The sequence below is a fragment of the Lycium barbarum genome, chromosome 1 (genome assembly GCF_019175385.1).
Source record: "Lycium barbarum isolate Lr01 chromosome 1, ASM1917538v2, whole genome shotgun sequence".
NCBI classification, from domain to species: Eukaryota; Viridiplantae; Streptophyta; class Magnoliopsida; order Solanales; family Solanaceae; genus Lycium; species Lycium barbarum.
The window spans coordinates 14,359,898-14,504,076 of record NC_083337.1 but is presented as its reverse complement, the minus strand read 5'-3'; the positions used below and the strand labels follow the sequence as shown (position 1 = coordinate 14,504,076).

Below are 144,179 nucleotides of genomic sequence, written 5' to 3'. Positions count from 1 at the left end.
TTCAATACAAAACAAGGAGTTGAAGAAAGGTTTAAGAATTATCTCATTAAAGTGCTCCAATCTTCTCCTCCAATGGTGTAGGTGAAAACCCTAGCCTCCAAAACTTGCAAAATGACCAAAGATGAAAATGATATGCCCCAAATCTCTCTTTTGTAGCTGCCCTCTATTTTTCCAAGTCCAAAAAATGTCAAAATCTGCCCCCATATTTCTGTTTTTGCAATTCTGCTCGTTTTTGCAAAACTGTCCACTTTTGACAGTTTTGCAAATCTGTCCCGTTTTTGCAAAACTGTCCAGTTTTGACAGTTTTGCAAAATGGTCCAGTTTGGTCTCTTTTTTACTTTCTTTTCACTTGGTTTCTTCCGATCACTCATTTCGGCTACTTGGCTTGTTTTGCTCTATTTTGTTCCATTTTGATCCATTTTGCTCTTTTATGCTCTCCGGGCCCATCTTTTCCTACAAAACAACATAAAAACACAAAAAGTAACAACAAACGTGCTTAAGGAGTCACAAAAGCTTAAGGAATTAGCGTCGAATATCGCGTAATTTCACGACTCATCAACACCCCCAACTTAAAGTCTTTGCTTGTCCTCAAGCAAACTAAAACAAAAAATCCCAATGAGGATCTATTTTAAGCACAAAAGCATGACTTTGGTTGGTACCAACAATTAGGCTACAAGCATGTGAAGCTTCAACCAAATAACTCCCTCATTCAAAATACAATTTCAAGAATGCAATAGAGATTTAAAATAATCAAGCAACAACACTCAAGTCTCAATAAGTGACTCAAAACTACTAGCTTACTAGATATGCTCAGTTGACTCAACTTTGGATTTTTCAACATCACCAATCTATCGTAATCCATATGCCCTCACAAGAAAGAAAGTCCCAAAATCACTGTATTCACAACAACAACACAAGGGACAAATACACAAAGTCACTCACACTCACAAAGAAATTCTAGTGCTAACAAATATCACACCATAAGCTTGCCCTTATTTTCAATCATCACTAACTCAAGAACATTTAGTTGGAGATCACATAGGGACTTTTTAAGCTTGTAATGTAGGCTTAGGGAAGGGTAGGATAAGTATTTGGGATACAAGTGACTACGCCCTCCTTGAACACTACACAAAACCTTTCGTCCACTTTCCTCTTCATTTCAAAACAACACTCCTTCCTTTGCATACTAGTTTCCCCAATTATTCCAACTTTCTTTATAAAGTTCCAAAATATAATGTGCTAGCACATGCCACCCCCAACTATAAATGTTGCAGTGTCCTCGCTGCACATAATCAAAACAAAACATAAAAATAGAAAAGGAAGATTTTTTTTTTTTTTTTTTTTTTTTTGCTGGCACCACCTGCGACGACACATGCGAATCGCAGGTCTGACCTGCGAGTCGCAGGTGGTGTCACCTGTATTTTTTTTTTTTTTTTTTTTTTTTTTTTTTTTGCACAAAAAGTTTGCAACCTTTTTGTATTTTTCAAATTTTCTTCCTTTCTTTTGACTTTTTCACAACACCAACCTTCACCGCTCTCAAGCAACACTAACACCCCCAACTTAGGCTTTTGGCCTCAAATTCACAATTTCATGTTCAAGGAGGGAAAGGTTCAAAAAAGAGACTTTTCATCAAACATGGTAAAGGCTTGTAATGTGGCAATCAAAGAAAAGGTCATAAGCTCAAATGGGGTTACTAGTGATATTATTTATGCAATGGTAGGCTAGAAAGGCTAAAGAGGCTTTTTCACAAAGATAGCCCAAGGTCATCTCTCCAACCAACATAATCAAAATTAGCATTGAACGACTAACCGGGCAAGTTCTAGATGATAAAAGTAAACACAAGATTTATTCAACAAACACTCACACACATGGCATATGAACTAGTCAAGATGGATCAATTTCACTTTCCAAGCAAGAACAACCAGTGCAATATCTCATAATCCAAAGTCAACACACTAGTAGGTAAAGAGTCACAAAATGAGCCAAAAAGTTGTCACAAAGATCATTCTTTCCTATGCACCTTGCTTTTTAACTTTCACAACAATTTGGAGAGGTATTCACATTTCAATTTCACATGCAAGAGACTAAATCTATTAGTACCAAACAAGCCAAGAGTTTTCACATTTTTCCTCAAACGAGAACCTACACCTAAACTTACATGACTAATGAAAGAAGTTAAGAAAGAAAATAAAATAATAAGAGTGACTAATCCACAACATGTCAAAAGAACAAAATTTTCAGAAATTTTGAACAAATTTCAAAATATAATGCGCTACCACGTGCCACCCCCAACTATAAACATTGCAGTGTCCTCGCTGCACATAATCGAAACAAAACATAAAAATAGAAAAGGAAGAAAAAAAAAAAAAAAAAAAAAAAAATTTTTTTTTTTTTTACTGGCATGACATGCGATTCGCATGTATGACATGCGAGTCGCATGTGATGTCACCAGAAAAAAAAAGTTTTTTTTTTTTTTTTTTTTTTTTTTTTTAGTGTCTGTCACCACATGCGACGCAACATGCGATTCGCATGTATGACATGCGAATCGCATGTTGTGACACCAGAAAATATTTTTTTGCAGCTTTTACTGGTTTTGGGGGCTGTCCGGGTATCCGATATGCTCAAAATAACTCCAAAAGTTCTGAAACTTTGCAGATTAGTCAAAAACCATAAACTAAACTATTCTAAAAAATAAAATTTCAAAAACGATTAAAAACTTTTAAAACGATGGGTTACCTCCCACCAAGCGCTTGATTTAACGTCGCGGCACGACGGTTACCTTTACCACTTTTCCTTCCATTTGGAAGATATGAATTTGCGCCCCAACTTTGAATCAAGGTTCCGATGATGCTCGTGAGGCGGTGGTAGGAAGTCAAAGAGGCCAACCCTCAGGTGTCGCATTTTGCACTTCTTGGCCCGTAAGTGAGGCATGCCATTTTGTCTTCTTGGCATAGCAAACTTCAATATGAAAACGCTTTGATCTTCATCTCCAAAATTCTCCATAGGCTCGGTTAGTTCAACTTCCATTTCACTAACCAAGCATAATGTTGAAAAATGGTTGGAATGAGGTCCAACGCGCTCAAATTCCAAATTTGCATGAATTTTGACATCCTCACCCAAAAATGAACTAGAGTCTTCAAAAACCATTTTATGAACTCTTTTATGCAACTCTAGTATCATTTCTTCAACTTCGGCATCATTCACTATTTTTGGGTTGGTAGGTTGGCAATTCGCCATTAGCTCATCAAAATCAATCTTGACCTCTTCTACATTGGAAACCAACTCAAAATTATAATCCATGGCCCTTTGATATTGAGCATTACATGCTTCAATCTTTGCATTCAATTCGGCCTCCAATTTCCGGATATCAATTTCAAGTAGCTCCAATTCTTGACTTTGCTCAACATGTACTTTTAGAAATTCTTCCATCATCCATGAAATGCCTTCACGGTGATTTCCATAGGCTTCAAGTTGTTGAGCTTGATTCATTAGCCAATCTTGGCTCAAAATTTCCATTTTGTCAAGATTTTCTTCATTGTGAGAGTCATTCAAAGCTTGTAAAAATCCACCCTTGGAGACATTCATGTTTTGGCCACTTTCTTGCCTACTTTCAACACCCTCAAGTTGTTGAGCATTATGAGTATGAACCAATGATTTCATTTGATTCTCCAAGATGTGAATAGCTTTGTCATTGCAATTAATTGCTTGCCTCAAGTCATCAAGTGGTTGCCTCAAGTCCTTAACCGCTAAGTCCTGTTTTTCAACTTTTTCAAGGATGGTCTCCAACATGAGCATTATCTTCTCATTTTGAGCATTTGAGGCTTCTTCCATTTCCATATCCCTACTATCATCAAAATCAAAACTAGAATAGTCATAGTGGGGGTTCGGGGAAGGGAAGGACAAATAATCACAATTATCCCAATGACCATTTTGACCACCACACCTATCACATATACTCCACTCATAGGTTTGGGATTGTGCGCACAATCCGCCCCCGGGAGAATTCAAACAATTTTGCCATGAGTGTGGTCCTCCACAATAAAGACAAGGGTCATCAAAGTATGCATAACTACCATCCGACCAATTTTCATTATATGATGCCATTGTTTTTTTTTTTTTTTTTTTTTTTAGAACTGGACAGTTTCTGCAAAAATCAAAAACTGGACAGTTTTTTAGAACTGGACAGTTTTGCAATTCTGCGAAACTGGTCAGTTTTTCAGAACTGGACAGTTTCTGCAGAAGCAAAAACTGGACAGTTTTTCAGAACTGGACAGTTTTGCAATTCTGCAAAACTGGTCAGTTTTTTTTTTTTTTTTTTTTTTATATATAAAAATAAAATCAAGCAAAGAAAACAACTACACTAATATTTACGAATTTTGACCAAAGCAAGCAAGCTTAAATCCCAAACTAACCTAAATACGCCAAATTGTTCCCCGGCAACGGCGCCATTTTTGATAACGTCCAAATACACTCCTCAAAGAGAAAGTGTACACGGTCGTATGCAATATATTTACCCAACTATGAGTCGGGGTCGATCCCACAGGGAACAATATGCTAGGCGATTAAGAAAGTAAGGAACTTTCACCAACTAAGCTAAAGCCAAACGATAGATAATATTTTGGGTTTTTGAGAAAATTATGACTAATGCGGAAATGTAAACTAACCTAGAAAGCAAGTAAAATGATCAATGGCCACAAGTTTGGATAATAGGAAATTACACTCAAGTAACGATCCAACGTATTTTATGATTTTACAACTAAGAGCGGGTTTGTGTCAATAGATAATGATTTCTCAAATCTCATTGAAAGTCTTCCAACCAAATCAATGAATTTCACTCTAAGCTTTTCCAAGCCTTAGAGTGTGATATTAGGCACAATCAATTTAACCTCAAGTAACTATCCTCTTCCGAGCTCAAGTTATTAGATGAGTTTAATGACCCAAATTCTTGTTAATTAATCTTTCCCAACCTAGATTTTCTCTTCCAAGCTCAATCTAAGTAAATGGGTGAGTCCTAGGGTTAGCTAATCCCTTTGGAAACATTCAAGAACGAGATTAATTAAATCAACAAAGACCCACTTCTATAGCAATAAGAATCATTCAATACATAAGCATAACAAGAGTTTCAAACCAAACTTTAATCAAGAATACTTTCATAAACGAGATTCAAGTCTAGAAATGAAATACTACACACTAAAATATTCAATACAAAACAAGGAGTTGAAGAAAGGTTTAAGAATTATCTCATTAAAGTGCTCCAATCTTCTCCTCCAATGGTGTAGGTGAAAACCCTAGCCTCCAAAACTTGCAAAATGACCAAAGATGAAAATGATATGCCCCAAATCTCTCTTTTGTAGCTGCCCTCTATTTTTCCAAGTCCAAAAAATGTCAAAATCTGCCCCCATATTTCTGTTTTTGCAATTCTGCTCGTTTTTGCAAAACTGTCCACTTTTGACAGTTTTGCAAATCTGTCCCGTTTTTGCAAAACTGTCCAGTTTTGACAGTTTTGCAAAATGGTCCAGTTTGGTCTCTTTTTTACTTTCTTTTCACTTGGTTTCTTCCGATCACTCATTTCAGCTACTTGGCTTGTTTTGCTCTATTTTGTTCCATTTTGATCCATTTTGCTCTTTTATGCTCTCCGGGCATCTTTTCCTACAAAACAACATAAAAACACAAAAAGTAACAACAAACGTGCTTAAGGAGTCACAAAAGCTTAAGGAATTAGCGTCGAATATCGCGTAATTTCACGACTCATCAGCACCCATTGCCTGATTATGTAATTGCCTAAGAATTGCCACTTAATCTTGTCACTTAACCTAATAGCTAAGTGGTGGCTAGCTAGGATTGCCACCTAAGTAGTAGATGCTAGAAACTATTGGGATTTTGTTTAAATATAATTATTATTTTAAATTAAAAAGTTAAATGAAAGGATGTACCTTTTTTTAAAAGGATGTGTTGGTTATTAAATATTTTATCTATGAAAATCAATTCAACGTTACTTTGCAGAGTAATTTTTTCCCCCTGAAAAAAGTGACTTTTTCTTCTTCTCGACCTTCTGCAAAATACTCTTCTTCCCCAATTCCAAAAAGATCAAGTTCAAGTTCTTGCTTTTCAATCGAATTTTTTCGCTATTTGCTTAGTGCAGAAATTCATAGGTTTGTCATATCCCCTAAAACTATTTGCATACAATCCCATAGCAATCTCGCAGAAGAGAGGGAGCAAATATCATTTTCAGAAAAGTGTTTCCCAAGTGTTTTAATTCTTCAATTATGTGTTCTATGCTCATATTATCGAACCTTCATCTTTGTCTTCTTCTTGATATATTTTGGTGTTCTGGGTATATATTTACCAACAGAAACTTGTAATCTAGCAACTTGTTAAAGTATAAGGCTACGTGGACTCATTCAAGAATGCTAGCTATAAAGAGAGTGATACTAAGATCGATCATGTAATCTCTTTCTTTCTAATTAGAACATTATGTATAGATATATTATTAGTATAATAAACGATGAACTTCTTTTTGTAACATCGATTCGTGCAACCCTTAATATTTAAAAATATGTTATATCAAATTAGTATTGGCAATTTAATCCAAAAAAGGTGTCACGACTCAATTGAATAAATCGTGAAAGCACTAACTCCCCCCAAGTTACTAAGCCATGCATAACCCCAAATTTAACGAAAATATAGTTTAAACATACGGAATACCATACAAGTAAATTACAAGTCTTAAATATCTTTAATAGCATAAAATACGGAAATAAAGGTACAACCATCCCCGAATTTGGATCACTAGTACAAGAACTTCTATGATACGAATACAAGTCTGAAATGGCACTTAATACACTGTCTGAAATAAAAGGACAAGAAATAAGAGATAGAGGGAAAATCCGATGCTATGGATCATCATGTAGCTCACCCCGAACTCTCCATATGACCTCCTCAATGAGGAACCGCGTAGAGTCGAGGTTCGCTAGTGCTAGGCACAGAATCTGCACATAAAAAGGTGCAGGAATATGGGAAGTGTACTCAGCAGCATCGTCGACCGACCCTAACGAAAATGGAGATGAGGGCTGGTCATCGAATACTACTTCCATACTTAACCTCTATTAGTCCATAACAATAACAACAACAACAACAACAACAACAACAACTAATAATAATGACGATGATGATGATGATGATAATGATAATGATAATGATGATGATGATGATGATGATAATAATAATAATAATAATAATAATAATAATAATAATAATAATAATAATAATGATGATGATGATAATGCTAATGATAATGATAATGATAATGATAATGATAATAATAATGATAATGAACAATGATAATAATGATAATGATAATGATAATGATAATGATGATGATGATGATGATGATGATGATCATAATAATAATAATCATGATAATAATAATAATAATAATAATAATAAAAATAATAATAATAATAATAATAATAATAATAATAATGATAATAATAATAATAATAATAATCATAATAATAATAATGATCATAATAATGATAATAATAATGATCATAATAATAATAATAATAATAATAATAATAATAATAATAATAATAATAATAATAATAATCATCTCAGGTTATAAGCCTAGGTAAAGCTTCTAACTCCTCAAGTCCGTCAAATAACCAAGTAAGCATTTAAGTTAAACCAGACAACTATTCAAGTTTGTCAACAAATAATAAATCAATGAGGCAATGTGATATGCAATGTAATGCAAGGCCTTTTCAATCTTCCAGTACACACACATTCAAACATTAATGAATCGTGACCCATGGGGGACTTGCGAGGTCCATGTACCAACCCAAAATTCTCAGATCTCCTAGATCACATCGAGTCTCAATCATTTTAGGCTTCCAAATCACAATACTCAGCCCTTAGGCTCGCATTACCTGTCATCTAGCCAATCTGGCTCATGTCATCAGCATCACTCCGTCCGAAATTATTTCCCGTCGTACCTTACACTAGTATCCTCATATGCACATGAGATACGATAATAAGCATCAATATGAAATGTATCATAATTAAGGAACCAAGCAAAGCAACAAAGACTCAATCTTTAGCTCTTTTCCATTTTTAAATGAATATTTAGGAGTGATGAGAACACATGATCACAAATAAGACAGGTAATAATCATAGAAACAATAAATAAGGGACCTCATATCCCAATCACAAACACCAATCAATAGATGATAGCAGCTAATTCCCAAAGCATGACATTCAGGTCAGACTATACAATTAGAATTACACAAATACCTTTATCATGGCATCGGTACCCGATACAAATACTCGTCACCTCACAAGTATCGGGACCCTCTTTAGTTACCCCATTATCTCCTTTTATTAGTCTAATTAAACCAACCATGACTCTTAAGTTAAGGTTCAAAATCTAAACATGCCTGGAATAGTAGTCCGACAATTACAGCAAAGCCTTTCCCTTTCGTATAGCCTCCGCACGATCCCAGTCTGTTCAAACATGGATTACGCGTAGGAATAAAAGTCAATCGATACTCATATTGTCGTATGAAGATTCGAGTCTAGAAAGTCAACCCAAAAATCTCGTTCTAAACCCCAAATGTCAAAACCGTAATTTGATTACAAAATCGGGTTCAATAGGGTCAAATTATTATTTTATGAAGTCATACGAATCCAACGATACCCATAAAGTTATACTTTAAATCTGAAACCAAAAGTCACCCAAAAATAGGATTCCGAGCCACAAGGGAGAAATAGGAATTTTAACTCAAAATTAGTTTACCCAACATCTATGGAGTCTATATCCTAAAAATCAATCAAATCCAACATCAATTTCATGCTCAATTGAAGAAATTCTTATCTTAAGCCTAGGGTTTCATAATCCCCTAAATCCCCAACCTTAAATCATGATCTCTAGCATGGAAACTCTTAATAATCCATGATATAATCAAAATGCGAAGATTAGAAACTTACCCAATAGATGAATCTTGCAAAATCTCCCAAAATCACCTTAAGCCGAGCTCCCAAGTTCCAAATATGTGAATGAGTGAACCAAATCTGTATTGGAGAAATAAATATTTAATTAGCTCAGCGATCCTCGCAGAAGTGGGCCTGCTTCTGCAATCATTCCCTCGCACCAGCGAGGTCCGCTTATCCAGTCCAAGTTCGCAGGTGCGAACATCATCACGTAGGGGCAGCCTTGCTTCTGCGGCCCAACATATCCAATCTCGCATATGCAACCCACCACGCGTAGGTGCCACTCAAGTCTAGCAGAAGCGAGATACCAGAAACTAGAAAACCATGCAACTTCCACTACCAGAAAAACTCAAATTACATGGGGATTTTTTCCGCAGATAATTACCGCGGATTTTCATGCGGAAATCAAAAATTCCTAAAATCTATTATATTTACCTGCGGATATGATTTTCCCAATTATTTAGTTTTATTGTGGATTGTAGAAGTCTTAATTAGAAAGAAAATAAGATTTATTAAGTAGATAAAAAGAAGAGGTCAAATAGGAAGAGAAATGAGGATAGTAGATAAACACATAGTACCACATCGTTTAGAAACCAAAACATTCTACAATTTATAAGCCACGAGCTAGAGTACGCACGCCAGCTCAACAACACAGTGGGGCGCGTGCACGTGGTTTGTCAAATTTATTACTCCTAGCAAAATTGGTAAGAGAATTAATTAATGGAGTTGAGGGATTGACTAAGTAAAATTTGAAAACAAGGATGGCGGGACACGTGGGGTGGGTTTGAGGGGATCATTATGTGGTGATAAAAAGTAAGTTCTTGTGTAATAAAAAAAATTGTAATGGTTTCTGAACAATAACAATTTTAATGTTGTCTAGAAGTCTTGCCGATTTACTTGGGAAAATTTTCATCCGGAATTACATAGGGATATTTTTCTAAGAAAATCCGCAAGAAAATTTATATTTTTACGAATTTCTACCAAAACAATCTTGGGAATTATTAATATTTTGGCAAAAAATTCCGCAAGTAAATTTACCTGGGGATGCAAATATCCCCATGTAATAATTACCCACGAAGGTTTTTCTTTCGGATTTTTTTTGGTAAGAAAATCCGCAGGAAACTGAATTACCTGCGAATTTTCTTGTATAATCCGTAGGAAAATCCCCATGTAATACGCGTTTTTCTTGTAGTGTTCCAAATTTTGATCCGATACCCGAACCTCATCTGAGACCTCCCGGACACAAACTAAATATGCAAATCAGTTCCAAAACACACTATAAACTCACTCACGCCCTCGGAATTTCCAAAATAGGCCATCTTGACTCCAATTCTCTTAACACTAGATTTCCAACCAAAAGACCAAAACACCACTGAGTCTCTCGAAAACCGAATCAACTAATCAACCAAGTCATAATCGACATTTCGGACCTAATGGAATCAACTAAATCTTCAAAAGGACTTATTTACCCCCTTTCCCCCCTATGTTGACTTTGGTCAACCAAACTCTTATGAATTTCCAAAAATCCTATTTTTCTCACACAAATCTCATACAAATACCTCGGGAATCGCGCCACCATCCCCACAAGTCAAAATACTCTAATGTAGCTAGGGGAAGGGTAAATAGGGGTAAAATAGTTAAATTAGCCAAAACGACCTAACGGGTCGTTACATCATCCACCACTTAAACACATGTTCGTTCTCGAACATGAAAGAAAAGGAAAATACCTGAATCTTCTGGAAAGCTGGTGATATCTAATCTGCATATCTGACTCGGTCTCCCAAGCAGCCTCCTCGACCAGACGATGTCTCCACTGAACTTTTACTGAAGCAATCTCCTTAGACCTCAACTTTCGTATCTGTCTATCCAAAATGACAACTGACTCTTCCTCGAAAGTAAAATTCTTATCAAGCAACAACGAATCCCACTAAATCACATGAGAATCTTCAGAATGATACTTCTTGAGCATGGAAATATGAAACACGAGGTGAACACCCGAGAGACCAGGAAGCAAAGCCAACTCATAGGCTACCTCACCAATGCGCTAAACGATCTCAAAAGGACCCATATATCTAGGGCTCAACTTTTCCTTCTTTTCAAACCTCATCACACCCTTCATGGGTGAAACCTCCAATAGAATTCGCTCACCTACCATGAACTCCAGGTCACGAACCTTCTGATCTGTATAACCCTTATGTCTACTCTAAGCCGTGAGAAGTCTCTCCTGAATCAACTTGACCTTGTCCAAAAAATCCCGTAACAAGTCTGTACCCTAAGTCTTCACCTCGAATGCATCAAACCAACCAACTGGAGAATGATACCTCCTACCATATAATGCCTCGAATGGTGCCATCTAATGCTCGAGTGATAACTGTTGTTATAAGAAAACTCAGCCAAAGGCAATAATGGATCCTAATGAGCACCAAAATCAACCACACAGGTCCGCAACATATCCTTGAGGACCTGAATAATACATTTGCACTGACCATCGGTCTGAGGGTGAAATGTTGTAATAAGCTCCACCCTCTTCTGCATGGATCGCCAGAAATAAGATGTAAACTAAGTATCTCGATCCAAAATGATAGAAATAGACACACCATGCAAACGAACTATCTCTCGGATGTAGATTCTGGCCAACTTTTATGAATTGTAGGTAGTTTAAATTGGTACGAAATGAGCTGACTTAGTAAAACGGTCCACAATGACCCAAATGGCATCAAATTTCCCCAAAATTTCGTGGTAATCCTACCATAAATTCCATATCAATCCGCTCCCATTTACACTCAGGTATAGGCATCCTCTACGTAATTCCACCCGGCTTTTGGTGTTCATACTTCACTTGTTGACAATTCAAACACCCAACCATAAATCTTGCAATATTTCTCTTCATGCTACACCACCAATAGTGTTGCTTTAAATCTCGATACATCTTAGTAGCTCCTGGATGAGTGGAATACCTCGAACTATGAGCCTCTTCCATGATCAATTTAGTCAAGTCACCTACCTGGGGAACACATGTAGCGTGTCGTATTTTCTTTCGATTCGCATTTGCACTTGCCTCATTTAAAGAAGGGAAGTGTCCCGGGGAAGTACGGTTGTCAATCGTACCGGAAAAAGGAAAAAATATACTTCTACATAATGGTGCTCTAAATGAACTTATTTTTTAGAGTCGCCACCTAATTTTTAGGAAATTAGGAAAAACCGAGTCGAAAAGGGTTCATTTAAAACAATTATTTTATGATTATTTTAAAAGAAACCTAATCTACACAGAGTCTAGGTAAGGGTTCTGGTGATCCCCCGGGGAAGGTGTTAGGCACCCCGGTGTTAAGGATCCACTCAATTGCGGTTTATCTACGGGTTCTAATAATATGTTTATATAGATATAAATTGGTTTGTGATAAAAATAGTTTCTGTTTAGTATTTCCACAAATAAATATTAGTCATTTATGCAAAAATAGCGCATTTCAATAATCAAAAGTGGTAAAATTTTATCCAAAATTGGGTGTTTGGGGTATTGGACTAGAACACTTAGGCTAATACCCGAAGGCTCTTAGCCTAAGTAGGACCCTACGTAAGTCCACCCAAAATAGTTTTGAAAATATACATGTATACATATTTTAGAAAATAGTTTTTAACAAAATATATTTTTTTAGGCAAGCTATTATAATTCATATATTAATAGTATACTATATAGTCCATTTTTATTCTATGTTTTGGTCAAGTTTTATTTTTTAATTTAAGTCGAAATAGCCACAATTGGTCCCACAAGTTTAGTCCAAATCAGTCCATACGTTCAAGTCCCTATGTTTAGTCCAAATCAGTCCATACGTTCAAGTCCCTATGTTTCGTCCAAATCAGTCCCATAATTTTATGAAACCAGTCGTCTTAGTCCAAATGATAGTAGGTCAATCCATTTGAAGCTATAAGTCTTATTAAAGTTTGAAAAACAGATTTTTATATAGTTTCAGAAATCAGGTTTAGGCAACTATAAATATAGGGTAACCTTAGGGGTTCCAATTGATAGATAAATACACATGTATAGAATTTAAATGCATAAATAAATCAGGAGATAGAGATATTGGCCGGCCAAGCCCAACAAGAATATGTTATGCATTTGGGGAAAACCTCGGGTCCAAAACGTATGCTCCTTTTTTTGCTCCAAGTTGGGTTGACTGGATCTAGATACGTAGTGGGCCTCGTAGAAGCCCACCAACGGTTTTTGGGGTCAAATTCAAAAAGGGATACAAGTACATTAGTACGCATTCAATAATTTAAACTAAGCACGGAATTTAGACTATAATCAATTATTACAAGGCATAAATAAATTACAACTCTTGGGATAAGCCCAATAATTAAAGGACCAAATCTGAACGATTCAATAGCCCAAGAATAGGTACAAATCAACTGAAAAGAGTTTCACAAGGCCAAGCCCATTTATTGGCCCAATAGCAGTTTAAGCTTTCAAATTTTTCTAAGTGTAGAAGCATGGTATACACAGATATACCACTGGTATACCACTGATATACTCCCTTATTTCCCCAAAAAATTCTAAGTATCGAGAGTGTGATATACATCAATATACCATTTAAATACAACGCTTTTTTCTGAAATTTACTAAGTATAGGCAACTTAATATACGTAATATACCTCTCATATACCTAGGATATAGAGGGAAAAACCACCAAGAGGAGCATACCCTCTTATATCCACCTAAAAACTCACATTATATTATGCATTTATACTCAGATTTGAACCCTCCAACTTAACAAAACATAGCCAAATAAACACAACTTGGAATCAGATTAATGAGAAAATACTCAGCAAGACCAAAGGTCACTGGACACAATTGGTAAAATAAATGATCTAATGCATAATACATGTCAATTAGCCTATATGAGGGCAAGTTATAGCAATGTCACAATACAGTAGAGGGGTTATAGTGCAAGTTCTAAGTGCTCATGACACACACGATGAGCCAAATAAGGAAACACAACAGTGGGAACATACACAAAAACTTCAAGATTCACCAGAGAAGACCTCAAGATGGACACAAACACTTAAGGGGCTATTCTAGTTTCTAAATGACACTATTCTAAGCTCATTTTATGTCCAGATTTGACATAAGCAGTTTCAGACAAGGAATCTAGTCACAAATTAGCATTTAACAAGTCCAGAACATTAATCATGGCAAGTTATGGCACAGAAAAGCAGAGTTCAAAATAGAATAAAAGAAAAGAGACTGAACTTCATACTACTCAAATAGGTGAGTATTAATGCAGTCATAGTGAGAAATGATAAGTTTTGGCCTTTGGTTAAGCTTAGAATGGACTGATCTTCAATATAGATGATAAACATAATGGACAAGAGCCAAGATGATGGCATACTAAACACAGACAAAGGTCTTATCAAACTGAAAATGAAAACAATCATGGATCAAACATTTTGTCCAGCAGGATAGGAGCAATGAGAATGAATGTAGTCAAGTTTCAGGTACAAAAACAAGATAGGAATGCAAGTCATCTTAAAACAAGTTAAACACCAAGTTATAAGGTCAGCCAAGCTTCCCTTAGCAAAGTTCCCAGTGTTTAGAGAATTTCCATGTATGTTTGATAGTTTAAAATTCACAAACAGGTAAAGTTGTTCCATTTATTCTTTTTTAAACACTTTAACAGGATTCAGAGAAACATTCAAATGAGACTAGATAGTCATAAAGGCACAAAAAAGGGATTTCATTACCATATCATTTATTAAACTTAGTGTAAATAAGAAGGAATAAAGGGAAACTAGCCTAAAGGATAAATAAAAAGTTCAAAAGACTCAAAACTGAGAGTCAAAGTCCAAGAACACCCTAAATTCAAGACAATAGAAAGTGCAGAGATGTTTAACACATTTTATATTTTAAAACCATTTTCCAGACTTAAACCAAACCTCTGCAGCCATATAGGACCAATATATAAAAGTAAACTTAACAATCCTCAGTAAGATATACCATCAGGTTGTTTATAGAGAAAAGACAAGTTCAACTTCACCTTTTGTACTAGCCTCTTTTTTGTATAAAGAAACTTAACTATTTTATAAGCCTCAATCAAATTAGACTAAACTTATTTAGGATTAAACACTTGGAATAAGCCCAGACAAATCACTATAAAAATTAGAAAGCACATAGTTCACAAAATGGTGATGGAGTACTCAAAATAGTAGCAGAAATCTGCAGGTTAACACAGAATCCCATCATGCCAAGTTTTCCACTATCTACAACAAATACATGGACACATATTTTTCCTAGGAAGATTACAAATGTAGCAGACAATAGCAAACAAATCCAAAGAGGGAAACAAGTAGGCTAAATTTCACCAAGAGCCATCCAATATACCAAGTGCAAGTTAAACACATGTGACAGGACTAAAAGCACTCAAAAATAGCAACTCTTCAAACAAATAATAGCTAAATAAAGGAGTGTCATTTCAATCTTCATTTTTGACCAAACAGGAGATTGCAAGCAAAAATACAAACTCAACTCTTCATCCATTTATTTGTTTTAGCCTTGTTATCCTATAATGAATCTTCCAAAGAATCTTTAATCCTTTTCTACACTAATGTATTCACCAAAGCAACCTTGTAGATACTGAACACAACTACATTGAACTATACTACTTATTTTCCTTATTTGAAAGCCTTTTATTATGAAAGCAGTGTTAGACATGGCCCTTTAAACAACTTCCAAATACAGAACCAATTTCAAATAAGTTCCAGAAAACTAAGAATATAAATGGAACAGTGAACACCAATTGTAACTCCATTTCTTCTTTTTTTAGTTAAAAAAATCTTATCATCAACTAACAGCAACAATACAGCAACATCCACATATATATAAGTTCATTCCACATTCAATAAGTAACTTTCATTAAGATAAAAAAAAAACAACTTAGATAGAGTGAATAAGGTAAAAACAGGAATGTTACCTTTTGTTGGGCAACCTAAGGATCAAAGGGTAGAGATTGGATCAACACCTCAAGCCAAACAACCAAAAGCAATCCAAACAGCCTAGTTTCTTGTAGTATTTAGTAATGTAGGTATTTTAGAGTAGTGTAACCTTTGTAGTATATTGTAATACTAGTATAGTGGTAGTATATATGTAGTATAATAGCAGTATTTAGATGATGTATTATTTTTGTAGGAAGGTAAAGACTTAGTAGGATTTCTTTTGTGGCCTTAGTTTTTTTTTTTCTAAAAAAAATCCCCCTCTTTTGGTCATGAGACTTCCTATATATAATATCAAGAGTAGGGTTTAGGGGCAAAGGGGGGTAAAAAATCACTCCAACAAATTCCCCCTCAAATCTTAAACCTTAAATTCAAACAAATTCGAAATTTAGCAAAGGACAAAAGAATTTTCAACAAAATTACCACAATTAGTACCATGACCAATCAGAAATGGTACACCTCCCACAATACAACAAAAATATACCCTATTGTACCAAAATTTCAAGCAAAAATCCCGTAAAACTCATAATCAACAGAATAGTACGCCTAGTCATCAAATAAGACAAACATCAACAAATTTTAACGGTAAAATCGCACAAGGTTAGGATAGAAACCCTTACACCGTACCCAAATCGAGAAATTCACCCATGGGTGTTTGCTTCCATGTGATAGAGTGCACAAGATGGCTAAGGACTCGAGGTCCCGCCCATGGAAACTCTATCACAGCAAAACCCAGGTAACATCCACGAAAAATGAGTCAATCAAACATATAAAAGTAAAATTCGAAGGAAAATAAACCTGTAAATCACGAGTACTCATGATTTAGGACAAAACCCCTCAAAAATTCGGCGAGAATGGCCATGAAATCAGCCATGGAGGCGGAACCCTAGAGGTCCCCTTAAGATTGCCTGAAGAAAAAAGGGTAAGGTCAACCCTGTGAAAAAATGAAAGTGGGGTGAAAGTTTGTATTTTACAAACTTTCATCCCCCTTTTTTTGTAACAAATCCCCCCTTAAGCTTTTTAAAAAGTTAATTTAACCCCCCCCCCCCCCCCCCCCCCCCCTCTCTTAATTTAAATCAACTAATAACTAAATAATATAAACAACGTATAACTAACCAAAATAGTTATTTTAGGCTAATTTAAAATTTAAAACTCGCAAATTTAGAAAATTAGCTTCAAAACGAGTCTAATATTGATATAGTTCCGGAGAATATTTAAAAATGTGAAAAATGCGGTCAAAACGAGCCGTAATTCATACGTCATCTTAATTAATAATTTTTCGAGTTAGACGGAGTGGGATGTGTATTTTCTTTTTGAATTATATTTATGAAAGTAAATAACTCGTAATTTCTTGTAATTGTCAGTTTTTACAGAATAATAGTTAAACGTCAATTTTTGCAAAATTCTCGGGGTTTTTAAATTTTTAAATAATTTTTTTAGGGGAATCCTTACTCCGTCTTGGACTTGAAAAAATTGAAAATTAAAATACGCATTTTATGAGGTGAAAATTAGGTGTGAACAACACATATATGACCCTTGATCCTCAAAACTCCCTCATCATCAAGAATTGCCTCCGTTGCCTTTTCTTTTAACACCTTGTCTCGAATTTTGCACAACTTTGCATCATCAAGCTGTTGGGCTCTAATTTGCTCCAATAAAGAAGACCGTGCCGCTACACAAGCTAAAACCTTGCCAGGTTCAGAATATCAAGTCTCACCAAACTATTTGTCAATGACTGCACATCCAAAGCCAAAGGTCGCTCCTTGGTCTGTAAACATGCTAGGCTACCCATGCTCAACGCCTTGCGACTCAAGGCATCTGCCACTACATTGGCCTTGCCCCGATGATAAAAAGTTGACATATCATAGTCCTTTAGCATCTCTAACCACCTTCGCTGCCTCAAATTAAGATCCCTCTAATTGAAAATGTGTTGAAACCTCTTGTGATCCGTAAACACCGCACAATGCACACCATAGAGGTAATGCCTCCAAATCTTCAATGCAAATACTATCGCCGCCAACTCCAAATCATAAGTTGGGTAGTTCTTCTCATGCACCTTCAACTGCTTTGAAGCATACGCTACAACTTTCCCTTTCTGCATCAAAACACAATCAAGGACAATCTGTGAAGCATCAAAATACACAGTATAAGCCCTTTCCCTCCACGGAAAGAGTCAAAATCGGAGCTGTCGTCAATAAAGTCTCTAGCTTTTGAAAGCTTGCCTCACATTCATCCGACCACTGAAAGGGTACATTCTTCTGGGTCAATCTAGTCAATGGAGATGCAATAGATGAAAACCTCTCCAAGAAACGCCGATAGTAACTACCGAGGCCTATGAAACTCCGAATCTCGATCACTGAAGTAAGTTTGAGCCAATCGCGAACTGCCTCAATCTTTTTAGGATCCACCATAATCCCATCCTTGGTCACTACATGACCCAAGAATGCCACAGAATCTAGCAAAAACTCACACTTCGAGAACTTAGCATATAATTGCTTCTCCTTCAGAATCCCTAGCACGATCCGCAAATGTTGCTCGTGATCCACTCTACTACAAGAGTATATCAAGATATCATCGATGAAAATGATTACGAAGTAATCCAAGTACAGTTGAAAACACCGTTCATCAAATTCACAAAGGTTGTTGGGGCATTGATCAGCCGCAAAGACATAACTAGAAACTCATAATGACCATAAAGGGTCCTGAAGCTATCTTAGGGCCTCTGTCCTAATCTTCAAGTGGTGATAATCGGACCTCAAATTTATCTTGGAGAAGACCGATGCACCCTAAGCTGATCAAATAAATCATCAATCGGAGGAATGGGATTCTTGTTCTCACTAGCAACCTTGTTCAACTGCCGATAGTCGATACACATATGCATAGTCTCATCCTTCTTCTTCACAAACAATACCAAAGCACCCCAACGGGAAACAGTAGGTCTAATGAACCCCTTACTCAACATGTCTTGCAACTGCTCATTTAATTCCTTCAACTCTACTAGTGTCATCCGATATGGCGGAATAGAAATGGGCTTGGTGCCCGGCTCTAAATCAACACAGAAATCAATGTCACAATTCAGTAAAATACCTGGTAAATCTGTCAAAAATACTTCGGGGAACTCCCTCATTGCAGGTACTGACTCGAGTTGAGGAGTATCAGCACCCGTGTCCCAAACATAAGAGAAATAGGCTAATCACCCCTTCTCAACCATCCGACGAGCCTTAAGAAATGATATCACTCTCTTCGGCACATGACTAGTAACACTATTCCTCTCCAACCTAGGGACTCCGCATAGCTAAGGTAATTGTCTTGACATGAAAGTCCAAGAGCGCATGATAAAGGGACACCCAATCCATACCTATAATAATATCGAAATCTACCATGTCTAGAATCATCAAGTCAGTCCAAGTGTCATACCCCATCAAAGTAACCACACAAGATCGATATGCTCGATCTACCACTATAGAATACCCAACAGTATTAGACACAATAACAAGGAAATCAGGTGCCTCACACAGCATACCCAAGCGCGAAGCAAAGTAGTAAACTCATAAGAGTATGTAAATCCTGGTTCAAATAATGTTTAGCTGACTAACTACAAACCGAAACAGTACCTGTGATGACTACATCAGAAGCTTCTGCCTCTGGTCTACCTGGAAATGCATAGTATTGAGCACGACCACCCTCGGCCTAAGAGCCTCCATGACCACCACCACGCCTGTCTGAGCACCAGCTCTACCAAAATAAGGACCGGTTTTGCCACTTTGTGCACCACCTCTAGTTGGCTATGCCACTGAACTACGTGTAGCAATCTGAGAACCTGAGTGTGGGCCACCATGTCTAATTTTGGGGCACTTCCTAGAGAAATGCCCTAAGTCACCATACTAAAAACATCCACGGTGTGCCATAGGCTGCTGAGAAGAACCAGAATATCAAAAATGACTACCTTGACCTCCATATTAGGAATAAGAACTCTGAGAACCGTGCCCCGAACCATGAGCACCATGACTCGAAGAACCACCTGTCAAACTCTGCAGCAATGCCTGAACTAATCTACTGAACTAAGGACGATAATCTCTACCATAATGACCCTTCCTCCAGATAAGGTACCTCCATAATTGTCGAAACTACGGGGCTTCTTGCCCGGACTATCCCTAAAAACCCCACGCCGAATAGACTCAACGCTCCTAGCTGCATCCACCATTGCCTGAAAAGTACCTCCCGAAGCTTCCACATGTGTCACTGCAACTCGAAAGTGATATGGCAATCTCCTAATTAACTTCCTAATCCTCTCAGTCTCATCAGGTATAACAGTCAAAGCATGGTGTGACAAGGAGTGAAACATCATCTCATACTCGGTCACAACCATCCCACATTGCTCCAACATATCAAACTGCTCATGGCTCTTACCAACATATCAAACTGCTCATGGCTCTTACCCCTTAAGCTATGGGAAACCCACTTCTCCAGAAATACACGAGAAAACTTAGCCCAATTAAGTAAAGGTAACCCAACTGGTCTACTCTCATTAAAAAAACCCCACCTCTGCTTGGCGGGGCCAACCATCTGAAATTCTACGAAATTAACTCTGTGGGGCTCAACCAACCCCAAATTGTGCAAACGCTCATGGAGACTAACAAAAAAGTCCTACGCGTCATCATCAAGTCGTCCATCACACTGCGGTGGCTTCATCTTTTCAAACTTGTCCCACTTATTCTGCTTCTCAACTGTCATATTGGGCTGGGCAACTAGGCTAATAGTAACATTCGGAACTGAAAATCCCTGAAAATAAGGAGCCACATCAGTAGTTGGTTGTGCCCCTGGGGTCCTATACCCTGTAGTAACTATTGGATCAAGAGTCTGAGCTCCAACTCTAGTCTGGGAACCCTCTGGAGTAGCCGAGAATATTTCCACTTTGGTCATGCCCTCAAAGAAGCTCAAGATACACACTAAAGTATCCTGAAGAACAGGAGTCGCGATGAATCCAATTGATGCCTAAGCTGTTCCAACTTCATCTGACTGAGCTGGCTCCTCCTTCGAAATCTCCTCAGGGTCCATAGTCACATCTCTAGCGTGGGCCTGAGCAGCAGTTGGTGCTCGACCTCTAGATGGTGTAGCAATGTGGGCTCTAGCCCTGCCTCACCTTCTACCACGTCCCCTGCCTCCCCTGTGAGAAACTGTGGCAGTGAGTACGGGTGCGGGTGCAAGCTCCTGGTCTTCAACTGCGGTTGATCATGTGATCACCATCTGTGAGAGAATTAAACAAAGAAACTCTTAGAATCCATTTAGAAACAAGTACGCACGATAAGGAATGAAAATTAGGAGTTCTCCTCGATGTCCTATAGCCTCTCAAAGATAGATATATAGCTTATAGTACTGATCCTCAAGACACTACAAGACATTGTTCTTGTCCTTGTGAGATCGATTAACCTAAAGCACTGATACCAATTTGTCACCACCCAATTTCATACCAATTTAGTGAGCCATCCACAACCTAAAATTAGCGAAAAGATAATTCAAACATGTGAAAATACCATACATGTAAATTACAAGTCTTAAATATCCTTAATAGCATAAAATACGGAAATAAAGGTACAACCATCCCTGAATCTGGCGTCACTAGTACAAGAACTTCTAAGATACAAATACAAGAATGGTACTTAATGAACTGTCTGAAATAAAAGAACAGGAAATAAGAGATAGAGGGAAAATTCGGTGCTATGGATTATCATGTAGCTCACTCGAACTGTCTGAATGGCCTCCTCAATGAGCAACCGCGTAGTCTCGATGTCCGCTAGTGCTGAGCACAGAATCTGCACACAAAAAGGTGTAGCGTCAATATGGGAAACAACGTGCAGCAGCATCGACCGACCCTAATGAAAACGGAGACAAGGGTTGGTCTTCGAATACTACTCCCCCATTAACCACTATTATTCCACAATAACAATCGTAATAATCTCAGGTTATAAGCCTAGGTAAAGCTTCTAACTCCTCAAGTCCGTCAATAACCAAGTTAGCATTTAAGTTAAATCAAGCAACAATTCAAGTATGTCAACAAACAATAAATCAATCCAACGTAAGGACTTTTCCATCTCCCGGTACAAACACGTTCAAACATTAATGAATTGTGACCCATGGGGGACCCGCAGGTCCATATACCAACCCGAATTTCTCAGATCTCCTAGTTCACATAGGGTCTCAGTCGTTTTAGGCTTTCAAATCACAATTCTCAGTCCTTAGGCTCACATTACCTGTCATCTAGCCAATCTGGATCATATCATCAGTATCACTCTGTCAAGAATCATTTGCCCTCGAACCTTACTCTAGTGTCTACATGAGATACTATAATAAGCATAAATATGACATGCATCACAATAAGGAATCAAGCAAAGCAACAAAGACTCAATCTTTAGCTCTTTTCCACTTTTAAGCGAGTATTTATGAGGTATGAGAACACATATAAGCATACAAACAATAAATAAAAGACCTCATATTCCAATCACAGACAACAATAAATCTATGCTAGCTGCTAATGCCCAAAGCATGGTATTCAGACCAGCAGACTATACAATTGAAATTACACAGATACCTTTATCGTGGCACCGGTACTCGATACAAATGCTCCTCACCTCAAAAGTATCGGAACCCCCTTTAATTAAGCCATTATCCCCCCTTATTAGTCCAACTAAACCAACCATGGCGCATAAGTTAAGGCTTAAAGTCTCAATATGCCTAGAATGGTGGTTCGACAATCACAGCAAAGCCCTGCACTTTCGTAAAGCCTCTGCACTATCCTAATCTATTCAGACACGGAGTACACGTAAGAATACGAGTCAACCAATACCCATATTGGCATATGAACATTCGGGTCTAGAAAGTAAACCTAAAAGCCCCGTTCAAAACCTCGAAGGTGAAAATCGTAATTTCGTTGCAAAATCGAGTTCAATAAGGTAAAATTATTATTCTATGAAGTCATACGAATCCAACGATACCCATAAAGTTATACTTTAATTATGAAACCCAAAAGTTGGGATTCCGAGACACAAGGGCAAAATAAAATATCGGAAAAGGCTCATAAATACCCATAACGTATGGGGAAAGGCTCATAAATACTCTCCTTCCACCTTTGGGTCTAAAAATACCCTTAAGGTTTGTTTTGGCTCAAAAATACCCTTCAAACTAACAGAAAAAATTTGGCTGTTTAAAAAGACACGTGTCATTTTCTAATTGGTGCCACATTTTAATTCAAAATAATTAAAATCCACCCAAGTTTTTAAACCAAAACCTATATTGGCCGACCTGTTTTCACCTCAACCTCAGGACAGCACCACAACATAAACCAAATTAAAATCCAAATAAAAACCAGAATAGTAATCAAAATCAACACCAGAACAGAAATTAAAACAGCACCAGTATAGTCTTTCACCTCAAAAGCAGTAATTGCATAACTGATGCAACACAAAAACATCAATTTACTTGTCTATTGACGTTACACAACACCATAATAAACCCAAAAACAAAAGTTCGAATTGCCCTAAAATCTACCCATTTTAGCCTTCATTTTGCCAAGTCTTGTTTTCCTTTTCTTCTACCAGCTGCTTTGAGGTCATTGCAGCCTTTCCGTTCCAAGTGATCTTTCTCGATGAATATGGCAGATAATAGGAAAACTTAGACCACTTTCATCTCCAATAAAAATGATCTTCCTTGTACTAGTAGGATCTTACAACAACTGTCTTTGTTTAAGCCTAGTGTTAGCTTCAGAAATCACCTTGGGAATTAGAGTTGGATCAGACTCATGCTCAATCTCTTCATCATCGGATTGGAAGGCTGGATCAAATTTAGGATGAAAGTATGGATCAGATTCAAGAAAGGTTGGATTAGATTCGGGCCGACTTGAATCTATCGTTTAATGTTGAGGTGAAAACGGGCTGGCCAATACGGGTTTGGGTTTAAAAACTTGGGTGGGTTTTAATTATTTTGAATTAAAACGTGGCACCAATTAGAAAATGACACGTGTCTTTTTAAACAGCCAAATTTTTTCTGTTAGTTTGAATGGTATTTTTGAGCCAAAAACAAACCTTAAGGGTATTTTTAGACCCAAAGGTGGAAAGAGGGTATTTATGAGCCTTTTCCTATACGTTAGGGGTATTTATGAGTCATTTCCATGATATATTCAATATACATAGATTAGAAACTTACCCAAGAGATAAATCTTGCAAAATCTCGTAAAATCACCTTAAGCCGAGCTTCCAAGTTCCAAATATGTGAATGAGTGAACCAAACTTGAATTGGAGAAATAAATATCTAATTAGCTCAGCGATCCTCGCAGAAGCGGCCAAAATTCTGCAGAAGTGGGCCCGCTTCTGCGCTTATCTCTCGCACCAGCGAGGTCCACTTATCCAGACCAAGTCCGCAGGTGCGAACATCTTCACGCTGGGGCGGCCTCGCTTTTGCAGCTCAATACACACAGAAGCGTGCTCGGCCCGACATATCCAATCTCGAACCTGCAGCCCGCCACGAGCTGGTGCGGCCCAAGTCTCGCAAAAGTGAGACACCAAAAACCATGCAACTTCCAAATTTCGATACGACACTCGAAACTCATCTAAGACCTCTCGGACACAAAACAAATATCCAAACCAGTTCACCTACGAACTCACTCGAGCCATCGAAATTTTTAAAAGAGGTGAACTTGACCCGATGTTGATCGAGGACAACTACAATTCTCTTAAAACTAGATTTCCAACTAAATGACCAAAACACCACCGTGTCCTTTGGGAACCGAACCGACTACTCAACCAAGTCATAATCGACATTCCAGACCTAATGGAATCGACGAAATCTCCAAAAAGACCCATTTACCCGATGTTGACTTTGGTCATCCAAACGCATGTGAATTTCCAAAAATCCCATTTTCTCACCCCGAATCCCATCCAAATGCCTTGGGAATCATGTCACCCGTCCCCACAAATCAAAAATACTCTAATGAAGCTAGGGGAAGGGTCAAAGGGATAAAATAATCAAAATAGTCAAAACGACCTAACGAGTCTTTACAAAAGGACACTTATTATGTCACTGTGAACACCTAATTTGCATCATTTTAGTTTTCCTAAAAGAAGTCAATTTTAGCTTGTTTTACTTATTTTCTACGCATCTTTAATTACATAGTAATTACTTAGTTTTACGCACTTCCAGAATTAATTCATTATCTAATAGGTTGATCAAATCAATTAATTAATTGGATATTTAGTTTGTTATAATATTACTATTTAAATTTAGGATGAACTATCTTCTTTTTTTTTTTTTTTGCAGGGTTTGTCCTTCATTTGGGGTGGTCTTTAATTTTTGTCCTTCAAATCGGCGGTCTTTAAGTTTTGTCCTTCGCGTAATACCCTGAGGTTGTGGGTTCGAAGCCCAGCTTAATATTTTTAATAAAATCGCAAGGCAAATGTTTGGATTCGTAAGGCAGAATTTGTCATGCTGCTCATACAAATTCTGCCTTAATCAAAACTCTGTCTTGCAAATTCAAACTCTACCTTGCGAATTTTTTTAAACTTATTGACTGAGCGGAGTTCGAACCCGAAACCAAGAGATTTTTAGCGAAGGGTAAAAGTTAAAGACCACCAATTTGAGGGACAAAAATTAAAGACCAACGAAGGATAATCCTGCAAATTGCCCAGAAATTAGTATCCAAATTAAATAAGGTAAGGTGTTTGGGCTAAGCCATCCAATTCGACAATTGGGCCACCAAAACAAAATTTCAACCCAATTCAAATGGCCCAAATGTGCAAAATATCCAGTCCAGTTCGGGCGGGGTCTCAACGAGACAAAGACAATATCGTTTATACACCTAACTGGGTCGTTACTTGAGTGAAATACTTGCCATTCAAGAATTAGGATTGACGATCAAGATTTTTCAACCCCGAACCCATCTATCTTCATTGGGTTACCCGGATTCATCCTGTCCATCCAATTCGACAGTCCACGCAAAATATTCTCTTAATACAACTCTTCCCTCATATATATGGAGCTCAATTTCTATTATTTCTTTCTACCATTTGGTTACCCCTAAAACCAAAATGGAAACCGAGCTTTGTTGGTTCAAAAATGCCGAATCTCGTCTTGAATCATCATGTGTTATGCTTCCCTTTAGTTTTTCAACCACGTGTTCGCCTCTTGATCCATTTAGTACTACCAGAAACGCAGTAACATGCATGACCAGAGAGATGTTTACTGGGATAATAAATCAAATACAAAAACAAAAGCTTATTACTACTTGATAAATAAACACAAACTTCCATAGATTTACGGAAGAATTTTCCACATCTAATGCTAATGACACTGTCCAAAAATTCAGGACGAAAAATGGAATCTGAGATTTGCGAAGTACAACAAATTAACTACATAGGTTTGGTATGCATGCCCCCCCATCCGGATTCTGATATTGTTCCTTCCATATTTTTCCAGTAACACGTAACTTAAGCTCTTTTCTGTCGCCTCCTGAGAAGAAAAGTGCCATGTTACGTTGTATAATAAGCCCGTCATGGCTATCTCTAACTTTCCGGTGACTATCTCTTATGCTCCGGGGGGTACCCTCCCAGATAAGTTTCCTGCCATTGCCACCAACTTCGAGACTGTAGTTGTAGTTTCGAGCATCAGTCTCATCTCCCATAAACCGAAGAAATGCCATCTAAACAGGACCCACGCCGAGTTGAAAGGCTTCAAAATGGAGACAGAAATGCGGACTGAAACAATTAAAAACCTGGAAAAGAGGTAAAGACATGAAAAACCATTTAAAACCTGAAAAAATGTAAAGATTGACTGATGCCCTCAAATTGTTTTTCCTCCATCAAGAGGAAAAGTATTTATTCCAGCATTTTTGTCAGTTTAAAACAACCAAACATCAAAAAATGATTTCACCGTGGAAAACATTTTCTGTCAAATCAAAGAGAGCCATTTATTACACAGCAAAATGGTAGATGCCTATTATAAGTATCGGAAACCTTCCCAATTTTGAGCCTTAATCAAATATCAGATGCACTGTTCTCGAAGAACATGTTAAAAGCATACACAAGGCAAAGGTTCTTTTTCGGCAGATTACATCGATAGCCTCTTAAACTTGCTAGTAAATTTCATTTAGAGAACTATGGCATGTTCCAATTGAGCACCTGAACATATGATAGCATTCCTATTAGACAATTTCGACTCAAAATTTTGAAAAAACTTTTGTGTTGGTTCACAAGCGTACATTATATAGATAGGTAACCACTTAAAATATGTCATCTCTACTAATAATACGTAGTAACCTCAATAAGCCATAAAACCCTCATACATGTTCCAATTGACACTGATGTCTATTATTAAAGAAATAGACATATTTTATGTGATTAACTCATTTACGTAATGGACGCTTGTGAACATGCACAAAAACTTTTACAAAATATGAGTCTGAAGTGTCTAATAGGATCACTTTATCATGTGTTCAGGTGCTCAATTAGAACATACCATAGTTCGAGTGTCTAAAAAAAAATTATTGGCTAGTTTAAGAAGTTGTCGATGTATTCAGCCTTATTTTTAATTGAAAACATAACAACTGATGCAACTTACCGTTAACATCCACGTCGCATTTTCCACTTCTCGAGGATTTGACTTGACATACCGATGGTTAAAAGTGCAAACTGAATGCATGTCTACCTTGTGATCATCCCTCAAATGAGCAACCAAGTAAGGAATATCACCCACAATTGAGCACTCTGAACCAGCATACGGGCAGTTGTAGGGTCTAAAATTACACATTGCCTCATGTTTCAGCTTACTGTAATAAGGAAATATCTCGGGACACCCAAGAGAGCTATATTTGCAAGGGAGCTCGAGTGATTCAGCCACTTTTTCCAGTGCTAAACATCTAATATCACCAAGCTCCTGTCTACACGTCGGACATCGATTGTGTACCCTTTCTTTACATGTCGAGCTGATGGTGTGCCCATGGTGACACTGTAAAAATAACATAGGAAAACGGCATATTAAGTATCCATTTTCGCAATGAATAAAGATTCAGTAAATTTGGAAAAATATTTGGAGATTATTTCAAACAAGTGCTCGTTTACGCTGGAAAAAAACAACATACAGAAAAAGTTTAACATTAAAGAATCTATGAAATCTCTCCAGCTTTGTGGGGGCAACCGTTTCACTATTTGAATCTTTATTCTCATATAATGAGGAAGATTAAGGAGTTGATCGAAATTTCAGCCTTCCATCTCATAATTAAAGGTTCATGATTCAAGGACAACATATGAAAAAAGAAATGCCGATCTCATTAGAGATGCTATTAGAATGAATCTCCTCAGTGCTTCAGCCTATACTTTCCTCCAAAATGACATTTATACACAGGACGGAATTGGTATTTCACAGTAAAACTTCCTCATGAATGAAAATATGAAATAGGGCAGCCCGGTGCACTAAGCTCCCGTCATGAGCGGGATCCGCCACAAGGGTCCATTGTACGCAGCCTCAAGAGGCTGTTTCAACGGCATAAATGAAAATAATGTATGATTTCAAAACCCGAACATCAACAACTTAAAACTCAAAGACGACTATTTCTGATATTTGAGAATACAAGAGTTACCATTTGCCACTAAAGTCAGATCTTGACATAGTGAGAACTAGGAATAAACAGAACACCTGCACAAGTGTTTTAAGAGTATTCAAAAAAGAGAGCAACATGGGAAACGTAAATAAAGAAAAATAAGTTTTAGAAACTACTAGAGGCCCCAAAAACAGGATTTACACATTTAATTATCCCAGCTAAGGAAGTCCCAAGGTGATGGCTTTCTTTTTCCTTCTCATAAGGTGATGGCTAAGTGGCCGAGAATAGGGGAAAAATCTAGGAATCTTATAGCCAGTTTGGCCAAGCTTCTCCATGGCCAAAAATGCTTCTTTCCAAAAAAAATTACTCCATCTATTTCAATTTATGTGAACCTATTCTCTTATTAGTCTATGCAAAAAAATAATGACTTCTTTCTATATTTGGAAAAGATTTATCTTTATGTAATGATTTATAGCTACACAAAATATGTGACTCATTTAACACCACAAGTTTAAAAGTTTTCTCTTCTTTCTTAAACTCCGTGTCCAGTCAAATGGGTTCACATAAATTGAAACAGAGGAAGTATTTTTTTTCTTTTTTAAAGTTGAGGTGTTTAGCCAAGTTTTTAGAAGTAAAAAGTTTTGTTGACTAGAAACTAGAAACATAAGCTACAAACTACGGCTCAAAAGTACTTTTCAAATCGATTAGCCAAGCGCACACTGTTTCTCAGCAAAAATACTTTTAAAAAGAACACTTTTGAAAAAGTCACTTTTCGAGATGAGTTGAATTTAAAAGTTTGACCAAACAGACTATTAGTTGAGGTACAAGCCAACTAGACAGGCCACCACAATTATTAAATAATTAAAACAAAAAATAAAGCATAGAAATAGTTTAGAGGCCTGACCACCAATGATATTATTACAGCAGAGGCTGAAAACCGAGAAAACAAAATCAGCAGTATGACTCCAAATCAAAAAATTAACGATTGTCCATCATACCCCTCTAATCAAACCAAGAAAGCGTAAGGCTAACAAATTAGTGGAACATCTTGTACACATTAAAAGAAAAAAAAAAGTACCCGATTTAAGTTGGGCCTTATTAGACCGACTCAATTAGTCCAGTGGTGTTACACCTCGGAAAAATCTTCCGTTGGTACAAAAGTGAATGAACTAGTGATGAGTACGAGTGTATGACGTTCCATGAGTAAGAAATGACGTTCGACGACCTTAGGCGAGATTTCAAATGCATCCGATGCAAGACGAGAAAGTTGGCTAAGATAAGGCAAGGTATGAGATGAGCAAGGTAGGCAAATGGATGTGGATGATTAGAATGAAGAGTCAAGAAATGTGAAAAGTTGCAGGTTTGCAATCTGGCCAGTCGGTCGTAAAGTGAAATACGGACCGTAAAATGGTTTACGGTCCGTAAACTGGCCTGTCGTATTTTGGCATTTGAGACTTCAACTTTCTGCCAGATGATCAATGGTTAAATACGACCAGGAATACAGACCGGAAAGTGATTTACGGCCCGTAAACCATGGTCGTAAATCACCATGTTGCAACCTGAGTTTCTGATTCTGTTATGGTTAAACACAACCACGAAGGAAGGTCCGTAAACTGGAATACGGGCCGTAAACCAAGTTTACGACCACTGTGCACTTCAATTCAGATTTTTAAGTCATTAAATAAGGGGACCAAGACTTATTTCATTTCACTTCTACATCACACCCCTTCTCTCTAAAACATCTCTCTACATTTATTATACAAGGTTTCAAGGATTATTAGTCATCAACAACATTAATCAAGTGAATCAAGTGTAAGAAAAACCCATTAAAGATCATCCAAGTCAAGAAATCCAAATGGAGGGAAACTAGGGTTTTTTCTCAAGTGGAGTATTATCAACTAAGGCTCGTTCCTACAACATCTAAGGTAAGATTCATGATATTTATACGTTGTTTAAGATATTGGAGAGTTGAAATACATGGATCGTAGAAAAATATGGTAAAATGGGTCATGAATGTTGAATAGTACCATTTAGAGAATTAGTTGGAATCGAATCATGATTGTTGTTATATTGTGACATGAATGGGTTATAAATGACGTTGAAAGACCATGAAATAGATATTGTATGTGAATGGACGAAATCATGTGTTATAGCCCTAGATATGGGCAAATGAAAGTAAATTGAGAAATGTGGATAATGTGAATGACTAATGGCCATTGTTATGATATTGTGAATGTATTTTTGACGTTTGGGAGTTGAATTACGATATGGAGAAATGTTGTATAAATAAAGGAGATGATGTCCGATTTTCCCTAGCTTTAGCCATTTATGCTAGTTGTCAATTCTAACGATAGTATGACCTTAATGAAAGTAGAAACGTGAGCATCAGAGGAGTACGTGCAAGTGTAGAATAGTTCAACGAAAAGGTATGTAAGGCTAACCCTTCTTTCATAAGGTATGGTTCTTTGGCCAATCATTTATCCTTCTATGAGCTCATGATGTGCTCCATATGATTCTATTCTCAAAAGCTACTGAGCCTGCGATCCTTGATGTGTACTACGTTCCTCACACAACGAGTAAACCTATAATCCAGACGTAACGATAATAATGATGATGATAGTAATGATGACGATAATGATGATGATAGAAATGATGATGATAATAATAATGATGCTAAAGGTGCCTATGGGCTATTATACTTATGTGTGCCTATGAAGGGCTATAATGAAACCCCGAGCTTATAACGCCGGGTAGAATATATGTATATGTATGTATATGATTACGTAACGCGCGCGCACATTTGCAGATGGTACGGATAACCCTGATGCCTTGGTAGGGCCAGGTAGATATAACCTTGAGCCTTGGTTGGCCAATTATGTATGAAACACCGAACCTTCATGGTCGGGCATGCTATGTATATCTGTATATATGTGTATATGAGATGTAAATGATTATGAGGGTAATTAAGTACGGATATGGATGTATGTATGCGGATACGCAATAGAAACGGAATGTCTCTATGGAAAGCAAGTAAGTGCCATGATAATGATATTATTGTCTCCCCTCATATGCTACTTCACATGTTGTTCATTATGCTTCTATATCGATGTTGATCATGCTTTACATACTCAGTACATTCTTCGTACTGACGTCCTTTTGTTTGTGGACGCTGCGTCATGCCCGCAGGTGCACAGGGAGACAGACTCGATCCATAGCTGCTTATTCAGAGATTACATAGCAGAGCTCCATTTCCTTCGGAGCCATAGCTTTTGGGTACTTATTCTTTTGTGTATATAATTATGGGCATAGCGGGGTCTTGTCCCGCTCATGTGATATGTTATACTCTTCTTAGAGGCTCGTAGTCACGTGTATATGGTTAGATATGTCTGGCCTTGTTGGCCCGTGTTTTGTATATTATTTTATCGGCCACGTCGGCCCATGTACATTTGATGTGGCATAGATGCCTATGATGATATATAAGAAATGTTGTCACCCAAATGGGACTAGTATGATTGATGACTAGAATGCATGATTTGATTTATGGCTCACCTAGACGTTATGTGAAAGTATGTTAAAGGGGTGCCCAGGTGGGGTAGCGTCGGGTGCTCATCGCGGCCCTAGTCGGGTCGTGACAAGTAGTTAGAAGCTGTTTAGGACTCCTATATCTATTAGTTGGTAGTTGAGTTTATGTTGAACTCTACTCATTATTTGTACTCTACATATTGATGTACCAGTGCATGTAAATCAATGAATAATACCAAGCTATTATATTCTCCAAAGCGCAGCTTAATATGGTATCAGATGTCGCTTCTGATTCTTCCGCTACTTTATCCCTCCCGTCTAATGTTGCCTCTCAAACAACCCCTGTCATGTCTTCTTCCTCATCCTTTTCCTCTAATCCTTTAAACTATGCTCACCACTTTATCTCCATTAAGCTCACTTCTCGAAATTATTTATTTTGGAAGACACACTTGTTGCCATTCCTACGAGGTCAAAATCTTCATGGCTTTATTGATGGATCCAAGCCATGTCCGCCGGCTACTATATCTGTTGAAGGTTCAACTAAAACGCAACCTAATCCTGAATTTGCTACTTGCATTCAACAAGATCAAATTGTCATGAGTCTGCTCATATTCTCTCTCTCAGAAGAAACCATACCCATAGTTATCGGCTTAAATAGCTCTAAGGAAATTTGGGATGCCTTAGAGGCTGCTCTCTCTTCTCCTTCCAACACCAGGGTTCTTAACCTTCATATGCAGTTGCAAAATCTCAAACAAGATGACCTCGCCGTCTCTCAATTTCTCCAAAAAGCAAAACTATTATCGGACGAGTTAGCAGTCGCGGCAAGAACATTGAATGCCTCCGATTTTAATGTCTATGTGTTTAAAGGATAGCGCCCTGATTTCAAGGATATTGTTACTGCTTTATCAGCAAGACCCGAGCGGGTTTCATACTCAGAGCTCCACAGCTTGTTGCTGAATCATGAGTTCATCCATGGCTCTTCCATATCTTATCTTTCCATTGTTCCAGGTGACAACTCTAATGCACCATCGGCAAATGTTGCTCAGCGTGTCTTCTCCACTGATAAATAGAGTTCTGGACAAAGCAATAATACCTTTCACCGTGGTCGCGGCAGATCGTATAGGGGACGAGGGGGACGAGGTAGTCGTAATCAATACCCACACAACAATTATGGACCTAACTATCCTTCTCAGCCTTAGAATGCAAATAACGATGGACGTGCGAGATGCCAAATTTGTAATGGTACTAATCATCTCGCCGCTACTTTCTTTCAGCGCTATAATCACACCATCAACCCATCTGCAGATCTCACTCATCAGGCACCAAGTCCATTGACTCAGAATTGGTTCCCCGACACAGGTGCCACCTATCATGTTGTACCAGATCTCTCAAGCTTCACTCATGCTGAGGAATACAAAGGCTCGGATAAATTACACGTTGGTAATGGACAAGGTTTGCCAATTCAACACACTAGTAGTGCCTCTTTCTCGACTCCCTATCATCGTAAATTTTTTCTCAATAACATTCTTCATGTCCCCTCTATAACTAAATCGCTTCATTCTGTTCAAATTTTGTTACTGATAACAATGCTTTCTTTGAATTTCACCCTCGTCATTTTCTTGTCAAGGATCGGGATTCCAAGATTCCACTTCTTTCAGGTCGAAGTTGACATAGCCTCTACTCCATGTCTATCAAACAGCAATCTTCAAGCTCTCTTTCGGCCTTCTCTGCTGTCAAAGTTTCTGCATCTTGTTGGCATCTTTGGTTGGGTCACTCGCATCAGAAAGTTCTCAGTCAAGTGATGTCTACACACAAGCTTTCTAATTCTAGCTTTAGATTAAATAATTTATGTACTGCTTGCCAACTTGGAAAGTCCCATAAGTTGTCTCTTCCACTTCACATTAATAAGAGTACTTCTTTCTTACAACTTATTTTTGCAGATGTTTGGGGCCCTTCTCCTTTTTTATCTTCTCAAGGCTATCGTTTTCGTCTAGTTTTTATTGATGATTTTTCTGGTTATACATGTTGTTATCCACTTTTCCAAAAATCTGATGTCTTATAAACTTTTTCTCAATTCCAAGTTTTTGTTGAACGACAATTCAACACAAAAGTTAAGTCACTTCAAATCGATTAGGGTGGTGAATTTCGCCCTTTGTTGACTCTTTGTGCGAAACTAGGCATAGCTCATCGACTTTCTTGTCCTCACACTCATGAGCAACAAGGAAAGATGGAACGCAAAAATCGGCATATCGTTGAAACTGGTTTAAGTCTTATGGCACATAGTTCTACTCCCTCGAAATATTGGCACTTTGCCTTTGATACTGCTGTCTACTAAATTAATCGTCTTCCCATTCCAACTAACAATGGAAAATCACTGTTTGAGGTTATCTTTAACATTGTGCTAGATTACAACTTTCTCAAAGTTTTTGGGTGTCTTTGTTTTTCGTATTTACGTCCCTACAACCGCCATAAGATTAATTTTCGAAGCCAACTGTGTGTTTTCTTAGGTTATAGTCCGATGCACCATGGTTACAGATGTCTTGATACATGTTCTAGCAGGCTCTACATTGCCAGGCATGTTCGATTCGATGAATCCCGATTTCCGTTTGCAACCACGTCCATTCTTGGACCTCCACCTGCAATCCATATGTCAACTTGGGCATCCTCCCCTATTACTCTACCACACTTATCTTCCTACCAGTCCCACGCCATTTTACCTACTTCGTATCCCGGCAGTTTCCAAGCAACTATAGACTCCGAACCGTCGCCTCCTCACTATCCTCCTTTGTCGAGTCCAACCTCTCGCCCAGTTAATCCTCCCCATACTTCTCCCATAACCTGCTCCATTCCCCCTACTCCAGTCCATATGGACCCTCCCCCACAGCCTTCCATTTGGTTCAACACCGCGAGTCCAGTAGTTCCATTAATTCTAATAATCCAGCCGAACGAAACGCATCCAATGCAGCTACGTCCAGCTTCAAAACGAAATCCTACGTCTCACCTTGTGTCCAAATCTGCCCCAGTTCTCGATATCCCTCCATCAATTGAGCCTACAAGCTTCACCGAGGCCTCCAAATTTCAAGAATGGCGCACCGCTATGTCAGATGAGATGACAGCCTTGCTCAAAAATCAAACATGGTCGTTGGTTCCCTTTAATTCCTCAATGAACATTTTAGGATGCAAATGGGTCTTTCGCATAAAACGGAAATCTATTGGAGCCATTGAGTGCTACAAAGCTCAGTTAGTTCCCAAGGGATTTCATCAGGTTGAGGGCCAGGATTATCATGAAACATTCAATCCGATTGTAAAACCGACCACCATCCGAATAATCTTATCTCTTGCGGTAACATATAGCTGGCCACTGCGTCAATTGGACGTTCAAAATGCCTTTCTACATGGTGAGATACACGAAGATGTCTATATGGCTCAACCCCCAGGATTTTCTCATTCTCAGTTCCCTACTCATGTATGCAAGCTTCACAAATCTCTTTATGGCCTTAAGCAAGCTCCACGAGCATGGTACAACAAGCTTCATCAATTTCTCATTATTGCTGGCTTCACCACCTCAAAAATGGATGCTTCTTTATTCATCTATTCTCATGCCAATATTGTTGCCTATCTCTTGGTGTATGTTGACGACATTGTTCTTACAGGGAATAATACTTCCTTTCTTAATTCATTTGTTCAAGTACTTGGCAGCACCTTCTCAATCCGAGACCTCGGACCGTTGCATTACTTCCTTGGTATTCGGGTGTACCATAGCAGTGCCAGTCTCTCACTGTCTCAATCTCAATATATTCAATGCTTACTCTCCAAAGCTGGTATGAGTCACTGTAAACCTCTAAGCACCCCCATGGCAACCACTGTGAAGCTTCATAAGGTTGACAGCTCTCCGTTTGATGATCCAACCCTCTACAGGCAGATAGTTGAAGCATTTCAGTACCTCACCCTCACGCAACCGGATATATCATTTGTGATGAACAAAGTGTGCCAATATATGCACAATCCATCAGTGAATCAATGGGCTGCCGTAAAGCGAATCCTTCGCTACCTTCAGCACACTAAATCCATGGTATTTTCCATTTCAAAAGCTTCTAACATTGGTTTACAGGCGTTCACAGCTTCTGACTGGGCTGGCAGCATAGATGATTGAAAATCCACCGGTGGATATGCGATATACTTTGGCCCAAATTTAATTTCCTGGTCTTCGCGCAAACAACGAACAGTGGCGCACTCATTTACTGAGTCTGAATACAAAGCCTTAGCAGATGCTGCTGCTGAGCTCACATGGACTCAATCATTAATGATCGAGCTTGGACTTCAGCTACCTCGTGCTCCCACTCTCTGGTGTGATAACATTGGTGCTGCCTACCTTTCCATTAATCCTATTTTTCACTCTCGTACCAAACATGTCGAGATCGATCTTCACTTTGTGCGAGACAAGGTAGCCAGACGTGACCTCATCATCTAATTTCTCTCGTCTAAGGACTAGGTCGTTGATATACTTACGAAGCCACTATCCGCTGCACGATTTTAGTTCTTACGAGACAAACTCAAGGTGATCGACCCACCTTCAGTTTGCAAGAAGGGTATTAGACCGACTCAATTAATCCAGTAGTTAAAAGTTGTTTAGGACTCCTATAGCTATTAGTTGGTAGTTGAGTTTATGCTAAACACTACTCATTATTTGTACTCTATATATTGATGTACCAGTACATGTAAATCACTGAATAAAACCAAGCTATTATATTCTCCAAAGCGCAGCTTAATACTGCAAAATAAGCCCAATGTCTATTAAGGGTCGTTTGGTTTGTGGACTAAGTTATCGCAAGATTATTGTTGTGGATTATAATCCTTGGACTAATTTATCCCAGGTCAAGATTGCCATTGCTGACAAATTCGTGGATCATGCTGTAGACATAAAAAAAGATTACCCGATTTAAGTATGTCCTCTACAAGACAAAACCCATGTCTATTAGGGTTTCTTGAAGGTTAATCTACCTTAAACCCTAACTCACGCTTATATCACGGGGCACATATTTCCTTGCAAAGGCATCTCGAATATCTCATAAATTCTTGATATTCACAAAGAGATCAAGACATTAAATATTGTTTTCCCTAAAGCCGAAGTGATCAAGAGGCCGACGTTCTTGGAAATTAAATACATCACAAGGAGGCCTAAATCATCCTACGTTTGAGAAATACGCTACAATTGTCCTTTGAATTACAAAGAAAAATTAGAAGAGAAGAACACAAAAATTTAAGATTATAGAATCTATGAAATATTCTCATGCTTTGTGCATTTGTATTTTGTTGTCTCTTTTCCTTTCCTAAATTCCTGCTTCAGTTACATTTCTTTTGAGCCGAGGATCTATCGGAAATAGCCTATCTATCCCCAAAAAGGTTGAGGTAAGATCTGCAAAACCCACTTGTGAGTTGTGGGACCACACTGGGTTTGTTGTTGTATTCTCATATAATGAGGAAGATAAAGGAGTTGATCGAAAATTTCAGCCTTCCATCTCATAATTAAAGGTTCATGATTCAAGGACAACATGTGAAAAAAGAAATGCAGATCTTATTAGAGATGCTATTAGAATGAATCTCCTCAGTGCTTCAGCCTATGCGTTCCTCCAAAATGACATTTATACACAGGACGGAAATGGTATTCCACAGCATAAATTCTTTATGAACGAAAATAAGAAAAAGGATAGCCAAGTGCACTAAGCTCCCGTTATGCGCGGGTCCCGGAAAGGGCCGGACCACAAGGGTCTGTTGTACGCAGTGTCATGAGGCTGTTTCAACGGCATGAATGAAAATAATGTATGATTTCAGAACCCGAACATCAACAACTTAAAACTCAAAGCCAACTATTCCTGATATTTGAGAATACAAGAGTTGCCATTTGCCACTAAAATCGATCTTGACATAGTAAGAACTAGGAATAAACAGAACACTCAAGTGTTTAGAGTATTCAAAAAAAAGAGCAAGATGGGAAATGTAAAGAAAGAAAAATAAGTTTCTAAAACTACTATAGGCTCCAAAAACAGGATTTACACATTTAATTATCCCAGCTAAGAAAGTCCCAAGGAGATGGCTTTCTTTTTCCTTCTCATAAGGTGATGGCTAAGTGGCCGAGAATAGGAGAAAAATCTAGGGATCTTATAGCCAGTTTGGCCAAGCTTCTCCATGGCCAAAAATGCTTCTTTTTAAAAAATATTATTCCCTCCATCTCAAAAAAACTATCTTCCTTTTCTTTTTAGTTTGTCTCAAAAAATTGACATTTTTCTATATTTAGAAACAATTTAACTTTATAAGATGATTTACATCCACACAAATATCTAAGGCCTTTTGAATCACACATTTCAAAAGTCTTTCTTTATTTCTTAAACCCTGTGCCAAGTCAAACTAAGACAATCTTTTTGAGATGGAGGGGGTACTATTTTTTCAAAGTTGAGGTGTTTGGCCAAACTTTTAGAAGTAAAAAGTGTTTTTGAGTACAAACTAGAAACATAAGCTATTTTTGAAAAGCTGAAAAAAGTAGCTTCTCCCCAAAAGTACTTTTTTGAATAGCAGTTATGAGAATATACATTTAGAAGCACTTTATAAAAATTTGACCAAACACTAAGTGCGGCTTAAAAGTACTTTTCAAATCGATAAGCCAAGCACACCCTGTTTCTCATCAAAAATACTTTTAAAAAGAACACTTCTGAAAAAAAATCACTTTTCAAAATAAATTAATTTTAAAAGTCTGACCAAACAGGCTATTAGTTGAGATACAAGCCAACTAGACAGGACACCACCATTATTAAATAATTAAAACAAAAAGTAAAGCATAGAAATAGTTTAGAGGCCTGACCACCAATGATATTATTATAGCAGAGGCTGAAAATCGAGAAAACAAAATGAGCAGTATGACTCCATCGACACACAAATCAAAAAATTGGCGATTGTCCATCGTACCCCTCTAATCAAACCAAGAAAGCGTAAGGCTAACAAATTCGTGGAACATCTTGTACAAATAAAAAAAAAAAAATTACTCGATTTAAGTTGGGCCTCTACAAGACAAGCCCAATGTCTATTAAGGGTCGTTTGGTTTGTGGACTAAGTTATTGCAGGATTATTGTTGTGGACTATAATCCTTGGACTAATTTATCCCAGGTCAAGATTCCCACGGCTAATAAATTCATGGACCATGCTGTAGACATAAAAAAGATTACCCGATTTAAGTTTGTCCTCTACAAGAAAAAACCTATGTCTATTAGGGTTTCTTGAAGGCTAATCTACCTTAAACCCTAACTCACACTTATATCACAGGGCACATATTTCCTTGCAAAGGCATCTCGAATATCTCATAAATTCTTGATATTCACAAAGAGATCAAGACATTAAATATTATTTTCCCTAAAGCCGAAGCGATCAAGAGGCCGATGTTCTTCGAAATTAAATACATCACAAGGAGGCCTAAATCATCCTACGTTCGAGAAATACTCTACAAATGGCCTTTGAATTACAGACAAAATTTAGAAGAGAAGCACACAAAATCTTGACAAATAAAATCATTTCTTTTTATTTATTTTGTGATTGCAGTTTATTTTCCATACTTAAGAAAATTTATTGCAAACACACGTAAGGCATAAAAAGCTCCAAAAAATGAAACTAAGTGGGAGTTTGGAGGAAAAAGTATACAAAAACATACCTAGTGAAATCTCACACAGTGGGGTTTGGGGAGGGTAGAGTATACGCGGACCTTACTCTTACCCTAGGAGGTAGAGAGGCTATTTTCGGTAGACCCTTGGCACAAGAACAAGCAATGCAAAGCAGTATAAAAAGCTATGACAAAATACTATAGAAAGCATAATAAAGCTGACTAGAAAAAAAAAAAAAAAAAAAAAGCGGTAACTACTACAAAATAAGACGATAATCGAAGTACAAGAAACAATAAATAATTAACAGAAATCGAAAGACAAGGAACTACAAGAATAATACTACGACTAACTAGTGTGAAGGATAAGTAAGACAACACTCAACTACTTACTAACCTTGCACCCTAATTTGTGTCCTCCATAACCTGTTATCTAAGGTCATGCCATCGGTAAGCTGGACGTGTGTCATGTACTGTCTAATCACCTCTCCCCAATACTTCTTCGGACAACCTCTGCCTCTCCTGAAATCGTCCATGACCAACTTCTCATACCTCCGCACTAGGGCATTCATGCATCTCTTGCACATGCCCGAACCATCTCAGTCTCGCTTGCCCTATCTTAACCGAAGTCACTCCCACCTTGACCCGGATATCTTCATTTCTAATCTTATCTCTCCTAGTATACCCACACATCCATCGTAGCATCCTCATTTCCGCAACAGTTTGGAGAAAAAGTATACGTAGTGTTTATTTTCAAGTTGAAAATGATATTTGAAAATTAGAGTTGTGTTTGCCTGTTTGGACATGAATACAAATTGAAGTTGTGTTTTGAATTTTTTGTGAGTTATTTTGCAGCAAAAATTGTGAAACCAACTTTTTGGAGTTTTTCGAATTCCGAAAAGTTCGGCAATTCAACTTGAATTCCGGAAAATTATAACAATTCTATGCCCAAACATTTTTTCCGAAATAATATTCCAGAAAAAAAGTGAAAATTATCCATGGCCAAACGGACACTAAACAACCATATTCAGTAATAAACTTTCCCCTAAATTCATACCACACCACCCCCACCCGCCCAAACATTCCCCTCTCCCCCAAAAAGAGGGAAAACAAAACTTTTACGAGTCATTAATCAGAAATCTGAATTTGGGGAGACAATAGCGCAAAACGGGTTTATACGCCAATCATATCACAAACCAAACAAAATATCAAATACTGCATTGTTTAACCAACTAACGGGTAAATAAATAAAGAAAATCAAAAGTGCAAAATGGAAGACATAATTAACCAAAATCAGGGGCGGATTTACTAAGGGCCGAGGGAGTGTCACGCCACCCGCAAGCTTCGGCGGGAACTATATGTATATATGTATTTATATGTATGAAATAGTACTAATAAGGAACTTGCCACCCGCAATAACAAATGATCCTGTAGTGCCGGTGGCAAAGAGCCAAAAGAACCACAGTGGCAATGCGGGTTTGAACCTGGCTGTCACCTGTTTTTTAATTTTTTATTTGCTGGATCAAATAAATAGCACACAGTCACTGTAACCTTCACAAATTTATGAGCCCATACACGGTAACCTCTACATACTTAGGAATCCATTATTATCTAGTATGACTATGATTGCATCTAAGTATGAAATATAAAATATATTCTAATTAAATGAGATTGGTGTAACTAACGAGTAATGGGTATGATTGATGTTGTTGTTAGTAACCTGCTTTTGTTACTTTTGTTTTTTTGGCTTAAGCTGTAAATTTGAATTAAAGATATTTATTTGAGTATCACTTACTAATTTCGTATGTTTGATTTGTAAAAAGCTCCTACGGTTTAGGACTTAGATTATGAGCAAGAGAAAAATTGATGATTTCAAACGTAAATAGAAACCAATTCATTTCAAAGACGCTTATGGTGGTAAAATAGTTGCCTCATTTGAACCACAATATGATATATTATCTATTTTATCATGTATTGTTCGTTATATTGCAAAGTAAAAGGAATAGAGTAATCAAAAGGATTATATGAGAGAAAAGAAAATGATTATTTAAAATTTTATATAGTTTGATTTCGCTAATTTTTCAAAATAACTAAATGTAAAAGATAAAATGAAAGTAATGATATTAAGGATTGCCAAAATGGGTAGAACTTGAGCTTTTTCTTATCAATATTAGTGAGTATTTTCTGGTTAAAATATTTGTTAAGTTAATTTAATCTAAGCCTAAAATAATATATGAGTCAATCATCTAATGATACACTTGATCAGAAAATGAAAAAAATGTGTAAGGAAGAGTAGCTGAATACTTGAGCTTTATTCTCTTTCTTTATCTTTTCTTTTCCTTAATGCTTCGTAACTTGTTTTAATTATTAATTATATTATTATTGTTGCTTATTTTTATTTATTAATTCTTGACTTATTGTCTCTTGTTAATTATTTAATATAAAAATTTAAATTAATACTATAATTTTCCTATTCCAAAAATTTCTCTTTCCAATCGTAACAAAAATCCTTGTTATGCCAAGTTGGAGTATATTTTTTCGTTTTCCCAATTTATTTCTAGTATAAATCGAAAAGATGAATAACCCGATCCTAAGCCCAAGATCAATAAACCGACCGAATGCTTATTCTATTTGGATTCAAAAAACTGTGGCACCTGGAACCTCAAAATTCTGGATCCGCCTCTGACCAAAATGGAACTTAAAAGAACAAACCTGATGAATTGGAGGGTACATGGAATTAGTACAAACAGGACATTCAAGAAGCTCATGTACACTCGTTGCTGGATTAATCGCAATGCCACTGTTATTATTTTTGTTAATATTATTATTGTTGTTGTGGGGTGGTTTTGAAGAAGATAACTGAGATTTTACTATATGTTGGGTGATCTCACGTATACCATCTAAAGATGATATACATTCAATGCTATTTGACTCCATTCATACAAACAAACAAAAAAATCAAGAACCAAAGAATGAAGAAAAAAATTGTGATGTATTTATGGGTGTATAAGGGAAATTATTTATGGGGGTTTATGTAGGAAATAGGATATAGAGATGGGAAGTATTCGTTTGATTTGAAAAAAAATGAAGAGAGAAGAAAGAAGAGATATGGTTTCGGGATGAAGGAACTCAATGTTTTTTTTTTTTTTTTCTTCTCTCTCTCTCTTTATATTTTCTTTTTGAAAAAAAAGTTATAGCCCCAAGGGGGCAGATTTTATTATAATTAAAAAGCCAAAGGGTCCAATGTAACAAAAAGCAAAACAAAAGTGCAGAAGTGCAAAAAGTAAACAATTTACAAAATCACTCGCATAGTCTTTTTATATTTTGGCTTTTGAAATGTGTCATTTTTATAATCCCTTCGTTCACTTTTACTTCTCTATTATCCTAAATAGGCGTTTGGCCATGAATACTAAATATTCTTCACTTTATTTAGAATTTTAAAGTTAGAGGTAAGGTCAACGTACATTTTATCCTCCCCAAGACCTCACTTGTGGGATTACACTGGATATGTTATTGTTGTATTTAAAATTTTAAAGTTGGAGTTGTGTTTGGTTGTAGTTTTTGCAAAGAATATTTGATTGGTTGAATATATTGAAAATGAAAAAAAAAAAAAGTGAAAACAAGGTTTTAGGTGTTTTTCAAATTCCAAATACAACTTGAAGTTGTATTTGAAATTTTTATGGCCAAAAGTTGATTTCCAAAAAATGTGAAATAATTTTCCGGAAAAAGGTGAAAAATTCTCATGGCCAAACATGTCTTAAAAATAAATTTTCACTTTTACTTATTCACTTTAGCATATCAAGGAAAGACAAACTTTAAAAAAAAAATTACTCATTTTCAAATCATTTTTCAAGTTCAATGAAACTATACATCAATTAATATAGATATTATAGTAAAATACATACTTCATTTTTTAATTCTTATGGGACGTGCAAAGTCAAAGGTGGAGAAGTAAAAGTGAACGGAGGGAGTATTTATATATTCTTGACCCTTTGACCCACTTTTTCTTTTAATGTGTCCCAAATACACTCCTTTCCATCTGAAATTCTATGATATTTAAAAAACAATTAAGAAGAATTATATTTTTTTTATATTTAGTACTAATTTAATTTTAAAATACTCGTTTTATCCTTAATGAGATGATTTACATCCACATGAATATCTATGGTCTACTTTAGATCACAAGTTTCAAAAGTCTTTCCGTATCTTTAAATTCTATAGCCAGTCAAATACCATCACTTTCTCAAATTCCGTGTGAGTCAGACACCATCACATAAATTCGGACGGGAGTAACATCTTTTTGATTTTAGAAACTATTAAATTTTTTCCGGGGATAAATATTTGATTTAATTAATTTTACTATGCTTATGTTATCCTCAATGATATGATCTTATTCAGATCAACTTAATTTAAAAATTAGTTTGTTACAAGGAGAAAGAAAATGAAAAAACACTTGAAACTCTCGCCACTCCTCCCATACTTTTAACACTTTGCATATATAATTTGAATTTTTTTTTGTTTTGCACCGGGTGTTCGATATTCGCATTGGAGCCTTAATTAATTCGAATTTGCGTCGCATAAGGCCCCATCCAAGAGGGAAGCGCTCTAACAGGAATTTTCTCCATACCTAGGGCTCCAATTCGAGACCTCTAGCTAAGGTTTAGAGATCCTATCCATCCCACCAAAATTGTTGTTTATTATTTGGCTATATGTAAAATATCTCTAATTAATTTTAAAATTTTGTATCCGGTCAAAGAAATTTATATAAAATGGGACTAACGGGGTACTTTTTATTTTTTGTTGGTAAAATTGGCAAGACCTTAGGATTTGATTATGTTTTCTAGGAGCCAATTTGATTGCTATTTGGTGGGGAAGTTACAATTGTTAACCTTTTTTTCATGAAGTTTTCTTGTTAAATAGAAACAGAATATAGATAGAAGCAATTTACAGCATTTACGGTGTTATTTATTTGTTGTCCTGCTGTTTAATGCAACTTTTTCTTCAGTTCGATTCATAAAGACACAATTGATGTTTGAGTTTGACTTTAAATTTGAACCTGGGCTTTATATTCGTTACATGCTTATTAGGCGTTAGATCATATGATATGAAATTATGATTTCATATTTGGATTTCAAATCAACATTTGTTTATGTAATTTGCATAAAATTTCAACTTCAACTTCATATCATGATTTCAAATTTTTTTAAATGTAAAATTTGACCCATAAGTTTATATTTTGTAAAAAAAATCATAAGTTGGTAGATATATTTACCAACCATTTATATCAAATATTAAAAAAAAAGATCTGCAAGTTGGTAGTATACTTATAACAAATTACTCTTACCAATTTGATTATATTAAAGAATAGTTATACTGCAACTCATGTTCAATTATTCTTTTAATTGAACTAAAGTTCGATCAATAGATATTGTTGTATACGGTAAAAATCGGACAAGTGATAGACCGGTAAGATCGGAGATCGAGGGAAGAAAGAAACAAGCACGAGCAGGAAGACTTTCTTTCGGACCGGAGGAGTGCTTGATCCGAAGAAAGCAAACGAAATTGTTTGGTCCGTTTTCTCCATAGCCGAGTTGATCGTGACCGTTGGCCCGGTTGATCGTGGCCGTTGGTCCGGGTGATCCGTTACACAATTGACATTGTACTGCCAATCGTACGGGTGTCAGACCGTACGACCAACCTTATCCTTTTAGGGTTTTTCTTTATTCAAAAGGGCTTTATGTTGTATGAGGTCCACAAGGGCAAAACTATAAATAGGGGTCATTACTCTACTTTTAAGGGTTAGCTTCTTGAGATCTAGAACATTGTAGTAGCAAAATATATAAAATCTCTCCCTCTCATTCTCTGATTATGGTCCGGATTTAGTGTGTGCTCTTTAACGTTATTCAATCAAACGATACTCAATACATTATTTAATACATACATTTAGTGTAAACCATCGATTATTATTCATTCGCTTATAGCAGATCTAAATCCATTTTCTCCCAATCAAATAGATTAAAGCTCAACCACATATCCTATACCTCATATACAAATTCAATTGATTACCTAAATCCGGGGTAAACAGTTTGACGCCCACCGTGGGGCTAGGATAATAGTGGTCTTTGATCTTGGTTTTTTACCCATCAGAATAGAAAACATCTTTTGTTCGTCTCTGTGAAAACGGACCAAATGGCTAACAGTAGACAATCTGGTCACTTCAACAACAACGAGATTGTGGCCGAAAATGAAGACAGTGGGCCACGAGAATTACCAGCAAATTTCGCTGACCCGAACCCCGTTAATTCGAGGGAGGGCCCCAACCGTCAAAACACCGTGAATCAGGAGAATGCCGCCCCACCGGCCACCGATCCTTTAAATATTCACAATTCAATTACTTTGTCCCGGACACAAGGCCGGAAAGTACCGGATACCCCGGATGATAATATTGACTTACGTTTAATTTTTAAAATGTTGCAGGAACAGAGCGCAGCGATTGCCGAACAAGGAATCGCAATAGCCCAGTTGCAAAGCAAAAATGATAAAACGACCCCGGAGAGGACAAAAGGTGTTGCTGAACCTAGAAGGGACGAGACGCGGATGGCCGAGAGTAATGGGTCCGGAGCTGGTTTGTCCACCGAAGTCCTGAGAATGCTCGAAACATTGGCGAAGCAGGTAGATTCAACTGAGAAGAGGGTGGAAACGTACAACTCTCGGGTGGACCAGATCCCGGGGGCTCCGCCTATTCTGAAAGGACCAGATTCAAAGAGGTACATCCAGAGGCTTTTTCCTCCGAGTGCGTCTCTGAAGTTGATCCCGAAGAGGTTCAAAATGCCGGATATCCAGAAATACGACGGCACAACGGACCCTCAGGAACACGTGACTTCGTACACTTGTGCCATAAAAGGCAATGATGTTGAAGAGGACGAAATTGAATCCGTTTTGCTGAAATAGTTTGGGGAAACTCTGTCAAAAGGAGCGTTGACTTGGTACTACCATCTGCCCGAGCATTCAATCACTTCTTTCGAAATGCTCGCCGATGCGTTCATAAAAGCTCATGCCGGTGCCAAAAAGGTGCAGGCTCGTAAGGCGGATATTTTCCGCATAGCCCAAAGGGATGATGAGTTATTGCGGGAATTTGTCAATCGGTTCCAAAGGGAACAAATGGAGCTCCCTCCGGTTCCGGAGGAATGGGCTGCACAAGCTTTCACCAAAGGGCTCAATCCTCGGAGCTCGACGTCCTCATTCAAACTAAAGAAAAACTTGCTGGAATACGAGGCTGTGACCTGAGCAGATGTCCATTACAGATACGAGTCGATGATTCCGGTAGAGGACGACCAACTCGAGCTTCCCCCGGGGCCCGTGAATATGAACAAAAGCTTGGAGAGATCCCGAAAAAATTACGAGCCGGAGTCCCGACCATCGAGGGAAATGTATCAACCATACTCTCATTCGGAAAAGCCAAGCTTCAGGTCGGAAAAATCAAGGATTGGCCCGAGTCATTTCTCCGGGCGGGGTGATAAACGGGCCGAGCGCCCGCTGAACAGTCGAGGTCTCTCATTCAGGAGCGATGCCGGAAGCTCGGCCGGCAACAAAGACTTGCTGAGGATATCAGAGTACAACTTCAACGTCAACACTTCGGACCTCGTCTCGGCTATTGGCCGTATCGCAGATGTAAGATGACAGAGACCACTAAGGTCAGACCCGGGCCAACGGGACCCGAGCGTGATGTGTGAATATCATGGAACCTATGGACACAAAACTGAGGATTGTCGCCAGCTAAGAGAGGAGGTGGCTCGGTTACTGAAGAATGGCCATCTCCGAGAATTGCTAAGTGAACGAGCCAAAGGTCACTACAAGGAAAGGGAGTCTCATAAATGGGCCGAACCAGTAGAACCTCAGCATATAATTAACATGATAATCGGGGGTACCGATACCCCACGAGGGCCGGTGATGAAATAAACGAAAGTTTCTATTGTGCGTGAGAAGCGCAGCTAGGATTACTTACCCGAGGGTTCCATCTCTTTCAGCAACGAGGATGCAAAAGGCATCATTCAACCGCACAATGATGCATTGGTAATCTCTATACTTATTTTTAAAACACAAGTTAAACGTATTTTGATTGACCCAGGTAGCTCGGTCAATATCATCCGGTAGAGAGTGGTCGAACAACTAAGGCTACTCGATCAGATCGTACCGATAACCCGGGTGCTCAACGGGTTCAACATGGCAAGCGAAACCACGAAAGGGGCGATCTCTTTACCGGTTAACATTGATGGCACTATCGAGCAAACGGTGTTCTATGTAATCGAAGGAGATATGAAGTATAATGCATTGCTGGGTAGACCTTGGATACATAGCATGAGGGTCGTGCCGTCGACATTACATCAGCTGCTGAAATTCCCGACCCCGGAGGGGATAAAAAACATCTGAGGTGAACAGCCCGCTACAAGGGAGATGTTCGTGGTCGAGGAAGCGACACTTCAGCCCAAAAAATCGGATCAAAAGAAAGAAGATTCAACCGGGGTAAAGGACACCAAATAGCAACTAAAGCACACGGGGTTAGATCGGGGATATGAAGAAGATGATTTCGGTGTACCCAGATCATTCGTCATGCCGGATGACTCGGATGCAACCAAGTCAACAGTAGAGGAGTTGGATCAAATCACCTTGTTCGAATGTCTACCGGACAGAAAGGTATACCTGGGCACGGGGTTAACCTCGGAGCTCAGGAACAAGTTAATTAAATTTCTTCGAGCTAGCGCCGATTGCTTCGCATGGTCCCATATAGATATTACAGGTGTGCCACCAGAAGTAACAACTTACAAACTCAGCTTAGACTGGAGGTTTCCCCCAGTGAACAGAAGAGAAGGCCCATGGCAGAGGCAAAACACGCCTTCGTAAAGGATGAGGTAACGAAGCTTTTAAAAATAGGCTCTATCCGGGAGGTAAAATACCCGGACTGGCTAGCTAACGTAGTAGTGGTGCCGAAAAAAGGTAATAAATTTTAAATGTGCGTTGATTATAAGGATCTAAACAAAGCATGCCCGAAGGATCCATTTCCGTTGCCTCACATCGATAGAATGATCGATGCGACAGCCGGGCATGAGATGTTAAGTTTTCTCGGTGCTTACTGCGGGTATAACCAAATCCGGATGCACCCGGAGGATCAAGAGAAAACATCCTTTATTACCCGATATGGGACTTACTGTTACAATGTCATGCCTTTTGGATTAAAAAATGCCGGTGCAACTTACCAACGCCAAGTTAATGGAATGTTTGAAGAATAAATAGGGAAAACAATAGAAGTTTATATTGACGACATGGTGGTCAAGTCCCTGGAAACAGAGGACCATTTAAAGCATTTGCAGGAAAACTTCGATGTACTCCGCAAGTATAACATGAAGCTTAACCCAAAAAAATGTGCCTTCGGTGTCCGGTCTGGTAAATTTTTGGGTTTCATGGTGTTAAACCGGGGGATTAAAATCAATCCGGATAAGATCAAAGCCATCGAGGATATTGAGGTGGTGAATCATGTCAAAGGAGTGCAGAGGCTCACCGGAAGGATAGCGGCGCTGAGTCATTTCATATCGAGGTCCTCAGACAAGAGTCACCGTTTTTTGTCCTTACTGAGGAAGAAGAACGACTTTGTTTGGACACCGAAATGTCAAAGAGCTTTACAAGAATTAAAAAGGTACTTGTCCAGCCCACCGCTATTGCACACACCAAAAGCGAACGAGCAGCTTTTTCTCTACCTTGCCGTCTCCAAGGTAGCGGTAAGTGGCGTTTTGGTCCGAGAAGAATCAGGTACGCAATTCCCTATATATTATGTGAGTAGAACTTTAGGGGATACGGAGACCCATTATCCCCACTTGGAAAAGTTGGCATTGACATTGGTAAGTGTTTCTAGAAAGCTCAAGCCTTACTTTCAATGTCATCCGATATGTGTAGTGACTACTTACCTCCTAAAAAACATCATGCACAAACCGGATTATCAGGTAGACTAACTAAATGGGCCGTAGAGATTAGCGGATATGATATCGAATACAAGCCTCGGACAGCCATCAAGTCCCAGATCTTGGCCGATTTTGTGGCGGACTTCACCCCGGTTATGGTCCCCGAGGTTGAGAAAAAACTTCTGCTAACCTCGAGGAAAGCTTCGGGTATTTGGTCGCTACACACGGACGGAGCCTCGAACCTCAAAGGTTCCGGGCTAGGAATCGTCCTTAGAACCCCGACCGGAGATGCCTTTCGACAATCCATTAGAAATGTTAAATTGACTAACAATGAAGCCGAGTATGAGATTATGATTGCAGGTTTGGAATTAGCCCGGAGTATGGGGGCCGAAATAATCGAGGCAAAGTGCGATTCTTTTTTGGTCGTTAACCAGGTGAATGGCGTCTTCGAGGTCAAGGACGAACGGATGCAAAGGTATCTGGAAACAATCCAAGTGATACTACACCGGTTTAAAGAATAGACCATGCAGCATGTACCGAGGGAGCAGAACAGCGAAGCCGATGCATTGGCCAATTTGGGATCTTTAGTCGAAAGGAAAGAAATCAACCCCGGGACTACGGTGCACTTGATGAATTCAGCAATAGAAAGCGGACATGCCGAAATAAACACAATGTTTAACTGGGGATTGGCGCAACAAATACGTCGACTACTTGCGAAATGGAAAGCTCCCGAGTGACCCAAAAGAATCACGATCACTAAGGACAAAAGCTGCGCGTTTCTGCTTGGTGGACGGCCAATTGTATCGACGGTCTTTCTTCAGACCACTGGCCAAGTGTTTGGCTCCAGGAGAAACGGAGTATGTGATGAGAGAAGTGCACGAAGGGACCTATGGCAACCACTCCGGTGCTGAAGCCCTGGTCCGAAAAATTGTCAGAGCCGGTTACTATTGGAACCGGATGGAGGAAGATTCGAAGAATTTTATCCGGAAATGCGACGGATGTCAAAGACATGCCCCGATGATTCATCAGCTCGGGGAGTTGCTGCATTCGGTGGTGTCACCTTGGCCTTTCATGAAGTGGGGAATGGACATTGTTGGTCCATTGCCATGGGCACCAGGTAAAGCCCGTTTTATTTTGTTTATGACTGACTATTTTTCCAAATGGGTTGAAGCGCAGGCCTTAGAAAAAATTAGAGAGAAGGAAGTCAATGACTTCATATGGGACCACATTATTTGTCGTTTCGGCATCCCTGCCGAGATAACTTGTGATAATAGTCCTCAGTTCGTGGGCGGCAAAGTCAATGATTTCCTCGAAGGGTTGAAGATCAAGAAAATCGTATCAACTCCATATCATCCGTGTGCGAACGGACAGGCGGAATCCACGAATAAAACAATAATTCAAAATCTGAGGAAAAGACTTGAAACGTCAAAGCATCACTGGTGGGAAGTACTACCGGAGGTATTGCGGGCTTACAGAACCACATCGAAATCAAGCACAGGAGAAACACATTTCTCGTTGGTCTACGGGGCCGAAGCCCTCATTCCCGTAGAAGTTGATGAACCGAGTCTCCGGTTCAGGTATACCACCGATGAGTCAAACGAAGAGGCCATGGCCGTAAAAATCGATCTCACAGACGAACTTCGCGAAAACGCGTTGATCCGTATTGCAGCCCAGAAGTAGAGAATGGAAAGGTACTACAATCGGAGAGCAAATTTTCGGCATTTATAAGTTGGGGACTTGGTGCTTCGGAAAGTTACCCTGAACACCAAGAATCCCAACGTGGGTCCGAACTGCGAAGGACCGTACAAGATAACCGAGGTAACGGGCAAAGGATCGTATCAGCTGGAATACATGGACGGGCAACGGTTGCGCAATAACTGGAATGTGGCTCATTTGAAGAGATACTAATACTAAGGTATGGACACCTCGTGTTTATCTATTAACCTTTTTCTTTTTTGCAGGAAGTCAAGTACCGGATAAAGTTAGGATCTAGGTCTGAAAACGCATATTGCACTCTTTTCCTTAGTACGGTTTTGTCCTAAAATGGGTTTTTCGACAAGGTTTTTAATGAGGCAACAAGTACAACGTGTTACTTGACAGAGACAAGGACAAACGCCCGGAAACTCGGGGTCACACCCTATGAGTGGGACTTAATAGCGCTTACCCGATCTTGCAGCTCGGATAAGCACTAGGGGACTATTGTACCCACATCGAGGTTTACCCCGGTTAGTGGAAAACGGAGGAGCTCAACAAATCAAAACTGGACCTTCTATATTAGGTTTCGATGTAAGGACCAAACGATCAGAATGAATCGTGTCCACTCAGTATTTGCTACGGCAAAACCAAGACCGGACCTTCTGCATTAGGTTTCGATATAAGGACCAAACGATCAGAATGAATCGTGTCCATTTAGTATTTGCTGCGGCAAAAGCAGAAGGAAGTGAAAAAAATTCTCATATCATGTATGTACAAATACTTGCAATACAAAGATTATCGAAAGTTCGGATTACTGTATTTCGGATGTCTTCTTGTTAAAACACCCAACCCCGGTGATTATCGCCGTATTTCGTCATTGATTCATTCATATGCCCTATTTCGGGCACTACGGTAGAAATTCGACAAAGGCAACAAGGTCATAATGAACCGAGCCAAAATCTTTAAAATCCCTCGAATGGGGACTGCTACATCAAATTTTGCTAAGGATGGGATTCAAGTGTCCTAACCTAATCTATGACAAGTGAATAGCCGAAAAATACCAGCCCCAAAAAATGTCTATCGTGATTCGGAGACGTCTGAATTCACAAAGCATTAGATAAGTCCCACTGGCAAAACACTCGATCAAATTCCCGGATAAAACATACCGGACGAAGAGAAAAGCCAATATTCAGGCACAGTCCGAAATAATGACTCCGAGTCTGCTTGTCCTTAAAACGGACCAACCATTCGGGCAAAAGTCATAACAAACACTCAAACAAAAGAATAAAGAAAATCAAGAAAAATGCATGTTCCATTTATACAAAGGTTTTGACACCGGAAACCCCTACAAAGGCAAAAAACAAAAGGCTAAGTACAGGCCCTGGTCTATCCAGTATGGCTGGATCCAGAGTGTTCGGACACTGTCCGCACGGAGTCATCGGAGTCAGTATCGAGGGCTCTCTTAGCTTTTTCCTTGACCCTTTTAGCTTCGAGTATCAGGGCCAGAAGATCCGCAAAGCCATGCCCGGCTTGCTCAAGGGTGACCCTCTGAGACTTCCACCGTTCCTACTCCAGCGCAATCGTAGTATGAGCCTCGGTAGCCTCCACACTCCTAAGGGCTTCTGCCAAATCGGCCTCAGCCTGGGATAATTTTTCCACCAGTTCATCTCGCTCTTCCTCGAAGACCCTTTGGACTTAAGTGGCCGACTCGAGCTCGGCCTTGAGAACGTCATTAGCATCGGTCGTCTCCACGAGTTCGGTTTTCAGCCCATCACATGTCCGGGCCCTGTCCTCTGCTTTCTGCTCAAACACCCTCATCCGCTCTTTGTACTTGGCACTCTCAGATTCGAGCAGTCGATGCCTTTCGGCTATGCTCACGGCATCGGACTTGACCGAGTCTAGCTCCCCCCGGAGTTGAGAGATAGTGGTTTCGATCTCACCAAGCCTTGAGGAAAAACGAGCGTTGTCCTGGCTAAGGCCGACCTTGTTCGCTTCTAGAAGCCGGTTCTTTTCGACCATCTCACCAACTCATTCTTTAATCGAAGGTTTTCGGCCTTTGTCGCGTCGAGCTCGGGTTGAAGGTTGGAAAGAGTAACTGCTCGGTTCATTTCATCCTCCTTCACCCGCAAAAGGTGCTGGAACTTCTCCGTTTCTCGACCTTGGGCATCCAGCTGGCCCTTGAGATCGTCAACCTCTTGCTGAGCGCGGACGAAGGCTTCGTTAACAAGCACCACACTCTGTAAAAGAAGCAAGTTAAAACTCGAATAAACGAGAAACTAAAATTCTCAATGAATTATGCAAGGATGGCTGATAAACTTACTCGATTGCCCGCGTGCATGCCCTCGTTAATGAGACACTGCCAGGGGACTCCGTTCATCTTCCGTTTGTCCGAGTCCGAGACAAGGGGCCTCAGGTAGCTTGCCACACCCACCGGACGAGACAAAAAGCTACAGTTCTCGGGAACAGTGATCACAGCCGATCTTTTCCTCCTAGGTTCCACACTCGGGGCCGGAAAGATGCGCACCAAGCTATCCCTAGCACCGGTCTCGGTGGACTGGCTAGCCGCCCTCGTGACTCGAGGAATAGGGAGATGTCCAAAACTGGCAGCTTTCCCGGTAGCAAGAGGAGTATCAGAGAACATGTCATCAAAATCATCCGACTTTGAAGCTGGAGTTTGAGAACTCAGAGCGGTTTCAGCAGCTTCGGCAAAGGTAGGGATCTCGAAAGTTGCAGCAGTCTCAAAGTCGGGCAGTGGACCAACATCCGTTGCAACTTCGGTCTCGGGGACCGGCTCAGCCCTTTGACCGGCTTCGGTAGCTGGTGCCTTCTCGGATCTTTTTGTCCTTTGCATGGGGGTTTCTTCGGATGAAGCATCACCTGAAACATCAATGAATTCAATCGACCTTAGAGGAGTAGGGTAATGAACTTCTTCCCCACTTGTATGCAATGCCGGAGCTAAAGGTCCTTCCCCGGCTGAAGAAAGTGATGAAATGGTGGTACCCTCCTCCGGAATAGAAGAAACGGAAGGGGTCACACCGATCCTCTGAACGAGGAGCTCGGGCTCTGTTTCGTCTCTTAGAGTCCAAACGACGCTCCTCACCTTCTTCTTCGGTTTCTGCCTTTTGTCCGAGGGCTTTTTTCTCTTATTGGCGGCAGCAATGATACGGGATGTACCCGCTGAATCGAAATCGGGTACCAACGCAGCAGGTTTGGCCGCTGTCTCCGGTCTTGGGTTCACCGAGCCCTTGGGTAAACCTGAATGCCGAAGATGTTACAAAAGGGAAAGAAAATGCAATGAATATCGATAGAAGCAAAGTATTACCACGGTTTTGAGCGACCCATTGGCCGCGCGACAGGAGTCCCCGTGTCCGTGCTTCGTGGGTGTGTTGGCTGAGGAGAGCACTAACCCATTCGTTGATGTTCCGGACAGCCGGAGGTATCCACACCACGGCTGGTGGTAAGAAAAGGACAAACAGTGAATGAGAAAGGACTAGTGTTTGACAAAGCATTCAAAAGCAATTATTGAAAGAACTGAGACTTACGATTATTGTTCCACCTCTCCGGTAAGGGCATGTAGTTGGCCGGAATAATTTCTGTAGTCCTCACCCGAACATAACGCTCCAGCCAACCCCGGTCTCTATCTTCGTCCATCTTCGAGAAGATTGGGTTCCGGCTTCGCTTAGCGATCTTTATCACACCACCCGGGAACAACCTCGGGGAATATAGCCGGATGAAGTGAGCCAGCGTGAACTCCTTTTTCGTATTATTGGCTAACAGCCGGAGGCAGGCCACAGTCCTCCAGACAGTCGGACCAATCTGGGCCAGGGTTACATTGTAAGTCCGGCACATATCTAAAATGACCGAGTCGATCGGGGGGTCGAGCTTGAGGGTGAAAGGATAGGTATAAACATATAAGAAGCCCTCCCGATGGTCGGTGACTGATTCATCAGGTCCGGGGGCAAAAACTTGAACCGATGGTTATCCCATCCGCAATCAGCCCGGACTAGATCGAGTTTGTCCTCGGTAATGGACGAGGGGCATAGTCTCACATCAAACTCTCTATCGGAAACTAGAGAAGGTTTCTCAACCTCGAAATCCTTGTTATAGTTGGGTTTGGACGGTACAATGTCCAAAGCAGTGGGCTCGAAGGTGATTTTTCCCTTGGGATGAGAAGTTGGCTCGGTTCCTTGAGAAGAAACCGATGGAACATCATGGGAGGTGGTTTCGGTGTTAGCAGACATTTGGAAGTATGGAAAAGGAGATTGGGCGAATTTGAAAAAGAAGCTAAAAACAGGAGTAAGGGAGCAGTTGAGAAAAAATTCAAAATGAAGAGCAAGAAGAAAAAGAAGCAGCACTTTCTAAACAAAAGACAACTAACGAAGACGTTGGCGGAGCTGTTTTCCTTTCACGCAGTATAAGCAATGAATCAAAGGGGATAAAATGGTTGAATCAACAAGAAATATGGGATGAAAGATGATTAGAAGTGATGAAATGAAGAGAAATAAAATGGAGAGATGAAGTGATGAAACGAAAATGGAGAAGTGAAATGAAGCGTAAAATGGAAAAATGAGGTGGTGGAAGACGTTATATAGATATGGGATCGAGGCGGTTACAGATCCCAACCAACCGAGGAATGCCACGTGTCCCATAATTAATGAGAAGTGACTTGAAACGACGTGCATTACGGCGGTTGTCAGAGCTAATCATCCGGGACGAGACACGTGGCTGATGACAGAGGGACGTGATGCAACTGTTCCCGCCAAAATGAAAAGATAATAACGAGCATATGAAACCATCGGTTCCTTGATTTGTCCACTTCCCGTTACTCCGGTAAAACTACGGTCTGAAAAGTGTGGGGACTATTTGTATACGGTAAAAATCGGACATGTGATAGACCGGTAAGATCAGAGATCGAGGGAAGAAAGAAACAAGCACGAGCAGGAAGACTTTCTTTCGGACCGGAGGAGTGCTTGATCCGAAGAAAGGAAAGTTAATCGTTTGGTCTGTTTTCTCTATAGCCGAGTTGATCGTGGCCGTTGGCCCGGTTGATCGTGGTCGTTAGTCCAGGTGATCCGTTACACAATTGCCACGCGTCAAGACCGTTCTGCCACATTGTACTGCCAATCGTACGGGTGTCAGACCGTACGACCAACCTTATCCTTTTAGGGTTTTTCTTTATTCAAAAGGGTTTTATGTTGTATGAGGCCCATAAGGGCAAAACTATAAATAGGGGCCATTACCCTACTTTTAAGGGTTAGCTTCTTCAGATCTAGAACATTGTAATAGCAAAATATATAAAATCTCTCCCTCTCATTCTCTGATTTTGGTCCGGATTTAGTGTGTGTTCTTTAACGTTATTCAATCAAACGATATTCAATACATTATTTAATACATACATTTAGTGTAAACTATCGATTATTAATCATTCACTCATAGCAGATCCAAATCCATTTTCTCCCAATCAAATAGATTAAAGCTCAACCACATATCCTATACTTCATATACAAATTCAATTGATTACCTAAATTCGGGGTAAACAATTGTATGTTTTAGAAAGGTCTTTTAGTAGCGTATTAACTTTGTTATGAACTATGATTTGCTCAATGGGAAGACTGTATAAGAATTGGGGAGGTTTTGATGGTTTTCACAACTTGTAGGGCTTTTATGTTTATGAGAAAAAATACAACTTAAGAAATCCAAATTGCATGTCCAAATAAAAGTTCAACTTCAAATCATCCTAATTTTAAATTAGGGATTTCATATCATGATTTTAAGTCATGTCCAAACAGGGCTTTAGATTGAAAAAAATTTCTGGAAAAAGTTGGAAAAGAGATAGGGAAGAAAGCATGCTTCATTTTTTTGCCATTTGGCCGTAGGCTATTTCGTATTTTCAGTATTTTACACATTGGTTCTTGAAACCACAGATGCAGATTTTAAATTTAAACTTAATGAGTTCAATCTTCAAATTCATAATATTGAATTTTGGTATACATTTGAACTTATAAGCTCTAATTAATATTGATTAAAGGTGTATGCAGGTATGAACACTCGAGGGTATTTAGGAACGGTGAGTCCAGAGACTTCGGGTCTCGAAATATAAAGAGAAAGAATGCTCGGGGGACTCAATGCGTAGGCAAGAAGTTTTCGCAGTCACAAGAGTCTCAAAGAATCTATACAACTGCCTCCCACTCCCAATAACTCCCATCACATTAGCTGTCATCGAGCAGAGTGCCACTGTGTGCAGAGTCCAAGCCGCGTCACTCAACTGACGTCACCTAGGCAGTAACATACCAAGGGTTTGTTTATATAAACAAAGATTAGGAGAGAAGAAAGCATCATCACACTTGTGTACCCAAGTTCTCACTTCTTGTATTATTATTTGGCTAAGAAATATACTTACTCTCGTAGATCTGATCATTATTGTGATTTTCTTACTTTCCATTTACGCTGTTAACTTAGATAAATATTATTACTTGTATCCCTTATAAGAAAAATATCCAAACCCCGAGCTCGTTCGAGAGAGTCTCCGGATTGAATATGACTTACTTGTCTTTAAAACCGTAAAAACAAATCTCTAACTTTATTTTTTGATAGCTAACGATGTTACTGGAAAACAAAAGGTCTAATAATTTTCTAATATAGATTTATACTTCGTATCGAAGATGCAAAAAAAATTGCGAAATCTGCTGCACAAGAATGCTCCGCCCATTGCTTAAAAGACGAGTGATTACTTTTTAAAAAAGGGAAGAGGTTCAAATTTGCCTTTGAACTTGTGAAATTGTCCAGAATTTGTTCTTCGCTAATTGTTTGAACCAAATATGCCTCTGACATTACAAAATTGGTGCAAATATATTTTATTCACTAATGATCCTTTATCATAAGAAATAAATAATTACGTATATTTTTCCTTAAATTATGCAAAATGATTAAAATTTACTCCAAGTAGAGGGCCTAAATTACATAAACCAATTGAAGTCTTGGAGAGGAAACTGGAGAGTCCTATCATTTTCAAATTGTAGTAGTGGATGATACTTCAAATTAAATTCTAAGCCTTTTCCCTGTCCCCCTCAAAATAAAAAGACAAAGAAGACTTGTTCTAAGTTTCTAACTTAATGGAGTAGAATTCAATTTCCAAATTAAAAGAAAAGGACTTGTGAAGAGGAAAAACAATCACCAAAAAAGAAAAATCAAAGGAAAAAGCACTTAGAACTGACTGAGTCAAATTTCATTTAAGGGGAACTAATCTCCTTAATACTAGTTCGATAGTAATTTGACAAAAGTTTATTTCGGTTGTTTGACAACTGAATTTTGCTAGAGAAGAACTAGATGAACATTTTGGCACATTTATAGAAGAGGAAAAAATAACTCAAACTTGATATCACTTAGGCTCATTGAAGCTCATTTGTAATTAAACAGTAAAGTTAACAACAAGAATTGGTTTTGAAGTTCGTCGCTAATCTTCGTTAAATAGCTCGTAGGTAACATGATTTTGTGGTAATCCATTTTTAAATAGAATTAACGATGATTTTTTGGTATTTAGTGGAGAAGTTATCCGTTGTTAATTCTTATGTATTTTTTTTTGTAAAGAATCAATATGAAAATCAGGTCTAAGATAATTTTCCAACTGAACTGTTAGATTTGATATGATTTATTTACTCCGTTGGTTGTTTCACTTTTGTGGCGGATGCCATGAAAAATTATACACAATAATGAGGAGTTTAACTTCAATAAATAGATAGTATGAAAATAAATTAACGCTATTATATCATTTGAAAGATAGTTATATGTGACTATTCATAAAAGAAAATAGTGATCTAAAAAGAAAGACAAGTTATCAATTATATGGATTGAACGAAACTAATAGTGCAAAAGTTATTTACATTATCACTATATATATAAATTAAATCAAAATTTGAAAATCCAGTGAAAGTAATGAAACACTGAATAAGAACAAGACTTAACCAAAGTGTAAGATTCACTATCAAATAGCAATGGATAGTTCTGAACATTTGCATTTATTATTGCATTGATTGGCTTTGCAAAAGTGAAATCATGATATTTGAATTTTATGTTTCACAAGTTAATTTGCCACGTGAATTAGAAGAAAGAGAAATTAATATAGGAACGTACTTCTTCTATTTCAGTTTATGTGAACTTTTTAAATTTGATATGAAATTTAAGAAGAAATGAAGGAGTAGCAAATATCAGTTAAGTCATGTGAGAATGTCACTGCCTCACTGGCTATTTATTTTATTTTTCTATAAGTATTTTGCTGAAATATAAATATTATACAGATTTGAAATATAATTAAAATAAAAAACTACAAAAATATTTAATAACATAAAAGAGAAAGAAGGAGAAGAAAGGTGACTGGCAAAAGTCAATAACACTAACGTTCGGTTTAAATTTTTTTTTTTTTTTTTACCAGTATTTGGATAAAAATTTAATTATAATTAAATATTTCAAAATTTAGTACTGTATGAGCTAATATTAAGAATTTGATTTCTTAAAAAATAAAAATAACGTTGAGAAAAAACAATGAAGTATTTAAATAAAATTATTTTTTTAAGGTACAAAATTTCTGTTACACCTTCTTAAATGCTCCATTGGGATCGAGAAAATGTTCGTCTTGTTGAACGGTTTTTCAATTTAAGTCAGAAAAGATTGAAGTTAGGCTTTAGCAAGCCATTATATATAGGGAAAATGACATGGGCTACCTACTTAAAAATCTTTATTATAAAATATAACGATATTTTTCCTTATTTATAAAATATAAAGGATCTTCATTTTTCATAATTTAAAAAAAATGAAAAAAAATATTTTTAAAAAAATCGCTCAATGCTTAAAAGATTCAATCAATTTTCTGTGTATAAAAACTATATGAAACATGTATGAAATGTGTATATGTGTGCAAATTTTTTAATACAATTTTCATAGACAAATTTTGAGTGAATTTTTTAAGCCTTGAGCGAGATAGACATATTTCATATACAAAATTTTGATCAATTTTTTTAAGCCTTAAATATTGTATGAATGTTGTATACAATGTTGTTGTAGTTTTATTAATTTTCCAGAAACCTAACATGAACGTTATATACAAAAAAGTGAGTGAAATTCTAAGTTTTGAGCGAGATATACATAATCCATACTATTTTTATACACAAAATGAGCGAAAAGCTTAAGCCTTCAACCAAATATACATTTTTCATACACAAAATTCTGAGCGAATTTTTAAAGCTTTGAACGAGATATACATATTTCATACACAAAATTTTGAGTAATTTTAAGCCTTGAGCAGAAAAAAAAAACTAATTATGTTTTAAAAAAAATTAAAAAATTGTTTTAAAAAAATGAAAAAACAAATTGAGCGAAAAGTTCGTATATATTTTGTGAGAAATCTATTGCTATGTTTTGTAAACTGAAAAGTCTCGTAATATTTCGTAAATACGTTTCTTATTATATATATATATATATAAAGCCTATTAGTGAAGCAAATTCAATGAAGAAAACAACTGGTACCATAGAGAAGCAGCTATAAACTAGAGAATCTTGACCAATTTGAAAGATCATTTAATTTAGTTGAAATAACTGAATTTTGGGTTGTTCGATCAAGTAAAGGAAACTGAATGGAATTCATAACTGTCTCAATCTTATTTTTTTTTGTTTTTCTTTTTATTGTCTGAATATTCAAGAGCTAAGACTATCCCAATGCCCCCTTTCGCCATGCATAAACTAAACCGATAATTAAGATCAGCATGAAAATGAAAGCTTATATAAATACAGATACACCCAATACGTCGAAACTCATTGCCCATGGATAAAGAAAAACCGTTTGAACATCAAAAACAACAAAAACTAGAGCAAACATATAAAAACGGATTCGAAATTGTAACCAAGCATCGCCCATTTGTTCTATGCCCGACTCATACGTAGAAAGTTTCTCCAGCCCTTTGCTAATCAGGACTAACACTCCGGAAATAAAAAATGCCAAAATAGGAACAGGGATGGATATTATTAGAAATGCCCAAAAGTGTATGTGTGTGTGTGTGTCTATATATATATATATATATGAAGCCTTGCCAAAGTTACAACTTCAGTCAAAAATGTTTATTTGGCTTGTCCAGTCCACAACTTCAGTAAAAAAATATCCGAAGTTAGCTTTGGCAAACCATACCAAACTTCAAGAAAAAATGTTCGATGTTTGACCTTCACAGGGCCACGTTTCAGACAAAAATGTTCGAAGCCATACACGAATTTTTAATTTCAGTTGTGTACATTTAAAGTTCTTCCCAAAGTCGGTAGACATGGAATTTTTTTTCTTATTTCGGGCATAAATTAAATGACGGCTCAAAAGAGGGTATTTGTGCACTTCCCCTGAGTAGCAATTTTTTGTGCGCAATGCCCTTCAAAGACACTGGTCTTTAATTTTTGCCCCTCAAATTTGAATTTTTTAATTTTTACCCTTCGCTTAAAACTCATGGATTCTAGATTCGAACCCCGGCTCAGTCAAATATTAAAAAAAATCGCAAAGGCAAACTTCTGCCTTAATAGGCCTAACTTTTGCCCAAAATTAGGCCTATTCGGGTAAAAGTTAGGTCTTAAGGCAAAGGTTTGTAAAATTTCAATTAAATTAAAAAAAATGCCTGAAGGCAAACCTCTGCTTGCCTTATGCCTGAAGGCAAAACTCTACCTTAAGGTAGAGTTTGAAACTCTGCCTGAGGTAGAGTTTTGCAGTGCAAAATTCTGTCTGAGAATGCAAAACTCTGTCTTGCGAATCCAAACTCTACCATCCAATTTTTATTTTAATTTTTAATGTTTGACTGAGCAGGGGTTCGAATCTAAAACCAAAAACTAGGCAAAAATTAAAGACCACTAATTTGAGGGACAAAATTAAAGACTAGTGCCTCAAATTGGTGATCTTTAATTTTCGCTGGGTGTGGTCTTTAAGGCAAAATTTTGCAAGGCAGAATTCTGCCGCATTAAGGCAGAAGTTGCAAAACTTCCCATGCAAATTCTTCCTTAAGGCCCAAATTTTGTCTGCATGGTCAGATTTGCAACGTTCTTCCTTAAGGCAGAATTTGCAAAGGGAGAGAGCAAAAATTAAAGACCACCGATTTGAGGGACAAAACTTAAAGACCACCAATTTGAAGGGAAAAAATTAATGGAAAAGGGCCAAAATTACCCCTGAACTTTGAAAAATAGTTTATGTATGCCCTTCGTTATATTATTGGGTCAATTATGCCCCTACCGTTATACTTTAGTGCTGATTTGCCCTTACTTTTAACGGAGTGCCACATGGCCGCTCAAAAATTATATAACCCATCTCTCTTTTAACCCGATCCAACCCGCTAAACTAATTAAACCAATACCAAATTAAACACAAAACCAATTTCTCCGACCTTCATCTCATTCTTCCATTGAAACACTCCATTATTTTATCACAAACTAGGATCCCAAAGTTTCATGAATAAAAAATTTCTAATCCAAATTTTCTTATTTCCCTTCTTTCTCTAGACATGAAGAAAAAGTGCATTAACATTGAATAAAAGTAAAAGGTCAGGCCATATACAGTGGAAACATCTGCTTGTTAATCCATGCCCCCTTCATCCCTCTTCCACACTAAAGCATGAAAGACAGATTGCCTGGGAGAGGAAGAATAGAGAGACTAGAAATCAATGTTTTATTCTACAAGACGTTTTACAAAGATATTCCATCTCCTTTCCTTTTTTTTTTTTTTCATTTGGATGTTTCCAAATATGATTTTTATTCAATTTCTCTTTCTAAAAATTGTATCTTTGCATAGCTATTTTAGTTTCCAAGTTTGGCATTGTTGTACATGCATTACAGATCATCAACACTCAAAAGTGAAATTTAAAGGTAAACTTTGTAGTCCACCATTGTTGAGCAACAATGAAGCTTTAGAGGTGGGTTTGCTGGGTACTAGAAAATTTTGTGCTTGGAAGCAATTGGACTGCTGCTGCTTCCTCTTCCGCTTCCGCTTCCGCTTCTGCTACTCCGACTGGTTTCTATCATCGATCGGCGACGACGTCCAGAGTCCTCTTCTCGCCTCAATTTATCCGATACCGGCCTATTTATGGTCTTGAGAATGTATTTGTTACTAATAAATTGGAATCTATTATTGAATTCGTTTTCGAAATTGAATTGATGCTCCGAGGTTGTTACCCAAAGTTGGGTTGGAAATTTTGAGCAAATATTGATAAAGATGGAAGAATAATGTTGATTTTGGGTCGGGCAACGGGTCGGGTCATAGAAAAGTGAGTTTAAATCGGTAGATTAAAGATTGGGGCTGGGTCTCTTAATAAGGAGCTGCCACGTGGCACTCCGTTAAAAGTAAGGGCATATCAGCACAAAAGCATAATGGTAGGGGCATAATTGGCTCAATAGTATAATAAAGGGTATACATAAACTATTTTTCAAAATTCAGGAGTGTTTTTGACCCTTTTCCGAAAAATTAAAGACCACCCCAAATAAAGGCCAATCGGCGCAAAAAAAAAAAAAAAAAAAAAAAAAAAGAAGAAAATGATTTATACACATTAATGGGCCAATTAGATTAGTGAAAAGGGGACAATTCGCAAGAATGTCCTTATTTTGGGGCTGTCTTTAATATTTGGCCATTAAATTGGTGATCTTTAATTTTTGGCCTTTGCTAGAATCTCTTGGTTTCGGGTTCGAACCTCCGCTCAGTTAAAAATTTAAAAAAAAAAAACACAAAGTAGAGTTTGGATTCGCAAGACAGAGATTTGCCTGCAGGCAAACTTTACCTGTAGATAGAATTTTGCTACCTTTAGGTAGAGTTTGCGTCAGAACTCTACCTCAGAGTTTTTCCTTATACCTGAAGGCAAAACTCTATCTTAAAGCCTAACTTTGGCCCGAACAGGCCTAACTTTACTACAAAATTCTGCCTTGTGAATTTTTTTTTTTACTGAACCGTAATTCGAGCTTCCAACCTCATGATATTAGGCGAAATGGACAAAATTAAAGACCACCAGTTTGAGGGACAAAAATTAAAGACCACTGCATTTGAAGGACACTCCGCACAAAAAATTGGTTAAAAGGTTTTGAGAACTCAAATGTCGTTTGGGCCAGATCTGCAAGAATAACCATGAAACTAGACTTGTAGACCTAGCCTTTGTTTATAATCTGTATTTAATTTGAGTCCATTACCAATTCTTTTACTAACTAGCTAAACCACATTCGCACAAGTAATCAAAAGAGGCTATCTCTACAAATGTAGTACTCGAAACATCAGCTAAACTATATTTGCAGAAATAACCATTATAATTCCATAAGTAGTGTCTGAGAAGGGTAAGATGTACGTAAACCTCCCCCTACCTATGTAAGGTAGTGAGGTTATTTCCGATAGTCCCTCGGCTCAAAAGAAAAGTATCTGACGCAGGATTGTAAGAGAACCGAGGCTAGGTCTACAAATATAACTATTTGAATCTGAACCAAAATTGCAAATCTAACCAAAGGTGGTCAGCTTTAAAAAATGGTCTTTCAATAGGGTAAAACGAACACTAGGAGATCCACTTTCATATTTGATTTTTGACATAACTTTAAAAGATTTCATGATAAATAATTCAAATAATTTCTCTCCTTAAATAATCATAAGAGTAAAACGTTCTTGATATTCATCCTTTTTCGTAATTTAACAAGTCAATATTCTTAAACTGGTGAAAATTGTTCAGTCTCATTTCAAATTTCCATATAATCTAATGTATGCATTCTATAATCAGCTACCAAACGCTGTTTTTTTTTTTCAAGTCACGTAACTCTTTAACTTATAACCGGCTCCAAATTCCTAAACAAGCAGAAAGTCGTAGATCACGAGCTACCACACACCAACTTTTACCAATTATAGCCAATTGTTCTAAAATCATGGCATCTTGTCTGGACATTAAAGGCGTACTAGAGAAGTCACATGTATATGCACTTGGGTCACCAAATACCAGACATGTATTAACAATCCATGAGAAAAACACACACGATTCTGGCATCTCCTCCCCTCTACAAATCACACTCTACACTAATTAATCATAAATATAGTAGCTTTCTTCCATACATTTTAACCATACAATACTACACCATCATTAGCAGATAATGCAAAACAAAAGACATGTGAAGATGTTCCCCTTTTTCTGCAAAGTGCAAATCCCCATCTCTGCATTTTCAGAGATTCATCAAACCAAACTTACGAAAAAGGAAGAACGTAATGTAATCTTAAATTGATTAATTAAGTGCCCGTTTGGTCATGGATAATTTTCACTTCTTTTCAGAATAAAATTTCGGAAAACTACTTGGACATAGAATTGTTTACAAGAATTCATCTTTTGAAATATTTCAAAATTCCGAGCTGTTTTCACAACTTTCACTCCAAATCACTCACAAAAATTCAAAAACAACTTCAATTTGTATTCATATCCAAACACAAAGTCAATTTCCGAATATTATTTTTAGCTTAACACAAATACTACATTTTTCCAAATTTCGTAATTTTTACGTCCAAACGCCCACTAAGAACAGCCGCGAGGAGCAAACCCTAACCGAGAACCCGCAACATCAAACACGACCCGAAAACCCTGTTGTTGAATATTCCCAATAATAGACAACCCGCTATTCGTACCCGCAAACCCGAAACAAAACCTCCCATCACTGCTCACAGGTATCAAATAATTACTCGCTGGCAACGCCACGTCACCTCCTTTAAAATGTAACACCAATGTTGGTACCTTCACTTCCGTTTTGCCACTCATATCATAACACGTGTCGAACAACGAGAACTCCGGTGCTCTTTTTAAATCCTTAGCACCCAATCTAAAAGCATCCCTCACTGCTATATAACCGGGTCGGGTCAACCGGGTCACTGATGTACCCGAATCAACAATGACACCACCATTACCGTAAGCGTTGAGTTTGAACAGCTCTGGGGTGATCGCAGGTACTTTAGTACCTCCGACACTGATCCCCGTGAGCTCGACGTAATAAAATGTGTCGAGCTTTGGGTTTGTGAGGAGAGGGGTAAAAATGGTATTTTTCGTAACAGCTGATTCCCCGAAAACAATGTAGGATGGTTTGGATGAAGCCGAACCTGTCCGGTCCGCGAGGCAGTAAGAGAATTTTTCACCGAACCGGGTACCGGCTTGACCCGGAAATGATAACTTCCCTTTACCTAAACCTAATAAACCAGCTGCTCCAACAAACAAACCCTCATTATCATGACCGCAACCAAAGGCAATGTCGTTAATGCTCGTCTTTCTGAACATGAAACTTTCCGTTGAGAATTCGCCTACGGTGAAAGAACCGTCGCCGTAAGCGACTTGGTAGAGACATTTGTTGTGGTTGTTGCAGCCGGGCGAGTCGAGCCGGCGACACAACGGAGAATCGCAGGACAGAGAAGTGAAGGAGGAGGATTTTGTCGGGTCAAAAACCGGGTCGGATTGTGAGTAGCATTTTTTGCAAGGCGAACATTGGATCCAAACGATGTCGCTTCCGGTGTCGAGAACTAAGTAAGCATACTTGGGAGGAGTACCTGTTAGGATCGAAATAACTAGGAGTTAATAATTGTTGGTACACTTTGAGCCCGTTTGGATTGACTTATAAGTTGTTTATAAGCTATTTTTAGCTTTTTTGAGTGATTGACTTATCAGCTTAAAGTCATTTTGTATTTAAAATAAACTCAATAAAATAATTGAATTCATTTGATTTAGCTTATCTAAAGCAGCTCATGAACGTGCCAAAAAAAAAAAGTTAAGTTACCTCAACTTTTTTTTTTTTTTTAACTTATAGGCATAGCCACTCTTTAATTGAAGATAAATTAGATAACAAAGAAAAACAAACTAAGCCCTCTTCTGCCCATAAGAATTATTCATTTTATTTTAAAATTCTTTTTCACTTTTTTTTAGAATTAATGTTTAGTCATGAGAATTCTGAATACAATTTGAAGTTGTATTTCATAACTCCGGAATATCAAAAAAATTATTCTTTTACAATTATATTTCACCAAAAATTATGGTCAAACACAATTCCAACTCCAAAATTTCAAAAAAAATAATTTTTTTTATATCTATGAACAAACGGGACCTAAATGTAATATTATAATTTAGTATAGTTTGATCAATTGATCTGCATATAGTAAGCTTTTGGCTATAGAAATCAAATATTTTTTACTTTATTTGAATTTTTGAAAATTAAACTGTGTTTGGTTGTAATTTTTTTAAACAATATTTGATTGTTTAGATATATAGAAAATGAAAAAAGGCGGAAAGAAAAAAAAGTAAAACAAAGTTTTATGTATTTTTCAAATTTCAAATATATGTCTAAGACTTGATGATTTTCAAGTAAAGTGAAAAAAAATTTGAAAAAAAGTAAATAATTTTCATGGTCAAATGGGTCCATAAGAAACTATTCTCTCCGTCCCAATTTATATTAATTTATGTAATATAGTTTGTCCTGAATCATGCGTTAAGGAAAACTCTAATTACTTTTATCAAGAAAATCTTTTTTAAAGTAAAAAGCAACTATGATAATGTCAAAATTGGGACAAACCCATCAGTACCTATGCCGATACGTGTGAAGTACTCGCCGCTACCCTGAGAAAGACCAGAGATAACAGAGCTACTAAAGCCCTTAACGGTGCCGTTAGCATTAGCAACCGCAGCAGCAAGGGTGGAGATAGATTTTGCTCTAACGGCGTCACGTTTAAGACGGAGTTTGAACAATGCATGTGATGTGGTGTTAAAGGATGAAAGTGAGAGTAAGTCTACATGGTGTAATTGTACAGAAAGGGTATTTTCGTCAAAATTTTGTTGTTCTAGTTCTTGAGTAGACCATGAGAGGGATTGAGGTTGAGGTTGAGGGAGAGAATGTAAGGTAAGTGATTGATATTCAAGAGAATTAGTAAGGTGAAGGGTGAAGAAAATAGTGAAGAGAAATGGTATTGAAGGAGTGTTTCTTTCCATTTTTGAGAGAGGATAGTGAGTGGAGAGTGGTGAACATTTGGAGTATAAATTGGTGATATAGTGGAACTTTTTTTTTTGTGTGCGCGCGTGTGAACATTTGACGTTAAAAAAGACAAGTGTGTTTGCGTTTCTACTTGGAAGTCGGTAAAAATATTGGACTGGTGTGTTATGTGGTACTGTGTTCCCATGTATAGAAAGGAGGACCTCTTCGATACCCTACAGTAGCCACCTACTCGCCCTTCACTTTTTTGAAAATAGTGTTAGATTTTTCAAACCCGTGTTTCAACTTTATTTTTATAAATTTCAAATAAAATATTCTGTTCTTTCCTTTGCAAAAAGTGTGATCAAATACTCCCTCTGTTTTAATTTATGTGTTATAGTTTAACGAGATATAAATTTTATTTTTTAAAAAAATTAAAATTTATGAACTAAAACAAGTTATAAATATTTGTGTTATTTTAAATCATTTCTAAATATAGAAATGTATTTTTTAGACAAATTAAAAAGAAAAATGTACCACATAAATTGAGACAGAGCAAGTATAATTTTATCTCTACTTTCAACTTCATAAATTTCAAACAAAGTGAAAAAAAAATGAAATCTATGGTCAAACTCTTACTATAAGACCCCGTTTGTTCATAGATACCAAAAAAAAAATTACTTTTTTTTGGAATTTTGGAATTAGAGTTGGAGTTATGTTTGGCCATAGTTTTTAAAATTGTAGTTTTTGGTGAAATGTAGTTATAAAAAAGTGAAAAAAGTGAAATTTTTTTGAAAAACAAATTTTTTGAGTTTTTGCTATTCCGGAATACAACTTGTATTCGGAATTTTTATGGCCAAACACTGATTCTGAAAAAAAGTGGAAAAAAAAATCGGAATAAAGTGAAGGCCAAACGGGGGCTAAATCTTTTCTCAGCAGAGAGCATTGGCAACACCTAACATTCCCTTCTTTTCGTTAATGCTTTTTTAGTTTCTATACTAGGTGTTGACAAACCGGTACGATGTAAATTCGTGTTACTTTGAAATGCTCATGTGCAAGGGCAGAGTTTGTGATCAGGTAATATGTTGATAGGGGTAGATTTTCTATCTGCTCCCTCCATTTCATATTAAGTGACTTTTTAGATTTTTTATTTTGTTTTAAAATAAGTGACGTTTTAGAATTTTAAGAATATTTTGAACAGATTCTTTCAAAATTGTCTTTGTTTAAATAATCAAGATTCATTAATTACATTTTCTTTTTCTAAGCATTTAATTATATAAGCACAATATTTTATGTCAAATGAAATGTGTATGTATCCACATTAAGATCAAGTTGTTCTCCACAAAGATACTCACTCTCAGATTCAAAATGAATATTCAGATCAATTTGAAGTGAAGATCTTTGGTTATTTTCTGTCGTAGCCATATTTACTCAGCAATTAGTTTTAGTTTCACGTGAAGAAATTTAAACCTTATTTTATAGGATAATTTTGGTGGGAAATGTTAAAAAGTTGGCTCCAATGTTAAATTTTCATTCATAATCTCGATTTACAATTAAAAAATTTACATCTTGTGATTTTTGTTCTAAAGTTTTATCTATTAATTATACGTTCTCCAAAAGATTCGTTGAAGTTTGTTAGTTGAAGGTTTAATGATACCCCTCCGTTAATTGTTCATCCAACTAAAGTTTTCATTACCTACTACTCAATACCCAATGTTAACTTAAAATATAATTAGGGGTAAGTTGGTAAAAATACTCCTAATTTTTTAAGAGTAAGCAATTTCTTAAGGGGTGTGCATGAACTAAAAGAGTCACTTATTATGGAATGGAGGGAGTAATTTGTAGTGCACGTGAATCTAGGGTCTCTTGTGAAATTAGATATTTTGTGGACATATTTTTTAAAATTGATTTAATATTATTGTATAGGGTAAAATCCGTCGACGCCAAATGGACGTATCAAAGGATGACACATGGCGATGGTGACATGTCAAATTTGAGTCAGCAAGCGAGGAGTTCCGAAAATGTATAATGACGCTCCGGAGAAGTAACCTGACAGTCGCTAGCGAAGACAGAAACTACAAAGGGTCCTGAGACACATGTCAACTCACCGGTCAAACGTCATTCAATGTGCAACCGTTACAAGAAACCCCAAGTCTTCCTCTGATCTTAAATGTGCATTATTGTCCTTCATTGTCATAGCATTAAATCCCTTTATTAAATGTTATTACCTTTGGCATTAATATTGATAATGAAGAGGGCATGATTTGTGGATCATGCAAACATGCACCCCATAGCTCTAGTATAAATAGATGTGCTTATCTCGTTGTAAGGATCATCTGAAAATATATACAAGAATTATCTTGCCCTTATTTTACTCTTAGTTCCTAATTGCTCTTGTTCAACTAAGCTAAGATTTGATTGTTCGCTTGCCCGGAGACTCTAACTCAAAAGCTTCTCCAAGGCTCAGGGTATTGCTTTAAATTCCTTTAGCTTTCTTTATAATTATCTTGCTTAATTTTACATATTATCTCATTATTCGATCATATTGATCCACGTGTCCTTGACCACGTACACAAATTCAACTGTAACGATTTTTCATGTAAACAATTATTGATTCAAAAAGATTAAATGATGTATTTGATTGAATGTTGAATTATTTATCCAGAGTGTCACGTATTGATTTTCACTTTACACTTTTCTCTTTTGTTTAGTAGTTCATTGTTGAATTATTCTCTCTTTTGTTTAGCAGTACACCTGTGTTTCAGAAACTTTAGATCCGTGCCTATGATATGTGATGCCTAAACTAGCACTACTAGTAATTAGAGTGAATTTTGGAGAGTGGAGGATAAACCCGTCAACTGGTCCGGTTTTACCAGTTCAAACCGGTAATCGGACCGGTAAAACCGGAACCGGACCGGTTAAACCGGTGGAATTTAAAAAAAAATAGTTTGTAGCCGTTGGGCAACGGTCCATTTGCAAAAATGGCCGTTGCCAAACGGTCCCCAACTCATTTTTTGCCCCCCAAAACCCCCCAAACTTTTTTTTAACACTTTAACCCATCCCCCACCCCTATAAAACTCCTCTCCATTTCCATTTTAATCCACATCAATTCACTCTTCTCTTTCTCTCAAATCTCAATCTCTCAATTATAGTTACTTTGCAACAATTAGCCACTTTAAATTTCTCTCATGATTCTTCTGTCTATCAATAACCGCATGCATTGCACGGTGGATGTGAAGAAGTAGACCATTATCTCGGCAATAATGAGCCAAGCTAGTATTTGCGGTGAATCCCCCCGTTAAGTAGTCATGCATTACGATCGGAACACCCAATTCTCTAGCAAATACAGCTCTTTTCATCATTTCTTCGCATGTACCTGCAGTAGCATTCAAGTAATGCCCTTTGATTTCACCTGTTTCAGCCTGTGCTTTATAAAGTGCTTCGGCACAAAATAAGAAACGATCTCTCCAACGCATAAATGGTTGTGAGTTCACGTTCTCATCATCTTTGGTAAAATCAAGTCCACCGCGAAGACATTCATAGACAGCTTTACCGTAGTTTTTAGCGGATAACCCCAATTTAGGTTTAATAGTACATCCCAACAGGGGACGACCATACTTGGTTATAAAGTCTTATTATAGTTTCAATTATTAATTTTGCAATTATAATATTGTTGGTGGAGTTGGTGATTTTGCAACAATCCGAAGTAGATTTGGTGGATTTGCAATTCTAGCCGCCTTCACTTTGTTGGAAATTAGTCCGGCAATTTGGTACCTTCGTTCCAACTCTATCTTTATTTTTCGCAATTTAATTTACGCAATTTAATTCTAGCAATTTAATTTGTTGCAATTCATTTTCTTGTGATTTATTTGAGTGTGATTTAAATTAATTCTATTTAATAATGGCGAAGAGATTTAGACGTGGTGCCGGTAGTAGTGGTATTGTTAGGCGTGGGCTTAATGAAGAAACATTTGTGGAAGAAACACCTAATTTAGGTATTGATATTGGTGGAAATAATCGGTCATGAGGCAATGCAACAACATTATACCGACACTTTTAATGAAATTGATGATGATGATGATGATGAAACACAACCTCCCGAAAATCTCATAGGAGATACATGTCCTGCACAATCACATACACAAAACAAACCGCCTAGAACTCGTAAACCAACCGCTAAAATTTGGAAATTTATGACTAAGGATAGTGAAAGCCAAACAGCTAAATGTACCCTATGTGGACAAGTATTTACTTTTAAGCAAGAAACTAGTAAGGATGGTGGAACGGGTACACTAAATGCTCATATGAGAAAGAAACATATGGATGTTTGGGGAGAGCAAACGGGTTCAAATGTGGGGGGTATTCAAATGACGATAGACCCACGAACCGGTAAAATTTTTAAGTATGACAAGAAAAAAGAACGTGTAGAAATAGCTAAAATATTAGCTTATGATTGTTTACCATTTTCCTTTCCTTCGGGTTTGGAGTTTGTTACTTACATTCAACGTTGTTTAAAAGTTTTACATTCACATCCAACTCCTTCTTGTAATGCAAACTTTGATGAATATCACATTTATTTGATGCAGCCAAATGTGGATATCAAAGAACTAGATGAGTTGGACGTCTTAGCATGGTGGAAGAAATACAAAGCAAGTCATCCGATACTCTCAAGAATGGCTCGAGATATCCTTACGGTTCAAGTATCAACCGTGGCTTCGGAGAGTGCATTTAGCCAAGGAAGACAAAAAATTGGAGACCATAGACACTCGTTATCCGGCTTTAGCTTGCAAGTACTAGTGTGCATTCGCGATTGGATTAGATCGGAGCGACGCAACCAAAACTTAGAAGCGGAGGAAGGCGAAGAGGAAGAGATTGAAGATTTGATAGCAAGTGGACCGGACCAAATGGAAGACTTTGAAGATATCTCCATGGCCGAATATGATATGGGGGGAATTAACCAAATGATTGAGAATTGGTGATTTTATTATTCTACTATTTCTTTGCAACTCATGTATTATTTGCAAGTTAAAAAAAACTACAACTTGCAAATAAATGTTATCCAAGAATGAATAAAATACATGGCTCATTGAGCTTTCTTCTATTTACTTGTGTTCATATTTTTACTTATATTAAGTTAGGAATATACCTAAAATATACTTATAATATACATCTACTTAAATTAAAAACTAGAAAGTTATATACTTGAAAAATAACTAAAATATACTAAGAATATACTTATAATATATAGTATACATATAACTTAAACAGACACACACACACACACATATATATATATATATATATATATATATATTTATATGTATGTACTAGTTATGTGAGGCCCGTGCTAAGCCCGGGCCCAAACTCAAGATATAAAAGTAGATATTTTAACTAAAAAAATATAATCTGTGTTAGTACAAGTGTACAACAACAACAACAACAACAACAACAACAACAACCATATACCCATTGTAGTCCCACAAGTGGGTAATTATATAAAAGCAAAATTTTCATTCCACTGCTTTAATATTTTAACTTCCATTTTGATAAAATTATTTACTTCAAATCAAATGCGGAGCCAGAATTTGACATTTATAACTTATGTATCCTAATTTTCTGAAGTTATTTAGTTCTAAATAAATAATCTATACATAGTTAATGAACTTTTAAGACAAATACATAATTTAACTTGTGCAGCGGATGGAGCTGCTCCTCTCTTAATTAGGGATTAGGGGTTCGAACATGGATATGGAAAAAATCTTTGGAGGAAGCGTTCCCTCCGAATAGGCGCGATATAGTGCTAATTATCTAGATTAATTGGGCTTAAATGCGGATATCGAGCACGAACCAGAAAATCAAAGAACATGAAAAATGAGGTAGAAGGTTCGATAGCTTTTGAAAAGTAGACCTTAAAAATAAAAAATAAAAAAATTGACTTAAATAAATAAGATTAGGACCTAAAAGTAATTAATTATTTTTTTTTAAAAAGAATTAGAAATTATTGTGAGGACTACAAAAGTCTCCAGGTTCGATAGCTTTTGAAAAGTAGACCTTAAAAATAAAAAATCAAAAAATTTACTTAAATAAATAAAATTAGGACATAAAAGTAATTAATTAAAAAGTTTTTAAAAATTTGGGAAACTCTTGTGAGGACTACAAAAGTCCTCACATTCCCTCTTATATTATATAGTAATGTATATGTATATGTTTAAGTTATATGTATACCATATATAGTATATAGTATATAAGTTATATAACCTAAGTATATTGATATATATATATATATAAGTATATTCTTACTATATTTTAGGTATATGTAGTATAACTTAAGCATATAACTTAATATATATATATATATATATATATATATATATATATATCTGTTAGCCTGTTAGTCAGTAAATATATAAACTTTACTTATAAACTTATATAACATGTGTAAATATACCTACAATACACTAATAAATACTATAATATATATATACTATAAAAAAAAAAGTTTTGGACGTGTTTGAACCGGACCGGTTCCGGTTTCGGATTTTTAACCGGTGACCGGTGACCGTTTTTAGACCGGAAACCGGCCAATTTTATAACCGGTTTCCTGTCCGGTTCCGGTCAAACCGGTTGACACCTTTAGTGGAGGAGATGCCAAAATTGTGTGTGTTTATTGCTATGGAATATGGATTGTCAATGCATGTCTGGTATTTGGTGAGCCAAGTGCATCATATATGTGACTCTGTCTTGTCACACAGTAGCGATATGTTACCTTTGCTACCCCTTTAATGTCCAAACATGATGCCACGATAACAATTGACTATAATTGGTAAAAGTTGGTGTTTGGTAGCTCGTGATCTACGACATTCTGCTTGTTTAGGAATTATGAGCTGGTTATAAGTTAGGAGTATGTGTGACTTGAAACCATAAATGTTACATTTCATATTAAAGTCATTTCTGTTTGTCATTGAGCTAATGATTTTCAGTAATATATATTGAAATGTAGTTTTGTCTTAAATTATTAGTCTGAATTAATGTATTATTGAAATGTTGTTGTGTCTTAAATTATTGGTGTGATTTAATATATTATTGAAAAGTGGTTTACACATTAATGAATTTACCAATGTGTAATTTAAAATAATGTCTAAATTATTAGTGTAATTTGTGATTCAAATTCATTAATGTGTATTAATTGTAATATCACGTTCAATTTATACATATTAGTTATGCGGCCAACCAAACATTGTATTTTTAGTTGACCGCATAACTAAAATATGTATAAATTTTGATTCGATTTATGTATTATTTTATGTAAGGTAGAAGATGGAATTAATAACACATGAATAACTAATTAATCTCACATAACTAATCACCACTCTCTCCGTTCAAATTAAGTGTTCACTTAACCTTTGGCGCATCCCTTAAAAAAATATTAACTCCTAAAAATCATTAATTTGACACATTGGGATCTAGAGCCTGTTTGGATGGGCTTATGCTTATAAGCTGCAAATAGCTTATAAGCTAAAAAAAATAAGTTGGGGTAGTCTAACTTATTTTTTTTGGCTTATAAGTTGTTTTCAGCTTATAAGCTGCTTTAGATAAGCTAAGTCAAATGGGCCCAATTATTTTTTTGAGCTTATTTTAAGCACAAAATGACTTTAAGCTGGCCAGCCAAACACTCAAAAAAACTGAAAACAGCTTATAAGCAACTTATAAGCCAATCCAAACGGGCTCCTAGTCACTTAGCACTTAATAAGAGCAAATTAAAAAAGTAAAATTAATTCCTTCTTGATTGTGTAAGTAGACACATATTTTGAATCAAAATAAAAAGACTAAGTGGACATTTATTAAAGAACCAAAGATAGTACACCATTAATACCTGCAAAATTCTAACCAACAACCCAATAACCCCTAAGTTCTACCACTTGATAGTAATATTCATTGCAGAAATTATTTTTATCTTCTCTGGGTACGTGAGTTAATGGCAAGTGATGTTGGACAGTCTCAATTCAAAAAAAATAAAAATTGAATTTAGGACAGAGTCTATCCCTTTTGAGATTCTTTCCAAACAACTTCTTCTCCCCACTAAGCTCCAAGAAAAAGAGGAAAACAAAGTCAACAATTTGCCAGAAACAAGTGGAATTTCCCGTGACTTGGTGAGATTTGGTTTTTGTTCTTGTTCCCACCACGTCACGTGAATTTGCATTGTACAGGTACCGCGATTGTCGCGGTGTAAAAAAATACTAACACATCCGATAAGTGATTAAGTAATTATACATAAATTTCGTGATAAATGTTAATTTATGATCTGGTAATAATGATAATTAATACACCATCACATACTTCGTCGGTTTTATTTTATGTGACTTAATTTGTCTGGCAACAAAATTTTAAAAAATAGGAGAGACTTTTGAATTTTGTGGTTGAAACTAAAGATGTCCATATAGTGTATTAAAATACCTTTGAAACTAAAGACTTTTAAATTGTCAATTTAAAAGTTAATAAGTACTAAAAATGTTTTTTTAAAACAAACTAAACAGAAAAAAAGGGCATTTAAATTAAAACAGATGAAGTATTAAAATTTAATGATTCATTTTGTATAACCTAAACCTTTTTGCAATTCCTATTGGAGAAACAAGGGAAAGTAAAACATGTTCCAGGAGCTTGGATGCCCATCCGTGCCAGGGTCTTCATAAAAAGGTGTCAAATGGGCGAGTGAGCTTGGGCAATCTAAAATTGATTGAGTTAAAAAATGTGTTATAGCTAAGATTAGCTTAAAATTTTTTTGGGCCAGAATGAATTGTGCTGAAATGGGCTAAAAATGGGCTGGGTCATGATCCGCCCAACTTGACCCAATTTTTTGAAAGGTCTATTTTCTAAGAATATATTTCTTGGGAAAAAAATATTTTTCGTGGAAAATATTTTCGAGAAAAAACATTTTTCATGGAAAATAACAATTCTCATGAATGCTTTTATTTCAGGATGGTCTTTAACTTTTGCCCCTCAAATTGCTGGTCTTTAATCTTTGCCCTTCGGCTAAAAAAGTGGTCGAAAATAGACATTCTTGGTTAGAACCCCAGCAGAGTAAGAAAATATTAATAACTCGCAAGGCAAGATTACATAGAATATTATATCTATTCGGGATAAAGTTATGCATTTAAGGCATAACTTGTGTAGTATCCCAGCGGGGCTTTTAAAAAAAAAACGCAAGGTTTCATAGCAAACTATGCCTAATCGGGATAAAGTTATGCTTTAAGGCATAGTTCTGTAGAAATTAAGTTAGAACTATGCCTTAAAACATAGTTTTTATATATAGAAGTTATGCCTTCTACCCCTTGTCTGGCATAGTTCTGTAGGATACTACATAAGTTATGCCCAAAGACATAACTTTTCCCCGAATAGGCATAGTTTTATGAAATCCTGTCTTGCCAAGTTTTTTTTTTTTTTGTACTATGTTGGGGTTCGAACCCGAATCTCTGGTTTCGAAGACGCGCGAATAAGGGTACTTTGGCCCACAATTTTTCATTAAATGAGAAGTAGGGACAAAAATTAAAGATCACCAATTTGAGGGCCAAAAGTTAAAGACCAGCCCATATGAAGGGTAATCCGCGCAACTTTTTGAAATATTTTCCTTTATGTCAAAACACCCCAAATTTATAAGATACATGGTAACAAGAAAAGGGAATGCATAGAAAAAATTAAAGTAACTCTCAAGCAATAAACCCAAATTAAAGTAAATCTTAGAAATGCGCTATAATTGGGCGGGCAGTTTGCACGATTGTCCTTATTCGGGGGTGGTCTTTAATTTTTTCCCCTCAAATTGTTGGTCTTTAATTTTTGCCATTCACCTAAAATACCCTGAGGTTTGGGTTTGAACCCCTACTCAGTAAAAAAAAATCGCAAGGGAGAATTTCGTAGCAACAATTCCAGTAGAGTAAAAAAAAAAAACTGTCTTGCAAAATTTCGCAAGGCATAACTAAATTCTGCCTTATAAGCCTTGCTTTACGAACTTGTTTTTTATTTTTACTGAGCGGGGATTCAAACCTAGAACCTAGGAATATTTTCGGCCACATTTTTAAGCGAAGAGCAAAAATTAAAGACCAGCGCCTTTGAAGGACAATCCGTGCAAAAAAATGCGATGAAGCTAGTATTGGACTAAGTTAGAAATCACAATAAAATGGGCTATGTTTGGTTGGGCTAAAATCAGCCCAATACGAAATTATATTGAGTCAACCCATCAAATTTTGAGCGGAATGGATGGGCCATCATTTTTTAGGCCATATTTGACACCCCTAAAAACGTGGATTAACTCGGAGATCTAAGAGCTTGGCCGAAGGTCTTTTTGATTACTTTCTATAGAATTGGAAGAAAAAACAGCTCTGTTTTCGAGCCTTCTTTCTGAAGATACACAATGAGAGCCAATACATAGATCAAAACACAGCAAGTTTACTCATCATCAAAGTTAAGTTTGGCTTGTAGTTACGATAGCTTATAGCAGTTTTCGTTTTAATTTTCCACATCAATTACTGTAGCTCCATTTGGTGAAGGCCTCTTTAAAGCTAATGTTGCATTACCCATTGTAGACCAAGTAGCTCGCTATTACACTCTGTATACATAGCAAAATCTAGCTCAACACGTGGCACAATGGGAATGGAACATGTGGCAGTTGAAAGTAAAACGTCACTTAGATGTTTCGTTTGATCGGAATAAGAATTCCCGGATAAGTCCGAGGCGAGCCGTCAAAGGAAGTTGTCTCGGGTCATTAATGAGAGATTGACGTTGTTCGACCGGTCCAAATTCGAAGCAAACGTTATGATTTAGAATCAAAGCAGCATTTATTGTCTATTATTACTCATTATTAGAATTTAACCACAGCTTAAATGTTGATGTATGTGTACTCTAAAAGGAGCCTAAAGACCTCTAAAAAAGATCATCGAATAACAATTACTTACACATATTCATAATATTCAATCTTTTGCAATTAAGCTTACATTATCATTCTTTTATACCGGTTTAACATTAATTCTGGAAGGCCAAAGCATATAATTGTTCCACCGGAGGAAAACCTATCAAAGGATTCTCTCCAAGGATCAACAAAGCTCAGGCTTATTTAATTCATTGTTGCTTATAATTCTTTACTGATTTATTCATTTGGTTTCTCTAGTCATTATTAGCCTTTTTATTCACTGTTTATAACAAATCAAATCACGTATCCTTTAGATCACAAACAAATTTAACAGTACTCTTTTTTTTAGGGTAAACAGTTTGGCGCCCACCGTAGGGTTAAGGATAATAGTGATATTGTTTTGTTGCTCTAATTACTTTACTTATCATCTTTTAATCTCTGTTACCAGGTAGTTTTCGACAATGACAAACACTGAAAATCAAGCTAATGGAGTATTGAACAACGTTAATGCACAAGAAAGAGATCCGGCAATAGGAGAAGTCAGGGCGAGGAATCATCAAGCCCAGATTTCCCCTCGTGGATCCAAGCGTACGGGAAATGATTTAACTCCTAATGATGAACACGAAGAAGAAGTGGCGGCTGCAAATCTAGGGTTAGCAAAAATCGTGGACCTGCTGGAAAAGCAGCAAAAGGCTATTGCTGATTTGCAAGAAGGAATAAATAATGTTGGAACAAACTTACCCAATATGAATGCTGAGCACGGAGAAAGTAGCAGTGAAACCCAAGGTGACAAAACGACGCCGGACATTATGCAATACCTAGAGGACCTTTCTAATCGACTAGAAAAGAATGTCCCCAATCCTTTTCTTTACTCTGGAGTCAGTTCGAGCTATCTCCGGTATCTTTTACGGATATGATGCCTTTGGGCACAATGCCTTTTTTTACTGTCCTTTAGCCATTTTCAAATCCTTTCGATACTTATTACAATAATCCTTAGTGTTCGTAGACATTACTGTTCTTCATCTAAGTCTTTCTCGGGCGACTCGCTCCATAAATGCTCCTGCCTCCTGTCAGTCCGTGGTCCTAAAGGGTATGGTTCAAATCGGTGTCTAGAATTCCTCCAGTCAAAGTTCAATTGACCTTGATTCCAGGCCGTAGAAGATGTCCGTTACGGTTCGCTTTTACGCGGGTTAAGAAATAAAAGTTGCTACGAGGTTGTTGGTGCTCTAATTGGATTTTAGCATTTTTAGAGTCTCCACCTAATTTATTAAAAGAAAACTAGGAAAACCGGGTAAAAGATTTTTCAAGCAAGAGAGAAATCTTTTTGGTACCAAAGTTCGAGGTAAGGGTTCTGGTGATCCCCCAGGGAAGGTTTTATACACCCTAGTATTAAAGATCCGTAGAATACGGTTGACCTACGAGCTTCAATATGTGATTAATGTACTCATTTGCTTAAAAAGTGTTTAGTGTTCCACACAAAATGTCATTTTTTGTTCATATCACAATTGAAAGAAACAATTCGGCAAAAAGTCCCCTTATAAAAAGGGACTTTGGTTTAGAAAATCCACGTAAGTGTTTAACTCACTTTGTTGCCGGACTAGGACACACTCGGGATTTCTCCCGAGTAGAGTCGCTACTACTCTAGTCCTAACAAAATGAGTTTAGTACCTACGAGTTTTATTATACGTATATTTAAAAATATGGAGTATATCTCCATTTTATACATATATATATATATATATATATATATATAAAACAAAGCAAGCTCATTAATTTAAGTCCATTTAACCATTTGAAGCCCATAAGTCAAATATTCACAGATCCAAGTTCATGTCACCGTCATAACCCAATCCAAAATGATTTAGGTCCAAATGTAGTTCAACGTAATTCTATTTATATTCAAGTTTTAGTGTGGGTTTCTGGGCCCAAAGAAATCTTTAACCCCTTTTTTAGAATCCGTCCGAATCCAAAAATTTAATTTTCATCTCATGAATTTGTCCAAATCTCATAAATTATTCAGCTGGGTATACAAAATGTCAATTTTTTGAAGTCAAATTCGTTCTTTCAGCTTTGTCTCCCTCCGAACCACTTTGCCACTTTTATCTCGGGTTAAAAAAGCCAAACTCGTTATTTATTTATTTTAAATCCTTTTGCATTGATCCAATTTTTAGACTTAAGCAAAACTCCATTTTTTAATACATGCTTAGCCATAATATTATGCAAATCAGACCAAGTTTTGATTTTCGCCAAAAAAAAGTGAGTCATTATCTGAATTTTAAAATAATTTGACGATTTCCTAAAATACTATCTGTTTTTCCTAAGTTCTAGCATGCATAAGGGTTTCAATATTTCACATGAGTATTTACATATACATATAAATACATGATATATAAATTGAAAAAAAAAAATTAAGCTGGTGGGCCTACCAAACCCACCATCCTCCAGTTTTACCCATGGATATATGGGCCTTCATCATATTTGCTTCCCTTATTTATGCGGACTCGATCAAGAAAGGTAATTGGGCTCTTGGCCCAATAGGTTTATGCAATAGAAGCCGACCCAAAAATGGTGTTCCATGCAAGCAAAAAAGAAGAAAGGGAAAATATGGATTAGAAGGCATCTAAAACTGAGAGCAATGAAGACATAACTTTGTATAATAAATACATATAAGTCCTATTACATCTGTGCAAAAATATACTATATTGGATGAAATGAAAAAACTCAACTAAAATGTACAATCCTATATAGACTTAGACAGCAAAGAAATAAGCCCAAATGCAAATGACTGCAGACTTCAAACTCAAGCCCACATAGACTAAAACAACACAGAAAAAAGACTCAAATGTAAATGACTGCAGATTTTGAACTCAAGGCCCACATGGCTATACTTAGAGAAGGGTAGAAATGGTCCCATCTTTAACCAAATGAAAGCAAGTATCATATTTGTCCGAGAGTATACAAAATATACTTCCTTGTATACACTTCCAATGTATACAAGTTAGGTATACTTCATATATATTCAACTCATGACACTAACATCAATCAACACATAGAAGGCAAATATGAAGTTTTCATAAAATTAACACTCAGCTTTATACAGATGTCCAGGCAAGAACAAATTAAAGAATTTCAGAAGAGAGAAAAAAAAAAAAAAAGGGAATACAATTAGTTACCCCTTTTAGTCCTAACCAATTAACCAAAAACCCTTTTAGAACATGACAAAATTCTTAATCCCTCTCAAAGTAGGAGACTGTATACACTAGGTGATTTATTCCTTATAATAAACAATTATGCATCATCACCAAGCTATATTCATCTTCATACCTTTTTTAGACATAATCAACAGATCCCTCAAGTGTGAGGGTACTAATTGAGATCAAATTTTTAAGAAGGTGCACTAGGTTGGTCCCTTTAAAGGCTTACTAATGATTAGTTTTATATTGTCAAGTATAGGATTTACCTAGTAGACCAACTCCAGACAATAAGCTAGTGATTAAACAGTATCAAGTAAAATTTAAAAGCATATAAGACTATTTAGACATGTACATAAAAAAAAACAGAATCAACTTTTCCCTTTCCTTTAAAATTTAGGGAAACAAATACAAGTGCCAAACAGTTCATGAAGGCAGATAATAATTCCCAAATGAGATTGAGAATCTGAGCTTTCTCTTTCTCTTTTGTTCCCTCTTTTTTTTAAAAAAAAGTGTAGACCAAGCCTAAGATTCAAGCAAGGGAACCAACCATCTTAGTTAAACCTGAATACTTATTTTTCAGGCAATGTCCAAATAAAAGGGAAGAATGAAATGGACCTGGGATTAAAACCTAGTTCTCTATTAGTTTAAATCCTTTTTAAACAAAATTCACCCAAAACAGGAGGCAACACATGTTCGCCATCCTTCAATGTTGGTTTAAAATATGGGCCATCACATTACAACAAACCTTTTCTAAAGTAGTGAAACTCATTTTGCAGATTGGGGTATTCCAACAAAAGACACAGACCAAGACTCAATCCAAACAAGACCTTCTCAGTTTTTTTTTTTAAATGATTAGAGACAATCCAAGCTAGCTTTAAATCTTCCTGACCCTAGATAGAGATTAGGCAAATGTCTCTATTAGCATAGGACATATAGAAAACAACTGTTTCAGGCTTTAACAGGTTTAACATGGTGTTACTTATTTAAGCAAGTTATGACTTAGATAATAATGAGGTCTGGGCCACTCAATCACATTTTCAAGCACACATATGTGTAACACAGTCTCTTAATCTTAAAGACAAATCACACAATTCTCAAAGTAGAATCACTCCTTATCACATGAAACCACTTTAATCAACTTATTAATAAAGACATTTCTAGCACACTGTTGTATACTACCCTAGCCATCAGTGCATCTCTTGACCCTACTTATAATGAACATGATTCTAAACAAAATTCTAAACAAATCAAACTACAACACTCAATCCCAGGCAGAGTAAACGAAGCATAGTTCCATACTTAATCTACTACATTAAATCAAACAAACAAGCTAAACCACCTTGAGTGCAATTTTATACCAATTATGATACTAAGCAGAGCAGGTTAAAAAATAGTTTCATTCCAACTACAATACTGAGCAAATAAACCTGATGATCAACACAGTTCCATATAACTACAACATTAAGCAAATAAGCCAGATGACTAAACACAGCTTCATATAACCACAATCCCAAGCAAATAAGCTAGATACCTAAACACAGTTTCATATAACCATAATACTAAGCAAATAAGCTAGCCACCTAAACACAGTTTCATATCAGCTACAATACTAAGCAAAATAAACTAAATAACTAAAACGGTTTCATGTAACTATAATACTAAGCAAAATAACTAAAATAATTTCATATAACTACAATACTAAGCAAATAAGCTAAATGGCTAAACACATAACAACCAACTTATGTTTACATAGAAACTAAGATTAGAAAAATAAATAAAGAGGATGGAATGTTACCTCTTTCGAGCACAGCCTTAGTTGAGTGTTGGAATTGGAGATCTTTCTTGCTCCTTAACCTCAAAACTCAAGCCACACAAGCAAAGAACAATATGTTTTAAAAAAAATTTACTTAAACCGAAATTCAAAAGTTTCAAAGCAATTTTGTCAAAACTTAAGAAAAAAGTTGAGTTTCTTTTTTAGGCGAATCTCCCTCTCCCTCAATCTATCAACTTATGGCCATTTATATAGAACCCTCAAAAAAATCCCAAACCCTAATTTTTGATGTGGGATAAATCCCAAAGATGGTATTTCCTCCTCACATATCCATGTTGTAGGGTCGAGACTAAATCAAAAATAAACATCAAAGGTCATATTTCAACCAACAAAACCCGATCCAAAAAGTTCTTCAAGAACCAATCATAATACGGTATTCAAAATCGAAAACAAACAAGAGTAATTAAAGAAAATACAGTCTTTGACTGTTTGAACACAGAAAAGCAAGAAAGAATATCAAAATAAGCAAGGATAATACCGTGTTTGGTTGCAATGGGGGAGAGAGGAGGCCAAGCAATTAATGCTTGCCTCCAATCGTCCCTGCCAGGCCTACTGAATGCCTTACACCTCTGAATCTTTGCCAAAAATGGCGAGATGACGAGAGGAGAGAGAGAGGGTGGCCCCGCGGCTGCTAGGGTTTGGGAAAGGGAAGAGGGGAAAGAGGGGTAAAGGGTCGTTTGGCATCGAAAATAAAAGGGAAAAGGGGGTTACCCCCCTTTAGAAACTGAAGTGGGCCGACTCTGGCCCTGTATTGGGCTGGACTCGGCCAAATTGACAATGAAAATAGAGGGCAGCCCATCTGATATATGTGTATACCTGATATACACATGTGTATATGTATACACATGTGTATATCTGCGTATATATGTATATGGAGGGTCATATATGCAATAAGCAGCCAAATTTAAATAATGTCCCTCATTTGGATATTTAAATTAGGAGCACATTTAAACTAATTGGCCAATTAAAAATGATTTTTTGTAAAAAGTGACCTTAATTGAATTAAGCCATGAGTTTGGCTATTTCAATTATTGCCATACTTGGCTAATAATTGATTATTTCAATTACAACCGTTTAATGGGCAATTTTCAGAATTAGTTACAATTAAAAACTTAATTAATTATGACAAAATTCTAATAAATTGATTAAACAAGAATTGAGGGGTAAAAATGATTAATTTATTTAATTAAACAGATTCCTTGCATTAAACAAAGTAAAATACTTTGCAAATTGACATTCTAACAATTTAGACAATTAAGTGAATAATTGTGGTAAATTATTGAAATGTGTAAATTAATTTATAAATGATTTATAATATTTATAGAAACTATCTTACCAATTAAGAATGGTAAAATATTGTCTGAACAATTTTATAAAATCATTTTGGCTTCTAAAAATACATATTCACTCTGTTTGATATCCAAGGACTCTGAGTGACCAAATAAATTACAGGAGGTCAAAAATTAGGTGTCAACAATGTCGATATATTTACCTGATCATATTCTACTCGAATCATCGACATATATCGATTGTGCACATCTTCCCACATTATTGCTTGGAACTCTAGCAAATTTTCCTTGAGTTTTCGTGAAGCATCCGAACTCAGAGGGTTGACACCCATAGTGAAAGCCTTAGTTGCCTATTCATCCGGAACCACGGAAGTGACATCCTTTCCTTCTGGAACCGGGTGACAAAGTAACGAAGCAACTTGGTCTCCCCTTGCATTATGCGAAAGATGGCTGCCTTTCGTGTCCGTACCTTCTGGGCTCCAGCATGTGCTAACATATATACGAGCATAGCAAATGAATCAATAGAGTGTTCGAACAAAAGAGAATACCAAGTTAAACCCCCTTTAGCTAATGTCTCGCTGAATTTCTTAATCAAGACCGATTCGATCTCATTCAGTTTCATGTCATTTCCCTTGATAGCCATGGCGTAGGCCGTTACGTGTTCCTGCGGATCTGTTGTCCCATTACACTTGAGGATTTCCGACATCCTAAATCTCTTTGGGATCAACTCTGGGGCAGCTTCTGGTTTGTAAGCTAACTGAACATACTTTTTTGCATCCGGACCCTCAAGGACTGGTGGAGCCCCCAAGATTTGATCCATACGGGCTTGAAGCTCCTTTGCATTATTTTTTGCTTCCTTAGCGCTTTTGTTCATCTTATCAGTAATGTCTTTCATAAATTACAAGACTTGTGCCCGAAAAGGATCATCTGGGACGGACTCGCTCCCGAATGCGTCTCAAAGGTTCTACACTCCATTCGGTGGAGGGTCTCCACTAGGTGTATTGTTTCCGATAGTTGGTGTCGGGGGTGTCCCTACAGGCCTCCTGACTTCGGCGTTTAGGTTGCCAAAAAGTGTTGAGATAGTTTGCCTTGTGAATTTCATCTCCTTCATCATTGATCGCTGCTGCTCCCTCACGATCTGCGTTGCTTCATCGGGGGTTTTGTCAGTAGGCATTGCTTCCTCTGCAACCCGTTAATTTAGACCATTTCTGAGGGCAGTTGCTCCATCGTTGTTCCCGATAGTGAGATGAGTTTGGTCACCAGTAGTGCTTGTCATATCTACAGAAATCGAATCTAACAACAAGACCTAAAGAGAATTAGTATTATTAACAGGGTCACAATGATACCACAATTGTCCTGGCCCTACGGTGGGTACCAAACTGTTTACCCGTAAAACTGATACAATTGAATTTGTATACGTGGTCAAGGATGCGTGGATCAATATGACTGAAATAATGAGAAAAATGATAATAGAACGTAATATGAACGGAACGTAATTGAAAAGAAGGAGTGAGAATAGCCTAAGCCTTGTTGAAATGATGAGCTAGAGTATCAGGGAAAGCTATACGTCAAAGCCTTCTCAAGAACAATCAAGATCAAGAATAAAGAAATTGCTTTAAGAGTATTTGTTTTTATTAGATTTCAGATGCCCCTTACAATGAAATGAGAAACTCTATTTATACTTGAGCTATGGGATACAAGTTTCATAAATCGTATACTATCAATATTAATGCTATGACAATGGACAAGAGGGGGTTGCTCGGATGCTAAGCGCCCTCCACTTTCAACCCGAAGGTTGCGAGTTCGAGTCAACAAGGGAGCAAATGAGGGAGCTCCTGGGGGGAGGGGTTAAAAAAAATGCTATGACAATGAATGGTAATAAAGGGTATTAATGCACATTTAAGAGTAGAGGAAGACTAGAGATTTCTTGTAACGCCTATGCATTAAATGACGTTTGACCAGTGAGTTGGCATGCTTCTCCGGGCCTTTTATAGTTTCTGTCCCGGGTAGCGGTTGCCAAATTACTTCTCTGGAGCGTCGTGATGCTTTCCCGGAGCCCCTAATTTGCTGACTCGAATATGACTTGTCACCATCGGCACGTGTCATCTTTTGATACATCCACTTGGTGTCTACGTATTTTGCCCTATACATTATTCACTCTAATTGTATATTCTTTTAAAATTTCTTATGCAGGTATTTAATTTTTGAAATTTAATCATATAAGTTCAATTTAAGTAAATGGCAGTGCAAAATACTTTTTTTTTTTTAATTAACTACTTAATTTCCTTTCCATGAAATCTAGAAAAACTTTGTTATGTGCCATGTCATCCAAAGTTTGAAACCCTTCAAATCCTCCAATGAGGGTCTTAACAACAAATACTAAGATCCAAGAATTGAAAAAGAATTACATATTCTGAAAAGCATTTTAAGATGAAATAACATTTATTGGAACAAATAAATAACAATTATTAGAGAACGACGTGAAATTGAAGGTTTTATGCTTGACGTTAGGGGAGATTTTAGGTGCTAAATTTGAGGCACGTGGACATATGGTCTTTCCGTAAAACTAGGAATTTTATGTATATATTTTCTAAAATTAGTATAATACTATCTGCTGGAACCCATGCTACAGAAAGGCTAAATGGTGCACTTGGTTGAAGGTTGAGTTATTTACCTAGAGAACTAGGGATCAATTCCCACTTGATACACTTTTTCCTTCTTTTTTTTACTGGTGAACCCATTTTCCAGAAAAGCAACCAAGGCTGTTCCAATGAAAAGATCATATATATATATATATATATATATATATATATATATATATATATATATATATATATATATATATATATATATATATATATATATATATATATATATATATATATATATGTATGTATGTATGTATATATTAGTATCATTTGGCCCGGGCTTCTGTCGTTAAAATTTTAATTTGTAGATATCTTTTAAATTTTTTCTGCTCTTGCTTCTTTGTTTTGTAACATCAATCTGATACTTCGAAAGACTTCTAAAATATTAAAGTACTCAAACGTACCTGAAAATTAAAGGAAAGTATTATTTTTCAGTTTGTATATTACATTTTAAAAAAAATCAAACATTTGAAAACTCTTCTAATTTCCATTTTACTTAATTTTTTTGAGATTAAAGTCTTTGATGATCAAAATTGAGTTTTCATATGTTAAATTAATTTCATTTGTTTTTTTGAATTGAATTCATGTTGGCTAACTTATTTTTTTACCAAAGATATTATAGTATTTGATTAATGACAAAAATATTTGATGCGCAAATATTGTTGCATGATGAAATCAATAAAGTTAACTTACAAATAAATATAAATAATTAGAAGCCGTGATATTACAAGAATTTTTTGTAGATAATCTTTCAAATTAAATCACAAAAAAATAATGAAAAGTCAATAGAATTAATTGTTCTTACTTTAAGCTTTCTTTTACCTTCCAAAAGATGCATGTTAAAGAATAACATTTTTAACCTTTTCTTAATTTAATAAACCATTTTATGAAATCTACATTGTAATAACTTTTTCATGTTAAACGTAACTATTTTATCCTAAACTATATAAACTATTGATTATCTGATATTTTGCAAAATATTTTAATATTTTAAAAAGAGTAAAAACTATAAGTTTTGCAATTTTCTAGTATTATTAAGGTTTGAAAATCAAATTGCATTTTCTTTAACTACATTATTTTTTCAAACATTTTCAGAATATATTAAAATAATATTTTATAGTTACTTTTTTAATATAGTAAATAAATTTCATGTTAATAGTGTACGCACGTAAAATTTGATTAATTAACTACCACACTTCGGAATTCATTTTTTATATTGATATAGAGGGACTGTAATTTACATTTTTGATACATTTTTGAAGTATTTAACAATGATATGAGTTATTTATATTTATTTTCTTAATTTTGAAACTTTATCCAAAATTAAGTAAAATCGTGATAAATTACTTATGTTTGCCAGCATGTATGGCATAAGATTGTAGGAGAAAATTAAAAAGAAATTACTAAATGGACGAATAAAAAATTAAAATAGCAAATGATAAATGATAAATAACATCAATAAATAATAAATAGCATTATAAGAATAATATTTTAATTCAATTATTAAGCCTATATTAAGACAGAATTGAATGACATGATAATTCTTTATGTGTCTATAATAAATTCTTAAGGAAAAACATAATTTGAACAAGTTTAATAATATTTCTACATAAAAGATTCAAATATATATGAGCATGCTTTGTGGAGCCTCTATAACCTTTTCCATAACATCTAATTTTTAGTGGCAAGAAAAAGTCCTTAAAGTTCTCAAAATTTATCAAAATTTGTGAAGATTCACAAAGCCATTACAATTTCAATTAGGGGTAAAAAGAGTAAAAAAAAAAAATCACGTGAGGACTTAAAAAATAGGTATTCTCCTTTATATATAGTAGTAAAGTAATGAAAAGTAGACAAAAAAAAATAAAAAAGTAAATTTGACCTTAAAAAAATGGGACCTAGAAGTAATTAGTTGAAAAGTTTGACATTAAATTGAAAACTTTTGTGAGGACTACAAATACCCTCGACTGTCCCTTATATACAGTAGTAATATATCGACTAGATTTACAAAAAAATAAATAAACTATGCATCTATTCACTAATGTCTTTATGATGTGTTCACTAGTATAGTATAAGTATAAGGCGAAATGACAAAAATAGTCCCTTATGTTTGAAGTTAGGTTCAAAATAGTTCCTTAAGAATGCACTGAACAATTTTGATTCTTTAAGTTTGTAAAAAGTTAATACCTTTAGTCTTCATCAAATATATATATATATATATATATATTTTGGAAGTTTGTATATGTAACAGATGGAAGTTTTGAAGGATGGAGAGCAGGGTTAAAATCAAGACCACATACAAACACCAACTATATCATCAACCACACATACAAACACCAAATACCAAAATCCATATTCCCCTTCTCTTTCACCAAATGCCTCAACTCTTCTTCCCAACTCAAACCCTTGTAATATAAACATTTATTGTAAAATAGTACTAGTTTTTCAATCATCCTCCAAGTGGGAGAAACAGTTTTTGGGGTTCTCCGAAAGGGAAACCTCTTTCCATCTTTAAGTCATGTAAGTTTTTATAACTATGTTTCTGTATTACTCTCCCAGTTATGTATACTATTAACTTGTTTTGTTGTAAAAATCTATGTTATATATTTATTTTTAGGTAATTATTATGGATCTGTTACACACACACACACATATATTTACCAAATGAAAATAAAAATTATGTATCTATTCGCTAATGTCTTTATGACCGCGCGAAGGGCGGATATGTTCACTAGTATAGTATAAGTATAAGGAGAAATGACAAAAATAGTCCCTTATGTTTGAAGTTAGGTTCAAAATAGTTCCTTAAGTATACAGTGAACAATTTTTATTCTTTAAGTTTGTCGAAAGTTAAAACCTTTAGTTTTCATCAAATATTTAGAACTCTTTCTATTAGATTAACGAAAATTATGAAGGAGAAAAGAAATTAGCGGAAACTCACATTTAGAGGTATAATTTTTGTAACTTCTGCTATTTTTGAATTATTTGTAGAGTCTGATGCAACTTTATGAGGTGTAAGTTTTCTGCATTTTTTATATCTTTTTAACAGGCGTTGGGTTATGAGATTTGGGACCCAAATTTCAAGTTTTGATTTGAAATCAGCGCAATGTTATGAAATTCGCACAAAACTTCAACTTCAATTTCAAATTCCAAGTTCTCCAAAAAAGTAGGATTTCAAATTTCAAGTCGTGATTTCATTTTATTTAATTATAAAACTTGACCTGTAAGTTTATATTTTCTAAAAAAAAGCCCATCATTTTAAACTTCGCAAAAAGAGACCCACGCTCGACGTGAAGAAATTATCCATACCATGTAAAAGAGTTATATTAAAGAATAGCTAGTTACAAATATTGTTGATTTTTTGGACTAGTGGATCTGTGTAAAATCATGTGTATTTTAAAATTTGTAATAACATGTAATTGCAAGCATTTATTTATAAAAGGAACATGGAGATCTGTGATTTATTAATGTGGCGCCTTAGGATATTTCAACACTTTTTTTATGAACTATGGTTTGCTCATACAGTAAGATTGTATAAGAGTTGACAGAAGTTTTGATAGTTTTCACAAGTTGTTGGATTCATATTTATGAGAAGAAATACAACTTAAAAAATTCAAATTGCATGCCCAAATAAAATTCAACTTCAAACCAACCTAATACGAAATCACTGACTTCAAACTTCGATTTGAAATCATATTTAAAACGGGCCCTTTGTATCTATTGTAGTTTTTTTTTTTTTTTTTTCGAGTTGCATTTTTTAGGATTTATTGAGACTTTCTTAGTGTTTAATGTTTATTGTTAATTGTTTTCCCAATGTTTTCGTCAAATTTGAGAAACATAAATTGTTATTATATTTAATGGAGACTAAAAGTGTTTAATTTCTTAAAACCTAAAGATCTAAAACTGTTAAGTACATACTTAATGGACTACTTTCAACCTCCTCAAAGTATAGAAACAATTTTAAAAACCTAGTGCCGTAGCAAACTCCATGAAATCCGGCCAGCACATCCTACTTGAAGGTTTTGCCATTTGAAGCATCTTGAAGGTCTATTCTCATCTCTTTTTCTTTATCATTTATTAAGTAGGCGTTTGTTTGGCCATAGAAACCAAACATTTTTCACTTTTATTTGAAGTTAAGAGTTGTGTCTGGTTATACTTCTTGTAAAAGTATATTTGGTTGTTTGTAAAAGAGTGAAAACAGGATTTTAGGTGGTCTCCAAATTCCAAGCCCTAACTTCAAGTTGTATTTGGAATTTTCACGTCGAAATGGTAATGTCTTTGTTATTTAAAGTTGTCTCGAGAACCTGATATCAATTATTTCCGAATCCATAGTTTCTTTCCGGGAAAATGGCAAAACTAGTCCATTATGTTTGAGGTTTAAAATAGTACCTTTAGCATACTGCCCCCTGTGTAATAAGAGTTACCTGGTAACTGTTGCTGGTGTGAGGTGATAGGTATCCCGTAGAATTAGCACACCACAGTTATCTAAAAAAGAAAAGTTAACACCTTTAGTTTCGGTCGAATATTTACTAACCCTTTTGGGACATTTAGAGGTATATTTTGTGTAGTTTTTGATATTTTTGATTTATTTCTAGAGTTTAGTGCAGTGTTTTTAGGTGTAATTTCTGGTAAGTTTTACATTTCTTTAGAGTCTGGTGCAGCTCTTTGTATTGCATGTTTTAGGATTGATGAGATTTTCTTGGTGATAATGGTTAAATCTTTTTTTAACTGTCATCATCAAATCTAACAAACATAAACTATAAACATTTGACATGAGAGTAAACGTGTTAACTTTTGACAAATTTAAAGGACCAAAACCGTTCAGTACATACTTAAAGGACTAGTTTGAACCTACACTCAAACATAACCGACCGTTTTTGTTGTTTTCTCGTTTCTGTCCAGCTTAAGTGAATGTGGCTTGCTGTAAATCAAATGCTTACAGCTTTGGTCTTTTTTTTTTTCCTGAGTTTTAGCATTAGCATCTGTGAATTTTATTGCGAATCCGGATATGTAATGACTTTTATGACTGGTTTAAGCTTGTATATGTATATCGTGTTGATTTGAATCAAGGAGGCATTTTAGATGATGAAATAGTCGAGATGATGAATCAGTCTATGTAGCGTCAGCTTGAATTCGAACTGATCGGGCCAGGTTAATATCATTTGAGTACTGTATATTTGAAGACTCTAGGATGTTTGTCTATTTTGTTTTCTTCACCACTGTTATTGAGAAACTTAGTCAAGAATCCATATGTGAGTGATTTCCTTTAGGGAAGTGCGTATTTCTCTTTGGATAACATTAGCAGAACGCGAATGAAAGCGCAGTCCGTGATAATTTGGTCCCCACTTGGTAGTTGCCAGCTTTCTTTACATCTTGATTCTCTTCCTCTTGACCATCCTTTTTGAATTCCATCTACAACAGGTTGTAGATTCCCTTGGATATCATCATGATTCCTTCCATTGCAAATGTAAATAATTCAATTTGGCATTTGTGAGGTTGCTTGCTCAAATTATTTGACTAAGAATGCAATTTCCAGATTATATGTTGTACATGTGCATACTTTAAGCACACATGTGACCATCTGCTCTAATAGAATCAGACAGTGAAAAACTTTATTAAGGTATGCGTACCTCTTTAATTTTAGGGTATGGCATTGACTGCGATAGCTATTAAATTACTGACAATTAATAAGATCTTTAGTGATTAACTAGTTTGACCAGAAGGGGCCGAACTTCAGCTATATGTGCCTGAACTTCACCCATATGAAACTTTAGACATCAATATTACTCAATTTGTCTTTAGACCTCCTGTCTGAATTTAGACTTGAACATCAATTTCCCCATCTATCCTCATTTGGAAATTACTCACTCATATTTCCAAAACTTACAATAAATCCCATTGATGTATTCACATATTCTTGTGATGATAACACTCTCGTGTGGGCCGAGTTCGCCACAGGATCACCTTGAATATGCCATTAAAATTTTAATTGGCCACAAGGCCTTCCATAGACGTTTAGTCACTTCCATAAAACTTTGTTAATCCTAATCCCATGTTCCTATCATTCATAAATATTGACTAAAATATATCATGTCGGACACTGATAGTTCACGCCTAACAGTGGATTTGGTTTTAGAAACACTTTTCATCTCCTACCACTTCATTTTCTCGAATACTAACTATGTCAACCCATACTTTCAGCAACAGAGGGAATATTTCATTGAAACTCCCACAATGTGCTAACATAGGTGTTGTTTCTCCATTTTGTTGAATAAATCCAGGTTTGGTATGTTGATTGTGTATATACCCTGCTATTAATTACACCTCTGTTTCGCACTCTGGCGCGAAGTTGGATTTGCAGATGGTGACTTGAGGATATTAGATTAACAATTTTCTTTTTAAGATGTTAACCATCTTAAATATTTAAAGTCAGTTTGGTGCTAGAGATAATCACCTAAGTAGTTAGAGTTGATGGTGGAAAGTTAGTAGTGATTTCATGCCTACCTAAAACTTAAAAGGATGGAAGCAATGGCACCCTGTTCCTCAGAACCTTAGTGGACTTTCTGGATTTGCTTCACATATTTTCATGCAATTGAAACAGTCAGCAAGGTGGTGTAGAAAATAATAGACAGAAGTATAAGACGAGGAACAAAAACATATAAACAAGAGAAATTAATCTATATATTCACCAATGCTGTAGCAGGAAGATTATTCTTCTGGGAGCTGTAGCAGGAAGATTATTCATGTGGGAGTCTACTTCAGCAAGTAGTGTCTTGAACTTTTCGATGTTAATTTCAGCATCTTCTTTTGAACTCGGTAAAGAAGAGAGAGAAAATACAAATGCAAATGGCAAGTCCATTGATTGATGTTAATGTTAATTTCCTTTTTCTTTATTCGTGATTGATTGAAAGTCACGATTTCTAAATAGTTGCTGCCAGTAACAACAACTGTTGCTGTACACAGCAACTAAGTTGCTCGGACTGGGGTGCGGGTGTCCGTTACGGGTGTGGGTCTAGAGGTCGGATCCTTCATGATCTAAATTTTAAAATTCGGGGATATGGATCCAGGTATGGATACGGGTGCGGGGATTCGGCTAAAATTAATTCAAATATCTAAAAATAGAGTTATTAAACCTTAATTATGAGGTATCATGTGGAAAACCTGAGGAGAAATTATTGATCAAGAGGAAAATCCCGGAAGGAGATAAAAGGAAAAGGAGTGACATAGAAATTTCTATGTAAAAGGTATTCCATTTTCTTCAATTTCGCCTTGTCTTTTGTTTTGATTACAGAAATCATTGAATCTGTCTAGAATTGCTCCGTCAATTTTGGTCAAAGTACCCAAAATCGTTTGACTAGATCGGGTACGTATCCCACACCCGCACCCACATCGTGTAGACACGTGCAGCACCAAAAGTGAAGAGTCCAAGTAACTTAGCACATCACTCCTTTAACTCTTTGCCATTACATTATTTTATTAATAGAATTGATAAATCGTTACTGGGACCAGCATTTATGTTATTTTGGTAAGTTTTCCAGAAGCCTATCAGTTTTGTCACTTTAATTAATCTTTGTATTAATTAGGTTACTCGTGAGACACGCCATGCATCATAAGAAATAACGGAGTAGTGATGGAGAAAGAAGAAGAGCTACAAGAATCTGCTACTTCTTGCTTGCATTTAGTCTCTGCCTTTTTTGCCTGTGAACCCCCCGACTTTGTTATCTCATATGCCAGGTTACTATTTTCAACCCCTGCTCATGTTAGCTAACACCAAATATAGCTCCGTTTGACTGAAAATATGTGAATTAAAACTAGAAATTTTGGAGGTGGTTCCATTACGGAAAGAGTGCAAAGCTTCATATGGAACGGATGTATCAACAAATCCGTAAGTTTATTAAGCCTCTAACTGTCTAGTTAAGAAAATTTCTTTCCTGAATAGAATTATCTCTTGGGGTAATTTTATTTGATTTTTGATGATCTTCTTAATACTGCAGGATGTAAAGTGTAATGGGCCTTATTTGAAAAGATTCTTAAAGAAGCTCATTGTTGAAATCGAGTCAAATGGGGACGTTGTTTTGGATGAATTGTATGAAAAGTATATCTTTTGTCTGGCTTGTGTGAAGGTATATATTTTTAAAAGTTGCTAGTAATGATTATTGGATTTTAGCATCACCATGTAACCATTGTGATATTGGCCTTCCTTTTTGTTGCAAGGATGATGAATTGGCTAAAGGAAACACAAGAATGTTAAGAAGATTTTCATTTCTATTTCCCAAGGGTGGGAACTTTTCTTTCCATTCCCTTTTTTTTAAGAATGATGTGTAGCTACGTTTAGTAACATTGAGTATCCAAATTTTGGTGTACACAGATTGTTCACAAGCCTCGAGTTGTCAAATATTTGGCAAATTGGAAGTCACGTTGCAATGTTCACTTAACATGCTTGAAGGCGATACAGGGTATGTACTGTCCCTTGTTTTTTTTCTTTTTGACGGGAGTTTGACTTGTTCAAGGATATGCGGCCCTAGGTTTCTTGGATTTGGTTGAAAGATTCTGCCATGAGCATGTTTCCAGCAGTGAATGACTAACAAGCTTTCTGGGGTAACTTATTATGCAAAGTAGCAAGCTGGTTGACAATCTATACGCTTAAGGTCTTTCTTACCACCAACAACCCCCAACATCTCCTCCCCCCCCCCCCCCCCCCCCCCCCTCATTTTTTTTTTTTGTAAAGGTGGTGTCCGGTTTAGCTCTCTCTCAGCTCGACTAATCCACTTGGTACCTGCTACCTCCACAAGTATAGGATAACTCCATCCACCAAAGTTTACACAAATGGAAAGAAATCACCTAATTTCTTAGATTTTTGTTTTCCCTCTGATGGGATTTGCATTGTGGTCTTCCACGGTTGGTTTCAACTTCCAATTGCTATGCTTACGCTTTAAGTTGATATCTATTAGTAGCCTACCAGGCTATATGAAAAAGTTTTTGGAAAGTAAAAGTGCTTATTTTAGAGAGTTACGCTTTTGACTCAGCTTCTCGGGAAATATATGTGATTTTGAATAGTATCTGAAGAAGTCCTTTCTGATGTGAAAGGACCTGAAATTTGTAGCTTTCCTTGGAAGTGGAAACTGAATATTAATATTTTTAGGACAAATACCTTAAAAAGTTTATTTTCGCCAAACATATTGCTCCTTACGATGAATATTTTGATATATTTAAAGGCTGAATAGTCAAATAGACATGTAGTTGCATGGATGGTGGTCCACTCGCCACCCTAACTCACAGGGTTTTATCCAGACACCTGAAATCGGTCAAAACATTTTAAGCATCTCTGGATCCGTGTGATGCTTACATGCCCTGACGTACATCAGATCCATGTTAGATAAATATATCCACATCCCCGTCTTCTTCTTTGCTACCACCCCTATTCCAAACTAAAATCACTCGTCCATCTTCCGTACACAAAAACATCTAACAAGAAAAAAGACCGCCACAGTTCAGTCCCTCTCCGTCATCCTCCACTCTCTTTCTGCTTCACCCCATTTCTTTTACCTTGATAACATTTTAATCCAACTTCAGCCAAGAACCTCCAAGAATTAACAACAAAACCACCTCTCATGACCCCATGGTAAAACTCAGAAGAACCTCCAGGAATCAACAACAAAATTACCTCCCACAACCCACTGTAAAACTCAGAAATAGGAACATTTACAAATACCTCATTACTATAACCACTATCCCTTCATGCCTTCAGCCACCCCTTCCTATTTACAAATACCTCATTACTATAACCACTATCCCTTCATGCCTTCAGCCACCCCTTTCCCTGAAACCACTCTCTTTTTCACCCATAGAGATACCCGATTTTCCTCCCTTCATCTTGTCCACCATTGCACCATTAGTGGTAACATCACTCTTTTCAATAAACCAAACATCTACCCATAAAAGTATATTCACTAAATAATCCCAGAAAACTTGTTCCCTAACCAAATGACCCTTTAGGCTTATGGAAGATACATCACAATTATCCAATCTCAATTCATAAAATACTCGAAGTTAGAACTTATGGCAATTACTACACAAATTATAGAGAATGCGTTCGCTCGTCCTTACGAACTCATAGAAAGAGTGCAAAGTATCTAAGGTTGTCTCTTGCAACAATTGTTTCTCCTAAAGTAGCCTTAAAACCTCCCACGAAAGTTGTAGAAGTTGTTTTTGAAAAAAATAGTTTACTTAGGACCAATGTCCTGGTTAAGTCTAGTTTGAGTTTTAAAACCCTTCATTCTTTAAGTGTCCTCCTTACTCTAAAACAAATATCTTTGGTAAATGTCAACAACTCGAGGAATAGGGAATTTTATGTCAATCAAGTTTGGGTAAGTTTTAGCCTTGATTATCTTTCATTCTGAAGGTACAATTTGTCGCCACCAACTAGAGGAAGTTGTGAAAAAAGGCCTAGGATCGAAGGGATACCAGAGTTCATGATCGTCGACGAGACGTCACCATTTCTGTGGCATTGGTGGGAAAATATGGAAGGATATGACCGAAGGAGAGTAAAAGATCATTTGGGACATCTAATATATATATTGGAAATCAACCCCAGAAGATATGTGTTTGAGGCGTTGATTCTTCTCAGGGATCAATAGAACAATGTGTTTCTTTTTTTAGATTGTGAAATGACCTAGACTCAAGAAGAAATTTCAGGCTATCATGGGGATAGACTCTAATCTTTGTAACAAGAGATCCATAGTCCTTAAAAATATGGATGGTGACATATTTTTGAATTTATTGAAAATCAATGAGATGGAGGAAGAGAGTTTGAAAAATGGGTGGGTTTCTTTGGAGCTTCTATTCGAGAGGTACAGTTAGAAGAAGGATTTGCGAAGTATCTAGGTCAACTTATCATCAAAGGGGACCTAGAAACATGGAAAATATATAAGCGCTTTGCTTTCATGGTTGTTTATGACTAATTGCTAACTAATTTCTTTGGATTGTAATATATGGTAAAAAAAACCAAGGTTGTGTCCCCGTTAGATAAAGTGTATGATCATGGGTATTGATCTTGATATACTTTTAATGGTCGTTATATGAATGCACTTAACCTCTATGTGAATCTCTATTATTTCCCAATAAATAATGATTATTTCTTTCTATGCTTTTCTCAAATATAAGAAAGTTGATATGAAGAACGGTTAATTATGCCAAGTAAAGTCCTCTTATTCCTAAGTGAATTTATTAAACAAGGGTTAATGCCTTGAGTTCTTGTTATTTATTCTTACCAAACCCTAAGTACTTTCCCAAGGTAAATAAAGGTTATGGCTTTAATCAATCTTTGCAACCGTTAATTTTGAATGAAGAACGAAGAATAAATAAACCCTAACAATCCATTATGCATATATCAATCACTATTCCCAATCACAAAACACTCATCTTTGGGTTCACAACCATAGTAAGGGTGTTTAGCTAATCATGACAAAGAACAAGAAATAAAAGATTGAAGAATTCATAATTTCTTACTTTTGATGAAAAGAGAAATTAATAATATTGGAATTGATGTTGAAAGCTCCAAAAACAAAGAAATATTCAACTTGGATAACAACTGATAATAATTAAAACCCTACATTGGAATATTTGTAAGTTTCAAAAACGTGAAATTACAAAATTTGCACGTAAGTCTTTGACGACAACTTATACGGTCGGTATAACATTACACGACCCGTATAAAATTGTACGACCTTCAGTCTTCACTTCTTCAGAGAAAAACACGGGCGGACTGGTATTACACGGTCCGTATAAACTTATACGACCCAAATAACTCGGATCATGAAACTCCTTCTTCAAACACAGCTCTCTGTCTTGTCTTAAATCCTTCAACACGCCCAACTATACGGCCCGTATAATATTATACGGTCCGTATAAGTTGCTCGTATTTCAGCATCTTCCAACTTTGACATTCTGTTGCCTTGTCCTTCAATACGACCACAGACACGGTCCGTATAATATTGTACGGACCGTGGAAGTCAATTTCTGTGCAATTTCAACAACTTTTAGTTTCTAAACCTTAACTCTGATTTACCTGAAACACAACAAAAACACATCAAAACAACACGTACTTGCCTAAAAACAAGTAAAACTTCTTGTAAAAAGGTATCGAATGTGCCACAATTTCATGGCACATCAACACCCCCAACTTAAAGTTTTTGTTTGTCCTCAAGCAAGTATTACAACACGACGACTCAACTGTCACCTAGATATCACAGAGTAATAATGTCTAATGGTTTTGACTCCGGACTACAGGCATGCATGCTTTACTACCAAGGACCACCTCACTTTCACTCTCAAAATACGATACATAGCTCAAGAATGCTACGACTCACACGAAAGCTTCAATTTATGACATTACATTATTGAACATATCATGATGCACACAAACGTCACTTTAGGCGGTTACTCTTTTGCACAATTTGCCATCCTTATGCCCTCACATAGACCAAAGAATGTCCCACACACATGTATACAATGAAAAAGGGACAAAAGACTAAAGAGAAGAGAAGACATTCACTCTCACAAAGAATTTCATATCTACAAATGCAAATACCATAGGCTTGCCCTTATTTTCTATGCTTTCATCCTTGGTTTGTTTAGTTGTGATCATGTTAGGACTTGTTTTGGCTTGTAATGCAGGCTTAGGGACGGGTAGGATACTTTTGGGGTATTAGTGACTCACCCTCCCTGAACACTATATTTCTTAATTCACCTCTTCTTTTCTCCCTTTGTTTTCTTTTCAAATCTTCGACCTCGATGATTTATGTCTAATTAAACTTAAAACTTATTTTTGCGTTACGATTTTCTAATTTTCTTGTCTTTTTTCCAAGTTTTTTCCTTTTCTTTTTAGATATATGTACAACCACCACATCGAGTTTCAACCAACACAACATACGCCACCCCCAACATAGGTTCTTGACCTCTACACCACACTTATTCCACTCCCAACTTAGGCTTTTAGCCTCTTTTATCTCGTAGTATCAAGGAGGGAACGGGTGCGAAGCTGTAATACTTTCACAAAGGGCACGGGTTTGTTAATGGCTAGCCAAGAAAAAGGTCAAAGGCTTAAAGGAGGAAAGCTAGGGATATTTACATCATATAGTCAGGCTTATTGGTAAAGTTGCTGCTGATAAAGTTGCTGCCATGTGACCAGGAGGTCACGGGTTCGAGCCGTGGAAACAGCCTCTTGCAGAAATGCAAGGTAAGGCTGTGTACAATAGACCCTTCCTCGGACCCCGCGCATAGCGGGAGCTTAGTGCACCGGGCTGCCTTTTTATAGTCAGGCTTATTTAGTCAAAGTGACTATTTATACAAAGAAAGCCTAAGATCATCTCACAACCAAACCAAATGTCGAATTCAAACATGACTAACCGGGCAAGTTCTAGATTACACATGTATAGGCTGAACACAACTAACAACTCACCCACACATTGGCATAAGGACGATTATTTTTACAACTGTGACCTCCTAAGCAATCGTTCATCACACACAATACCCCAATAATCATAATGTCATACAAAGAATCAATTGCGTCAATCAGTAGCTGTTTCTAAGTATGCATCTTTCAATTTTTCGAGGGGTGCATACTTTCCAACAAAATCACAAACATGCCATAAGTTTCAGAACACTACCAAATAAGTCAAAATTACTCTATTCTTATCTAAGCCACATCCTACACATGCCAGTTTCAACACAATAAACCCCCTCGGGAAAAGAACTCTGCAAAGAAAAGCCGAGGGGGTTCCTTAACACATATTTACACTTACAACAAAATCAAGTAATCCTCACCCCCAACTGAAAATCATGCAATGTCACCAATGCATCAAATGTAAGTACAATAAGGGTAAGGGATACCTAGGCGCCGTAGGCGCTGTGCTCGTCAGCTCGGGACCATGTTGCCTCAGTCGCAGCGACATCAGAAGTCGCCTTTCTTGGCTGGCTACCCGACGCTCCCATGGGATCTGGATGATTCTCACGCAGAGAGTTCAGTGCAGCAACCTGAATCATCTCCGCGTCCTCATGGCGCAACCTCTTGTTCCTCTCCCCCGGATCCTCAACTACTTGATCTAAGGCAACTAGTGGCCTTTCCCCCTAGTCTTCTCCATCTCTTCTTCTTCCTCCTTAGAGTCGAGCAGGTTCTTAACAGGGATCTCAATATCCAAGTTGGCTTGTGGTGCCAAAACAGGTTTCTCTACTCGCTCTTGCGCCTTAAGCGCTTCAAACTCAGCCCTCAACTTTGCCAACTCAGCACTCAGTGATGCTGAGCCACCCCCGGGTGCTGACCACTTTAAAGCAGCCAATCTCATCTCAAACCCATCTAATCGAGTCTGGAAGACCTGGTGAGACTGTTGATATTCCTCCCGAATATCTTTTTTGGCATTGTTGATTTGCTTGTTTATCCGGGGCTTAAGCTGGGCCAAGATCACCCCGATTTGCTTCTCAACCTTTAATGTTTTGAAGGCTATTTCTCGATAACTTGCTCTAGAGAATGTCAATAAATCAACCCCAGACTGTGTTGCCGGTGGTGGAACAGATGAAGTGGTAGCACTCGCAGAAGTAGCGGGCGCAGCAGCTGGTGGTGGTGGTGGTGGTATAGCAGTAGTGGCAGCAACAACAGTGATAGTGTTAGGGTCAATGGCATGTGCCTGAGCTGTAGCATCAGTACTACCAGCTTCAGGAACAGCAGGATCAGTAGTAGTAGCATCTCCCGTGGCCCCAAAATTCGACTCGTGCTGAGTGTTGTCATCTCCAGTGGGTGGTGCCATATATATCTCTACCGCACCCTCGTTCTTACCCTTCCTCCAATCCCAAACTGAGTGGCCTTGGTGCAGTGGTCCCGGTCTGGAATGTCAACAACCTGGGCTCTTCTGCACAACTCCGTGAACACGGGAATGCCTACGAGGTTTGTGACTGGGGTGCTCTTTGTCGAATCTCATCAGCTATCAGGCGCCCCACATTTATCGGGTATTGACTCATCATTGAGGCAAGAGCTTTCGTCTGGGAAACCGTGATTGTGTTGTCATTCTAAGTCACCAGTAGTCTATATCTCATCAGGTGCCACCAGAATCGGGCCTCCCTATTGAGTGTATCCTTGACTATTTTCGGTTGGGACTACTCGCCCATTCTACCTCTGGATGGGCAAGTACTGCAGCTGCCCATCTAATCACCGTCCTATGATTTTGGCGCTCTAATTTGTCTAAATACTCTTTCTCATTTTCCGGCCCCCGAAAATCGGCCCCGAAATAAATTTTGTTGATAGCAGCAGCGGAGATATCAACTTTTACATTCCTCACTTTGATTTCATCTAGCATCGGGAGTTGAGGATTCGTTTGACTAGGCTTCTTCATTTTCAACAACTCGACCCCTTAATTAGGATAAAATTCTCGCACAATGACCGGGCAATACTCTCCAGAAGGCTCAGCGAACACCCCCAGCCTATAGAATCGGAGGGTCTTGGCAGTGTTAGGATATGCCTCGAGACCCTCAAACACGAGTTGCCGCTCTTCCCATATGCTCCTCTTCGGCTTTCCCCTTCTCTTGGTGAGAGAAATGCCATCCTCATACAGTTTTTTGGACCTTTCAACCCCAAACCGCAATGCGTACTTCGACAGTGTTTTAGTCCTCAAAACCAACCTGCTTGCCTTGAATTGACTCTGGGAAACACTCGGCATTTGGAGCTAGGGTGTCTGTAGGCTCAGATGAGCCGCTCTCATTCATATCTCCCTCATTATCCGACGGCTCACCTGACGCAGACCCGCTGTCTACGACCTCCGCACTCTCAGACCCAGCTTCAAATGACTCTTCTTCGCCCTCATTATTCGAGGTGGAGGGAGTCATGGTCTCGGGTTGAGGATTTGTAGCCCCCTGAACCTTCTTTGTTGGTATGACCTCATCGTCGGAGGTCTCATCTCTCTAAGTAATGATTTATCTTTGGTTTGTCTTGGCTTCGGCCTTGGCCTCTACCAGCTCGGGGCCCAGCACCCCTTCTGACACCATGTTTTGTGGACCATATCTACAAAACGACTTTGTTAGTAACGGGTCTTAGAAATTAAAGTAAAAAAGAAAACAAAAAAATCTTTTTGGATTTTTTTTTTTGTGTAGGTCGTATAAGTCTTTCACGGACCGTATAATTTAGTATAAAATTATACGGTCCGTATAAAGTGATGACTATGCGAGACAGAACCAACAGAGGTTCCATTTCAAAGTGCGAGCGATTTTCACGGACCGTATTAGTATTATACGGTCCACATAACAACTTATAAAATAGATCCCTGCCATCTAGCCAATCTTATACGACCTCAATTTTTTTTTACGAATTTGCTTCATTAACAGCCAATCATCACACACATTCCTTCCATTGTTTCAATTCCTACGGAGGTTGGGTTACTCAGACTCCACCCATTTTTTCAAATTTTGACAGTTCATTAGTATTCAATTTTGAGCAATTTTGGCGGGCATAACAATATTGGAACCCAAGATACAAATTCGTCAATTGAAATGCCCTCCAACCCATAAGGATGCTGATTTCTCGACCCCATGAATTCACAATAGCCCATTATACTCATCCCCATTTAGAAAAATCATGAACCATGGAAATTTTCACTAGAACTCTAGGTAAATCAACCCAAACAATTAAATTACACCCGTATGAGCAAAATTAAAGAGTGAAAGCGTCAACATACCTGTGTATTGATGATATTGAGAAGTATCCTTGAGGAAAAATTAGTGAAAAACAAAGAAACATAACTAGTGACTTGAACAGAGGGTTTTCGGGTATGGTGAACATGGTTTTGGTGACAAACTAAGATGTATTTATGGAGATTTAAGGTGGAATTGTAGTGGGTTAATGTAGTACAGTCGCAGGTAGTAATGGAGAGGAGTGGGAGTTAACGGAAGTGTGGGGAGGAGAAAAGGCGGGCAGGTGCGGCTTTATTTAAAACCCTTTGTTCATTTTTTTTAAGAAGTTGTACAGGCCGTATAACATTACACGGTCCGTGTAACTTCAAGTTCTCACACTTCCCACTATTTAAGTACATCATTTTTATACAATCACTTATACTGTCCGTGAAAATGATCGTATTTGAATGATGTCTACAAACAATGTTCTTGCCAATTTCCTTACCTTCCACGATTGGATTATACGGTCCATATAGTATTGTCTGTACGGACCGTATAAGTCCAATTTCCTCCAGTTTTTCGGTACTTTTCATCCCGCACCAAAACAAACGTTACCTTATAAGCACATTATCTAAGTTACAAAAATACAAAAACAACAAAAATTAAACATGAGTTGCCTCCCAAGAAGCGCTTGATTTAACGTCACAGCATGACGGTGTCACCTAGTTACTCCTAGTTCGAATTCTCTGGGTCAGTATTCATTCCCAGATGCTTCAATCGGTACCGATCAACAATTCTATCCCCATCAATGCAACCATGGTAGGGCCTCACCCTTTGCCCGTTCACCTTGAATGTCCGAGTTCCATCTCCGGACTTAAGTCAATCGCCCCATGGGGTGAAACACTTACCACCTCAAAAGGACCGGACCACCTTGATTTTAACTTGCCCGGTAGCAGCTTTAACCTAGAATTAAATAGTAGGACAGGATCACCCTTGTAGAATTCTCACTTTAGGATTTTCTTATCATGATACTGCTTTATCCTCTCTTTTTGTACAATGCTGCACTTACATAGGCCTGATAGCGGAACTCATCCATCTCATTGAGCTGAAACAACCGGAGCTTAGTTGCTTCTTCCTAATCCATGTTTAACTTCTTCAACCCCCACATGGCCTTGTGCTCCAGTTCAACGGGCAGGTGGCAAGCTTTGTCAAAACTAGCTTGAATTGCGAAGTCCCAATCGGGGTCTTGCACGCAGTCCGGTAAGCCTATGGAGCATCATCAAGCTTTCGGGACCAATCAGTTCTGTTTGCATTGACCATCTTGGCCAAAATACTTTTGATTTCCCGATTTGAGACTTCCGTAATTAGGAGTTGCCACCCTATGTTTCACACCATACTTCTCCATCAACCCCGCGAAGGCTCTGTTGCAAAAGTGAGAACCACCATCACTGATTATCGCCCTCGGGGTATCGAATCGAGTAAATATGTTTTTCTTTAAGAACCCCATGACACTCTTGGCTTCATTATTAGGTAAAGCCACCGCTTCTACCCATTTCGACACATAATCAATAGCAACCAAGATATACTTCATGCCACAAGAGCTCACGAAGGGCCCCATAAAATTAATACCCCAGACATCGAACACCTCTACTTCTATCAAAAAGTTCATAGGCATCTCTTGCCTCCTTCCTATACTCCCTCGTCTCCGACACTGATCACAAGACCGCACCAACAGATTTGCATCATGAAACAGAGTAGGCCAGTAGTAACCGCATTCAAGAGCTTTAGCAGCAGTCCGGTTACCACTATGATCACCCCCAATCGGGGAGTCGTGGCATGCCTTCAGAATCGCCATCACTTCACTCTCGGGAACACAACGCCGAATGATGTTATCAACGCATGTTCTGAACAAGTATGGCTCGCCCTAATAGTATTGACGAGAATTCCGCAAGAACTTCTTTTGGTATGACTTAATCTCCTCTAGAATTATTCCCGTTACCAAGTAGTTGGCAATGTCTACATACCATGGTGCCACCTCCATTGACACCGCCGACACCAGCTCATCTGGAAACGCGTCATCAATATCTAGCTCATCTGAAGGTCTCCCTGCTTCTTCAAGCCGAGAGAGATGGTCAGTAACCTGATTCTCAGTTCCCTTGCGGTCTTTAACCTCGAAATCGAATTCTTGCAACAACACCCTTCGAATCAATCGCGACTTAGTTTCGTTCTTTGCCATGAGGTACCTCAATGCGGCATGATCTGTGTATACCACAATTTTGGACTCCAACATATAGGCTCAGAATTTTTCAAAAGCAAAGACTATAGCAAGCAGCTCTTTCTCAGTCACTGTGTAATTCATCTGAGCCGCATTCCATGTTCTGCATGCATAATATATTGGGTGCCTGATTTTATTGTGTCTCTGGCTAAGCACAACATCGATAGCAAAACCACTCGCATCACACATCAACTCGAACGACAGAGACCAGTTTGGAGAAATAATAATAGGAGTTGTGGTCGAATGCTCCTTCAATTCATCGAATGCCTTTCGGTACTTCTCATCAAATTCGAACTTAGCCTCTTTTTCAAGAAGCTTACACAACGGGTTGTCAATTTTTGAGAAATCCTTCATGAAACGCCTATAGAAACCAGTATGTCCCAAGAAACTCTGGACACCCTTAACTGAGATAGGTGGAGGAAGCTTTGAAATCATAGCAATCTTCGCCTGATTGACCTCAATCCCCTTTTCAGAAATTTTATCCCCAAGGGAGATCCCTTCTTTCACCATGAAGTGACACTTCTCCCAATTCAGTACTAGATTAGTCTCCTCACAGCGTCTAAGCACTTGACCCAAATGGTCAAGACAGTCATCGAAAGAATCACCAACCACTGAGAAATCGTCCATAAAGACCTCAAGAAAGTCTTCCACCATATAAAAAAATATCGACATGATACGCCGCTGAAATGTAGCCGGTGCATTGCAGAGACCGAAGGGCATCTTGCTGAAAGCGAATGTCCCATAAGGACAAGTAAATGTCGTCTTCACCTGATCCTCAAGGGCGATGTTAATCTGATTGTAGCCCGATTACCTGTTTAAGAAGCAATAGTAAGACCTCCCCACTAGCCGATCAAGCATCTGATCAATAAAAGGCATAGAGAAGTGATCCCTGCAAGTAGCAGTGTTAAGTTTGCGATAGTCCATGCAAACTCTCCAACATGTCACAGTCCTCGTCGGAATCAGCTCATTCTTTGCATTGGCCACTACTGTGATGCCGTCTTTTTTCGGAACACATTGAACTGGGCTCACTCATTTACTGTCAGCAATCGAGTAAACCACTCCAGCGTCCAACCACTTGATGATTTCTTTCTTTATGAGTTCTTGCATATTTTCATTCAGTCTCTTTTGATGTTCCACACTCGGCTTGCCGTCCTCCTCTAATTGGATTTTATGCTCACAGATCCCAGAAGGAATCCCCTAAATGTCTGCTATGATTTCCTTCTGGGATCTGTGAGCATAAAATCCAGTCAGAGGAGGACAACAAGCCGAGTGTGGAACATCAAAAGAGACTGAATGAAAACATGCAAGAAGTCATAAAGAAAGAAATCATCAAGTGGTTGGACGCTAGAGTGGTTTACTTGATTGTTGACAGTAAATGGGTGAGACCAGTTCAATGTGTTCTGAAAAAGGACAGCATCACAGTGGTGCCCAATGCAAAGAATGAGCTAATTCCGATGAGGACTGTGACAGGTTGGAGAGTTTGCATGGACTATCGCAAACTTAACACTGCTACTTGCAAGGATCACTTCTCTATGTCTTTTATTGATCAGATGCTTGATTGGGTAGCGGGTATTCGGGCTACAATCAGATTAACATTGCCCTTGAGGATCAGGTGAAGACGACATTTACTTGTCCTTATGGGACATTCGCTTTCAGCAGGATGCCCTTCAGTCTCTGCAATGCACCGGCTACGTTTCAGCGGTGTATGATGTCGATATTTTCTGATATGGTGGAAGACTTTCTTGAGGTTTTTATGGACGATTTTTCGGTGGTTGGTGATTCTTTCGATGACTGTCTTGACCATCCGGGTCGAGTGCTTAAACGCTGTGAGGAGACTAATCTGGTATTGAATTGGGAAAAGTTCCACTTCATGGTGAAGGAAAGGATCGCCCTCGGGCATAAAATCTCTGAAAAGGGGATTGAGGTCGATCAGGCGAAGATTGATGTGATTTCAAAGCTTCCTCCACCTATCTCAGTTAAGGGTGTCCGGAGTTTCTTGGGATATGCTGGTTTCTATAGGCGTTTCATTAAGGATTTCTCAAAAATTGCCAACCCGATGTGTAAGCTTCTTGAAAACGAGGCTAAGTTCGAATTTGATGAGAAGTGCCGAAAGGCATTCGATGAATTGAAGGAGCGTTTGGCCACAACTCCTATTATTGTTTCTCCAAACTGGTCTCTGCCGTTCGAGTTGATGTGTGATGCGAGCGGTTTTGCTATCGGTGCTGTGCTTGGCCAGAGGCATAATAAAATCATGCACCCTATATATTATGCCAGCAGAACATGGAATGCGGCTTAGATGAATTACACAGTGACTGAGCAAGAGTTGCTTGCTATAGTCTTTGCTTTTGAAAAATTCCGAGCCTGTCTGTTGAGGTCCAAAATTGTGGTATACACAGATCATGCTGCATTGAGGTACCTCATGGCAAAGAAAGAAGCTAAGCCGCGATTGATTCGATGGGTGCTGCTGTTGCAGAATTCGATTTCGAGGTGAAAGACCGCAAGGGAACTGAGAATCAGGTTACTGACCATCTCTCTCGGCTTGAAGAAGCAGGGAGACCTTCAAATGAGCTAGATATTGATGACCGTTTCCAGATGAGCTGGTGTCGGCGGTGTCAATGGAGGTGGCACCATGGTATGTAGACATTGCCAACTACTTGGTAACGGGCATAATTCCTGAGGAGATTAAGTCATACCAAAAGAAGTTCTTGGGGGATTCTCGTCAATACTATTGGGGTGAGCCATACTTGTTCAGAAAATGCGCTGATAACATCATTTGGCGTTGTGTTCCCGAGAGTGAAGTGATGGCGATTCTGAAGGCATGCCACGACTCCTCGATTGGGGGTGATCATAGTGGTAATCGGACTGCTGCTAAAGCTCTTGAATGCAGTTACTACTGGCCTACTCTGTTTCATGATGCAAATCTGTTGGTGCGTTCTTGTGATCAGTGTCGGAGACGAGGGAGTATAGGAAGGAGGCAAGAGATGCCTATGAACTTTTTGATGGAAGTAGAGGTGTTCGATGTCTGGGGTATTAATTTTATGGGGCCCTTCGTGAGCTCTTGTGGAATGAAGTATATCTTGGTTGCTGTTGATTATGTGTCGAAATGGGTAGAAGCGGTGGCTTTACCTAATAATGAAGCCAAGAGTGTCATGAGGTTCTTAAAGAAAAACATATTTACTCGATTCGATACCTCGAGGGAGATAATCAGTGATGGTGGTTCTCACTTTTGCAACAGAGCCTTCGCGGGGTTGATAGAGAAGTATGGTGTGAAACATAGGGGTGCAACTCCTAATTACGGAAGTCTCAAATCGGGAAATCAAGAGTATTTTGGCCAAGACGGTCAATGATTGATCTTGAAAGCTTGATGATGTTCTATGGGCTTACCGGACTGCGTACAAGACCCCGATTGGGACTTCGCCTTTCAAGCTAGTTTTTGGCAAAGCTTGCCACCTGCCTGTTGAACTGGAGCACAAGGCCATGTGGGCATTGAAGAAGTTAAACATGGATTGGGAAGAAGCAACTAAGCTCCGGTTGTTTCAGCTCAATGAGATGGATGAGTTCCGCTATCAGGCCTATGAAAGTGCAGCATTGTACAAAAAGAGGGGATGAAGCAGTATCATGATAAGAAAATCCTGAAGCGAGAATTCTGCAAGGGTGATCCTGTCCTGCTGTTTAATTCTAGGTTGAAGCTGCTACCGGGCAAGTTAAAATCAAGGTGGTCCGGTCCTTTTGAGGCGGTAAGTGTTTCACCCCATGGGGTGATTGAATTAAGTCCGGAGATGGAACTCGGACATTTAAGGTGAACGGGCAAAGGGTGAGGCGCTACCATGGTTGCATTGATTGGATAGAATTGTTGATCGGTACCGATTGAAGCATCTGGGAACGAATTCGGACCAGGAGTATTTGGGTGGCACCGTCGTGCCATGACATTAAATCAAGCGTTTCTTGGGAGGCAACTCATATTTAATTTTTGTTGTTTTTGTATTTTTGTAACTTAGATAATGTGTGTATAGGGTAACGTTTGTTTTGGTGCGGGATGAAAAACTGGAGGAAAATGGACTTATACGGTCCGTATAGTATTGTACGGACCGTATAATTCAGTCGTGGAAGGTAAGGAAATTGGCAAGAACACTGTTTGAGGACATCATTCAAATACTATCATTTTCACGGACCGTGTATACACGGACCGTATAAGTGATTGTATAAAAATGATGTACTCAAATAGTGGGAAGTGTAAGAACTTGAAGTTACAGGGACCGTGTAATGTTATACGGCATGTATAACTTCTTAAAAAAAAAAATGAACAGAGGGTTTTAAATAAAGCTGCACCTCCCCGCCTTTTCTCCTCCCCACTTCTTCCATTAACTCCCACTCCTCTCCATTACTACCCACGACCATACTACATTAACCCACTACAATTCCACCTTAAATCTCCATAAATACATCCTAGTTTGTCACCAAAACCCATCTTCACCATACCTGAAAACCCTCTGTTCAAGTCACTAGTTATTTTTCTTTGTTTTTCACTAATGTTTCCTCAAGGATACTTCACAATATCATCAATACACAGGTATGTTGACGCTTTCACTCTTTAATTTTGCTCATACGGGTGTAATTTAATTGTTTGGTGTTGATTTACCTAGAGTTCTAGTGAAAATTTCCATGGTTCATGATTTTTCTAAATAGGGATGAGTATAATGGGCTATTGTGAATTCATGGGGTCGAGAAATCAGCATCCTAATGGGTTGGAGGGCATTTCAATTGATGAATTTGTATCTTGGGTTCCAATATTGTTATGCCCGCCAAAATTGCTCAAAATTGAATACTAATGAATTGTCAAAATTTGAAAAAATGGGGGAAGTTTGAGTAACCCAACCCCCGTAGGAATTGAAACCATGGAAAGAATGCGTGTGATGATAGGCTGTTACCGAAACAAATTTGTAAAAAATAAATAAATTCAGGTCGTATAAGATTGGCTACGGTTCGTGAAAATCGCTCGTACTTTGAAATGGAACTTCTGTTGGTTCTGTCTCCTCCCCCCCCCCCCCAAAAAAAAAAAAAAACCCAAAAGGATTTTTCTGTTTTTTTTTTAACTTTAATTTCCAAGACCCGTGACTAACACAAGCTCTTTTGTAGGTATGGTCCAAAACATTGTGTTAGAAGGGGTGCTGGGCCCCGAGCTGGTAGGGGCTGAGGCCGAGCCCAAGACAAACTTGAGACAGATCATCTCCTTAAGGATGAGACGACCGATGATGAGGTCATACCGGCAATGAAGGCTCGGGAGGCTACAAATCTCAACCGGAGACCATGACTCCTTCTACCTCGGATAATGAGGGAGAAGAAGAGTCATTGGAAGCTGGGTCTGAGGGTGCGGAGGCCGTAGGCAGCGGGCCTGCGTCAGGTGAGCCGTTGGATAATGAGGGAGCTACGAATGAGAGCGGCTCATCTGAGCCTACAGACACCCTGGCTCCAAATGCCGAGTGTTCCCTAGAGTCAATTCAAGGCAAGCGCAAGTTGGTTTTGAGGATTAAAACACTGCCAAAGGACGCATTGCGGTTTGGGCTTGAAGGGTCCAAAAAGCTGTAGGAGGATGGCATTTCTCTCACAAGAGAGGGGGAAAGCTGAAGAGGAGTATATGGGAAGAGCGGCGACTCGTGTTTGATGGTCTCGAGGCTTATCCCAACACTGCCGAGACCGTCCGACTCTATAGGCTGGGGGTGTTCGCTGAGCCTCCTGGAAAGTATTGCCCGGTCATTGTGCGAGAATTTTATGCTAACTACGGGGTCGGGTTGTTGAAAATGAAGAAGCCCAGCCAAACGAATCCTCAGCTCCCAATGCTTGATCAAATTAAAGTGAGGAATGTAAAAGTTGACATCTCCGCTGCTGCTATCAACAAAATTTATTTCGCGTGCCGGAGAATGATCAGAATTCTGACACGAGGGACAACGCGAGGATGCCTGGGAGTTGATCAGAATTCCAAATCTGATTTTTAACTCCCTTTGGCCACTTAGCTGCTTCAATCCACTTCGAACTTGTACCATAAATATGTTCATGCATTCCAATGACCTCACCATTCTCATGTGGGCGCGAATACATTTGAGGCTTTACAATAACTTCCTGATATGGTGAAAGTTATGCTCCTTTGTTATCTCATAATTTTTGCTAACATTTTATTCCTAGTGTAACAGCTGATCAATTTGTCCTCTGTATTTCTTGGTTGAAGCAGGTGCTCAATTTGGCCATCAGGTCTGTTCCTTTCAGAGTTCATACTTTCTTTTCCAGAAGTGTTCTCAGGCAAATCTTGTCTTGAGGTGAGATAGCTTTTAGAAGTATTCCATCTGTTTGTCTTAGTTTATCAAATTTTTTCTCAGCAATTGGTCTTAGGGAAAATTGAAACGTCTAACTCCTTGTTACATCTTCATGGATTTTTCCAAGATTGAGTATTACTTCTTTTGATCCTTTTTTTGTTCGTCAGTTGGCAATGCTCTTTAGTTGTGTAGTCGGGTCGATTAATATAATAACACTTGTGCCATTTCTTGTATTTTATCTATTAAAAAAGCAGGTTGGTTCGGGTGTTGGATTGGTTGGTGTCTGTCTAGCTCAGGCAAATTGCTCCAAGGCAAGTTTCCTTTTTCATTCTTTCTATTTTTTCTGCGAATTCTACCTCTTGTTTTGTTCACACAAACTCATCACACATTCTTCAGATATCTCCTGCTCATTTTGAGCTTCACTGTGATTTTTTGTTCAATCCCCTCGACGGGATCTTATTTTTTATGTTACCCAATAAAAGGCGTTCGGGCGGAACAATTTTGGAATCATTTTGCTCTACCACTTATTTTATTTGAGGTTACAATTGCTTTCATCTTCTCTATTGAATATGCCTCCTTGTCTTTAATTGAAAAAAGGTGGGATCATTGACTGGACATATGGTTTTGTGTAGGTCATGAAACATGTAATTGATAATGGTTAGGTGTAGTCTATCAATTTGCTTGGATCAAGCAGCCCATGCTTTTGTCACCCAATTGGAGCTAAAAGTGAGAGAAGCTTTCTTGCAATCATGAACATTTAGTTTTATTTTTCCATAACATAGTTTTGCCATCATAAGATAAGATTAATCCATTCCAAGCGATGGCGCTTCTTGCTTAGTGTAGTAAGTTCTTAAACTATATTTACATCCTAGGATAGATATAGTGGTCATCCTCATTTTAGCTACTAAAACATCGTGGAAGCTTCGGTTAACAATATGCATAGTGTTAAACATACTACTCTTAATAATAATAATAAAAGAGAGAATACATAATTACCCCCCCGAAGTAAGACCTTTGTTTCAAGAAGACACTTAAACTTTGCGGGGGGGGGGGGGGGGGTCCTATTAACCCCCCCCCCCCCCCCCCCCCCCCCCAAAAAAAAAAAAAACCCAAAACAACTTCGAACTGATATTAATACCTCCTTTGTTTGCCACCTGGCATAGAGGATGCATACAATCTCTTAAAAAGCGTGAGGAACCCAAAAAAATGATTAAATTTCTTTTTTAATACAATTTTTTCTTTATGAAAATGTATTTTCCTACTTCTTTCATTATTTTAATTTTTTTTCCTTATTCTTGTTTTCTTTTCTTTCTTCTTCATAAATAAAAATTGTTGCCACTCATTTCTGCCACAAGTACAGCTCCACCACCTTGATTTACTATTACCGCTTCAACTCTTTTCTTCAACTCCAAAATCTTATTCAACACCGTTGCCCCTGTAAATCAGAATATCAGATGAAGAAATGCAGATGGGGTACCTAAAAACAGGACTGTGACCAGCTTTGTCAATACCCATGATGCAAGGCTTCAAAGCGCAAATTGGGAGCTTCCCAAAGAACCCATTTCGACTGCGCACCCAGTAGCCGCCCCCTTTCAGTTTTATCTATCAATCTGCTCACTTCCCGACAGAAACGGGCTCCCTCCAATGTGAATAGTGGAGACTGCACTCTCGATTTTCCACTCCTCAAATGATATTATTGGAAGGGGATGGAGGTTAGAATAAAGAAGAAGAACAAATTACCATTTTCCAAAAAAAAAGAAAAAAAAAGAATAAAGAAGAAGAAGAAAGAAAGAAAGAATATGGGGGGAAGGGGTTATCTGGAGAAGTAAGATGTGCGTGGAGGGGGATTGATGGAATGGAGAAGTCAAAAAGTAAGAGAGAGAAAAAGAAAAAAGAAAGAAAAAATATAAGCAAAAATAATAATAATAATAATAATAATGTATTTTTAGTTAAATTAACACATATTAACCAAGGATTGGAGCATGATTAACACCTTTTTTAAAATTGGAGTTGGTCGAAAAAGGAGGTAATAATATCAGTTCAAAGTTGTTTAGAGGGTTAATAGGACCCCCGCAGAGTTTGAGTGTAAAAAGGTCTTACTTCGGGGGGTAATACTAGTCTTCTTTTTATTTTGTTTATTTTCAGCAGGTGACTCACTTAGATTTATCAATGTGGATCCTTGATTTTAATTTTTCTTTCCAAAAGCTTTTTGTGCCTTGCATATTAAAGATCCTGCAGGAAATGGTTTGGGATCGATTGGATAATTGCTGTCGTGGATTCAAGTGACTGTTGTTGACATTATTTCTATCTTTAGTATAAATTCTGATAATTTCCTTGGTTGCATATTCAAATTTAGGCTTAATACATATTTTGCCCCTTCAACCTGTAATGAAATTCCTTCGACACACCCCTCCTTCACGGGAAAAGTTGTACACACCAAACCTTTTCCATGTCAATACACTGGTACCTACTTGGTACTCATTGTGTTCTACATATACAAGAGGAGTGAATACAAACAATTTTGTTTGAAACCTCATCTGGACACCATGTAACCATTTTATTTTTTGAATCATCTTCATTTTCTTCAAATAACAGCAGCAACTGGAGCAACAGTGCGATGGAGGGATGAAAGCACAGCAACCTATGTTGATCGCACTGCTAAAAAAACAGTAAATTTCGACCTCAAATTTCAACTTCATGAGGTTGAAAAAGTCAAATTTTTGACCTCAAGCCCAGGTCGCTAATAGCTTGGTTGAATTGTTTTTTCGACCTCCTGAGGTCGAAAATTTTCGACCTTACGAGGTCGAGAATAAGTTTTCTACCCAAATTAAGAAAATACAGTTTTCGACCGCATGAGGACGAAAACAGTATTTCTATTTAAATATTATTTAACGTATTCGACCTCATGTGGTTGAAATCCTGGATGAATATATATATAAAAAAAAACTTTTAATTTTAGAATTTCGACCTAATTTAGCAATTTAGCAAAAAAAATCTGGATTTTTTTTCCCCAGAATTTGGCTACTTTTACAGCAGCCCACCTACCAAACAAAACACAATACCAAGACCTCAAGAACCAGCTCAAGTAGCTCCCATAATGCAACCAAAACAAACATAAACTATACAACCAATTGTTCTACGTTCTACAACCAATTCAGCCACTTCAATAGTGCAACATAACAACCACTTCAACCATAAACTACATTCTAGATCCAATTGGTTCAAAGTAGTTGCAACAATACATCAAATTCAACTTCAAAGTACTTCTAATTCGAATTAAAACTACATTCAAACACTTGAACATCATAAACTTAAAAAAACGTACATATCCAACAAAAGATAGAAAAGTTAGAATTCAAAAGTATACGAATCAAATAGGTCAACATTGTGTGTTAGAGACGTGATCCGTATCTTCCCCACTAGACTCATCAACAAGAGCATGATCTACGTTAGTACGTGACCTACGTCGTCTACTTGTGGTACGTCGGGGGGCTGTGACCTACGAGCATCCCTGGGTCAAGGGGGGAATCAGAAATGCCCCCGGATTAATTAAGCTGTCTATTTGGGCCTGCATACCCAACATCCTGCCCTCCGAGGCATTAAGTGTGCTTGCTTGTTAGTTGAGCAACTTGCTGCTTCATCGCTTGTTACTCCTTAGGATTCACAGCCCTCTCTCATCACTAGAACCTATGCCTTGAAGAGTTGACGGTAGGGCTGGGCATAAATACCGAAAACCGAAAAATCATACTGGACCGAATTAATTCGATTATTCTGTTTTAGTTTTTTGGTTCGGTTTCGGTTCTATTTTTTCTAAAACTTCGGTGTTTGGTTTGGTTCTCCGTTCTCGGGTCCCGGTTCTTCGGTTTTTTGATCTAACCGAACTTTTACTATATAGGTTCAAAAAATATAATACTCTGCCACTGCCACTGAACTTAGGCCCTAAATATTTTCGATTCGACCCAACTACCAATCCCTATTTCCTAATTCCTAATTACTCTGTTATCGATCTCCACTCTTCACTGCTGCCTACTACCGTAATGTTTGAATGTAGCAGCAATTGAAGCTACTATTGCTGCTGCTACATGCTTTGATAATACTAGTTCAATAAGATGTGGCGAGAGTTTAGTTACTATAGTGGACTGTGGAGATTCAACTGAGCTTATTGGCTGCCAATAACAATTTACTCTTCTTTGCTCTGATTTTTTTCTGACAATGATTAGCTTTAAATTCTTTGCTCTGACTTTGTAATTGATTTCACTTTAGTTATACCTTTTTAATGTATCATAAATTTCTTTGAAAAATCGAATAACTGTTTTAGAAAAACCGAATTAAATCGAACCGAACTCTGGTCGGTGTTCGGTGCACACTTTTTCAAAATCGAACCGAACCAAAGTTTGAAAAAATCGAACCGAAGAACCAAATGCCCACCCCTAGCCGACGGGAAGTGACGAAAGGCTCGATTAGCCATGCCATAAGCTGTCCTATACCTTGTCGGGCGACCAACACTCCATCCATTGCTACTTTATTATCTCTAGGGTTACCTGCATGTCGGCTGGCTGAGTGGCACGAAACTCCTCAAAGTATTGTTGAAATTCATTTTGAATTTAAAGGATACAATGTTAGTAGCTAAATTTAGTAAAAGAAAGTAGTTATTATTGTTAATTAGTGACTTAGCCAGGTTCGCTCAGCCCTTGGCTCAACCCATTGGTCTGTACCATCGGCGTTCTTCGTCTTCTTCGTGTGAGTGATCTTGAAAGCCTCGTCTTGAGGTACTGCTTGCCCCCTCTGGAGCTACTGCAAACAAATTATTTGAGTTATTAATCATATAAAGTAAATAAATTAAGTATCTTTAAAATATGATTTAAAGAAACATACCAGCTTCCTCCTCACGTCAATCTGGCTCGTAGCCCCACTACTATGTAGCGATCTACCCTTCTTCGAGGCTCTGGCATTCTTCCCTATCTCACTTTGTTGCAAAAACTGTGGATCAGTCGCCCAATAATGCAACAGGGTCGCCCAGTTATTCGCATGGACCCACTAAGACTTTTGGCAAGTGTTACGGGCTCTACGAAACGCATCTTTAAGTATTTTCGCAGCCTTTTTCTTGAAATTCTGCACTACTTTAGCCTCATGTTGCGGCTTACAGGAACACTTTTTCTGCAAAGAAATTTCAATGTCATATATATATATATATATATATATATATATATATATATATATATATATATATATATATATATATATATATATATATAAATATAACCAATCAAGAGAGTTATAAATTTTTACTAAAAATAATAAATACGTATGATGTACCCTAAACTCTATAAACATCTGCCTCTTCAGCTCCTGTGGCACCTTGCCCCAAGTCGCGTCGCCCCGATATATACATATATATATATATATATATATATGTATATATGAGTCCTTTGAGGGTCTTTGAAACCCTTTTTGTTGCTTTTCCCGGATAGAAGCTGCAGCGAAAAATGAAATAAGTAGATGTAAAATACTAAGATGTTAAAAAAATAAAGTAAATAACTTATGCAAATTGAAAAAAACTTAGCCGTATCCCATTGGCTTGATGATGAGACGATCATACTCGTCATAAATCTCAAGCTGTCCTCGTGGGGGCCGAGGACAGTCTGAATCAGAGCTACGTTCCTCGGCTGGAAGCCTCGACATCCCAAACTGTTGGGTAGATGATGTAGAGGGATGTGATATAGTCGGGCTGGGAGTAGCTGTAGGAGTACCACTCATAGCCGCTCGCTGAGATCCGTGATGAATATGTGGGAGGTCACGTGTGAACGTGCCAGGTGTAGTAGGGGGATGAGAGAAGTGTTGAGAGATGCCTTACGGCTCTGTTTGGCCCTGAGGTCAAACATCTTATGGCATGACTAATCGAGCCTTTCGTCACTTCCCGTCGCCCCTTCAAGGCATAGGTTTCTAGTGATGAAGGGGCTGTGGAACCTAAGGAGTACCAAGCGATGAAGCAGCAAGTTCTCAACTAACAGGCACACTTAATGCCTCGGAGGACAGGATGTTGGGTATGCAGGCCCAAATAGACAGCTTAATTAATCCGGGGGCGTTTCTGATTCCCCCTTGACCCAGGGATGCTCGTAGGTCACAGCCCCCCGACGTACCAAAGGTAGATGACGTAGGTCACATACTAACGTAGATCATGCTCTTGTTGATCAGTCTAGTGGGGAGGATACGGATCACGTCTCTAACACACAACGTTGACCTATTTGATTCGTATACTTTTGAATTCTAACTTTTCTATCTTTTGTTGGATATGTATGTATTGTTTAAGTTTATGATGTTTAAGCGCTTGAATGTAGTTTTAATTCGAATTAGAAGTAATTTGAAGTTGAATGTGATGTATTGTTGCAACTACTTTGAACCAATTGGTTGTAGAATGTAGTTTATGGTTGAAGTGGTTGTTATGTTGCATTGTTGAAGTGGCTGAATTGGTTGTAGAATTTAGAACAATTGGTTGTATAGTTTATGTTTGTTTTGGTTGCATTATGGCAGCTATTTGAGCTGGTTGTTGGGCTTTTGATATTGTGTTTTGTTTAGTAGGTGGGCTGCCATAAAAGCCAGCCAAATTTTAGAATTTTTTTTCCAGATTTCGACCTCCATATAGTGCTAATTTTCGACCTCATGGTGTCGAAATTATACCCAAAAATTAAAATTTCGACCTAATGAGGTCGAAATTTAGCAATAATGTTGCCAGCATTTTGAATTTGACTGGCAACAACATTGCCAAATTTCGACCTAATTCTAAAAATAAAAGTTTATTTTTTATTTTTTATTTTTTATATATTCATCCAGGTTTTCGACCTCCGTTAAATAATATTTAAATAAAAAATACTGTTTTCGACCTCATGACGTCGAAAACTGTATTCTCTTAATATGGGTAGAAAACTTATTTTCGACCAAGCTATTAGCGACCTGGGCTTGAGGTCGAAATTTTGGTCGAAAATTTGACTTTTTCAACCTTATGAGGTCGAAATTCACTGTTTTTTTAGTAGTGTAAATTGTCAAGTGGATTTGTTCTATTCATGCAGTTAAAATGGACGAATAACACTTGCCTAATAGTGACCTATTGATCATTACAAATAAAATTAGTAGGTGCTTTCTTTCATTTCGCCTAAGCATTGACGGGAAGAGTTGCCCGATATCTGTCTCGATGCGAGGTGGCACGTACCCGGTGGAATAGTCTCGGTGCATGCAAGTTAGTCTGTATACCACAGACCACCATCATAAAAAAAGAAGAGATGGTCATTACAAATTATAACTAAACACTATTTGAGCTGATATGTAGCATATACCGTTATTAATCAAAGTGTATTGCTTTATGAGGCGCTGATCACATTCTTAAAAGTTTTATTTGTTTGGTTAGAAATTGCTCTAAAATCTAGTATTCACTGCATCTCATTTTGATGGTGCAACAGGCCTCATATTAAGTAGGATTAACTTTCAACATTTTGGTTCTAAGTTACTCCCTCTGTTTCAATTTATGTGAACCTATTTTCTTTTTAGTTTGTTTAAAAAGAATGATCCCTTTCTAAATTTGGAAACAATTTAATTAAGCTTTCTATTTCACCCTTAATAATTTTTTTTATATTCACACAAATGTTATGGCATGTTTGAGACCACAAGTTTCAAAAGTCTTCCTTTCTATGGCCAGTCAAAACATAAATTGAAACATAGGAAGTATTGCAGAAAACACAAACTGATAAATTTTATGGTTGACGGTCTATTGATAAGAATCTATCCATTTTACCATCATTTGATGCTAGAAGTCTCCTAGAAAAAGAAAGAAGTTTTAGTCTCGTTAAACTTCTTGGTTGTTGAGAACTGCAGCTGCTATAGTAGCTGCAGTAATAGTTCTTTCTGTTTATTTGTTACCTAAAGGGTAATGATTAATTTAGAGTCTTATCCATATAATGATGCAGGTAATACTTACAGATGGTGACTTATCAACTTTAGCAAACATGAAGCTCAACTTGGAGTTAAATCAGCTGGCCACTGATATGTTAGGTCATACACAAATAAACAACACGGTTAGTGGTCATTGATTTTTGCTTATTAGTGTGTCTTTTATGATCTTACTATTCCTAACTTCTTCTCGTTCTATTCTGTATTAATGAATTTAAGTTGGCTAGTTTGACAATCATAGCTTCCTTCAAGCATGCTTGGGTAGAACTGATGGAGATTCGTGTACATGCTGTATTATTGTCTATTACCATTAGAATGTTGAGGCAGCACCTGTTGACCTGATTATTGAACAGTAGAATCATTGTAATTTTACAGTTAGGCGTAAGTTATGCGCGTTGATGTCAAACTCAATTCTTCAACAGTCCAAGGCATTAGGTTTTTGGGTTCTCAAAGGAAATTTTTTAAATAATTTTTATAACTATGGTTTACGGGTCAGTTTGCACACATATCATCTATTTCATCGTTACCTGCAGGCTCCCACCAATACATGTACTGTGTAACTCCACCCACAAGACTAGCTAGATTTGCCTCCCCTATAATTTGAACCTACTTTAATCTTCTAGGGTCTTCATTCCACCTTCATCGACCATTATATTGCACCTTTGGATATGTTCTCTACGCAAATGGTTGATATCCAATCATGGAAGTCCAAATAGTTTCGGGAAATCATTCACCATTTAAGCTGAACCGATGTTATAGGGGATGAAAACCTTTAATTAGTAATCTGCTTATGCACTTCTCCATGCAGCACAAAGTAATATATATATATATATATATATATATAGAAAGTAAGACGAAGAACAAAGAATTCAGAGCATGGGCAGGGACCGGTAGGGATATCTTCCATATTTTATTTCTTCCGGGTACTATCATGATAAGACCGCACTTCAAAGTTTATTCTATTTATACCCAAAAATTTACTGCACTTGCAAAGGTCAAAACTCTTGGTATGATCACTGTGAAGGAAATACTGGTGGCCAGCAAGATGTTTACGTACCGGCACTATCACTATCTTCACTAAATGGATTTTCATGGACTTATGTGCGAATTATGCCTTAGATTTACAGACACGTATAGATGTAATTTTCTCGTTTGCCTGGCCAGAGAGATCAAGTTATCAAGGAATTCTTTTTGGATAACGGAAGGCTGGTTAAAAATGGAATTTTATTTTATGTCTTCGTTCTATAGTTTGTTATGCCTTTTTGTTGATGAAGAAAGTTTTGCACATACGAAGTTTTTCATATTCTGGAGTTAGCTTTCACAGGTGATTTCCATCTGTTCAAGTGAAAGCGCAGTCAAACACATACAATTCACTTTTGTCTGTTCATATCTGTAAGCTGACTTTTACTGGCTTTCTATATTTCCATCAGAGTTGCAAATATATTTGTGAATGAAGCTGAGCATCCAACCCAAACCTTTATGGCAATGGATGGAGTGATGTAGGAAATTATAAACTCTTTTGGAAACCTTTACACAACCAATGGAGGGATAAGTATAGCATTCTTTAACACTTTCTGTCACGTATGAACTCCTTCGAGGATTTACCCATGCATTTGAGTTTTTTAAGTATTTGTTTTTTCTTTTTAAGTAGAGAGAGAGATGGCTTAACAGAAGTAAGCCTGAAGTAGAGGAAGATAGATTAGGCTCAATATGCTAATGAGTGGGTCCATGGACTACTTGCCTATTCCTCAAACTTCGTAGGTCCCGAATTCTTTGACGGCTTGCTTATATTCAGGGTGAATGTAATTGACTGCTATTGTAGGATGTTCACATGATGTATGTCAAAGTGATAAGAGTTACTTGGAAGAAGAAAATAAAATTTCCAACATTTTATTGTGGCTCCTGAAAACTGAGTCACTGGACTTTTAAGTTTTCGTACTTGTAACTATGCCTCAATCCCAAGTAGGGATAGTTTTTTGTGTATAGCCATGTTTTTTGAGGCCAATGAGTTTTTTGGTTAAAAGTTTGTCACTGAAAACTGGAGTTGCTTTTAATATAACACAGGGCATTAGCATAAACCTGATGTTAGTGAGTTTCACAAGTTGAGGCCTTTTGATGTATTGGTTTAAGCACTTGTAAACATTTTGGTACCTTCTTGGGACTGTTTTTTCCAATGAAGTACTTTACCTTATAAAAAAAAAATGTATCGTAGAGTAAGCATAAGTAGTAGTTAAGACATATCTTTTTGATTCAGGTGCAGTGCTTGTATTTGCCGTGGGAGTCCACCACAGAAAATGAGCTACGTGAATTCATGCCAGATATAGTGTGAGTATTTACTCTTCAAGTTTGCTTTTGTTATTTTTAGTAACACGGCTATTACTTTCCTTTTCTGTTATACTTTATCTTGAGGAATAGACTTGCAGATTACTGTTAGAAACATTGTGGAGAACAATAAATAAAAAACAAATGAATTATAAGGCCATTCGAGTTAAAGAGACTAAAAAGACTGATGCTGCAGTATTTTGTATATTATAGTAAATTGGATATAACTCCAAAGGGTTGTGGTGTTAAAAAAATTTAATAAATCTAAGATTTGATTTGGATATACAGTCAAACCTCTTTATAACAACGTCATTTGTTTTGTTATAGATAACATATAATATAACATAACATGACAGTTCAGTGCCACATAAAACATGGTTGTTTTAGTGAAGTGTTATAGAGGACGGTTGTTATAGGAAAGGTCTGACTGTAACAAACTTTAAATTTTAGCAAGGTGCAGATTACAAATCCTTGACTGAATTCCTAGCCTTAGTATCATGTTGTCCTCATTAGAACCGGCTTTTGATTTTCCTCTTTAAAGTTTGGGTGCAGATGTGATATATGATCCACTCTGCCTACCACACCTTGTTCGAGTCCTCACGATGCTTTTGAAGCGGGAAGATCTAAACCTACATCATTTGAATAATGGCTGCAAGGAGCATTTAAATGGTAATACTCATGCTGAGCATTTGTCACCTGCATTAGGACAAGGGCCTGTTGCATATATTGCTTCAGTAATTCGCAATATTGACACATTCAATTGTTTCCTTTCGTTGGCGGAAAAAGCAAAGTTAATTGTATCTGACATCACTGATACGATGAAGCCGCTTGACTTGTTTCCTTATTTAAAATCATACGAGCGGTCTAGCATTAGAATGTTTAAAATTTCATATTTGTGCAAATAAGGCTACTGTATAATCAAACAGACACAAGTAGACTGTTGCAGTAGGCAATTTTTTTTTTTTTTTTTTTTGTGCGAGGTACAAATAAAAATTTGTATTTTTTTTTGTTGTTGTGAGATTGACCATAGATTAATTTCCTTTTTATTTGGGAATATTGATTACACTGCAATTATGAGCTTCATGTTACTCTTTGCAAATGACACGAGGAAAATGTTAACAATAGCGTGGTGATATGTTATCGTATTCATCCTCTTTCTGATATTCCTGATGTTTGTTGTGAACAAATGACCTATATTTATCTGCGTTTTGAACTCTTAAGGAATGATAGTTTGAGGAACTTAAATAGTCTTACTGGAAGAAATCTGACACATCAATCAATATCAATACCATTCAATATTTACTATTAATATAAGTGATTCATTATGGGCAATGGGGGAAAATATATCCCTCAACTTTGCGATTTAGAGCAGCCTCTCATTACAAAAGTGGTGTATATATACCCCCACCGTTACAAAATGATATAAATATACCCTTTTCGTTGACGGTAGTTTTTTTTTAAATCATTTAGGTTATTTTTCAATTAAAAAAAATGTCATGTGACTTTAAAAAAAGTCTTACCTATTTTTTTTAGTAAACATATTTTTTAAAGCCATGGTAATTTTTTTTCTGGTGTTGGGTATGGTTCATTAAAAAAATATCTCCATGACTTAAAAAAAAAGTTTATCTATTTTTTTAAATGAATCAGATCCGATTCATTAAAAAAAAATTACTGTGTGGCTTTAGAAAAGTATGTTTACTCAAAAACACATAGGTAGATTTTTTTTTTAAAGTCACGTGACATTTTTTTTAATTAAAAAATAATATAAATGATTTTTTTTGAAAAAGCCCGTCAGCGAAAAGGGTATATTTGCACATTTTGTAACGGCAGGGGTATATTTGCACCATTTTGTAACGGCAGGGGTATATATACACCACTTTTATAACGAGGAGTATATCTACTCTAAATCGCAAAATTGAGGGGTATATTTGCACCTTTACCCTTCATTAATATAAGTGAGAACAACAAAAAGTTGTCGTCCTCGCAGGGGCAGTAATGAAATTTCATACATTTGACACGTGGCTGTTACAATTAGCATTTAGAATTCCCATTTTGTTCTGCTGCAATTGGCCTCTATTATTTCACTAGTAAAGTAGCCCCGCGCAGTTGTACACGGTATGAATATTTTTATTAGAAGTAGACTTGAGATGAACTACATTTTTTTATTAGTATACTTTGAAAAAAAGAAAGTAAAAAAGAATGTGTGCATGTATCGGTGTAACTGTAGCACATGAATCTCTTAGTGCACATGTTATTGAATATGAATACATGTGAATAATCTGATATGTTTATTTCATTAGATAGTTAAATGTTCTTCCTTAAATTTTAATTATTACTACTGTAAAATGAGAATATATCTAACAAATTACAGTTCATTTGTAATGGTTAAAAGAAGTGAAAAAATGTGATAAAAGAGTGGAGACAATGACATCCACCGGACCATCAAGCATGAGTCAAATGACAATAATTAAACATGTTTTGTTGATAGTCCCAATCACCAATAAAGAATGTACCAGCAGCGACTGAGATATCAATTAAAAAAGGCAATAGATGATACTCTAAATCATCAAAATGTAAAAATTGAATGTGGATGAAATGAAATAAAACCATATTAAACAGAGTGAATTATAAAGAAGAAAAACAGGAATACAATTGATTACACTCTAATAAGAAAGTAAAAGAAAGCTTAAAATGCTACTGCAGAGGAGGCGATAAGATTATGCCACTACTAATTGCTAAGCAACCATTTCAAGTTGATATAGGAATAATGTATGTACTATGAGTTTTTTTAGTACAACAGATCTAAAGGAACTAAATTTTCCTCTAAACCAGCTTCATAACGTCAAAGTTCAAACTCTGCAGCTACTTCTGTTACTATGATGCGACAATTCAATGGAGTGAATTTTGTGAAATTGTCACAATTCATGAACAACCATTTACAAAAAAAAAAAAAAAAAAAAAGAACAAACAAATACTTCTCCGAAAACTCCGAGAACACAATAAAACAGAGATGACGAGTTGACGACGACAACAACAACAACCTAGTATATTTCCACAAGTGAAGTCTTTCGAACACTGTGTAGAACAGACAGGGGCAAATCTATGTATAAAAAATGGGTCACGTAAACCCATGGTCACCGGACTAAACTCAGTATATTATGTATATAATCCTTAAAATATATCTAATATTAACTGAAGGAATGCATGATCAAACTAGACCAAGTGGGTTAAGTGCTTAGTTTATTTAGTCCCTTAAGGTTGTGGGATCGAACCCTACTAAATGCACTTTTTTTTTTTTTTAAACTCGAAGGTGAACTCATCCTCTTGAAATCCTGAATTCACGTCTCAACAGAGAACAAAAGTAAAACAAGAAAAGGGAATGAAGCTACGGGTAAAATTTCTCTAGTTTTTACTGTCAATGATATTTTGAAAGATGTGTAGGTATCTGTAAGTGATTTGGCCAAATTTGAGTAAACACACAACAAATAATAACATAATAATAATATAATACTTTCAACAGAAGTTGTTAATGCAATTCTTCATTATTCTACTGCAATTTACCTATTCCATTCAAATCCGCGATTTTTATCAATGATCCTTCTTGTTTAGCAACTGCTCTTCTTAAATTATTATATTTGAAACTGGGTCCTTTTAAACCCCAACCTCAAACCGAAAGATTAGCATTCAAAAATGGAATGACGATACATAAATTCAAATAAAGATTTTGAAATCTTACGAGGAATTTTTTTGGCTGGCCAGTTGATAATTGGAGAGAGATGGGTGAAATTGTTTTTTTTTTTGAAAGAAAATATGACGTGATTGGGAGAGAGAGAGAAAAAAAGGCATGTATTTTTAAGATCTGGTGTTAAGATTTAATTTCAGACCTGATTCATTCATTATACCTATTCAGACCCATTAATATGTTGTAAAAGTGAAAAACCAAATGCACTTAATGGGCGGATCTGAATGATTTAGATTCTGACCCCCTTTTAAGTGTAGACAAATGAGTAGTCAAGACTTGTAACGCTAAAACTAGAGTTAACCAATAACCCACCGACCAAAAGTGATATTAACCCTTTACTTATTAAAATAACACACTTTCAATTTAATTTATGTATATGGAAATGATTCATTTGATTGACTGGTAATTAATTATTGGTACAAGTGAGGAGGCAGTCTAGGCTTAGCAACAGCCATCAAGGGCTTAGCTTTAGGCATAGTCATTCCATAAACCTCATTTGTGTCAATATCCTCAGGCCTTACTCCATGTGGTGGACTCCAATCATAGCAGTGAAACAACCTAGCCAATGCCAGAAGCACCAATTTCACACCCAATGGTGCACCAGGACACTTCCTTTTCCCAGCACTAAATGGCAAAATCTTGAAATCAGGCCCATGACTTATCTCAACTCTAGTAATGATATTTTTTTCATTATCATCATTTTGTGGCATATGTCTCTCTGGCCTAAACTCATCTATATTGTCCCAAATCTTTGTGTTCCGGCCAAGACCGTGCGTGTTGATGAACACGCGTGTCTTGGCCGGGATGTAATAGCCATTGATATGGGTATCACGCGTTGACTCGTGTGGGATTAGAAATGGACCTGCAGGGTGCATCCGGAACGTTTCGCGTACTACACAACGGAGGTACTTGAGATGAATCAAGTCGGATTCAATTACCATACGACTCGACCCGACAACTATATCGAGTTCTTCTTGGATCTTCTTGAGGACATGTGGATGCTTGATCACCTCAGCCATTGCCCATTCGTTGGTCACGGCAGAAGTGTCCGTGGCTGCAGCTATCATATCCTATAATTGAAAGAACAAAAAAATAGAGTTTAACTTCTATATCTTGATTATGCAAGTCACTTAAAAGATACTAATTGAAGTTGATTTCATAATAATTGGGATTAGTAAGTTAAAGATAAAATAGATGACTTGCAAGTTGCAATAATATGTTAAAATACACGAATTGTGTAAAAACTATTTTTACAATAATATGTTAAATCCATAATATAAAAGTTGGCATGGATATTGGTTTTTGTCTTATTAGAGTCATGTTCTGTGCATCAACAATAAAATAATGTTACGCTATCAAGTTAACTTATAACTCTCTATACTTCTATTAAGTCTGATATGATAATTTAATAAAGTAGTAATGTGCAAGTACTGATTAAATTGGACCAATAGTATTGCGCTATCCGTGTGTATAGCTTAAATTCTATGTTTTAAATGCAAATGTAGCTTTGGAATCTCATGTGTGGTAGTAGTTGTTCACTAAATGCAGATATTGATTAATTAGTTTGAGATAAATGTTAAAGAGTGTTGTTATAAAAATTAGACCTGAATGAGAGCTTTAATCTCTACATCATCCATGTGTTGTTTTCCATTCCCGTCTCCTTCATCTTCTCCCGGAAGAGACAATAAAACATCCACAAAGTCCATTTCACATTCATCATCATCTATATTATTATTTTTACCTTTCTTCTTTCTATGTTCTTCAATTATTCTCATGTGAAAATCATCAATCCTTTTCTCCACATCCCTCATTTTCTTCTCACAACCATAAGGATCAATCCACCTCCATAAAGGTAAATAATCACCTAAATAAATCACTCCAAGTAGCCAAAATAACTCATGTGTTACATGCATAAATTCCATTGCTTCTTGTGGGCCAGCTGATTCAAGCCCAAAATACTGTTTTCCTAACAACATCCTAGTCACATTGTTCATTGAAAATGCACCCAAAATTTCCCTTAAGTTCACTATATGTCCTTTTTGGGCCTTGGCCCAAACATCTTTAACTAGACTTTGGGCTTCATCAGCCCTATGTTTTGCAAATGATTCAAGCCTTTTAGTTGTCAACAAATGTTCCATACAAATTCTTCTCATTCTTTTCCATTTTGGTCCTAATGGAGCCAATGCCACATCCCCACAACCATAAGCTAGATGAACGGCAGCAAGTGTTCTTGGTCTAGATGCAAAAACATCATCTTGTTGTACAAGTATTTCCCTTATGATTTCTGGATCATTGGTGGTGATAGCATCAACATTACCTGTTAGTGAAAATAGAAGCGGAGTTAGGATTTCAAATTTATGTGTTCAGAATTTCAGAAGGATAAATTCAAGTGTTAATAACTAGTTTCTAAATTTAATGTGTACATATTTCATAATTTTTTTAACGCAAATAAATTGTTTGAGCAAAAGTTACTATGTTCGGCCGAACCAGTATACAGACTTCTACCTCCGCCCCTTGAGTGAAAAAATAACAATATAGAGATGGAAGTAAACGAACGCTTTGAGACATGAAAAATAAGAACCTTATAGAGATATTGTATGTATACTGATTGGGGACATAAAAATAAGTCCCTCCATAATACAACAAAGCCTATTGCATATAGGGTAGATTTTTCACAGCTACTTAATTCTTAGGGAATTTCTGTATTTATTGATCAAAGACCAAATCATTTCAAATAGACACTTCATTTCACAAACAGATAGACCCATTTTTTAAAATTTAGATTTATATATAAAATAAAATAAATGACACCTTTACTTCCAAGTCCAAGCATTTTAACATAATATATTAATATTGTATGTATAAATTAATATATTTATTTGTATAGTTTAGTTATACATACATATATATTTGCGCATACTCATCTGTAGGTATACTACGTTAATGATATTTGACGTTTTTAAGCTTAGAGGGGTTTTGCCCATCAAAGTTGGATCCCCGCAAACATTAAAAACTATAACTAACATTATCATAGAAATAACGATCACTTGCCACTTTTCGGTCATATCTTAATTGTAAAATAGTCGAGTTGCAACATCCATAAGTGAATATCCTATTTACTTGAAGTTTCCCTTATGGATTTGAAACTTGAAAACAATGACTATTTTTAATTACAAGGGCTAAAACGTGACTATTTGTGAATTTTTTCCCAACATTACCTAGTCGGAGGTAGACCAATGGCCCATACTTCTCACAGAAAGACGCCATGTCGCGGTGAGGTAATTGCCCCAACTGAAAAAGGCTGCCTACAATAGGCCATTGTTTTGGACCAGGAGGAAGTCGATTGATTTTCGATTTAGACTTCTCGATGAATGAAAATTGAACTAGCTTGGAAACAAGATACGCACAAAGAAGGGCCACAAAATAATTGATCAAATTAAGAAGATACGTGCAAAGAAGGACAAGAACAAAACTTGTCAAGTCAGTCATCTTAATTTGTCAAAGAGGAAAAAGTAAGAAACTAAAGTAGTTTACAAGCCTTAATAGGGAAATATGTTTGTTTAATTCTAATTTATAATCTTTTTGAGCGTGCATAAAGACACGTCCACGAGTGATTAGGAGGCCCATCATCTTGACATGTTTCAACTACAAGTATTCATCTTGAACTCACGCTTCTTGCTTCCCCACTTTGCACAATAAGTTTGAAGTCACAGATTGAACAAGTTTCTTTTTTACTTATGGGAAGAATTTAATGCAATTTACGAATATATTACCATCAAAGTTACACGGCTTGCCTTTCACATGAACGGTATTTTTTATCTTGACAACAATATTATAGGCTAGCACTAGAGTTGGGTGTAAAATGAGTAGGTTGGACTGAATTTGAATGGGTTAAAATGAGCTAAATCAATAGGGGTTCTTATGCAAATGTATATGTCAAACAAACAACTTACAGTTAGCATAGCCCAATAACTTTTTATATCTGGATCAGTGTTTTAAAAGGCGGGAGCGCGAGGCGAGGCGTTTTACGCAGCACGGGGCGAGGCGTAAGCCCCGAGACACGGGGCGTAAGTCCCATGGATCTACGGGGCGTATGTCGCATGTATCTTCAATTTTATAATTTTATTGCTAAAACTAAGCAAATGTAAAGTTTTCATAAAAATTCTGCAAATAAATTCAAATAAATCACCAATAATATAACAAGAATTATTATAATTATTATTTGACAAAGGTCACAACACAAAAAATGACAATAGCCTAGATAATCTTTAAAATGAAATATTTCATTCACTTCATTGTCAATCTCTAAATCTAGTAGTCCTTCCCACCCTCAGTTAATATTTGCACTGACTTTAATTTATCTATTCAAAGAAGGAGAATGGCAAGAAGTGTAAGAGCAACGAAAAAAATGGATGAAGTTGCTTTTGGAATATAGTGCTATGAAATCTCTATAATATCAATTTCAGACATAATCATCTAAAAAAACTATTTATGGCAGTGTTATATTCTATGAGTGTTGTTTTCTTTATTTATATATTTTAAGAAAAATCACTACAACATGAAAACATGATAACATAAAGTATAAATATCATTACAACAATAATAAAAATCAAAATCTATAGAAAAAAAATACTTTTAAAACAATAAAAATTAAATTAACGCCCGGGGCGTACGCCTTTCCGCCCGGGGCTTACGCTTTTGCGACCAGGACTTATGCCCCAAATTCTAGGGCGTACGCCCTATGGATCTACGCCTTTCATTTACGCCCCGGAGCGTTTTTCGTACGCTTCGCCCCGAGGCCCGCCCCCGAAAACGCCTCTAAGAATACTGATCTGGATTAGTCAAATTGCTGAAGTAATCATCATAATATGGTAGGCTTGAAAAGAACTAGTAAAAAGAGATGGAAGAAGCAATTGTAGAATCTGAATATTCAAACAAGAAATAGAATAAAAAATAACATAAAAATATTATGATGAGTCAGGCTCTCCCCCTCTCTATAAGAGTAGCTTTTGACTAGAAGAAGTAGCTGGCTTGAGTCTATCTAACTTGAGAAGCCTCTCCCTTTGATTACAATATTTCTCACTTCCCTGCATATTGATTCCTCTTTAATTCAGATGCAAAGTCAAATGTCCGAAATGTATCTTAAAGCTTTACATAGCTTCTCTGCCCTTTTTTTTTTTGCTTTCTAACAATATCTGCATTATCACATATTTTGATGGTTTGAAAATAAAAATGGAACTGTTTCTCCTAGGATTTTGTAGTTTAAAGCTAGAGTTATCATTTTCTGTCAGAGAGATAAACTGATAGTGTTAAAGAGACGATTGTCAAAGAAATTTTCTGCAACCTAACTTCATAAACTATATGCTAGGTACTACTAAGGGTTCACTGATTCACTTTAGTTTCTAACAATTAAACTACAGTTTTCAGAATATTTTATATCCTCCAGTTTGTAGGAATAGTACCTTATCAAAAAAAAAAAAAAAAAAAAATTAGTAGGAGTACTAGTAATTTAAATAAGGACATAAGAATCAAGATTTAAAAAATCTCTGACCTTGATGAAATGTCACGACCCAACTCATGGATTGTGCGGGCACCTACGCTAAATCCTCGGTGGGCGAACCCTTCCCTCATAACCAAACCTTAAATTAACGTGGAAGTGAAAAACAGAAATATACTAAGTCTCAATGATATATAAGATAATAATGTAGGTATGGAATGAGAAATACTACACCCCAAGGATCTAGTCTGAAGCTAGTACAAGAGCTACTAAATAATACATAGTCTGAAAAGAGTACTACAAATCTCAATAATAAAACTATTGTCTCATGAGTATAAAAAGAAGAGATAGATATGTAAAGGAAGAATCTCCGGGCTGCAGGTCTAGCAGTAGCTCACCCTGGAGTCTCTGTCAAAGGCCTCGGATCACTAGTGAGGTCTCAAACATAACCTGAATCAAAATCTACACTCCACAAGGAGTGTGGCAAGATTAATATCAGTACAATACTAGTATTGGTAAGCATCATAGGCTGACTAAGATTAGTTAACACATATGAAATATAGAAATCTACGAGTAGAACAGATAAGATGGCCAACAACAACAATAGGCACAATAAGTCTCAATACCTTCTAGTCATAGCCTAGGTTAAAGCTTCTAAACCACAAGTCTGCTAAGTCTCTAGGAAATCCTCAACCACAAGTAACAACACGACAATCACCATAAGAATCTAATGGAGTAATGTGCGATACAATGATAAGGAGTACAATGCAAATGGGATGCAATGCAATGCGATGGGATGCCCAGATCAATGTCTCAAACTTGTAAACACATGTTATAAGTATTTTTCGCTTTAATAGTCATGACCCATGGGGGACCCGCGACGTCCATATACTAGCAACTCTGGAACAGACCTCGGATCATGACTTTGCCACTATACGTCCGGTACAGACCTCAGACTATAGCAATAATAATGTTACTAGCCACTCCGGAATAGACCTCGGATCGTGACTCTACCACTATACGTCCCGTACAGACCTCAGACTATAGCAATAATAATGTTACTTTCCTCTTTCTCTTTCTTTCCAATTCAAAATTCGTTACCATAACTCTTTCATCATGTATGAATGTATGAATGCAAGAAATGAGGAATCACATGTAACCAATGCCAGTTAATATGAGATGGAAATTCATAAGCAACATAATGACAATGCCACCCTTGCACAGATTATCAAGACTTTCATGGGAACATATCGGATACTCAATCCCAATCACAACAAATAGAACTAGCACAATCCACGTAACCACAACCACGTTGTCAATTACAACACATGTCAATAATTGCATAAAGTACGATGACAAGCCCAAATAATCAGAAATCATACCAAGCCAGTGGATTTAACACCACAACCATGCCTGAAGGCCTATCATGCTTTTCCCATCAATAACTATTTAACACATGTGATTCGTTAATCAAAGTCTAAGAAAGGTAAGCCATAATCTACCTCAAAGCCGAACACGAGCCTCGAACTCCTCAAACCTGGGCCTTTCCCTTTCGGATTGCCTCTGAATGCTCAAAGTATAACAAATAATTGATCTACATTAGATTACGAATCTAAAGATACACATATTGCTATCCTTTTGGAAAAATCCCAAAAACAACCCTAAGAAGTGACCCCTAGCCCATAAGGGTAAAATGGGAAATTAATTAGCCTCAACTTAGCATCCAATTCATTGTTAATAGAAAACCCCCAATTTAGAGAAAAATCCTAGCTTTTCCATAATCAAATTCCATGAATTAAAGAGAGATTCAACTTAGTATCTAGCTATCCCAATTATTCCATGACTAGATTTCATAAGATTTCCCAACAAAACCCATTTTCATAGCACATCATTCATAAACTCAACACTAGGATTTACAACCCCATCTTCCCCAACTAATCCCTTATTTCCACCATAGAGTCTATACTTAGACCATAAATAAACACAAATAGAGTAAAAGAGCCGGTGAAAAATCAAGCCAAAAGCTCCTCAAGTCGCCCTTAGAACTCTCTAGGTTTTCAATTTTAGTGCATGGAAGAAGTGGATTCGGAATAGTGAATATAGGGTTTCTGATATCAGCGATCTTGCTTATGCGGAACTCGTGTCCGCCTACGCAATCTCGCATCCACGGAGCAACGTCCGCAGACGCGAATTTATTAATAACTCATCATCCTCGCCAATTTGGAGGACTGCTCGCCTGCAGAAGGAACTTCGCAGGTGCGGCGAATACCTAGCAGAAACTCGCATCTGTGGATCAAGCCTCGCCGAGGTGGGCCCGCAGACGCAGTCACCCCGTCGCAGAAGCGACACACCAGAAAAATCTGGTTTTCACCAAGTTCAACCCAAAAACCCGACCTCCATCCAAGACCTCCCGGATACAAACCAAATATGTGGACACATGTAAAAACGCTCTACGAACTCATCATGGCCTCGAAATTCCCATCGGTACGAACTCAATCGTGGCCTCGAAATTCCCAACGAAGGTCGTCTTGACCCTGTCAACCCCCAAACCCCAAAAATTAAGCTTCCAACCAAAGGATCAAAATACCTCCGACTGCCTCGGGAACCGAACCACTCATCCTACTAAGTTATAATCGACCCTCCGGACCCTATAGAACCGACGAAAATCACCTAAAGGTCTATTTACCCAAAAGTCAACTATTGGTCAAAGCTTTTTCACATATTCAACTTAGAACATCTAATTTCCTCAAAAAAATCAAACAAGACTCGCCTGATCACCTCGGGAACCGTGCTACCCATCTCCGCAAGTCCAACACGCTGTAACGAGGCTAGGGAAACGGTCAGCGGGGTAAAAGGGTAAAATGCCTAAACGACCAAACGGGTCGACAACGAAGCGAAACTCACTGATTTCCACCCCAGTTAGAATAACACGAGTAAAAAAGCTTAGGGCGGTCAACGAAGCAATGGTAGATGGTTATGAGGTATGAAGAAAGCTTTATATTTGTTTCAGCTTCATGTATGAACAAGTTGTGTTGTCATACGTGGATGGTGAACTTAAAGTGAAAATTATAACTGTGTCAAAGTATTACTTAACCATCTACAACATAGGACATTGACGACCATTCTACATATAACTTAGTCTATGATGAAATTATTGAAGAAGCTTTTTCTTAACATCATGCCTACAATATTACTCTGTATCTTTTCCCATTTTATGCAATATTCCTTGTGCGAACATTTATGAGATCAAATCTGAAATCACTGGTTATTAAGTAATTTTTCTTATTCTTCCTTTATTTTCTGAATCAACAACTTCAATGTAACAACTTTAGTAGAGTTTTTTTCCTAAAAAAAGACATACATGTGGTAGTTTGTGCCTATATTTTGGTAACTCTGTGTTTTTCAATTGTGATTTTGGTATCATTAGTAACATTGACTTGACCACTTCTTTTGGCGGATTTTACTTAATCATTTTATGCTCAAGGATGAGCTGGATTTTATGAATTTTGAGAGTTGCTTATGGATCTAATTGAGTGGTATAGCTGTTGCAAGTCTGAGCTTTGTTTTCAATCTATTGATAAGATAGATTGTGACACTATTAATTCATTTCTAGTTCTTTTCGACGGCTTCTACCGAAGGGAACTCTCTGTTTTGTTCAGTTAGAAATTGTCATTATAAGAATTACTTATATATACAAATATAAGAATTATTTTTCTAATATTAACTTTAATCAAGGAGGTCTGTGACGTGCTTATGCTTCTAGCAGCTCCTAATAGTGCATGCCTTGCGTCATTCCTCTGGATGCAATTCATGAAGAGACTTATATGTTTACCAGTTTCCTCCACTAGTACGTATAAAAATAAAGCTTCTTTAAAATATGTTTTGTGTTATTGATCTTATATCGATATCATCCATTTTTTTTTTTTTTTTGGTATGTTCATTTTTGCAATGGTAAATATTTTATACTTATTGACACAATATGCACGACCAATTCATATACTCTGAACTAGTCTTTAATAAATGTTTCTATGGAAATTAATTTACGCTACTAACCAAGCATAAGAAATAAAGAAAATAATATATTAGATTGGATTGGATTAATCCAATTTGTTGAAATTCATGATCTATTTTTTTTATACATTAGAGCTAGGCATTGACTAACTGATGTGGAACCTCTCTTAAAGTCATTATTGGTATTTATCTTTTTTGTCAAATTTTTAACTTTCTTCTCTTATATTTCCCTCAAAATATTACATGAAAATTAAAATTACTCTGTTAATAAATCTATAATTGTCCACATTCATTGCTCAACTAAAAGGGAAAGTCATTTAAGAAGCATGAAAAGAAAAGAAAAACTAAAACTTCCTAAATAATTACTCCATCTGTCTCAAATTACTTACCGTGGTTACTAAAAATAGTTATCAAATTATTTGCCGTTTTAGAAGTTCAAGGCATAATCTAATATTTTTCCTCATTTTATCCTATTAGAATTTTGTCAAATAAATAAAGTAAACATTGAATGCAGAGAGATTATAACTTAGACATAAATAAGAATAAAGTTAGTCAAATACCTTCCTAATTAACCCTCCGTTCACTTTTATTTGTTCACTATGCACTTTGCACATTTCTTAAGAAATAATAAATGAAGTGCATATTTTATCATAATACCCATATTAATTGGTGTATAATTATATTGGATTTGGAAAATGATTTGGAATGAGTAATTAATGCTAAGGGTAAAGCAGAAAAAATAAATTATTTTTCTCTTGATATGCGAAAATAGATAAGTAAAAGTGAAAATCTATTTTTAGAATAGTGGATAAGTAAAAGTGAACGGAGGGAATATTTCTTAAATCACGTGTAAAATAAAAGGCTACAGATAATATGAGACGAATATTATGGAAGGACAATCGAGAAAATGAAATTAAAGATGAAAAACCTCAGTTTTCAAAAAACACTTCGTTTCCCAAAAGAGTTTCTATAACTCATGCCTTTCCAATTGTTAAATGACGGTTTATATATATATATATATATATATATATATATATATATCACCCTGTCTGTTTTTACTTTTCTCTCTCTTTCATTTTAAATTAACAATAAGGTCTTTTTGCCACACCATTTTGACTACAATGACTCAAATGAGGTAAATTCATATGACTATTTAGGTCAAATTTAATAATTTATGCTTACTTAATGTCATTTCTATCTTTTTTTTCAAAGTTTATCTTAATTTAAAATTATACAATAGAGGTTATGGTGATTTTTACATAAGTGTGACCAAATTTGGATCAAATTACCCCACCACCCCTCTCTCTACGAATATACTTTCCCAATTCCTCTTTGTATTGAGAATCAAGAACTGAAGAGTCAATAGATATTTAACATCATTCGTAAATTCTAAATGCTCTGTCTTCTTCCTTTTTGTACTCATTTTAGATGATGCTTAGATGTTGCTTTTCAATAGTTGCATATGATGCATGTTGCAGTTTATAGTATCTTTAGTACTTGCACATTTTAAAGGCCAAATCCATCGATGAACACCTGTGGTCGTCTACTTCTTTCACTTGAGCACTTAAAGTGACCCTTGTTCCATTTAGACACTTCAGGTGGGTCATTCCTATTCCACTTAGACACTTTTTGCACCGTTATCAGAGCAAAACCAACACCAGTCGTCTCCTACGTGAATTAAGTGGCCAATTAAATTGTGCCAGCTCATTTAAATTGTGTCAACTCAATTAAATTGTGCCAACTCATTTTAATTGTAAATTCACTAATTTGTAAATTCGTGGAGTTTTGACCATTAAAAATTGAGGCTTTTGGGCTGGTTGGATGTGCAATGAGGTGGCGCCCTCTTTGGTGTTGGTTTTGCTCCGATAATGGTGTAAAAAGTGTCTAAGTGGAATAAGAGTAACCCACCTAAAGTGTCTTAATGGAACAAGGGTCACTTTAGGTGCTCAAGTGAAAGAAGTGGACGACCACATGTGTCTGTCGATGGGTTTGACCCATTTTAAAAGCCTTTAAACTTATGTGTGAGTAAAAAATGACAAAATCTGAAAAAGTAATTTTCCCCTTCTTGTTAAGTGATGATGGTAAGCAAACGACAGTGTCATTTTTCCTTTTGAAACCCACAAATGTAGTTAAGAAGTATTGATGGAAGGTGTCAAGGTATGTTACGCATCCAGGAGGTGTGTGCAATTTTTTTTTTTTTTTAAATTCCTTCAATTTTTTCGTGTATTTTGAAGAATCCACGAGAACGCACCTGTAGCGGAGGTGGAGATAGAATTTCAACTTCATGTGTTTTGAGCGATTTCAAGTGCTAATGGCTAGTTCTAAATTTAATAATTTTACTCAACTATGTGCGTTTTGAGCGACTTCAAGTGCTACTGACTGGTTCTAAATTTAATAATTTTACATATTTAATGAATACAAAAATAATGATTGAAATAAAGTTATTGGATTTTAACGAACCCGTACGTGGGCACTAGCTCCGCCCCTGCATGTACCCGTTCAATATGGCATGTCAAGGCAAAATAAGTATTCATAGAAAATAGTTATTTGGAAGAGATAGTTTACTGATATAAACTGTAATGCGCCTTACTTCTTATGTTGATTTGATAATGTGAATAGCAGTTCTGTCAAGATAGTTTTACTACGTATTTTTGCTTATTTTCTATGGGTTTAAGGTGATTATCGTTATATGATGCCTCCTAAGGGAAGAAAGCATTGTCGAAGTTTACCTCGTGACTTCCTTAGCAACCTTTCTGATAATGTAATCGACCACATTTTGATTTTTTGCCTGACAAAGATGCTGTGAGAACAAGCATCTTATCGACGAAATGGAGGTATGACTGGTGTAGACGTACAAAGTTGGTGCTTGATGCATCTCTATGGACATTACAAAAGGACCCAACAATCATATTTATACATGGTATCAGCCAGATTATCATGCTTCATGAAGGACCCGTTACTAAGTTTAGCCTCGACATTGGTTCTCTGGAAAGTTGTCCTAAGATTGACAATTTCATATGTTTCCTCTCTAGGAATGACATTAAGGATCTTTTTCTTCGCCTACTAAGGAGAAAGTCATACAAATTACCTTCTTCGCTTTTCACATGTTTGCAATGAGTCATCTATCTCTTCATCATTGCTTAGTACATCCTCTATCGGTCCTTCAAGGATTTTAGAATTTAATCAGCCTGGAACTATGTAGAATCTCAATTTCTTCTAAATTGCTCGGAAGTTTAATATCTCTTTGCCCGTTGCTTGAGTGGTTGGTGCTAGAAATCTCAGAATTTTAAACATAATTGAAATTAATGCCCCGATGTTGAGATCCTTTGAATTAAAAGTTAGTATTAGTTCTATTTATCTTAAGAATGTCCCCAGTTTGTCAAAAGTATCTCTGATCAATGTGGATTCTTTGGTGGACAGAGAGAATTTTTGATTTGACGGAGTTTTTGAGTCTTGTTATGCTCGTGAGTACCTGCTCTTCGACCTCTTTGATAGTCAGGTAGATGTTACTTCATGACTTTGTTGTTATGCACTTCCATAGGTAGAACTTCTTTTGGGCTGGCTCATCTTGAAATTTTGGTTCTTTTTCCTTAGCTCTTTGGTAAAGCTCTAGATGAAGCACCAACAAAGCTTCCCTTTAATCTTAACCATGTCAAACGTTTTCACTTGCAAGGAATTGACCTGATTGAATCATATGGTTTGTCATGTGCTCTCTGCCTGATAAGAAGCTTTCCATATTTAGAGTATCTTGAAGTTAAGGTTCGTATTTCTTTGACTCTTTTCTTTCTCCCTTTCTTATTTTGTGCGTTTATTTTCATACTTCGTAGATCATCTGAGAGTTGACTTGGTCTAATGGTTCTTATGTTTACCTTGAAGAAGATAATGGTATTGTAGGATCCCTTGAACTCGAATGTGTGACGACCCAATTCGTGAATCGTGATGGCACCTACGCTGTCCCCCAAGGTAGGCGAACCATTCCCAAATTATTTAAGTCATTTATAAGAATTATGCGGAAGTAAACAATGATTTAGCTAACAGATTCAAATTATATAAAATAACAAGTGCGGAAGTAATAATAGCCCTAAAATCATGTCTGAACTAGTACAGGAGCCACTATTATATAGATAGATAGATAGTCATATGAAGTACAAATCCCAAGAATATAAATACTGTCTCAAGAATACGGAATAGACGCATATATATAAAGGAAGAGTCTCCGGGTTACGGATCTAGCCAATAGCTCACCCTGGAATCTCCGTCAAGTAGCCTCGGATCACTCTCGAGTACGGGAACTGGAACCAATAACAAACTCTGCACTTAAAGAAATAGTACAACAAGAGTAGTATCAGTACAACACACGTACTGGTAAGCATCATAGGCCGATTAAGATTAGTTCACGCATATGAAAAACACAGAATTAACAAGTCAACAAATAGGCACATAATAACCTTCATACTTACAGGATATCACACAACCGAACAATAGCCTGAGGTTAAGCTTCTAAACCACAAGTATGCCAAGTCTCAATACAATCTCAAATTAACCACAACACAACGCAACCAACAATCAGTAGGTCAATGTATGATGGACAAGGATACATGTAATGCAATGAGATGAATGTAGTGCAATGCAATGGCCAATACTCACCCTGTACACACATGCTACGAACAGAATCTCGACGTCTCGATAGTCATGATGGACCCGCGGTGTCTATGTACCATTGCGGCGTACAACCCGATCCACTATGTATATATAAATGTGCAGCGCACACTCCTATCCAATATGTATATATATGTGTGCGGCGCGCACTCTAATCCAATATGTATATATATGTGAGGCGTGCACCCCGATCCAATATGTATATATGTATGTGCGGCGCGCCCTCCGATCCAATATGCATATATATGTGCGCCGCGCACTCCAATCCAATATGTATATGTTCAAATGAATGCATGAGGTGTATAAATACAAGAAATCCATGAAATCAATGAATATGCTATGGAATCACAAAACACCATAAGTCATATCGAGTCTTGCATAAAGCAACAACACTCATAGAATAGATCAATATCGAATTCCAATCACTATAATGAATCTATCACATCCCATAACTCCAATCACGTAATCAAATACACCATATGTCAATAATGCATAAACAACGACGACAAACCCACATAATCAGAAATCATACCAATTTAACTGTATATCTATCCCAACATCATGTCCGAAGAGCTAACATGCTTCCCCCTTCAATACTACGCAATCATATACGAGTCTCTAATTAAAGTCTAACTAAAGTAAGTCATAACCTACCTCGAATACCGAACAGGTGCCATGAACAATCAGACTTGACCCTTCTCTTTACGAAGCGCCTCATAACGTTCAAAGTCTAATATTTAAACAGTTGCATTAGACTACGAAACCAACAATATGAACATTGCCATACTTTTAGAAAAGCCCCAAATTAACCCAAAAGTGAGTATGACCTTACAAAGGGTAAGATGGGAAATTATAGGTTGAAAACGATAAATCCAAATTTTAATAAGTCTATTTACTCATAATCAACATCAATTAGTTCCCAATCCCTACAACAACAACAACAACAACCCAGTGAAATCCCACATCTTGGGGTCTGGGGAGGGTATAATGTACGCAGACCTTACTCCTACCAAGGTAGGATGGCTGTTTCCGAGAGACCCTCGGCTCAATAGAAGCATAAAAAGGGGGTCAGATAAGGTTAAAAGATTTAAAACGATATTGCAATGAAATAATGCAAGCGACACAGTAAAACAGGATAATCAAGGAATTCAAAGCGATATGGAAATGCAAATCACGAAAGCGGCACAGATAAAATAGAGTAATCAAAGTACAGAAAGTAGCAAATAATAACATAAATCAAAGCACAAGAAATTATAATGCGCTAATGCGCCTACTAATAAGGAAAGATAATGAGACTTATATACTAGCCTTCTACCATAATGTGGGTCCTCCACACCTTCCTATCTAAGGTCATGTCCTCGGTAAGCTGTAACTGCGTCATGTCCTGTCTAATCACCTCTCCCCAATATTTCTTTGGCCTACCCCTACCTCTTCTGAAACCATCCATGGCTAACCTCTCACACCTCCGCACTGGGGCATCTATGTCTCTCCTCTTCACATGCCCAAACCATCTCAGTCGCATTTCCCGCATCTTGTCTTCCATCGAGGCCACTCCCACCTTATCCCGAATAGCCTCATTTCTAATCCTGTCGCTCCTAGTGTGCCCACGCATCCATCTCAACATTCTCATCTCGACAACTTTCATCTTTTGAACGTGAGAGATCTTAACTGGCCAACACTCCGCCCCATACAACATAGCCGGTCTAACCACCACTCTGTAGAACTTGCCCTTCAGTTGTGGTGGCACCTTCTTGTCACATAGCACTCCTGAAGATAGCCTCCATTTCATCCACCCTACCCCAATACGATGTGTGACATCATCGTCAATCTCCCCGCTGCCTTGCATGATAGACCCAAGGTACTTGAAACTACTTTTCTTTTGGATGGACTGAGCACCAAGCCTAACTTCCACGCCAACCTCCTGGGGTGTCTCACTGAACTTACACTCTAAGTACTCTGTCTTGGTCCTACCCAGCTTAAATCCTTTAGACTCCAAGGTATGTCTCCAATCCTCCAGCTTAGCGTTAACTCCGCTACGAGTCTCATCGATCAAGACTATGTCGTCCGCGAAAAGCATACACCATGGCACCTCACCTTGAATTTGTCGCGTCAATCTATCCATCACCAAGGCAAATAAAAACGGACTAAGAGCTGATCCTTGATGCAACCCCATCACAACTGGAAAGTGCTCTGAGTCCCCTCCTACTGTCCTTACTCTAGTTTTGGCTTCCTCATACATGTCCTTGATCACCCTAATGTATGCTACAGGTACACCTTTAGCCTCCAAACATCTCCATAGGATTTCTCTTGGAACTTTATCGTAAGCCTTTTCTAGGTCGATGAATACCATATGCAAGTCCCTCTTCCTCTCCCTATACTGCTCCACCAGTCTCCTCACAAGATGAATGGCTTCTGTAGTTGAGCGTCCCGACATAAATCCGAACTGGTTTTCTGAAATAGACACGCCTCTCCTCACCCTCATCTCCACCACTCTTTCCCACACTTTCATAGTATGGCTTAGTAGCTTAATACCTCTATAGTTTTCGCAACTCTGGACATCCCCCTTGTTTTTGTATAGAGGGATCATTA

General features: G+C 37.1%; 4 protein-coding genes and 2 pseudogenes across 7 annotated transcripts; 2 read left to right on the top strand and 4 right to left on the bottom strand.

Moving 5' to 3' along the window:
• Window positions 1-26,362: 26,362 nt before the first annotated feature.
• Window positions 26,363-43,353, bottom strand: LOC132632285 (E3 ubiquitin-protein ligase SINAT3-like; annotated as a pseudogene).
• Window positions 43,354-65,694: 22,341 nt separating this feature from the next.
• Window positions 65,695-68,375, bottom strand: LOC132632279 (aspartyl protease family protein 2-like). Its single transcript, XM_060348156.1, has 2 exons — window positions 67,941-68,375; window positions 65,695-66,914 (listed from the first exon to the last, which is right to left on the bottom strand). The coding sequence occupies exons 1-2, from the start codon at window positions 68,341-68,343 to the stop codon at window positions 65,899-65,901; spliced, it is 1,419 nt and encodes a 472-aa protein (XP_060204139.1). The 5' UTR covers window positions 68,344-68,375; the 3' UTR covers window positions 65,695-65,898.
• Window positions 68,376-70,901: 2,526 nt separating this feature from the next.
• LOC132609837 (ribulose bisphosphate carboxylase large chain-like) lies at window positions 70,902-78,895 on the bottom strand. The gene is made up of 3 exons (XM_060324004.1): window positions 78,845-78,895; window positions 71,498-71,940; window positions 70,902-70,905 (listed from the first exon to the last, which is right to left on the bottom strand). Exons 1-3 carry the CDS (start codon window positions 78,893-78,895, stop codon window positions 70,902-70,904), a joined length of 498 nt encoding a protein of 165 aa, XP_060179987.1.
• A 13,175-nt stretch (window positions 78,896-92,070) lies between these two features.
• On the top strand, window positions 92,071-124,805 carry LOC132632255 (uncharacterized). Of its 4 annotated transcripts, none has more exons than XM_060348144.1 (11): window positions 92,071-92,227; window positions 95,766-95,916; window positions 95,998-96,067; window positions 96,177-96,299; window positions 96,394-96,460; window positions 96,551-96,638; window positions 113,337-113,421; window positions 113,670-113,729; window positions 121,377-121,484; window positions 123,614-123,684; window positions 124,223-124,805. In XM_060348144.1, the coding sequence occupies exons 2-11, from the start codon at window positions 95,813-95,815 to the stop codon at window positions 124,584-124,586; spliced, it is 1,140 nt and encodes a 379-aa protein (XP_060204127.1). In that variant the 5' UTR covers window positions 92,071-92,227; window positions 95,766-95,812; the 3' UTR covers window positions 124,587-124,805. The 4 variants fall into 4 exon arrangements, with proteins under 4 accessions (XP_060204127.1, XP_060204118.1, XP_060204100.1 ...); XM_060348135.1 differs by having other exon boundaries at window positions 96,177-96,305; window positions 96,397-96,460; window positions 113,673-113,729; XM_060348117.1 differs by having other exon boundaries at window positions 96,177-96,305; window positions 96,397-96,460.
• A 1,342-nt stretch (window positions 124,806-126,147) lies between these two features.
• LOC132630107 (cytochrome P450 703A2) lies at window positions 126,148-130,943 on the bottom strand. The gene is made up of 3 exons (XM_060345688.1): window positions 130,642-130,943; window positions 129,028-129,740; window positions 126,148-128,493 (listed from the first exon to the last, which is right to left on the bottom strand). Exons 1-3 carry the CDS (start codon window positions 130,910-130,912, stop codon window positions 127,834-127,836), a joined length of 1,644 nt encoding a protein of 547 aa, XP_060201671.1. The 5' UTR covers window positions 130,913-130,943; the 3' UTR covers window positions 126,148-127,833.
• An 8,677-nt stretch (window positions 130,944-139,620) lies between these two features.
• LOC132609829 (F-box/FBD/LRR-repeat protein At1g13570-like) lies at window positions 139,621-140,364 on the top strand (annotated as a pseudogene).
• Window positions 140,365-144,179: the final 3,815 nt, after the last annotated feature.

What these genes read in the sequence shown, in the direction of transcription:
- LOC132632279 (XM_060348156.1), bottom strand. Translation starts at nt 68,343, where the DNA reads ATGGAAAGAAACACTCCTTCAATACCATTTCTCTTCACTATTTTCTTC. An exon ending in CTTCACACGTATCGGCATAG is followed by an intron (nt 66,915 to 67,940) that starts GTACTGATGGGT and finishes CGATCCTAACAG; the next exon opens with GTACTCCTCCCAAGTATGCT.
- LOC132609837 (XM_060324004.1), bottom strand. Translation starts at nt 78,895, where the DNA reads ATGGGTAATGCAACATTAGCTTTAAAGAGGCCTTCACCAAATGGAGCT. An exon ending in CTTCACCAAATGGAGCTACA is followed by an intron (nt 71,941 to 78,844) that starts GTAATTGATGTG and finishes TTTATAACCAAG; the next exon opens with TATGGTCGTCCCCTGTTGGG.
- LOC132632255 (XM_060348117.1), top strand. Translation starts at nt 95,813, where the DNA reads ATGGAGAAAGAAGAAGAGCTACAAGAATCTGCTACTTCTTGCTTGCAT. An exon ending in ATACACAAATAAACAACACG is followed by an intron (nt 121,485 to 123,613) that starts GTTAGTGGTCAT and finishes TTTTTGATTCAG; the next exon opens with GTGCAGTGCTTGTATTTGCC. An exon ending in GAATTCATGCCAGATATAGT is followed by an intron (nt 123,685 to 124,222) that starts GTGAGTATTTAC and finishes TCCTCTTTAAAG; the next exon opens with TTTGGGTGCAGATGTGATAT.
- LOC132630107 (XM_060345688.1), bottom strand. Translation starts at nt 130,912, where the DNA reads ATGACTGACTTGACAAGTTTTGTTCTTGTCCTTCTTTGCACGTATCTT. An exon ending in ATTGGTCTACCTCCGACTAG is followed by an intron (nt 129,741 to 130,641) that starts GTAATGTTGGGA and finishes TTTCACTAACAG; the next exon opens with GTAATGTTGATGCTATCACC. An exon ending in AGATTAAAGCTCTCATTCAG is followed by an intron (nt 128,494 to 129,027) that starts GTCTAATTTTTA and finishes TTTCAATTATAG; the next exon opens with GATATGATAGCTGCAGCCAC.